At 32.0% G+C, this 112589-nt stretch overlaps 2 protein-coding genes across 6 annotated transcripts; one reads left to right on the top strand and one right to left on the bottom strand.

Moving 5' to 3' along the window:
- The first annotated feature begins 23094 nt into the window (after positions 1 to 23094).
- On the top strand, positions 23095 to 91762 carry LOC148598190 (potassium voltage-gated channel subfamily KQT member 1-like). 5 transcript variants are annotated; one of them, XM_088560944.1, is made up of 15 exons: positions 23095 to 23307; positions 24754 to 25507; positions 72164 to 72257; positions 72858 to 72984; positions 75048 to 75223; positions 76227 to 76355; positions 76901 to 77011; positions 77596 to 77780; positions 80179 to 80376; positions 82963 to 82986; positions 85673 to 85690; positions 87213 to 87304; positions 88493 to 88694; positions 89370 to 89466; positions 91099 to 91762. In XM_088560944.1, exons 2-15 carry the CDS (start codon positions 25086 to 25088, stop codon positions 91690 to 91692), a joined length of 2469 nt encoding a protein of 822 aa, XP_088417070.1. In that variant the 5' UTR covers positions 23095 to 23307; positions 24754 to 25085; the 3' UTR covers positions 91693 to 91762. The 5 variants fall into 5 exon arrangements, with proteins under 5 accessions (XP_088417070.1, XP_088417074.1, XP_088417073.1 ...); XM_088560946.1 differs by lacking the exon at positions 23095 to 23307 and adding an exon at positions 23683 to 23989; XM_088560948.1 differs by lacking the exon at positions 82963 to 82986.
- Positions 91763 to 95092: 3330 nt separating this feature from the next.
- Positions 95093 to 95671, bottom strand: LOC148598189 (matrilin-1-like). The gene has a single exon (XM_088562150.1). It carries the CDS (start codon positions 95669 to 95671, stop codon positions 95093 to 95095), a length of 579 nt encoding a protein of 192 aa, XP_088418276.1.
- Between the last annotated feature and the right edge of the window lie 16918 nt (positions 95672 to 112589).

Here is a 112589-nt window from a genome sequence, read left to right as displayed (position 1 = left end):
GTAAAGTTAAAAGATTTAGCATTTTATATGTTTTATTCTTTTTGAGAATCTGAAGAAATTCAGTCTGGTATGAATATAAGAACAAATCGGCGAGGAGAGGTGCACAGTTAGTGTCAATTGGAATGCCAACTTGTTGGTTAAAAAATAGCACCCCCAAATATGACAAATATGTTATCATTGAGATCATCAAACATATCGCAAACCTGCTTTTCTGTGTGGCACGCTTTGCCCTTCTGCAGTGTTTTAGAAAGATATGTGGATTTGTAACCAAGAACAACATATTTTTTCGAACCCGGAAAAGACTTACAAATAAGTGATAAAGAATTGAGAATTCAAAAGTTTGGAGAGAACTAATTTCCGAAAATCTGCGGGATATTAGTTTGGAAGTAAATCTTTAGAATTTTTAAGTATCAACATACGATAAATGCCACTACGAGAGTTTGTTTGTTTGGTTGTATGTTTTTGTACACCACGAATCACTTAATCTTTGGCCATATCGAAATTGTATATGAACTGGTACTTAAAAATATGAGAAAGGATGTCACATACATGTAAGTGTTGTTTTTCCCTTACAAACTTCCAGTCAGTGTTGTTGTTTTTCCCCTTACCAACTTGCAGTCAGTTTTGTTGTGTTTCCCCCTTACAAACTTCCAGTCAGTGTTGTTGTTTTTTTTCCCTTACAAACTTCCAGTCAGTGTTGTTGTTTTTTTCCCTTTCAAACTTGCAGTCAGTGTTGTTGTTTTTTCCCTTACGAATTTACAGTCAGTGTTGTTGTTTTTCCCTTACGAATTTACAGTCAGTGTTGTTGTTTTTTCCTTACAATATTACAGTCAGTGTTGTTGTTTTTCCCTTACAATATTACAGTCAGTGTAGTTGTTTTTCCCTACAAACTTACAGTCAGTGTTGTTGTGTTTCATCCTTACAAACTTACAGTCAGTGTAGTTGTTTTTTCCCTACAAACTTACAGTCAGTGTTGTTGTTTTTTCCTACAAACATATAGTCAGTGTTATTGTGTTTCCTCCTTACAAACTTACAGTCAGTGTAGTTGTTTTATTCCCTTACAAACTTACAGTCAGTGTTGTTGTTTTTCCCCTTACAGACTTTCAGTCAGTTTTGTTGTTTTCTCCTTACAAACTTACAGTCAGTGTAGTTGTTTTTTCCCCTTATAAACTTCCAGTCATTGTTGTTGTCTTTTCCCTTTCAAACTTGCAGTCAGTGTTGTTGTTTTTTCCCTTACGAATTTACAGTCAGTGTTGTTGTTTTTTCCTTACACTATTTCAGCCAGTGTTGTTGTTTTTCCCTTACAATATTACAGTCAGTGTAGTTGTTTTTTTCCCTACAAACTTACAGTCAGTGTTGTTGTGTTTCCTCCTTACAAACTTATAGTCAGTGTTGTTGTGTTTCCTCCTTACAAACTTACAGTCAGTGTAGTTTTTCCCCCTAAAAACTTACAGGCAGTGTTGTTGTTTTTCCCTTACAAACTTCCAGTCAGTGTTGTTGTTTTTTCCCTTACGAATTTACAATCAGTGTTGTTGTTTTTTTCCTTACAATATTACAGTCAGTGTTGTTGTTTTTTCCTTACACTATTTCAGCCAGTATTGTTGTTTTTCCCTTACAATATTACAGTCAGTGTAGTTGTTTTTTTCCTACAAACTTACAGTCAGTGTTGTTGTGTTTCCTCATTACAAACTTATAGTCAGTGTTGTTGTGGTTCCTCCTTACAAACTTACAGTCAGTGTAGTTTTTTTACCCTAAAAACTTACAGGCAGTGTTGTTGTATTTCCCTTACAAACTTCCAGTCAGTGTTGTTGTTTTTCCCTTACAATATTACAGTCAGTGTAGTTGTTTTTTCCTTACAAACTTACAGTCAGTGTAGTTGTTTTTTTCCTACAAACTTACAGTCAGTGTTGTTTTATTTCCTCCTTACAAACTTACAGTCAGTGTAGTTGTTTTTTCCCTAAAAACTTCCAGTCAGTGTTGTTGTTTTTCCCTTACAAACTTCCAGTCAGTGTTGTTGTTTTTCCCCTTACAGACTTTCAGTCAGTTTTGTTGTTTTCCCCTTACAAACTTACAGTCAGTGTTGTTGTTTTTCCCTTACGAATTTACAGTCAGTGATGTTGTTTTTTCCCTTTTAAACTTGCAGTCAGTGTTGTTGTTTTTTCCCTTACGAATTTACAGTCAGTGTTGTTGTTTTTTCCCTACAAATTTACAGTCAGTGTTGTTGTGTTTCCTCCTTACAAACTTACAGTCAGTGTTGTTGTTTTTTCCTTAAAAACTTACAGTCAGTGTTGTTGTTTTTTCCCCTTACAGACTTTTAGTCAGTTTTGTTGTTTTCCCCTTACAAACTTACAGTCAGTGTTGTTGTTTTTTCGCTCACGAATTTAGTCAGTGTTGTTTTTTTCCCTTACAAACTTACAGTCAGTGTAGTTGTTTTTTCCCTACAAATTTACAGTTAGTGTTGTTGTGTTTCCTCCTTACAAACTTACAGTCAGTGTAGTTGTTTTTTTTCCCTACAAACTTACAGTCAGTGTTGTTTTGTTTCCTCCTTACAAACTTACAGTCAGTGTAGTTGTTTTTTCCTTACAATATTACAGTCAGTGTTGTTGTTTTTCCCTTACAATATTACAGTCAGTGTAGTTGTTTTTTCCCAACAAATTTACAGTCAGTGTTGTTGTGTTTCCTCCTTACTAACTTACAGTCAGTGTAGTTGTTTTTTTTCCTACAAACTAACAGTCAGTGTTGTTTTGTTTCCTCCTTACAAACTTACAGTCAGTGTTGTTGTTTTTCCCTTACAAACTTCCAGTTAGTGTTGTTGTTTTTCCCCTTACAGACTTTCAGTCAGTTTTGTTGTTTTCCCCTTACAAACTTACAGTCAGTGTTGTTGTTTTTCCCTTACGAATTTACAGTCAGTGATGTTGTTTTTTCCCTTTCAAACTTGCAGTCAGTGTTGTTGTTTTTTCCCTTATGAATTTAGTCAGTGTTGTTGTTTTTTCCCTTACGAATTTACAGTCAGTGTTGTTGTTTTTTTCCTTACACTATTTCAGTCAGTGTTGTTGTTTTTCCCTTACAATATTACAGTCAGTGTAGTTGTTTTTCCCTACAAACTTACAGTCAGTGTTGTTGTGTTTGCTCCTTACAAACTTACAGTCGGTGTTGTTGTTTTTTCCTTAAAAACTTTCAGTCAGTGTTGTTGTTTTTTTCCCCTTACAGACTTTTAGTCAGTTTTGTTGTTTTCCCCTTACAAACTTACAGTGAGTGTGGTTGTTTTTTCCCTCACGAATTTAGTCAGTGTTGTTTTTTTTCCCTTACGAATTTAGTCAGTGTTGTTGTTTTTTCCCTTACGAATTTACAGTCAGTGTTGTTGTTTTTTTCCTTACACTATTTCAGTCAGTGTTGTTGTTTTTCCCTTACAATATTACAGTCAGTGCAGTTGTTTTTCCCTACAAACTTACAGTCAGTGTTGTTGTGTTTCCTCCTTACAAACTTACAGTCGGTGTTGTTGTTTTTTCCTTAAAAACTTTCAGTCAGTGTTGTTGTTTTTTCCCCTTACAGACTTTTAGTCAGTTTTGTTGTTTTCCCCTTACAAACTTACAGTCAGTGTTGTTGTTTTTTCCCTCACGAATTTAGTCAGTGTTGTTTTTTTTCCCTTACAAACTTACAGTCTGTGTTGTTTTCACTTTACAAACTTAGAGTCATGCCAAGACATTAACGAACATAAAATAGTAGTCATTTGGAATATCATTAATATAAAACTTTCTCTTCTTACAAATGATTAATATATGCTTTTTATCGAAGATGGCTATGGTTATAGATAATGCAAATAAATATGCATTTCTATTTATTACTTCAAATTGATTTTTAAAATTTCTAACCTGTCCCTAATTGCTGTAATATTTGAATTTAATTTAATGCATAGTTTCTCACAGAGGCAATGAAAATTGTGACACATGTGGAAGCCAGCTTTGAATGTGGTCAGGCAGGGAAGTACATACATGGAATTTCAGAGAATTAAATGATTAAAATTGCATAATTTCACTATATTTTAATCAACAGCGCAGATGGTACATTTGGATATATTCCCTACTTCAAAGCATTAAACACGTGCTACACTCAGTACTTAATCCCGCCTCGTTAACGCAAGTTAGTAAAATGCAAGAGAAATAGCTTTGTTGATTTTCCTTTGTTGAGTTTTTTTTTACATTCTGTACAGTAGGTTTACAGCAAGAGATGTGATACATGTACGAAGTAAATCTGAAAGTTGTATGACCCACTGAGTAATATCCTTCCCGGGGGGGGGGGGGTAAATAGGCCTGCGCGGGAAATTTGAGCCTCGCTAAAGGAAAAGGCAGGTCGGTAAACAATGGTATTGTTTACCTAGACCTGTCTATACGTCTGCATATCCATTCATTGAAAATCTTATAAGCACTTAGGTTAATTTGTAAGTTATTAAAAGCATGTACGTTCAATATATACTTTGACAACACAAGTTTGAAACTTAATTCTGGCATATCTACACGATTCTTGCCCTTAATATTGAAATTAACTAACAGTTTAGGTATGTAATATGGGAACGCATTTCTTTTATAAGTTTAATGTTTTGAGTTACACCAATTAGCGAATCTGCCACTAAATTTCAAAGAAAATATAACGCGAGACAGGATTTAATGCATCCATGGAAATGGAAGTCTTTTTTATTTACAAGACATATTTTCGAGTCACATGTAAATTGATATGAATTTAGTTATATAATTTGAATTTAAGCATCGTCTGTCTTTGTCATTTCCAAGAATGATTGCTTCCTAAGATAGCAATAAAAGTGAGGGAGGCAATCTAATCATGTAATTACTATTTGAATGTCAGTTGCATTATCGTAAATGTCAATTGGTAAATGTCGGCACCTTGCAGAAAACGATTTTTTAATAAATAACTTTAGAAGTAAAGATAATTACTTATCTTCCTTCTTCGCAGTCAAAACGAGCCAAAATGAGAGTATGATATCAATCTTTGTTTTCGCTTTTGCAAAAAAAAAAAAAAAACACTTAGTAACCAAATTTACAAAATGACAGTTTTTATCACGCTTTTATCTTCCAATTTTGATTTGTTTTGCTGTCCTGTGTGTTAGAACAATACATTTTCGAACAACACATTTAATATGAAAACAATGAAAGGATATCGCTACATTTCATTTGAATAAAATATATATTATGCATATACATGTTGTCGTATTTTGTGAATATAATATGAGGGGATTGTGTGTAATACATGTACATGCAGGTATATTGAGGTATATTGAGCCTAAAAATGGACAAGTCGTATATCAATATTTCAAAATTTCTCATACTGTATTTGTTACATGTATTCATTCGCGGATGATAGCCTCTTACACGAGTCTCCTTTGATAATCTAGGGTTTCGTACAATGATTGATTAGAAATCCGATTATGCTCAGCGGATCGAGAGAAAACACAATGCATTTTTAGGGTAAGGAAGCCTCGATCGTCACGTGACTTGTTGGTTTCGTGATTTTGGGTCCTCGGTTATTCAAATGCATATAGATCTGTTATTAACACTACGTTGAGTTCATTTTAAAAGCAAAACATTTTTGTGTTTAAAAATAACAATAAAAATGACACGTATATAGTTCAACATGATAAACAATTGTAACAAAAGCATAAAATAGGAGAATTTGTATTCTAATGCAGCGTTTCGAGATACATGAAGTAAACCATAACATGCAATTCCGGTATCCGGATTTCAATACGTTTCACATCAGGAATTGGAAGTAGAACGACACTATCAAAACGTATTGTGATATTACGTTTCAAAATCACAAATCGTCTGTTATGTCACCAATACGCCTTCTTTATAGTAAAGACGATAGCGTGTGGTCTAGTCTTCCAATGTTCGGTTTTACTCGAAAACGCTCATTGACTCATCATAAATGGCCGGCTGCCGATAAAGGCGACCAGCTTAAAACGTTCTCATGAGCTCTCGTCTTCATACGTTATACTTTACCAAATCAAACAAACGGAATTGCCGATCGACGTCACACATCGACAGTTAAGAGATTCGATAGAAGTACTCTCCCTGTCCAAAGGTACATTGTTTATAAAATGCAGTATAGACCGGTAACGAAAATCACCTGGAAATCTATGAACTTCAATTTCTCGAACTCCCGATAACTCGAACACATTTCAATGGACTGTTGTAGTTCTAGCTACCGAGTTTCGACTGTAGATATTTACAGTCAGGACCAATATCTAAATCTTTGGTAATAGCAAGGGCAATATGACAAAATTCTCTCAGCTCTAGGTCTGACTGTTTCCTTTCTAACAGCCAGGCTGTTTGATAAGTTTGGTTAAGGAGGTAGACCTAAGGTAAGGGACATAACTCATGAAGTCAGTGATATGTTTGTATCATCTTCAATTTAACCAAAGCCTCTGAAGTTTTCGTTTGAAGCAGAATAAAATGAAGTTAATTAGATGCTTACATAAAATTGATGTAAAATGCTAAATACAAACATTCCAATGATTTTTAAGAGTTGTGTCCCTTACCCTATCCACCTGTAAAACATATGATTCAGAATAGAATGCTTATGTCGTTGATATTGGCTGAACTTCAAGTAACTAAACCCATAACTGAAAAATCCTTTTTTATTCATCTGAAATGAGTTGTCTTTAAGAACCATTGTAATCTAATTTAATATAAGCGCACAACACAACAAATAATGAAATCGACTCGCACAACAAATTAAATTTACTCCAAAATTTAATTATAAAACTTAAAGTAAAGATATTATCAGAGTTTTGTTTTTTTTTTTTTTGTTTTTTTTTCAACCGCAATAAAATCCTCTTCGTCTTTTTAGATTGCAACTTTACAAAAAAAAGAAGAAAAAAGCAACACTTCATTTTCGTTAACAAATTGACAAAACACATAAGACATCGTATTCAATCGCATTCAATCTTAATTAATACTATGCGTTGTGTTTTTGAAAGGAGATATCACTATTAACCCATCTGTAGAATTATCATAGATTGTCAGGATGTTTTTTGAACCGTCTAGCTAACAGTTTATAACGTTTAAAATGACTAGCGTCCCAAGTAGTGTCTATAGCATTTCATGTCGACTCTATGTCAAGACAACTTAAGACAAATCAAGGACAATGCTAGTTCACAATCATGTTACGATTTCCGTGTTTACCAGTGTTGTTAATATAATGAAACTCATTTTTCTTAACAAAGCGGCAGTTTGACTGGATGAAACAAATGTAGGTGACGGTGATATATACAAGTCATATTGATTATATCATATATGTTAACGATATTTTAAGTATGATCTGTGAAGGGACGCGATATAAGGTATGCGATAAAGGTCTGGAGGTGTGATATAGGGTATGTGATATAGGCCTAGAGGTGTGATATAGGGTATGCGATACAGGTGTAGAACTGTGATGTAGACATGCGATATAGGCCTAGAGGTGTGGTATAGGGTATGCGATACTGGTGTAGAACTGTGATATAGGGCATGTGATATAGGCCTAGAGGTGTGATATAGGGTATGCGATACAGGTGTAGAACTGTGATATAGACATGCGATATAGGCCTAGAGGTGTGGTATAGGGTATGCGATACAGGTGTAGAACTGTGATATAGACATGCGATATAGGCCTAGAGGTGTGGTATAGGGTTTAAACAAACACTTATAATGCATACACAACAATCTCTATTTGATAATTTTCACTGATCTTTCTTCAACTGAAATTTCGACCTGTTAAATCGCTTTACAACAACTAAAGGTTTGAGATTTCCAATCCACTACGCCGACCTATCTTGGTCATAATAGCTGGAAAGGGAAGTTTGTTTTTAAATATAAAAAAGTCAAGTTTTTGAATATTCGGACTTTGAAGTTGCAATTACACTGCCCCTTTAGATTTTCGCTCGTGACATTGCGAAATATTTTATAATTAAAAAAATTAAAACTTTTCAGTATATGTAACTTTACAATTATTCGTTTGTATGTTTGTTTATTTTTGTTTTATTTTGTTTTTTGTTTTGTTTTTGTTTGTATGTCTTTTTTATTGTAATATTTGTGTTTTTCTGTAATTTGTGGTTTTAAATTTTTAAATTGTTCTATCATTAAGATAACTAACTTCCTTGTCTCAAGTACTAATGAAGGAAGACAACTCATTTTTTACTGCTATGTAATTAAAGGTTTGCGACAATCTGTAGAGTTAATGTTGACAGTTAGCATGACGTGTTTGCTTTAAATAGATGTATATTTGACAGCGACTATTTTATTCTAAATCTGTTTTCGCCGTAATTAAATTTCTTTAATTTGGTTTTCTCCATCTGTCACTCAAAATCTCACTTAACATCACGTAGTAACAAGGACGAGAAATAGATTACATGACAAGACTCACGTGACTTTATGGGTCGCGTGGAGGAAAACCCAAACAAAGAACGCTCTTCTCTCATTTACTCGGAATAGCTGATAGTTTTCGTGTATTGCTAAATTTTACGTCTTTAAAATTAAAAAAAAACCAAAACCAAAAACAAAAACAAAAACAAACACACAAAAAAAAACCAAAAAAAAACCAAAAAACAAATTCAGCGAAATATTGACTCTGTGCTTGGATACTTAGTGCACCACATAACATCAGCAAAATTAAAATCGGAAAAATTTGGGCATACTTTTTGCTTAAACACTGCCATATTTTACACCCGGTGTATATGACCCTTTTGACTTGGTTGGATGTGTGCAAACATACTTTAATGATATTTAAAAAGAAAGTTATGAGATTTGTTTTGGTTGTTATACTTCTTAGTGAGACAATAAAAATTTAAAATTAGGATTACATAAACTTTGATGATGACGAAATATTCATATGAACTTAGATTTATTCCTTTTAAGAATTAGTGCATTAACAAGTTCGGGTGTTTTTTTCTGACGCAGTCAGTATAGTTTCGCTTTTTAATTTAGTGGCGTTCGGAAAAACTTTATTGAACATCAAAATTGCGTGCCGTGTGTTATTTTCTTGAATTAAATGTAGAAACTTGTAAAGTATAATGGACAAGATTTTACTGCGTCGGCTATCTATTTTTAGAAGATAGTACGTGTTTTTCTTTGACGTTTATATTTAACCCGTATTATTTCAAGTCCTGTCCTCCTTACAAATGTCTTTTCAATCGTAATCATTTGATTGCATACAGTATAGCAGCCAGGCTTAAGAATGATATACTCCCAAGGGGCTATTTGTATGCATGATATTCATGTAAGGTTCCAATGACTGTAAAAGAGCATTTTATTTCTAGCTAAAGCAAGATGGCGGAAATTATGTAAGGTCGACGTCTTCATTCAGACACGAGGACATGTGTCTTCATCCAGTGCTTTTGAACTTTTAACACGTGTGATTTGGGTTATTTTATAAGAAGGTTGTCATGTTTCTCATATTATTTGCAAGCTGATAATGAGATAAGGATAATACTTGCATAAGAGAAAATACGCGTTTTGATTTCAATTATTTTTGTTTTATTTTGTTTGTGATGGGAGTAACAAACAATGTTTACTATAACCCTAAATACATAAATGACATTTATATTGTTTGGTAGAGTTTAGTACTGATCATGAATTGCTTATCATGCCGATACTTATTAAAATCCGTTGAGGTAAATGCAGTTTGACAGAGGTTTTGTTTAAAGAAAAAGAATTACTATCTGTAAATGAATGCTAAATCTTCCATTTTTGAGACTTAGCATATACAATATAATAGAAATTAAATTAAAGGGATATAACAGCGAGATACGAAAATTTTAATTAGTCATCGAAATCTGATGATTTTAATCAGAACGAACTTAAGTACAAATCCACATAAAGTTAAGAAACTGCCAATGGTTAAAGTGATACAAGGTGCTTTAAAAACAAATCCACAAGTGTTTAATTGCCCTAAATATATTATATAATTCTTTCTGCAGATGATTTGTGGTTATTTGTATTTGAATGTAATTGTAGCATCCTCTAAGTTCGCATGTTTTATAACGTTACACACATAGTTTTGGACATTTTAAATTTGTTGGCAAATATCCTTGTTTAGGGAAGAGCGTCTAACAATACAACTTGCGAACCGTCAAATTTCTTTAATCTCTGGTCAATTGGCGGTATTCAAGCACTCGAAATCAAGAAATCTTTAACTAATTGGTTACAATGTCAGAAGCAATGCTATTTAATTTTTACAGATCTGCTTCAGAAATAGGCCGAAGTTAATGATTAGTTATTCATATATTTCTCAATTCAATTGGTTTATTTGAAACCTTTCAGTTAGCCACAAAGAAACTGTATTGGACAATAAGAGTGCAAATGAATGTTGGTCAGTGGAGAAATTAACACTAAAAAAATGGTCGCATCCTAATACAAAAAATACGGGAAGATTTCCCACCAGATATTTTACACTACAAATGAATACGAATGTAACAAGTCAAAAATAATTCATGATATATAATAGTAACAGTAGTAGCTGATCTAGGACGTAAAAAATGCATTAGAACAGTTTTTTCCCCATTATCTTGAGAAATGATGAATCACCACGCCTGGATTTTAAACAGACATCATTGAAAAAAATATGCCGATTATTCTATTTATTATACTAAGCAATACAAAATATCATAATATTAACATGTATTTTTGTCCGCTATTTAGCACTTGTAGGGCAATTAATGAAAATAGAGCATTGCCCTTTTTTTGGCACGTGTACATGTATGTCGTGAAAAATGTGAAGCGATTGTTAAAATCATGCATTGTTCGGTGCTTCCGGAATTTATATTAGCAGAATTTACTCTCCAGGAACCACTGTTCAATAACAACCTTGCCTAATATCATTCATATAAGTCTTTATTTCCAATAATTCTCTCATATCCTATCAACTGTTTCATATTGACAGGCCGATTGATTGCTTTTTTCTTGTAATTTAATTCTCCTTTTGTATATGACATTCTATTCAACTTGTTGTCATGGCAAAATTAAACGACACTTCACATAAATGATTTGAGGTGACAAGTAGAATTACTTCGGTGAGTTCAGAGAACAATTAGCGGTTCGTTTATCAGGTGCCATTGGCATGATTATTTACTAGTGGTATAAAAAATGATTTTTTTCAACAAATTCTATTTTTTACTGTTAATCCATTATTCAGAGAGTCTATAGTCAAGAAACGGTTGACAATTTACGTTTTTTTTAAGACAATTGTTCTCAAACTGTTTTTGGATAGTCATTATTGGTCGTTTTATTACTTTGCTATTTTATTGTTCCTTGTTTGATAAGAATATTTTCAAATAATATGTCATGTCTAAGCACTTACAGAAAAAAAACAAAACTGCTTTACAAATCGGCTTACAGCTGCAGGCTGTTTCGCGGGCAAAAAAACTATTTTGAGCTGAACTGTACATCAAGTTAGTACTTATTATTATATAGATAGCAGTGTTTAATCGAATGTTCTCAATGAAATAAATTTCGATAATTCACACTGTAAAATAAATTCGGTAATTTCACTCTCGGACTTTCCCCGTCAAAACGTCACAACATTGAAATCAATCCGCCTTTCACAAAATTTGAAATTTATGTTGAAATACCAGCGAATAAATAGGATAATCAGAGCATTTACCTAATCAAATTGGACTATCATCTTACATATGTAAAAAATGCATTTGCCTAAATCAAATTTGATTGTAGTCTCACATATGTTCATTGTAAACAGTATTTGCCAAAGTCAAATTGGACTCTAGTCTTACATATTTGTAAATACAGCATTTGCCTTAATCAAATTTGACTCTAGTCTTACATATGTAAGAAGAGCACTGTTTGGTCTAAAAATATTCTTTTCAGAAAGGAATGACCAAAGCCGAAAAAGCATTTTCCACAACATTAGAATTTTGAAAATATATTCAATTTTTAATTGTACTTCATATATGAGTTTAATCTTCTCAATCTTTTTTTACTGACATTAATATAAAACAAGTGTTATATCCAAAAGAATGATTAAGTACTAGTCTATATAAAAATCAGACAGGAGATGATTCATGCATGTCAAAAGCCTTTTGAATTCACTCTTATTTCTTGTTCAGAAACAGTCACTGATCACATATAAGTCTTAGTTTTGCATTTGGTTGTTGCACTTTTTAGATAATAATTATACAGATTGTATATGAAATTGGAACTTTGCCAGAGTTATCGTTCTTGATTTGTATGATTTGGTTGATTCTAGTGGGAGATAGATATATGATTTTCTCATAAGTGCAGATCTGAATACAAAAATTAATATCGGTATGTGAAAATATGTCGACTGGAAAAGCATTGTTTGTTCGGTGGGTTTTAAAATACTAACATTTGCTAAAATACTTGACTCTATTTTACCAATAACCGATATCTTTTCAACTAATATTTGAAAATCCAGTAAAAGTAGGATTATCGTCAAGAATAATTGAATTCCCTCTTCGCAAATAACTTATCTTTCAATGAACCTGTCATAGTAAAATAAATAGTTGTTCTCATAGCGCTTTAGAGATGACAATTATAAAATATTGTTTATTTTCTCTGTTTTTTCCTATTGAGTATAGCTTGTGTTTATCATTCCATATGTTATTTCCAAGGCTTAAGCTAAATACGTTTAGTGCTTTAGAGATGACAATTATAAAATATTGTTTATTTTCTCTGTTTTTCTTATTGAGTATAGCTTGTGCTTATCATTCCATATGTTATTTCCAAGGCTTAAGCTAAATATGTTTCAATTTATCAAAGTAAAAACATAAAGCTTCAACATTCAGAGTTTGTACTCTCAAGATAAACAAGATGAAACTTTAATAAATGTATAAAGTTGTTCATATAGGCAGATCAGTTTAAACAGTATATGATACTAGAAAACATTGCTTCTATCAAAAACTTGAAAGAGTAATCAGGGAACCAAGGTCATAGCGGTGATCAAAAGAATGTAATCCAGGGACGAAGACCAGACATGGAAAACAGGCAAACACAACAAAGAGCATAAAGTAATTAAAATCATACATACAAAGTAACAAAAGCAAATGAGCAACTATTGCATAATTTCAGTTGTTAAGTAGCTGTCTTTGTAAGAATCATGCAAAATCTGAAAAATGTGATACACCCCAAAAAAGGCTACATATTTTTATTTTTGTAATGAAGTTGTTTTATGGGTCTATACTATGAAATGTGTAATTATTCATTCAAATCTCTCTGCTCTTAGGAGATAATCAACATTGAAAATCCAGATTGTATTGTATTTGAGTGTCATTTACAGACTTATCTCCCTTAATTTTGAAATCTACAGTGCATTCTATTCAATTTTTATCTCCTAAGAACACGGGTGATATGACAAACTGAATGTTCATTTCTGTTTACTATGACAATTCAAACAAAATATCAAAAATAGAAATATGTCGGCTTTTTACCAATGAATCACATTTTGCATGATTCTTAGCTGGAGTGCTACTTAATTATAATGAACAAAACATTCTTTTTGAATGAATTGTTGGTTTCGTGGTTTTGTAAACTTGTTTCGTAATCTACAGGTCAGATATATCTTGATTTCATGTGATTAGTTTTGTGTGTCTATTTTCCGTGTTTACCCCTTATTCTTGGATCATATCTTTTGATTAAAGTTCTGGTTCTTCTGATTTTCCTTCGCTATATTGTATAATATTAGGTTATACATTCCAAAATAACGTATACCATCTTGAAAAAATAATCATATATTTATCACATCTCTTTTGATTATTTATTTGTTCAATTTGTTTTACCTTTTTTACTGATAGTTCTATCTTTTATTCCTTAATATTTACCAGATAAATTGTATTTTTAACATAAGTGATTTGACAACAACTCTTCATGAAGCTAACCTCATGTTCGATATTGTACATTAAAATTGATAACGAGATCGTTGTATTGGTTTGTTGTTTTTATGACCATTGTCTTAACGGTGTTCCTTATGATTTGATAGTTTTATCTTCTTCCGCTATAACTTCCGCCATGACAGATTGCGAATTTCAACAGCTAAATACTCAACAGGAATGATAGGTGAAAATGTTTAATAACACACCTAGGCTTGTTTGTTATAATGGTGAAATTAAATTGCTCGAGTTGATAGTTGGCAATATACAACTTTCACTCATCATAAACCTATAATTATCTCCATACAAACCTTTGATTTACATGTACTACGCGGTCAATTATTCCATTCCATTAAATGCTAGAATCTGCACACTCCACTAAGTCAGACAGGTATATCATTAAACACTGTTTGGAATATAGACAAAATATAAAAGCATCACAACAATTCAGAAGAAACCCAAATCCAAAGAGACATCCAAAAAATAAAAACAACAATCACAGACGATTCACATTCATAATAATCACAAATGTCTAAAGTAAAACAGGACACAGACACGATCCAAAGACACAACATACAAATATACATAACAAGGTTTTTAGAAAGGTGTCAGTCTCTTTCAAGAGTATCCGGTGGGTGAAAAATTGTATGAAAGAAACCGCTATTTTTATGATTTAATTTGATTATTTGAACTATCAAGGTAAAAAGAATAGATTTTCTTTATCATTTTGGTAAATTGAGTTATATTTCATTAAAATGGATTAAAATGAACATTTCAAGGGCAAAAACTTCATTTTTCTAACATTATTTTTTAAAACTTTCTATGCAAATTCAGTGATATAGAGATCAAATGATGACTTTTTAGATAAAGAAAGCATCCTGAAATGAAATTTATATTGTCAGATCGGTTGGTTTTTGACATGTATCGTTTTGATTTTTCCACACATTGTCTAATTCTAACAAAAACTGACACTTAAGATTCATGACACTTTACATGTTATCAATCAATTTATTTTCCCTAAAAGCTGGCTTTTTTGATCCAAACATTTTATTTCTTTTCTTCAATGACGAAGAAGGTATTGTCTTATAAAAAAGCATCATTCGATACGATGTATAATAATTCAACGTTGAGCAGGTTGTCACAAACATTCTTCATCAATTTTAAATACATTAAGCATAATTTTAGTAAAGGCAATGATCTGAACGCAATTAAAGTAAAGAATTTACAACAGTGATGATGTTTTGTTTATTTCAAATCCTGGAAATAGTAATGATATGGAAAATGCCCTAGGGACGATTACTTTGATACAATATAGATCAAACTGATTTAACCTGTTTGAAATAAAGAGGACGAAAATAAATTTGTTCAAAATCAAGAACTAGTTGTGAAATTCAAATTTGTATCCACAACAAAATGCTGTCAGGATAATCTGTTCTTTGAAAATTTTCGCTTTTTTTGTTCAAGTCTTGAAAACGAAGTCACACATTTTAAAATAATTTTACAGAAAAATTGAATCAGATGATTAATATAGGTTACAGCGCGTACAATAACGATGTTCTGGTAATGGAGTTTTGAAATGACCAGATGAGATACCAGGACAAATGAGAAGTTTTAAACTTTCTTTCAGAGATGATAATAAACATTGATAGATAGTTCGTTCTTTATCATTCGGCTAACTTCAAAGGCAAGTATTCTTCACGTGAAATTCATGTTAATCAAGCCTCACGTGAAATTCATGTGAACTTCACATGAAATTTACATGATTTTCACATGAAATTGACTTAACACAATTTTCATGTGAACAATTCACATGTATTTTACGTCAAGGCTCAAATCACCAGAATTTCATGTGAACTCTTTCACAAAGTTTAACTGCTCAATTCAGGTCAAACTCATGTGAAATTTGTGTGTAAATTATGTGAAATAATTTTTCCTGTTTAACCTTAGAAAATGTATTAGATAATCTAATAAAGGGTAGGCCAACTGTACACCACTAACAAAATAATTGTAAAGGGTAGACCAACTGTATACCACGAACAACATCATTGTATGTACTATTACACTGTTAATTTCAAACTACTCTCGCTATACAAATGTGTAACACACGGACCATATATGTTCCCTTTGCGTGCAAAATTAGTATACATTTTTAATGACATACGACATAGTAATAGTTTTCCTTTCCTCGTTTGTCTACCACGGATTTAACTTTTTATGAGCAACTCTGTGGGTGTTTCTAGAACAGCAGAGGACATTTGCTTTTGTTACTTTGTATGTATGATTTTAGTTACTTTATATTCTTTGTTGTGTATGTCCGTTTTCCATGTCTGGTCTTTGTCCCTGGATTACAATCTTTTGATTACCACTATAACCTTGGTTCCCTTGATTACACTTCAACGACCGTCATACCTTGACTATAAGTTGTCAATGCAGCAATTGTAATCCGTTGTTGAAGACATCTCCAGGGCTTCAAATAAAATTTTATTTTAAAAATTAAAAATTCTTTATTTTATCTTAAAAAAACACAAAAAAACCCCAAAAACAATAAAAACAAAAAACAAAACAAAAAACAAAACAAAACAAAACAAACAAAACAAAACAAAACAACAAAACAAAACAAAACAAAACAAAAAAAACCTTTTTTTTATTGTTTTTCAAATTTATCGTGCAATTCAATATATCGTTTACTACTATTTCTCTTCAAAGGAATTTCCGGTAAATCGCCATGGGAATAATAATCCATTCTTTCTCAACCACGAATTGTCAATTAATTCAGGAATAGGAAACATTTAAAATAAGCATATTATTTTATCTGATCGTGAAATCTAATGTGTGCTTAGGGATTCTAAATCATTTGAAAATTAGTCTAACCAAGTTTTCTTTCAAGTTTCCAATAAATGATAGTCATACGTTAAATGACCATTGCATGCGCACGCAGTATTACACAGGATCATAAGTATAATCTGAATAAACGAAAAATATGGACAGTATCCTGAAAACACTAACAAAATGCTTAATTAACGTTTATGACAACTAATCTCTCAAAATGAATCTACATACGTGTAGGATATACGTTTACTATTCTTTATAAGGCAAACATTGCGTTTATTCTTCAAAATACGTATGGAATGTTTTTAAATCTACACATGCAAACTGTAATAATTGATTAAACTGTGCGTTCGATGCGTCTTATATGCGAACTTCCACGCATATGTAACGTACATGATTACCGCGCGTGATTTACATTTGCGTGCATCATCAGAAATGTGTTTTTTACATATATTTTACAAATTGGTTAAAATCCATATATTTTTTCAATATAAAATAACGAAATCAGGTTCCGAGAATTCTTAGGAATACAAATAGAAAGTATGGAAATATGAAAAAAGTCCCATAACAAAAGTTGTTTCGGGGTCAATGCTTTTGGGGTGTTAAATCTGAATAATGTATGTTTTCTATTTTTTTTTGTAAATAAAACTTAAAATTCGAGGTTAAGAAATTCGTTAATAAGATAGCATTCGTATGTTTTTGAATCATACGAGGACAACTTGGAGTCAAGTGATCGAGTCGTATTTTATCACATATAAATTTTATCATTTGCCATATCTAGGCAAATTAACCAATAACACGAAATTCATGTAGACTTGTCAATAATATTACAATAGTATATGTATCCTGATATCAATACGATATTTGTTTAGCAATTTGCTACCATCAATCCCAATTTCCTATCCAATTATTGTGAAGTAATTGTATTATATCGGGACATCAGTTATAGATTAACAACCTGCATATCTACAATTACCATAGGACTTTATCTTAGTAAGGTTTATGCTACTAAACGTTATGTTTAGTTCCACAAGCATTAATAAGCAACTTCTGATAAGCTCTTTATAAATGTCCAGGCTCGGACGTTCATATTACTGCAGGTATGATGCTTTAATATGTAGATATTTTTGTGTCTTTACTTACCTCTCTTTTTTGTCGTTAATCCACCTTAAATACGGTAACATCTGGGTTTTAGGTCGATTTGTTTTATAGTTGTTCTGTGATTTGATTTGTTTGTGGATAATAATTTTAATTGAGGGAAAGAGTTATCATGTATAATTTTCTTTATCAAGTCCTATGTATATTTTTAGTAAGGCCATCTAGTGCGTCAGACTGTTGTTTTTACACGTAAAAGTGACAGATTTCTTTAAGCTAGGTTTAGGGTTTATAATGGACAATTTGACCTTCAAAGTTAGTAATAATAAAATTTGGACAAAGATAGCTAAAACTATTCTTTCAGATCGACATGTATTTGAGTATACATGACACAAGGATAGTATTGCAATTACCAACGTAACAGGAAAAAAATATAATAACTACAGTAAATGTACTTATTTTCGCAATTTTCGCGTGGACAAAAAAAAAACCACTTTACTTTACATGCAATTCTTTCATCTTGAAATGTTATGTATATCATATATTGACAACACTGCATCAATACCTATTCATTATAAATCTAACAACCTACATCTCACTGACAATATGTCATAATGTAACTGATGAGACTAATATTGTTATTTGAAGTATCAGAATTGTTTGTCCTTCTCCTGAATTGAGTTTTTTTTACGTCTTTCCTATCCACAATAAATTTTAATATTGAGTATACTTAAATTTATGTATCATTGTATAATGAACTGAATTAGACTGAATAATTTTCATTTCTTTCATTGCGCTGAGTTATTACTTCAATTTAACATATATCCTGTCAATACTCAATATTTTTAAATGACAGAAAATGCAGTATTTCTGAACGATGTTCAATCCCCGGAGTCTTTTGTCTATTCAACATATTTTTCATACTTAAGTCATAAGTACAAATTATACTATACATTGCACTTACTTCTGATCTGTAGAGTGCCTTAATACGATCATTTTATGCTCAGATGACTCTTAAAGAATTTCAGGACAAAACCCATCAATGAAATAAATAATTCAATTACACACATCATTTTATCTGATTATATAAAACAACCAACTTTCCGATATTGATCGTAATCGATAATTTGTAAACTGATTATTTATTTTTTAAAGGGACGGGGTTGTTGTTGTATGTCGAAAAATGTGTTGGCTTCATTTGAATGTAAAAAATTATCTATACATATACTATATTCGGCACTGATGCCTTTTCCATAGCTTTCCTATGAAACTGCAGTCAGTTTTCTTTTTTACGCATTTTGATCTTTCACAGCCATTACATAGTGTATTAAGGATAATTAGAAAAAAATCATATTTTATGGCTGATAACTCGAGCGCATAGCATGGTTTAGTATCGCTGCAATGTACAAATGATTAATTTATATATTTCATTTCGGTTATCTAACATTGTTCACACATTATATGTTGTATCAAACAGTATACTATATTTTCGTTCCAATTGAAACGTTTATATTTTTCAAGATACTGCAAATAAACTATTTATTGATATTTTTTTTGTATTGAGCAGCCAAATAATCGTTGCCACTGCTGGTGGACAAAAGGCCCCCAATTGTATTCACCTGCCAAAAATTAAGGCTTTTCTGATTTATATCATAGACTATCTTCAAAATCTTCAGCTTGAATTTCACTATTTATACGAGTAGCCCTTTTTTGTATTTCTCATACTCTATACACCAGTAGACTTTTATTACAAAATCAACATACTCCCCGTTTTTTTTTTGTCACTTTGCCATGCAATTAACTGTGATGACACACACCTTCTCGATTAGTTCGTCTCATTATTGTTTATTTTAACAATATATCATAATAAAATGTTGAAACAAACCAAAATATATATGAGTCGATAAACATCCCTATTGTGATAAGAGCTACCAAAGTCAGTTCCTATGGTTCTATGATTTTTCTTTTTCTTTTTTTTAACTTTCGATTGGAGGCTATTTTAGGTTGACGACAACTTTGGAATATAACCGACCAGAAGCCCCTGATGTAACCCTTTTTACCCAAATAACAATTTGTTATTAGTTTTTTCCTTTAACGGCGGCCATTTTGAAATTTACACATTGAGACATTTTTTCTGCCAAGTTTGGTTTCGTAACGTTTAGAAAGTTTTGAGGAATTGCCCGGACAATGTTTGAACACAAAGAAAAATCATAAAAAAACAGAACAATCTTCTTATTTGAACATAAAAATTGTCTGTATTCTCAATAAAAAAGAATGAAATGCAGAGACCGTAAATAAGAACGACGAAACATATATCTAAAATCCTAGAACAGAGTCTAGACTGGGACCCATAAACATAACACAAATAACTATGAACCAGATGCTCTAGCAGGATAATCATCTGCTTTTATTGAAACAACTGCCGAATTGTTTTGGTAAGATAGTTCCTGTTTTATGAGAAAAAAAATAGCTTTTCATTTATGTAGAATTGGCCTGAAAAAAAGGTACAATATCAAAATTAAAATGATGGAAGCACGCAACAACACATCTCTGGTATCGTTTGCAAAAGTAAGTTGAATGAACAATCTAAAACTGACATTTTTAGAAAAGTATGTTTGAAATGTCTTTGACCGATGATTCACCATTTCAATGAATTATAGCATTACTCATTCAATTGTTTCACATTTACTCGCATTATACATTCTCAAAAAGGGTATTTCAATTTCCTGTTCTATTTTTTTCTTTTTTCTTGGTTTTGTTTTTGATTCCATTGCTTTTATTTGTCCTTTTTGTTTTGGAATTTTGAATAGTTTTTTTTTTCTATGTTAAATTGTTTTAATTTGTTTTGATGTTCTTTAATTAGTGTGACAATTGCTACTCTACTTTTTTATTGAGCACGTTATAGTGATATTTTCTTTTTTTTTTATAATTTCACTTTCACCTTTCCATGACCTTTCCATGACGTTTATAAAAGCTCTAATCAAGTCATTGTTTCAGTATACTTATATCTAATTATCGACTCTTAACAGTTTCCAGGATATCACATTCTTCTGCCAAACAACATAGAATTAATTACTTAAATTAATGAGTATTTACTTTCTACAGAAGATTATGTAGATTGGTTTTAGATTAGAAATAACTTTGATACATAAGAAACGAATCCACAATCTCAGCTTTTGTCAATAGAACGGAAAAGATTAATTCAACGTATTTTTGGTCTATCTGTAGGAAGTTACCTTCTTCATACCAAGATCAGACCAATGTTTTGGTCAGATCTACAAGTACATTTATAAACTATTGAGGAAGATAAGTTGGATTATGTAAAACTGTTAAAAATGAGTACGTATATGTAATAAATATTTCTATTCAAAGGGAATATCAGAAAAGATTCTTTTATGTCAGTGCTTGAAATAATTCATATATATTTATATATCTTTTTCTAAAGGTTTTGCTCTTTTTTTTACCGGACAAATTGTTTAATACTTAAATGTTTCATTTCCGGATGTACTATTACAGGTTAATTTTATTTTTATTAAATGATATTGCAAATTTATTGCAAAACTATTATGTTTACTTCATAGGCCTATATAAAATATGAAGTATGCAAATCAACAGAGTGAAACATATTTTATTATTATAACTACATTTAATTTGTCACGAGGTTTTTCCATTTGTCGTGCTACTCTAAGTCTTGTGATTAGTGAATAATTATCCTGACTGACCTTTTGACTTTGCTATGTATTATAATTTATTTCATCGACCAAATTAGAAAATCAAGTAAAAAAAAAGATGGCCGACGCAGTAAAATTTTGTTCTCTTTTATTTCTAAGTTTCTACCTTTCTTTCAAGAAAATAACACATGACACGCAATTCTTTAGGTTCCGATAATTTGTTTTGGCACGCAATTCCAAATTCTCGATACAGATTTTTCGAACGCCACTAATTATCAGTATTTGGCCAAGCGGAAAAAAGAACTGCGATCAGGTGACTTGCGTTTCCATAGAAGAGCGTCCTTAAGGTCAAAGGGTAAAAAGCGAAGCTATACCGACTGCGTCGGAAAAAATGTCTACGAAGTTATTACATTAAATTCGTCATAGTTCCTCTTCTTGTTTGACATTGTCATTTCCAAAGATTTAGCTTTTTCAAGACTGCCATGTCAGGGTAAACTTTGTTTATATTCATTGTTTGATCGTTTTAAGTTTTTTCTATGTTCGTTTTTCATTAATACATTTTGGGGCGTTTTATAGCTTTCCAAACTGTATGGGTTTTGTCCATCATTGAAGACGTGTGGTAACTGTAACATTTTGATTGTTCATTACTGGGCTTCTGGTGGATGACTCCCTCATTGTCAATTATACCACATTTCCTATTTTGATGCTTTTGACTGTTAATGCTTTTTTTTGCAGACAAAGTATATACAACGTTTCAGAAAATACACACAGGTGTGAGTAAATCATGGTAGATAAGAAGAAATAAACATATGCAGAGCTTGGTCAAACATTTAGTTTGATTCTCTGCAACTATGTTTTTTTTCAATCGCAGTCTTCGTTAACCTTTAACGCAGTGTAAACATATACCTGTCTAAAACAGATATTCTTTCATTACAATTCCAATTCATTTAGAATATCGACTTAACCAAACACTGTGGAAAAGTAATGATAACAAAATTATCGAACAAATAGGCAAACTTTAGGCAATTTTCAAAACAACAATACGAATGGAGGGGTTCTAATTTTAAAGCAAATGATAGGTTGCATTGTAAAATGCGTCAAGATAAGCATGAATTATAGTCTCTGCACTGTAATAAGAAATACTTTCAGTACAATGCCAAATGAATAAAGACAAACTATCGTATTGGGAGCAGTAAACTGCGCCTTATGCCAAGACTTTCTAAATGCAAAGCTAATTTTGATTCCATTTGAATGATTTAAATATGGTTATATATTGATATAGATAAAACAGACAGATGATATCTTATGATTAACAAAACAAAAGAAATTAAATTTGTAAACGTACTAGTGTGCAACACCCGCTACAATCTATGTTCAAATTCATTCAGTAAAGCATACGAATTCTTGTAGATAATGAATCCAAACAATACATATGTGATTATTATATTTTATTTCCTATATTTTAATTATAAGTTTGAAACAGGTGTATGTATTGAAGGCTTTTAGTTGTACAATAGAATATCGATGGAAAACTATATAGTTGGAAAGGATTAATTAGACGCGTTCATCAAGTTAGGCATTAAAATTGCTAATATTATATGTGCAGGTAGACATGACAGAGTTTAAAGCAGACAGGAAAGCATTGATTGTGTTTTAATGCAGCTTAGGTATCATGCTTTAAGAACGTTAAATTTGTGAAAATTCAAAAACATGATGCAAACCACTTGAGTACAGATGAATTTAGAATTAATACTATATGCTCAAAATGTAGGAATATACCGAGGGGTAGATATATTAAACCGTTATAGTTAATATACTAAGGTATAGTATTGATTTTCTTAAAACAAAAGGTAGTTTCATAACAATTCGTTTTAAATACTTAAGTTGACTCAAATAACTGCGTTATCTAAGCCTGTTCAAAAGGTTTAGGGTAGACGAATGTCCATATATCAAGGAACATTAGATGATTATGTGTTTATTTTGTAAAATATGGAAAACTACTAGGATGCGTCAAAATATATATATGAGACTGCTATGTGTCAATTTTTCAAAATTAGAACAAAAACTCTAATTACCAACAGTTCCGTTAAAGTCGTCATTCTCAGGTGATAATTACTCGAATAAGCAGTAAACGATGTTGGATACTTTTCCTATGGCGGACGATTTATTTATAAAAACTGCCATAACGAACTGTATAATAAGTAAACACAGATGGGTACTCATTCATAATGGCTAGTAATTCATAACGAGATATATATTTAAGAAACGATGATATATATTCTCATTTATGACAAGAGTATATTAAAATGACTCGTATGATCGGCGACAGATAATTTATTCTTGTTTATGACAACTATTGCAGTACATTAATTCGTATTGATTGGTGAACGATAAAAGATGATCACTTATGGAAACTGGTAATATATACGACTTGTGTTATCAACGAAGTTAGAAGGGTACTTATTCATGAACTAGTAAATCATTACGAAGCATATGTTCAGAGGTAGATCGTAAATAATTATTAATGGCAAATAGATCCACGTAACGACTCGTATGATCGGTGACCCACTCATGGTAACTAGTAAATCAAAACCACTTTCTATGAGTAAATGATGGTATATTCCTGATATTCTTTAGTAGTACATATAATATGCATTTTATTGATCAGTGATCGATAATACACATACATGTATACATTTAGTGAACGATAATACACAGATACATTTACTGAACGATAATACATGTATACATTTAGTGAACGATAATACACAGATACATTTACTGAACGATAATACATGTATACATTTAGTGAACGATAATACACAGATACATTTACTGAACGATAATACATGTATACATTTAGTGAACGTTAATAGATACATATTCATGACTAGTCAATATTTTTGACAAGAATATCAAGTAAACGGTTGAAGATACTCGTTCATGACAGTAGGTAAATCTATAACTTATTTCAGAAAATGGTGTACTATCACTTTTGGATTCCATAGTATACTATTGAAAAAATGTAATACGGACCAAATCTTGATTGATTATACATATTTGGTTCGTAGGCGTTTAGACATGCTACAAAAGTTTAATGTATGGAGGACAATGACTAAACTTTTAAAATTATTCTTCGGAGCAATTAATATTCACTGACTCTGTTTCATGTATTATGAGAATTGTTTACCAATAGCTGGAGTTTTGTATTTGTGTAAAACTATGACTTCCGTTTTCCAATAAATGCTTTCTTTTTTTCTGTTATAGATAATTCACTTTACTGATCCAGAATAGAAGATCATTAACGTTTTAAATTAGAAACTCGTTTAATTAAAATATAACTCTGGAACCGAGAGATATTAAAATAACGGTAATTTGAATGCTCTCTGGATAAAATATTGGAAATAAAGAATATAAATATCATATGAATTTCATTCGTACAAAATTCTATAGGAAACACAATGTATAAATAATGGCGTAATAAATTGATTTGATCAGAAAATAGATGGAATACTTAAACCTGTTGATGTTACATCCATTTCTCATTTTTATATCGAGTTTTTCTGATTTATAATCATTAAACGGAGACAAGAGCTATCATGACGTTGACTCGGAAGTCAAACGTTAAGCTGACTATTAGTGTTGCGGATCAGGGACATCAAGAAGATTGCAACAATACATTAGAATGGAAATATATCAATCAGTCAGATGACTCTGACGACCTCCTTTACTCTCCAAAGCACGCGCAGAGGAGGCAATTAAAGTTTGATTTCATGGATGTTGACACGGATACTGATAATAATAGCATCAGACGAAAAGACGTTGAAAAGGATTTAAAAGGGTTAACTAAACGTGGAATTGGAAGTAAGAGATATGCAGAACCCCGAATGTCTTTACTTGGAAAACCTCTGAATTATCGCGCCCATCGAAAAGATGCCAGAGTTCGTAAATTACAAGCACGGATTTATAATTTTCTGGAGCGACCAAAATTATGGTCTTCTGTGATTTACCATGTTGCAATGTAAGTACTTTCATTTATTTTTATTGTAGACATTTCCTTTAAATGTCAAAACATGTCCTGCATTGCATCTTTAAAGAATTATATTGAAAATCAAATCAGAAGTTTCAGACGATGAAAATTTACCTTTTAATCAATTTTCTCAAAACAATTTTAATTTCAGTTTACAAATAAAACGAACAAAACTCCAATTTTGCCGTCTAATTTGGAAATCTAGAATACCATTTCGAAATGATTCAGAAAAAAAAAAGTTTTTTCTTCTTATGTCTTTTCTTTTGCGCCGCATTGGTTTCAATACAAACCAGTTTCTTTTTTTATCTACATTTGCCTTTTTACTTTGTTAGTATTCTAATTTTCTATTCTTTGTGAATATGTACCGAGAGTTAGTCACCACTTAAATGATACATAATCAGATTCCTTTTGGTATAATACTGCACATTTTCTTTTAATTACATGTACATTAGCCATTTTTACTATCTAAGTGATGCATTTTAAGTAACATTCTATATAAAAATCAGACAGGAGGTGATTCATACATATCAAAAACCACCAACTTTACTCATATTTCTCTCCAGAATCAGTTACCAACCACACTTAGTTTTTCATGTGGGCGTTGCGCTTTTGGGGAGATTGTTCATAAAATTAATACTTGCAATGTATTACGTTGAATATGCGTACATTGCAACTATACATTTATTATTAAAACCAGTCTCAGGACAAAGAAAGCAAAATTTAACAAAATATACAAAAATATTTATTGTGAATGAAATGAGTCCAAGTTATTTTGATGCTCGAATAAGATTGAGGTAAAATGCTAAATATAAACGTTCCAGTGATTTTTAAGAGTTATGTCCCTTACCCTAGGTCTACCTCCTTACACTTAATTTATTCTGCTAACGAATAATATGTTAACGATATAAAAGTGCATATAATACGTTAAAAATATAATAGTGTATGTAGTACATTAACGATATAATAGTGCATGTAATTCAGGAGTAGCTTTCAATTATATGAATTTTGTTTCAAACAGACTGCATATTGTTTAGCAATATTCTCAATGTCAAAACATTTCCTTGTAAAATAAGAGTCTTTTGTGCTTTAGTTTAATGCATAATTTTTAAGTATCGTACCGGACCAGGAATCCTGTTAGAAGGTAAATTATTTTTAGATAACATTTCTTTGTAAAAATTAGGCAAAATGAGAAATATCTGAAATATGCGTCTAAAAACAAGCCAATCTCAGAATATAATTCCCGTTAAGCACGTCTTTTCAATTGGAAATGACTTCTTTTCTACTTTTGCGTCAGTACAGATGTTTGAAAATTTGTCAATGTTGGAATTTTGAGGTTTTTGACAATTTCGCAGATACATTAATAGACTGACACGGACAAGAGTTTCGAATGTACCTCTTTAGTCTACCCCAAAGTTTAACGTTTTATGTCCAATTCATTGTGTGTTTTTTAGAAAAGGAGAGGACGCTTACCCTACCGATGCACATTGTCCATGCTGCCAGTTTTTAGTGAAGTCCGAGTTGCTCATTAACTTTTGTTTCTTTGTACGTATTATGTATTTTTTTTTAATTTTCTTTGTTGTGTTTGTATATTTTCCTTGTCTTGTTTGTGTCCCTTATTTCCGCTACAATGTTTGTTCCCTTGATTACTCTTTTATTTAATCTGTACGTACCAAACTATATAAAATTAAGATTATTGCAGAGGTGCTTCAAAGTTTAGAAATACTCGCCGATGTTTATTATGTCTATATATGCTATACTTTAACGTATTAATTGCCATCTTTATGTTCAGATCTGTACATGTTAGAACAAAAAATCCTTCAATTTTATGAAGAATGCTAACTCTTGCAAAGTGTTTATTCTTTAACGGTTTCTTTCTTAAAAGTGCAACAACCAGAGAAACTAAGACCGTTAATGCGGTCTACACATGATCTTTATAAGTCATTTAGACATAAAAGTGAATTTGATTGGTTAATATTATGTGTCTGTCTAATAAACAAGAAGTTGCGATCTACTTTATCGACTGAAACCAAGATTTAATATCAAATTGTTTACAATCTGTTGGATTTTAAATGTTTTAAAGTTTTGTTTGATGCAGTCATATATTGATGTTTCAATTGCATTTCAATTATTTATATCTATATGCCTAAAGAGAAAATGTCAAACAAATTAAAAAGAAAACAGAATACAATCTTTTATATTGAAAACAAAAGTCAGGTCGACTGGGAATTGATTGGTTTCCGTTGGTATTTGTACGAAGATTTACATGCTGGTAACGATGACGCGAGTTGGTATATTTTCATGTTCGTTCTATCGTTAAATAAGAGAACGTCGTTTTTTTTTGTTTTGTGTTTTATCGCTTTGTATAATGTTAGAAGTTCGATATCACAAGTTTTAATATCTATACTAATATAAAGACCAGCTCCTTTCGTCTAGCGGCAAAATGTATCAACGAAAATAGAATTATTGACCCGCCGAACCGCAGACGGAGCAATAGAAATATTGTTGTCTGAGTGTTCGTACGTCCTTTCATTACACAATCTGGGCGCATTATCTCAAAAGATGTTGTGCCAATTTGTTTTTGTTTGCCAAAATTAATCACTATAAATAGTTGATCAAAAATCTCTTTGATTCGACAAATTTTGCAGGACCAATTGGGCTTTTGCACCTCACTAATTGAGGAGGCGGCAGGGTCAGGTGGCTACTTGAAGCAATTTATTTTTATTTATATTGCGAATATGAGACAATGGTGTAGATTATCACTTTAACCATTAAAAACCCCTTTGCATCATTCATTTTAATAAAAAACCACAAATATAAAAGTCCTATATCATATCTGATACTTTTTTGTTGTTATATGTCACCTGTAATTTCAAATTGCAACTACAAACACCATTCAGAATATTATTGGCAACAACTCGGGTCACTGTTAGTATTTCCAATATATGTTTTGTCAATAAATATGATATAATAGATAGCCAAGGTGTTTCCTTTATAATTTCAATACTGCATGACCAGTTATAGATGACAAAAAAATGTTTAAAATACGTAATCAAAGGTTTTCAAGGATCTGTACAAAAACCAATAATGTGCGTAAGTAAGAAGACAGCATCAGTTTTGTATGTCCGATAAGTACTGATGTAAGAACAGCAAATTAAAAATCATAACGCTTAAACCCAGCTCTTTAACTAATACAGGTTTCGTAGCTGTAATACTTATGTTTTTTTTAAATCAATTTGTTTTGTGAATTTAAGTTCCTCCAGTAATTATTGGCCCAAGATGAATTGAGGAAATAATTTTATTTGATACATGTGGTAATTTCGAATAAATTTTCATTGGAAATCTACTAGATGTCTTTTGTAAATTTAAGAGAACCTTGTTGAACATGCATCTTTTGTAAAACATGACAGTTGAGTAAGAAGTGCAAACGAATGACTAAATTAAAACAAAACTGCAATAATGTGTACCTCTATAATTACGTTGTATGTATTCAATAATACAGTTCAAAAATTAATATTATTGATTCGTCTTTATAGTCTCAAATTTATAATTTTCCTTTTTGTTTAGTCGTTGTCAGGGTCCAACTGAAATTAACCTAAAAATCAATTCCAACTGAATTGTTTTCAAATTTTTTAAACGTATCTGATTTTCTATGCTGGTGTATTCGTCATTTGAGATAAAAAATCCAGAGATTGAAACATAAGGGTATTATTTGTAATAAAAGTGACGCATAAAACAAATTATAATCGTACAAGGGAGAAAAATATTAAATTATATATTTAGGAGGAAGACGAAGGGTAAGAAAAATAACTCTTTAAATCAATGATATGTTTGTATCATATTCTATTTCATTGAAGTCTATTAATTTTTCATTTGAAACAGAATGAAATCAATGCAAGTCACTTTGATGCCTATATGAGATAGATGTCAAATTTTGTATAAAAACGTTGCAATGATTTAAAAGAGTTGTGTCCCTTACCCTAGCTCTGCCTCCTTTATGGAAAAAAGTCAAAAATTAACCGGAAAATGAAATAAGCCACTCTTTTACTGAATTATTTTCATACATGCATTTCATATTAAAATATTTGGGATAAACAAATTATTATGGCTAGCCAACCTCCCACTTCTAAAGTGAGATACTAACTCTTCCGTCGTTCCACAAGACTCATAACTTGTGTCCCTGATACTGATTAAGCATGGTTGAGCAGCACTCATCAAGTGACCCCATACACGACTGATTTTCCGTTTGTGAACGGATGGTAATTTGTGAAAAAGATAACATACCTTTTGTCAGTGGCATGTAAGGTCAACAATTATTTGTTTGCCATTTGTGTTCTTAAATATGTATTTGAAAATGACGTTCAAAACCAAAATGTTTCATTTTTTTGTTTCAATGAATACGCAAAATAAAAATGATGCAGAACAGAAACAGGTAGTTATATTTTGTCACCAAGTGGGGAGTTTCTTTTCAATACACTTGAGGTAATATCTTATATTTTAGTATAAAGATTTTCCTAAATTTCTCAAAGATAACCTTGAATAAACATGCTAATTAATTCAAATTTACAAATATAGGTCAACGATCTTGATTTCAATATAAGTGATTATTACTAAAGACAATATATTGTGCAACACTTTATATGGGTAGGAAATGTTCACTTTTATGCAACTATAAAAATGGTTTATATAATTTCTTATAAACTTATGTAAAAAAAACCACTTAACTGACATTGCTTCATTTTTTGGGGATAATCGAACTCTTCTTGTAACCTGGCATAAAGTTATATTATCAGGCTAGTGTGGACACATTTGTCAACATTATCAGAGTCGTTGTATCGCAACATTGACTATGACATAACTGATAAAAAGGAAAACGCAAGGTTCTGACCGACATGGTTATTGGTGAAACTATCTTGACATATAGCATCATCATTATTCGATTTCACAAACAGTCATAAATATTGAAATAGTCGTAAAAGACTATTATGTTCTTAAACGAGTGTGTAGAGAAAAGATCTGGGATATTCATCACCACTCGGGAATTTATCACTCACGTGGACGATATTCAAGATCTTAACTATACACGAGAACAGGAACTGATTTCTTTAGTTATTTCGATCCCACTATCGTAGTAAACCACTGAATGACCACATGTTTAACCTTGCTTTGATTCGCTGGCTTTGCCATTGAGGAAAGGATCACACGCCCATGTTTTCACTGGGCTGTCTTCACTGGGAATCGATAAAAAAAAACTAAACACATAGTATTGTGACCCAAAATGTTACAACAAATGTTGAAATGTAATTAAAAAAATGTACGACCAAAATGAGATATGTGTATTGTATAATAGACCGTAGATGTTAAGATATGCTATTCCAGTCCATGATATAATTTATGATTTATGTCAGTAGATACTGTTCCATCAATTAAGGATGAACCGGTGCAGCCGGTGAAATGTCATTTCAATGAATTATTCACTATTATACAACTGTATATATACTCAAGAATGTCATGATTTATTTATCACAGTATTATGTATACTACAGTCTATGTTTCTTCATCATGAAAGCAAACAAAAAAAAGCTGTTGATGTGTTTGTAATACATGTTACACTTTTTAGTGTGACATCTCTATTTTCAATACATGTTACTTTTTTTGTATTACATGTATCTGAGGTGTAACATTTTTGTTCGGTTTCCAAATACACGTTCTTATCTGTGGTGTGATTTTATCAGTTTCCAATATTTTTGTTGTTGTGTAACTATTCGCTTTCCGGTTCATGATTTATATGTTATGTAACTTTTTTCCGGTTTTCCGATGCATATTTTAATCAATGGTGCTACCATATCGGTTTCCAATATATGTTATTATATGTAGTGTAATTTTGTCGATGTTCGATACATGGTATTATCTATGGTGTGCTGTGAAAGTACTGTAATTCGTTGGTATCAATTTTCGTGGATTAGTGAAAAATTATCAGTTCGTGGATTCTTGAATTCGTTGATTTGAAATGCTATCACAAAAGCGAACTGGAAACTTCCACTTTGTTGGGAACCAAATTTCGTGGTTTACCAGATCCACGAAAACCACAAAAAAATATTACCCTACGAACAATAAATTTTCACAGTACCTTTTCTCGATATTCGATACATTCAATAATATATGGTGTAACTTTTCCGGTTTCCGACGCATGTTATTATTTGATGTGTAACTTTTTCGGTTTTCGATGCATGTTATTATTTGAAGTGTAACTTTTCCGGTTTTCCGATACATCTTTAATTGAATGATGCAATTTTATTGGTTTCCAGTACATATTATTATTCATTGTGTAACTTTACCAATACATGTTTTTACCTGTGATATTCCCTTTTCAGTGTTTGAAAGATTTATGTGTGTAACTTTTCCGATTTCCGATGCATGTTATTATCTACTGTGTATTTTTCGGTTTTCTATATATTTTTTTTATCTGTTGTGAATCTACCGTTTTCTGTCCCGATACTTGTTTGTTCATTTCTGTTTCAGGTTATCTTTAATGTAATTTTCGTATCACTTTGGACCACGAATGACTGCTATATTTACATGTATTAATGCAAAAAAGCATATACTGTGTCACTTATCATATATGATAAGTGTATTAATCAATACGAATAAACTAGCTTAAATGCAATGTATAATTACTTGACACGTACAACGATGGACTCATAAACACGATGCATTCTATAATAAATAGTTTGATATCAAAACAAGTACCACCAAACCGGTCTAATCCAGACACATGCAAATCCTATTCAAACAAAATAGGATATATCTAACTCTCCACAACTTCAACATTGAAAAATGTATTCGGTTTAACAGGATTTGATATCGGATAATTTTATAGTTGCCAAATTTCGCAGATTTTGTTCAGTGAATATATTGTGGCATTAAATTATCGCTGTCTTAATTGTTCACGTCCATGCATATGGTTTTCAGGAAATTACTGTGAAATATCTTTGTCTTAAATTTCGCGAGCTTGCTATTTTCGCGATTTTCTGAACCTCACAGGAAAGCTAATATTTGGACCTCTCAATCATTTCTCGCTTTATATTACTTTTAATATAGGAACGTTTTAACTCGTATCAAACTGTTCCTTTTCTTTCAATTCACAAAATGTTCGTATTTTTGTGATAGTTACTACTCCTACTACCACTGAATGGATATTAACAAAATATTTACAGAATAGAATCTTTATTACATCACCCCATTATAAACCTTCGATTTTGATCTTAATCAATTTCAGGGTATCAAAACACGGACTTTGTGAATATGAGGGCATGGGAGTGGTTAATTTCTCATCCGTTTCTCCTCCTACATCACTGAATAAAATTAAATGAAATATTCACAAAATCAATATTATATGTTTCTATTGTTCACCTCATTTTTTAGATCTTGATTCCGATCAATTTGGGGTTTTCACATAGCAAAACACGAGTTTGTCATTTGTGAATATTGGGACATTTGGGCCCATCTCCTTTCCGTTACTCCTCCCACTTCACTAAATTGAATCGAACAAATTAAATGCTGAGCAAATTTAATATGGAAGTCAAAATGTGCATAAGTAAACGATGGAACCAAAATTCCAGCGGAAATCAAAAGGATATAATCCAGGAACAATGACCAGACATAGAAAACAGACATACACTACTAAGAACATAAATTAACCAACATAATATATACAAAGTAACAGAAGTGAATAAGCAACCTGTACTCCACTAACATCTGTGCATGTTATCAAATGGGGTAGGGTTGTGAAGTTAGTGAGCATTGCTCACATATTTCTTAGTTGTTTTGATATATTTTGATTACTACATTTGAGTTTCTAGTAAAAACAGAGGACATTTACCCTACCGGTTCACCTGCTCCCAGTTTTTAGTTGCTCATTTGCTTTTGTTACTTTGTGTGTATGGTTTTAGTTACTTTATGTTCTTTGTTGTGTATGTCTGTTTTCCTTGTCTGGTCTTTGTCCCTGGATTACATTCTTTTGATTACCGCTAGAACCTTGGTTCCCTTGATTACTCTCTCTCTCCTTTTCTGATTAAATTATTCAAATTATATCCAATACTATAAAATACTTTAAATCTTCTTTAAATCATTAAATATGAAATATATCAAAACTAAACGATTTTTTGAACTAAAAAGTTTGTTTTTATTAGTAAGAAATTCGCTTTACACATGTTCAAAACTATTTAAAGTGATATTAAGGGACTTAAACATTTGTTATGCAGTATCAGTTGTAAGATTCTATTGTAATCGTTAGATTATTGTATTGGCTAAGGCAAAAAAAGTGAATTAATAAAAGTAACCTTTATTGAACAAAAATGCCAAATTGACTAATTTCATTTACGTCTATTTAAAAAACAAATATGACGCTGGCAAACCCAAAATCATTTCCAAGAAAATAAGAGGTGAGACGAGTTTTATCTATTTGATATTAATTATCTGAACAAATAATATACTATATATTCTCTGAAAAAAGTTATTAACTTGCAGACAAATTATAAGTCGTGTGGGACTAAGGACAGAAATGCAATATTTTATTTCTATACTTTTATTTCTATGTGATTTCACCTGAGAGGATGTTGTTTAAACAAAAGATGTCCATGCTCCCTCATTGTGTGTTTATCTGACCAAAACCAAGGGTGTTATAGCTGTTATAGATTATGATTACCATTAGAAACACGCAAAATGTAAACACGAGCTGCTATATTAGAATATCCGAGAGGAAATATGATGTTTGCGTCAAATGTATATTCCCGGAAAATTAAAGAAACCTAGATTCGAACGCTAATGAAAAATGACATATTCCCGTTTTAATGACGAAAAAAAATATATATATATATCAAAGCTTATGAAATAAAAAAAAACCACCTCCGAAAAAACAAAAGTAGTTGAGCAACTCGAACTCTACTAACAAATTTGGAGTAGAGACCGGGTGCAACGGTCGGGTACGCATATATCTAAGTAACCATCACCAAACTTTGGTACAATACTGTCATTCAAGTTTTGAGGATTGTAAAATTTACCATTAGATGTAATATCGTTCCCTACATTAAATATGAAATGACGTAAAATTGGCAGTGAAAAATTATTTAAAGAGAAAAAAGATCATTTTTTATGATCTCGTTAAAGTGTTGCATCTATTCACAGAAATCTTCCGCTTTTCAGGGATATAACTCAGTTATTTTCACATTCGAAAGAGCGAATCTTTTTTCACCTGTGTCTTCTCCATAGAAGAGAATGTTCAAAGTTTAATAATTATAACCGCATACTACCTTGGTATTTATACAGCGAATGCTTTATGATCTAGCTTCATTTTCAATCTTTCAATCATTTGAGCCCAGAACAGTTTCTGTGACATCCTTTAAATTATTGTCGGCGTTATTTTGTTATCAAACAACACCTGACATTAACCCAAGGTAGAATCATAGGACAATTCCAACAATTGCGTACAATATCAGTATCAATCCTATAAAAATATCACCTTTTTATCACCTATGTATCAGAGTTAATAGGATTAAACACGCATATTCCCAATACAACATCACAAGCAAACAAAAAAAGAATATCAGGGCGATTACACGTTTTTATGGTCTAATTGGATAATATATAGTCATCACTACAGAAGTTTTATGGTCGTCATCACGAACTCGTGGATAGTTATAGTGTATCCATCAGCACCATGAAAACTGATTTATTCATCGGATCATAGTTTTCCTTTCCTCGTTTGTCTACCCCGGACTTGACTTTTTATGAGCAACTCGGCGGATGTTTCTAAAAAAACAGAGGACGCTTACCCTACCGGTGCACCTGGTCCATGCTCCTAGTTTTTAGTGGAGTCCGAGTTGCTCATTTGCTTTTGTTGCTTTGTATGTATGGTTTTAGTTACTTTATGTTCTGTGTTGTGTATGTTTGTTTTCCATGTCTGGTCTTTGTCCCTGGATTACATTCTTGTGATTACCGCTAGAACCGTGGTTTCCTTTCATTACTCTTTGAATAGTAAATTCAGGATCATTGCATTATATTAGCGTACATACCAGTTAATGAAATTAATTATAAAGAAATATATGAGTAAGTAAATAGAAAAGCTGAAAAGGGAAAGAGAGTAAGAACAAAGATGACCTAAATTAAAAAAAAACAGAACAGAAACCTTCCTTGGGTTTATTGTCTTTGTTAATAGACAACCACTACAGTTTCAGCAAGATTCCAATGTCATGTGTGTGTCCGTGCGTGTGTGTGTGTTTGAGGAACCTATATCTTTTTGTCATTCATCAGTTGTACTTTGTATCTTTTACCTTATACCGAAAAAAAAATTATAACTTCATTATCATATACTCTTCATTTTGGCCTCATTTTAATTTACTGTATGCCAATATAGGAAACTATAACAACTTTTGTTTTATGCACTGTCAAATTAATCCAAAGTTAGAATTTTGTGATGAGAGTATCGCACCTTCAGGTTTTTGCTTCTATGGTTTTGCGCTTTAAAAGTCCGACCTAGCGTGTCGAACTAGTAAAAGCATGGTCTGATCAATCGTTTACTTCCTAAGATTAAATATCTTTCTTAGCAGGAAATTTCTTAAAGGCAATCAAATTAAGCAAGCAATACACCAGTACAGCATTAGACGTTTGAGATGTAAATAAGTGCGCCTTCTTCTCTACTTGACGTCTCAAAACTGTGTTGGGTTTATTAACACACAAGCTTTTCATGCAAAATGTGTTTATCTAGATCTGAAAACAGCAGGGAGAACAAAAAGCTTTTCTACTGAGCGATTTATTCGAAACTGCATGAAACATTGATCACATAATGCGTAGCAAGTGCATGTAAACACAATGGATGATTACATTACATCAGAATAAACACACAGCTAAGAATGTACTGATTTTATTTTTTTCGATTCAAGGTCCTCTTAACGTCATTAACCTCTTTGAATAATTCGAATAGTTTATGGTATTACCACTGTGTTGATAGCATTATTTCTAAATAGTTGGAAAAGTTTCTGCCCCTTATGTTTTCTTCGTGTGAGTAAGATTGTCATGAAACAAACAGTATTAAGTGTGTCAAACCTTGTAAAAGTAAAACAAAATCACATTGTATACACTAACGTATGTTAACGTACCACTAATCTAACATTAAAGAAATACGAACATCAAACATTACAGAAGTACGTATGTTTATTCGATGAAATGAGATAATGCTAAAAATGGTGTGTCAGCTTTTGTAGAATAAACATCAAATGTTTGATATTCTCCCTGTAGAATTTTGCATAAACAGTAAATATTCACTAAAACGGCATTAAACTGCATGCTTGATATGTATGTTATTAAACTGTTGTTGACTTACGCAAATGATATAAGTTATATTCACACATAAACGTGTCTGCTTGAAATGTTTTGTAAACGCAACACAAATAAAATCATATAGCGATATCCAGTTTGAAGAAATATTAAAATGATTCTTTGTTATTAGAAATTTGTGCTTCAGAGGTATTACTTTTAATGATAACTACAGTTATATAACTTATTTTCGCTTTTAACAATAAAGACATTCTCTATGGATATCAAGAAGAGCGGCATCGAAAATTCAGTTATTCGAACAATTTTAAAACGAACAGTTGTTTGACAGATTAAACAGAGAGGTACCTTAAAATTGATTGCAATTAGATAACACGTGATTAAAAGCCGAACGGTGTATATATACTCTTATGGCTATAGATATTAAAATGAATGATTAAAGCAATAATTCTAAAATTTTCATTAAGGAATGATTCCTACGTTTGTGAACCGGTATAACCAATCCAGTGTTATCTAAAACTTAATACTAAATTCATTAAAAAGGATAGGGTGCTTAAAACTACGTGTATCATATCATCGTACACATTTACTTCCGCTGGTTACATAATTAAGTGTCAGTCTCAGTAAGAATCAAGTAGTGAACATTTTGAAAATTTAATAATTTGATTATTAGCACCATCAGATTCAAGGAAAACAGACAAGATTTTCCATATCACTTTGGTAAATTGAATTTTGACACTGAAAATTAAGATATCAGGACAAATAACTCTTTTAACCTCATTGCTGTAACATTCTATTAAAAATTCAGAGATGTTAAGATCAAATAACTTGAAAGTATGTTGTCAGAGCAGTGGGCTTTTTACATGCATTTTTTTTATTTTTCCCATTTTTTCTGATATATACAAAAACTTACACTTAATTAAAGAAAGTGTAAAACATTATAGGACAAAAATGTAGGGTATGTAAGTCTCGTCACGTGACTCCGTGGTTTCATGAGAATGGGTCTTCGTCTACCATTCAAATGCATGACAATTCGTCTTTAACATATCATTGAGTTCAATATTAAAAGAAAAGTATGTTTTTGTGTAAAAATACTGATAAAAATGACAAATATCTAGTTATAGAGGATAACAACGAAAAAGTAAAAATAGGAAAAGAAGATTTTGCATTGTGATGCAGCATTTCAATTTCCCCGAAGTAAGCGATAAAATGGATACCGATCCTCAGATTTTCATACATTCTGCATCGGAAGTTCCGAAAGGTAAAATGAAACTACAACGAGACTTACAAACCCTATAGTATAAATGGTATAAAAGGAAAGCATTCAAATAAAATATGTATACTTAATAATTACATCCTACCGTTGCACCTGCACTGCTGTCTAAAACAAATTACTGTAGTGACCATGCAGTCAGAAAATAACTCGGGACAACAAATTATGTCTACTTAATCGCCCATTTTGTTTTACTAAGTCATACATATAGACCATATCAACACTTAAAATGTTAATTAAAACCACAATTTGTCGAACTCTTTGTCATAACATCAAAGCAGTTATAGTGTTAAGTAGGCAACAATGTCTACATAAACATTTTGTTTAGATTGAAAAAGAAATGACATGCAATATTTTGTACCGTTGTGGTAGACAGAATGTATTTCTCATAGACAGATATACGTCGATTGAGACATTATGTGTTTGTATAAGTAAAAAATTAAGCAACGAAAAAAACTGTAGATAGTCAGTTCAGTCATTTTTTTTCTAGTAGTGCTGGTCCATGCTCCTAGTTTTTTTTTGTGGAGTCCGAGTTGCCTATTCACTTTTATTACATTTTATGTATTATTTTGGTTATTATATGTTTTTGTTGTGTTTGTCTAGTCTTTGTCCTTGGATTTCAAACTTTTTAATTTACGCTAGAATCTTGGTTCCCCTGCTTACTCTATCACAAAAGGTACTTAAAAAAGTACCATTCCGTATTTAATACATATATATTTATCTGAAATTCTTTTTATGTGCTGAAATACCAGATTTGAATATGAAACTAGAACATTGTATAAAGACCATATTCCCATCACTACTATTCCTACCATGAAATATAGAACGTATGGTCAAGGTCTTAATAAAGTGGAAAAATGGTGCAATAAATTTTCCGTTGAATGTCTGTAAATATATCAACCTCGCAACATTTTTATACATGAGCAACACCTAATGAAGTCTCTTAGTCTCTCTTGCAGTATAATTCGTGACGTAAACAGAAATGAAATTAATTTTCCATCAACCAATTTATTATAACTGATAATTAAATTATTTCGTATCGTCATAAGAATTCACGTGGGATACGGCTTATTGTGCAGTCGCGTTATTGCTTCGTGACGTATTGTATAAGTGTGCATCAGAAAAGTGTTCTATATTTATTGAAATTTTAAATTAAAACCAACAGTTCATCCCACATGATTAAGAATTAAAAAGGATGCGTGTATATGAACAACTAAATGACAAGACGTGTTTAATTATTTTTGTAATAATGTACAATGTTTTCAACAACAAAAAAACCTTTTATTGGCTAAAAGACCAAGTATGACATCTCCTGGTGTGTTTTTCGACCAAATGTAATGTTTAATTTCTTAACTATATATGAAATATGCTGATGTATTTCTTAAAATGCTTTCAAATACACTAGCATTTTATTCAACCAAGAGTAATGCTTAGTTGGAATTGAGTTTGAAGCAAATATCTTAGTTTTTCAAACATGAATAACTCATACTAGTTATTTTTGCTCCCAAGTATGACATGTGTTTATTAGTTGAGCAACCAAGTATGATATGTGCTTATCAGTTAAGCAACCAGGTATGACATATGCTTGTTAGTTAAGCAACCAAATATGGCAAGTACTGGTTAGTTCAGCAACCAGGTATTACATATGCTTGTTTTTTTGGCAGCCAAGTACAAGTATGTATAATTGTACAGATTAGTTTCTTAATCATGAAATTATTTTGGTTAGTTCCGCAAATAAATACGAAATGTGCTTGTAAAAAATCAAAGTATTATATCTACTGGTGAGTTTCTTATCAATGTGTAACATATACTTAGTTTCTTTACCAAGAACTATTTATGTACATTTTTCGTATTATTTCTTTGTACATACTATTTTGGTTGTTTTATGTTCTTTGTTGAGGTAGTCTGTTTTCCCTGTTTGGTCGTTGTCCTTGGATTACATTTTTTTTATTTCCGCTAAAGTCTTTGTTCCCATTGTTACTCTTTCAATCAAGTATGATATGTATCAGTTAGTTTCCAAACCATGTATGAATTATACACAAAAAAAGAATTGCAATATGTTTAGCTTTCTATCAAACTTATGGAACAATATATTTATAACCGATATAAAAAATATTTTGAGATATGAAAAAAGAAAAATGAAATCGTATATTTTCAAAAATTCAAATAAAAGCACACTTTTTTCTTTAAAAATTCAAATCAAAAACATAATTTCCATATTAGTTATGTTCACAAGTTAACACAAATTGATGAGTTTATCAAAACAAAACAAAACAAGAGTAATCAAGGGAACCAAGGTTCGAGCAGAAATCAAAATAATGTAATTCTTGGATAAAGACATGTCGGGGAAAGCAGAAACCAACAACAAAGACCATGAAACAACCTTAATAACATATAACAATTTAGTAATATTTCGAGACATTTAAAACTGTCATTATCCTGATAATGTGTGACGACAAAGTCAATAACATATACCTTTTTCATTTATTTATTTTCTTTAATTTAGTATCACGATAGTATCATTTGATGAATAAAAAGGAATTAGAGTTATGTACTGAGAATAATGGATAAGTGGTAAAGCTGCCGATAAACCGACATCCTCTTTTTTACTTCAATTTACCTTGCACTATATCGATTGCTTAATGATTTACAACTAATCAGGTCAATCAGTACTGTCTTGAAGTAAAGTCTGACATTTCTGGTTTAGTAATCATTGCATGTTTATATAACTTCGAATATATATTTTGCTTCAACGTAAATGTCACGCATCTAGCGTATAATCAGTTTTGTTCATCAATCCTGCTGTATCGAATGCCAAATATCTTGAACATGTAATTGGTACGCAGTAACATAATTTTAGATAAGCAATATATTATATATTAAAAATACTTATAGAGAATAATGAAACTGCATATTAATTGATCTTACAGATGTGAACGAGGTTAGGTTTTCTTATGATATTTGATTGATGGTTTTGTGGCGTTTGTTATAGGAATGTGAATTTGACATGATATCAACACATTATAACAAATAATAACTTTTAGATATTGTAGTTGGGGAAATATTCGAAGCAAAACACAACACTTAAGTTTTAAAATGGAAACAAATAAAACGCATCATATCAAGAAAAGCTAGAAAATGAATTACTAATGGCTTTAAATAAAATCACAATTTGTTCTGCTATGGTTTACCATATATTTCTTTAACGTAATTAAAGTACAAAAGTCAGATACAATTTTGGGGAAAACTTACTGTCTTTTAAAAATATTTATTAATTTTTATTAATTTTATCATTTTTTATTATTAAACGAAAGGTTATTCATTAATAAAAGTGATAAATCTGTGTATACGTTATTAATAATAGGGTAAGTAATTGAAAAGAATGAATAATCAAATTATCAAAAGAGCCGAACAACGCCTAGATTTAACGAGTGCTCGGATCTTATTTCGCACACGAGGTCAATCCTCAAGCGTTCTTTATATCTATTATATAGATTTTCGTCATAATTTGTCGATATTTTCAACATGAATTTTAAAATCTTTGATTTGCGGATTGATATCAAAGTTGAGACGTTTTGGCGGGAGAAAGTCCGAGAGTAAAATTACCAAATTTATTTCACAGTGTGCATTATCGATATATATTATACCGGGAAAATTCAATAAGACACTGCTATCTATATTATAATAAATTATCAGTATTTTGTGATCGGTGTCTTTGATTTCTTTTGTCTAAAGTAGTATTTATAAAAAAATTGCATTAATAGGGCAAACTTTGTAGTCAATATAAACATCAACGGTATATTGCAAAAAGTAGCGATTGATCGATAAAAATATCAGTATTGATCTATTTTCACTCGTTCATTATCTTTATCAAAATGTTGATACCCATACTCGTGAAAAGTAGAAAAAGTAGGAAAATTTTTATGCATCACTTAATTACTACAAAAGTCACGTACAATTTTGGGGAAAACTGACTGTCTTTTCAAAATATTTATTCATTGTATCATTTTTATTATTAAACGCCAGGTTATTCAGTAATCTATAAAAGACGGAAGCATCTTTGATCCGTTATACCGTATGTAGCTCCGAAACAGCGTTAGGCGTTAGAAATTCAATCTTGACGCTACAGCAAGCCCTCTCAAAAATTGCAAGTATCTCAAAAAGTTGGGAAAAAAATAAATGATTTTACGCGACGTTATCCGATTGTCATACGACGTTTGATTTGAAAGATGTCCAAGTATTTCGAAAGGTCTGTCTGCAGCGGTTAGTAAGAGAGGAAACGAACGTCTGTCCCTGCCTGAAGCTTGACGTTTAACATGTTGTTTTCAAAAAGCAACGTCATTCTTATTACCAGTGTTGACAGCAAAGAAAGTAATCCTTGGTTTTAAAGTTTATTACACGACCACCCTTCCCAAATTAAGACCTATGACGGGAAAATTATATCGCCTTTCTCGACCCAATATGCTAGTATCATGTTAAACCTTTGACTAGAAAAGTAGTAACTGAAACTCCTAGAGTTTTCTTACAATTGTGGTTTTAAGGACAACATAAATATTTTGGCAATAACATTTCATCGAAATTGCACGTTTTGTTTCTTTTTTCCTTATTCCATATGCAATCAATTATAAAAATAAAACAAAAACGACACGTTTACACATTTCTACAACATATTATTTTTGAATGATGCAAAAATAAAAAGATAAATAAGTATCCCTTCTGACGTCTAATTTGGTTATTGATGACAATTTTTATATATAAAATTTCCTGCTACCGAATGAAGATACCAAGATACGTATTTGACCACAATGACAATCAATTATATTCAATCAATGCCAGTTTTCCAACACAGAAGCAAAGTCGTTAGGCGTTTCATTCATCAAGACGCCATCGATTTAACGAATTATGAAGACATTTAAAGTGATATTCGGCAGCGTGTTATGATTTATGACCTTAATTTAAATAAATTTTAAATGTTGTAAATGCAATGGCGGCCGAGTACACACAAAAGTGAAGCTATCTTTAACGACGATATACAACTTTACTGATAATTAGCTACATTATTTCATTGTGTACTACTTCTAAACTGTAACTACCACAAAATATGCAAACTGTGTTCAATCAGAAATAGTCTCTTGATATATTTGTTCCTTGGGAAACGCAAACAGCAGTGATTGCAGATAGTCTTATCTAACAATTCAATAACTACCTTGAAAGTGATGTATGTTTCTCTGCATGATTTAAATACAAATTTAAATGGTACTAAGTGATAGTAAGACCAAAATTCTGAGTTATTCAACGCCTGTATCTTCGTTCGAATGTGTTTGATCAAGGAAACTTAAAACGTTGTGCGTGTTCTTTGTGTTGTATTTATGATACGATAAATGACAGCAGAAAATTCCAATTAATTCATCAAAATGCTGAACGTTTACATGATGCAACAACCACTTGTCTTGATTATGTTAACATTGCTTTGATGTACTATATACTTGTAATTGATATGAATATATATCTTCAGATTTTTTTCCTTTGGAATGCATTGGAATACATCGATGTGAGAATTTACTCCATATACCTATATTGTTTTTTGTTGTTTTTTTGTAGTTTGTTTGATTTAGTTTTTTTTTTGTTCTGTTTGTTTCGTCTTGAACTTCCTTAGTATATGATTATCATGCTGATAATGAAAGGCTACTTCGTGAAACACATGGACAACATACAAAAATTAATGATATTCCTCTTGTTTTTCATATAGATTTACATTTTTTTTATAATTTCATAAGTTTTAACTAGTTGATGGGTTATTGTTTAGGTCAACTTGTCATTTATAGTTGTGTCGTAAGGTTAGCTAAAAAAAGGATGCAAAATGCTCTAGAAATGTAAAAATAAATTGCTTGAAGTGATATGGTCCTCTTATTTCCAAAAATGTTTGTCATTCTTCATTATGTTTTTTTTAATGAAAAAAATAATGTCCTTAGTGCAGATTAATTAGTGCGGTGTTAATGTTTCATTTTTTTTCCACCTTATTATTCAAATGTTCAGTGGCTTATCAGGGTTAAACTCATATCTAAGCATGATAAGAGGGAGAAGAAATCTCCCTTGAACAAATGACAACAGAAGTTTGACCATTACAATTTCCACAATTTATTGTGTAAGAAAGGTTAAAAGAAACACTTCCCCACGAAATGAGGTCTTGAGGTGTGATTAGACTATTTTAAACTACTTTTTTATCTTCTGTATTTCTATTAAGCCAATAATACGAGTACAGTGGTGTTTTGTCAATGCAGTGAATTTGCTTTGTATTGTTTACAGAAATAAAACTCAATCGACCGAACCTTACACACAAACCGTGAGAAAGTCGTCTTTCGATGCCTTGTTTAAGGAGGCAGACCTAGGGTAAGGGACACAATTCTTACAAATCATTGGAACGTTTGCATTCACCAATTTACATCAATCTCGTGTAACCATCTAAGTAACTTGTTTGTTTCAAGAGAAAGCTTGAAAGGCTTTGGTGAAATTGAATATGATACAAACATATCACTAATTTCAAGGGCTATGTCACTTACCCTAGGTCTACCTCCTTAGAGACAACGGCATTTTCTAGGATTAAAATCAGTTCAATGTAGACAATGAATTATCAGAATGTTTAATGAGATAAAAAAAATCATTGCATATAGGTTATTTCATCTAGAAACTATCAAAAACAACTTCGCTCTAAATTCAGATTTTATCATTCATTCGACTTCATTATTCCATCCATGAACAAAATCTCTTATTCTCATAGGCCTCCATCATGTCATTAAAGCTATGGAGATTGTACAAAAAACAGGCAGTGGGTTGCACATGACAAATTATTTTTTCAAAAGTTTTCATATATTTAAGGGAAATAACATTTACCCTGTGCCACTCATATCATCAGATCTGCATTTACCCTGTGCCACCCATATCATCAGATCTGCCTGCTTTTTGCATGGACAGTCTCTTAAAATATAATGATAAAAATTCCAGACGTAATTGTTTTTACAGACAATAAATTGATTTGATTAACAATGCATGTATTTTGCAATTGAATGCATGACACACTTATCAAATATTCTACTTAATAATATACTATTAAAAAAAAAACTTAATTTGTTGAAGTAGCAGTCCTTGTAAGAATCATGCAGATTCCGTAATATATGATACACCTAAAAAATGCTACACATTTGTATTCTTGTTATTAAGTTCTTTTTGGATCTCATTATTTCAAACCTGTCTGCTCTTAGGAGATAATCTACATTGAAAATCAAATAGTTTTTATTATATGTTATTGTCATTTACAGAGCTATCTACCTCAATTATAAATTCCGCAGTACATATTATATGATATTTATCTCTTAAGAGCACGGGTTATATGAAAAGTCACATGTTAATTTCTGTTAACTATAACATTTTAAACAAAATATCAAAAATAAAAATATGTAGGCTTTCCAACCGTGAATCACGTTTTGCATGATTCTTACCTGGAGCGCTACATATTAGTACAGAATAATAAATACGAGTAAGAGGTTAAATTTCAACGTTTAATGGTTCATTTTCAGAAGGTTCATAATTTGCTATTTACTTCATATTTTGGAATATGTTTTCGTTGTTGAAATAAAAGATGGAAAAAAGGTACCTTAAGATATTTTAACTTGCTGACATTTTAATTTTCAGGATTCGTAATACCTCTCAAAAGAAGGGAAGATTACACCTTCTTAGGCTTATTCGCATAAAGTAACGTCTAAAAGCATGTGCATTATATTTTGTTTAATATTAAAATAGTCATTTGATAAGATAATGAGATAATGAACCTGTGTAAGGCTCGAAGCCTTTAAGCTATGTTTGTAATGAATTACGATACTTTGTGTTTTAAATGTTTGCTTCCTTTTAATGTGGTTAAAGAGTAATCAAGGTTACCAAGATTCTAGAGGAAATCAAAAGAATGTAACACTGGGGCAAAGACCAGACATGGGGAACAGACAAAAACCACAGAGAATACACACAAAAAAACAAATTCTAAAATGACGTCCTTCAAAAAATCTGAGACCACATGAGTGGTTGATTATCGATTGCTATATCAGCAGCATGCGACTTATTGGGCATTGCGTGTGTGTGTGTGTAAATTACTACCCACTTTTATCGTGTAAACAAACACACGTAACATTCCAATGTGTATCAGCTGTTTTCATTTATTTTAGTAGAGTGGATGAACATCAAATTCATATTTAAAAAAATGTTATGCGTTATGTTTTAGAAAAAATTATAGTATACTCTGTAAAAATCACTTACACACGTACACGTTAGTACCCGCCATGTGCCAAATGCGCCATCTTGTATGTAAACAAACAATAACAATCGTCAATGACTGAATCTTGGTATCTCCGAACACTGTGACCTCATAATTCAATCAACTTTTGCCGTATCTCACATCGTACTACTTAATTCGCCCTTACCTTCGCTATAAATATACAAAGCAAAGTGTTACTAACGACCATTTCAACTGACATAGCGTAAAGAGTACAGCCAAATATTGTCAAATTTGGCAGGTCTAAGATTGTCGTTATGGTCACGAAAAGGTAAAAAAAATATCGTTATTGTCCCATAAGAATCGCAATAAATCATTTTAACTCATAAACTCCATTTTATCATCGCTTTGGGTAATATGGTACGGCATAAATGGTCGGCCCGTGTTAAAATAATTATAAAATGGAGTTTCCGTGATTTACTCCTGAAATAATTCGGATTCCACCAAATAACTGGGAGCATGGATCAGGTGAACCAGTAGGATAAGGGTCCTCTGCTTATCTAGAAAAAATACCCGCCGAGTTGCACATTTAAATCAAGTCTAAGGTAGACGAAAGAGGAAAGGAAAACTATGACACTTTGAACAATTCAGTTGAGACTGATTAGGCGGATTAATAAGTGCAGTGTTAATGTTTTAACATTATTAAACTGTTGAAGTTGATTTACATTCAGTACAGAAATGTGGGCCACGTAATATGATATTTAATCTACAAGATCGAAAATGTAAAAAAAAATTACATTTAGCTTGGAAAATGTAAAAACAAATCAATATTCGATTTTAGTTGCTTGATTTTAATTAACCTTTTGAACATTAGTCTTCATGATCTTGTGTGAATCAAGAACGAGGTCATGAGCCTTTATTATTTATATTGCATGTTCGCAAGACATGATTTTTACAATTGGAGGATATCACCACCCTTGAAACACTTTCATAAAATGTAGCTTATAATTACGTTGATCAGAAATTATTAAAAAGTAATGTCAATGAGTTCACTAGCCTCATTAACAGTATACATTCATTAAATATAGAATTAATACAAAAGTTTTTAACCATTTTTTAAATTGCTATAGGATTATTTTGTTTTGTTTTATATTTTTTTTCTTTCTCTCAAAAATGGAACCACTGGATAGAGTGATTTCGTAATGAAATAATAGATTGACCCATTTTCAATCAGTTTAATTTTCTGGGCGTTCTGATGCATGAAATTCTGTATTGACAATCCATTACGTACGTCAATAAAAAAAAATGTCTCGATGAACTGAAGGCAGTTATGTAGTAGCAAACAAGAGTCCTTAAAAGCCTTGTAAAAATAAACTAAAGTCAAAACACATGAAGTAGTGTTTTAAACTATCAGTATTACAAACATAGATAACTTTGTCGAATCGTTAAGTAGAAAGCAGACGTTTTAAACATATTTAAGACGATAGGATAGAAAAGACGTCAACAACAAAAAATGATTTCTATGTTTTCGTTGTTGCTGAAGTTAGATTTTACTCGATATACAAAATAAAAAATACATTTTGAAAAAAAAACTAAGCGGTGCAGCTACTAATCAATAGTATAAGCAAATAATGCATAGGAAAAACAATCCGAAATAAATTGTGATCATGTAGTTGGTTGATCTTGACAGTAATATTTTACTTTTCATATAATGAAGCACGACATTTCTGCATCAATGGATAGTGTTGAATGCAAACGACTCATTGGAAGACAACTGTGAAAAAAGTACACAAACTTATCACATGCCTTGAAAAACATCAAATGTGTTGCAGTACTAAATATAAACTGAGGGTCGTGTCTATTAAAATGTACACTCTCCAAGTGTAAACATTACTTCCTAAAATGTATAAAATACATATATAAGTTATCCCGATTGTTCGACCTACTGCTAACGTGTTCTTAAACAGTAAATTAGAGTACACATTTAAAAAGCGCGAAATGCCATGTACTATTAAAACCGCCTTCAAAGTATTAAAAACCATACTGGTTTTCATCATCCGTCTATATGTTTTTTCTGCGTTTTTGTCACTTTTCATTACGTTTCTTGTCAGCTAGTTATAATAGAAGCATGTTTAAATGAACCACATCGAGAATTTTTGTTGTTAAGCAATATCATACTTAAGTATTTACAACGATTGAATAAAGCTATTGGAAGAGAAGTCAAGGGAACCAAGGTTATAGCGGTAATCAAAAGAATGTAATCCAGGGACAAAGACCAGACATGGAAAACCGACACACACAACAAAGAACATAAAGTAACTAAAATCATACGAAGAAAGTAACAGAAGCAAATGAGCAACTCGGACTCCACTAAAAACTGGGAGCATGGACCAGATGCGCCGTTAGGGTAAGCGTTCTCTGCTTTTCTAGAAACACCCGCCGAGTTGCTCATAAAAAGTCAAGTTCGGGGTAAACAAACGAGGAAAGGAAAACTATGAACCGTTGAATAAATCAGTTTTCATGGTGCAAACAGATACACCATAACGGTCCACGAGTTCAGGATGACGACCATAAAACTTCTGTTGTGATGACTTCAGTCTTATAGCAACATAACCCTGTTCCATGATAAACGAGAACTGACATCTTTGGCTGTAAGTTTTCCTTTATGCTTGTCATTCCTGATAGCTTACTTTAAAAGAGATTTGTATGGATTTGTTTGAAATATGACACATCAATTATATTTTCAATGGACGTCTTTTTTTCTTCTTTTTTTGAAAGTCATTGGTTGTTATTGAAATTAGGTTTATTTGATAAACATGTTAACAATGGAATTTTATGAAAGAGTGGAAACTTGTACGGAACTAGACTGAATCAGTTATGATATTAAAAGGTACACAAATGCAACAAAATACTCTTTACTCGTTTCAAATATATTTTTACCATTTAGCTAGCAAGTTGGTAATAAAATTCCCATGAACGATTATTCCATTCTAATAACTTTTTTCTTAAAAATACACGGCTTTGATGGTCAATAAAATCGTTCTACTCTAAAACAAAACCCATAGGTTAAAAATTGATTTACGTGTAAAATATAACACATAAAGAGGGCTATTGCAAATGATGTCTTTTATAAGAAACAAATGTCAGAAGTGCAGAAAATAAGAAAGTGTCTTAAGGCTAAAGTATTCTGTCTGAAAATCAGGCAAACTAATATATAAGATGTTATAAAATTCATATATTAGTTATCCCGATTGTTCGACCTAATGCTAACGTGTTCTTAAACAGAAGAGATTGTATTGCCTTATCCAAGTATGTATACCTTATAACGTCCAGAAATTATTAAAGAGTTCGTAAAATTTGCCTTTTTAAGATACTGGTAGGTGAAATGTAGTAAAAATGCACTATAATAATATGGCGGCGAACTTTTCCGGTACTGTTTCTCTATATCTGAGTGTAACCAATTAAATGATATGTACGTTACAGATGCTCCAGGATAAATTTACATAGCTTTGTGGTTGCTTACTTGATTGAATATGTTTGAAACAAAAAAAAAACAAATAAAAGAAAACAACAAAAAAAAAACAAAATACAAAAAAACAAAAAAAAAAACAAACCAACAAACAAACAAATAGAGATAAATGATGTACAACCCATTGCCTTATTCTTACCCAGAACGGTACTTAAATGAAATGCGTCGTGAATGCCTGGATCGATTTTTTTAATATGGCTTCAGTCTTAGGAATGCCCGGAGTCAGATAGGTCCTATCAATTATAAGAAAACTACCTTTTAAATCTAAATTCGTGGTCATGGCATCACTGCATGATCAAAATCACATATAAATCAGTAGCACGTTGTTGACGTAAAGTGGAAAGAGATCGACATCATACAGTACCATCCAGTTCTCATTTCATTTGGCTGTATATTTCAATATTGCATGTGGCTGTTTTATTAGTCTAGGAAAGGGTAGAATTGTGATATACATACCGTGTAAATATCTCTTAAATGGTGTTTACTTATATCTCCTCTGCTTTGTTATTTATTTTCACAAACAGGGTCTAATGTGAGTCTATCATTTCAGATGACGGGTACGATATCTAATTGACTGAGTTAATCTGTAGAGAAGGTTCTATCATAAACATTTTACCGATTTTGTTCTAGTGAAATAGCTTAGCAAAAGGAGACTCCAGGTGTATATGTACTTCTTTGTCCTTATATCCCACTCAACGAGTATATGGTGCATTAAACTCAAATTGTTCATCCAATTCTCTCGATTACCAAATGGATAGATTCATATATATAAAGATGGATCATACGTTGAAACGTTAAGATTTAAGTTATAAACTTCCTGTTTTGTGGGACTTGCCATTTCGCACTTAATAGAATTATTCGTCACAAAATTTCGGCTCTAAATGGTTGAATTGTTATCATATTTACGGTTTGGCTTCAAATTGTTGGGGCATACTTTGTAAGCGATTTCGGTTGATTTCAGATATTACTGGTATCCACTACACGACAAAATGTGCAGCTTCATGTTATATAATTATAGTAGCTCAGCACATGCGATATCATGTTTTATCAAACATTCAAAAGATATATTGACCGGGGCCTGTGGTAAAACCAACTTTTGATAGGTACTCGTTTTTGGATGTTTGTTTATTGTTTAAGTGAACAAATGTAGGCAGATATTTGACCATTTCTATTGTCTCTGATAACTTTGCCAAAGTGGGCAGATATTTGACCGTTTCTGTTGTCTCTGATAACTTTGCCCAAGTGAGCAGATATTTGAGCATTTCTATTGTCTCTGATAAATTTGCCCAAGTGGGCAGATATTTGACCGTTTCTGTTGACTATGATAACTTTTCCCAAGTGGGCAGATATTTGAACATTACTATTGTCTATGATAACTTTGCCCAGGTGAACAATTTTATTTTCAATGTAAACAGCCGACGTCCGTCGTACAACATCACTTGTATTCAAAACGCAAAGCCTGCATTATTACAAAATACGTCAGAAGTGCATTGCTTATCTGAAGAAAAAAAAACGAAATGTACTATTTTGTGTAGTACGAAAAGTCTTCGTCTGCTGTCGATTTTTTGTCCAAGGACTCAACCTCGTGTGTGCCCTTTGATATATTCTTATTATATTTCACATTTAGAACTATATTACTCTAGATAATTGATGCTTGTTCAGAGTTTTACGACAGCACTTCTACTTAAGTATTGACTGAAACTATACTTAAATTGCAATCAAGATGCATCAATAAGTACATTTTCATTATGAAAGCATGGGCTATTACAGATATTACATAGAAGTACAACTAACATTTTGTGAAATATATATATCAAGATTATAATGTATTATTTGAAGTTTTGTATCTTCTGAAACAAACCTTTGTAATAACTTTGTACGAAGAAAATTATCTATCCAAAGAAGAAATGATAAAGACATTTGGTTTTCTGTCGTATGAGGAACAAAGAGATACTCATGTAAAATCGTTAAATTCATTTTAACGGCAACATGTTTAAGTTTTATCGTAATAAAGATCAAATACAGCATGTCATGCTATTTTCATTTAGATGTAACCCAACTTTCTGAGCCAAATTATAAAAGGCAATGATACATCGTTTTTTCATTCATGAAGTTCTTTTTCTTGACTTATTGTCATGCAAACAATATTTATGACTCTAACACCTGTACATAGTAGATAACATAATAAATGTGTCATTTTTTTCTGTATTCTCTCATTGAAAGTTTTACTTTATTTTTAACATTTTTTCTTGACGTATTGATGTAATAATCACTATGGCAGATGTCTTTCTTTCTCCAGGAAGAGATTCACTGACAGTGCCCTACTGCTTCCTTTGTACTAAAATGCCATTCCAACCTAATTTTAATGTATAATGTACTGAACCACCGTGCTACACTCCCTGAATCATTCAACATAACATTTTTTTCGTGTACCGTGTTCTTTTTTTTTATGGAAATATATTCTTTATAGTGCATTTTTAACCAAATTAAATAGATTAATTTACTGTCCTAATTAACTTTATTCGTAACGGATACTATTTTTAAATAATCGTCTATTCCTTGTTTTTTTTACAAATGAAGTTAGTTGACCACTCATTGCATCACTGTGCAAATACAAAGTCATTTTTAGTTTTGTTAGTATCAAATCTTGGCTATTTAGTACCTGACGTTAGAGCTCCAAATCCAGTCCACTGGAAGTTGTTATAAACGATTATTTATAATGCTGGTAATTTGGATGGTTTTGTCATTCTTTAATATATTTTAAGCTAGCTTTCTTCAACTGTAAGCGTTCTTTAATTGAATATCTCATTTTTTTACATGGCGTATACTGAGAAATTTTATGAAGAAAATTGAATGAATTATTGAGTGAATATAAGTTTTTGTTAGTTTTCTGCTTCAGTCCATTATCTACCTTATATCAACGTGGATTGATCAAGGCGTTATAAAACTAGTTAACCCCAGCGCATTGATCTACTTCTTAAATTGTATGAAATACTTTATTACTTGCATTGAATGTACTTTAGTTTGTTGCATGCTGTTACGTGTTCGAGTAACTCAGCTTTTAGTCTGTATAAGAATTTTCAATGTATAATTAGTCATTATTAATGAAGCCTCAATAGAAAATAGCATTTTAGCGGTATAACTTACGCGTTATATATATTTAACACTGAGAAGTCCTTGTGAAATTGACTACCAATACCAATACTTACCAGATTTGTACTTTCATTTAACCAATTGAATTTTTCTATCTTTATTCAATACCAAAGCTGATACATCGAAAATGAAGCTTTTAGTTATATATTCTGTGACATTTTGATGGCAATATGATCAACGACGCCATGCACCTAAGACGTCTTCATATTTTTTTATTTATACACCTGAATTGTTCGTGTTATTATTTCCTCATCAATTATTTAATAGCATTAACAAGTAAAACACAAACTTTACCGAAAGCTTTTTCATAAATTGATATTTTGTAACAGCTTAGTTTAAATTTTATGTTTTCTGATTAAATTTAGTCGTCGACCCTTGCTAACAATTTTTTTATGATTTCAGACTCCTTCTTTTACTTCTGGTTTTAATTATCACCTTACATGAGTAATCAAAAGAACCAGTGTTATAGCGGTAATCAAAAGAATGCAATCCGGGGACAAAGACCAAACATGGAAAACAGACACGCACAACAAAGAACATAAAGTAACCATACATACAAAGCAACAAAAGTAAATGAGCAACTCGGACTCCACTAAAAAGTGGGAGCATGGACCAGGTGCACCGGTAGGGTAAGCGTCCTGTGCTTTTCTAGAAATGCCTGCCGACTTGATTTAGGCATAACATGCAAATCCTACATCCGAACATCGCAATATACATTTTACTTGGGTGGGCAGGGTCGGGCAATTTAGCCTCCTGTGGTGGAGCCCTATGGTTCCTACCAAAGTAGGGTTCTTTAACGTGTGAGCAATGTGGCATTTTTCCCAACACGGTGCACCACAAGGGTTTATGGTCAGCTTTTCCGTATTTTAGCCTGACAACACCAGCATATAACCGCCAGGGGTACCCCATTTCACCACCTGGGGCACACAACCCAGTTGCTCTGAAGGCAGAGCGCCATATCCCCCGGCTAGGGTTCTGAGCACTATTAAGTCGCCTTGTACGACAAGCTTAGCGTTGCTGCGGGCTTATTCGTTTGACACCCGGACCTGCACGGGTCACATTTCATTGAGGTGAGGTTAATTGAATGTGTCTGGGGTTTTGTTATATTTGTATTGCTTTTGCTGTTTAAAATTAACTTATGTGTTTTACACAATTTAAACATGGACATTATTGCTTTATCTAGCTTTCGATATTATTACAAATAAATACTAGATCAATACACGTATTTACTTAACTGTTGGTAGCAAAATTGAAGATGTGTTACATTACATAATTCTCGTAACAGATATAACATTTATCAGCTTACAGATATTTCAGCATATTTGCAATGACGATATATCAATATTGATAATGACAAAATTGATTTTCTATAAAAGTCTTTGTACGTTTAGAGGTAGCTGTATTCTACCGATAAAACATTGAAAAATGTGATATACATTGAAATTGACGCAGTGAACCATCATTTACCGAGATGCGCAGATATTAATCTGCTAAGGAAACGTTATTTGAATACATGAAATGGTCAGTGTTCGACCTTTTGTACTCATTATGAATAATAGGTTCCATCACGAGTTAACATCGATAATCTCGACAAGTTAAGAATTTACCTCTTTCCTGAGTCCATTGATTTCAAGTTATTACATAGACTTTTGAATTTACTTTTTTCCTGAGTCGACTGCGTTTACGTTATTAAAAAGATTTTTGAATTTACTTTCTGAGTCCACTGCCTTCAAGGTATTGCAAAGACTTTTGCTTTTAATGGTGTGCAGGGCATCTACAAAATAATATTCATAGAAAACATGTCTAAAACGAAGCGCTTCCTCAAAAGGTCGTATAGATGGACTTTGAGTTGTCTGGTATAGATAAGTGTATTCAGTGTTTTTTTTGTTTTTTTGTTTGTTTGTTTTTTTTTTCTTTTCAAACATTTTTTTCTGTACCACTCACGTAACTCACGTCACAAAATAAGTAGCTACCAAGAAATTATGAATAAAACATAAACACAAATTATAATGTTCTATGATTATACACATCATTCGTATTTGTATTGAATTTCAAATTTCTTTTCACAGATGGAGTAAACATATCTTTTCATTCAAACTTGGCAAATTATAAATTTCTAGTGCTTATCTCATTTAAGGTGATGGCCAGGTGAGCTATTGTCATCACTTTAAGTCCGTCGTCGTCGTCCATTGTCGTCGTTAGGAATTTTCAAAACTCTTCTCCTCTGACACTACTTGACCAATTGGAACCAAGCTTAGTACCAATGTGTGTTGGGGTATCCTGCATAGCAGTGTTGTGGGGATTTTGGATCAGTCGAAAAACATAGCGGCCGGTACTAAAAATAGAAAAAGTGTCAGAAAGTAGATTTCCGCATATATTTCCAAAACCGTTCGGTTTAGCAAAATTATTTCTATTGCTGAAATGACCTTTATTGTAAAGCCTACAAAAGTCCTCAGGGTTCAAAGTTGTCCGGTGACTCGTAAGAGTTATTGCCCTTGAAAGATGAAAAAAGACGGTTTTTTTTCACAATTTTCAGTCAATATCTTGAGACTATAATAGACAAAAAGAAATTTTCAATAGCTGAAATGATCCTTATGATAGTCCTACCAAAATCTTCTTGAGTCATAATTGTTGGACAACGCCTTGTTAAATTTATTGCCCTTGAAAGACAATTTTAACCAGGTGAGCGATACAAACTCCTGGGAGCCTCTTGTATATGAGTGTATATGTTGTTTTTATATTAAAACAAAAACATTAGTCCTTGAAACACGCTTTATTCACATGATATAAATCCACACGCCTGAAAGTTCCCTACTCTTCCCTTTTCAGATATAAACGTACTTTCCTAATCTTAATATATGTGTGTGTCACGTACTTCTTGGCTCTTGTACTTTCTTATATCAAGACTACCTGAATCTATTCAATTCAGGTGTTTGGTAGCTACAGTCTGGACTGACAAATCTCGTAAAGTCATGTATTTCTCAAACCTTGAGCAAATCTGGTCATTCCTTGCTCGTTCATTATTCTTAAGGAGGTAGACCTAGGGAAAGGGACATAACTCTTATAATTAGTGATATAATTGTATCATATTCAATTTCACCAAACCTTTCAAGTTCTGCTTTGAAACAAAATGAAATCGGCCCAAGTTAGTTTGACGCTTGCGCGAGGTTGATTTAAAATGGTAAATACAAAAGTTCCCTTACCATATATCTCTTACCTCAATTTAGTAGTTTCTGGTCCATCGTCTTAACGTTTGTCTGGTTATTCATGGCTCGTTCCCAATTTTATAATAGGTAGTTCTTGGATTGTGTCTGTGTTTGTATCTTACTCAATGTATAGAAGTAATTCCTCTCATTATTTCTGTAAATCAGTTCCTGGCTAATTGAAGATTCTATTTTTTTTTGTTTATGTGTGTGTGTATTTGTGTGTGTGTGTGTGTTTTGCGACTCACTATAGATTTTCTTTTTTAAATATTATGAAAACCAGGTATACAAAAATTTAAACCCTGACAATAGTAGTAAGTAAAAATAATCAAAGTAATCTTCAAAGAAGGATCAATTTCTGTTAGATGCAACCTTGATGTTTATACAACGTGTATTACTTAAAGATAATTATTAAGCAAAGTTCAATATTGCGTGTAATGCTTTCATTAACTTTGCTTATACAAAAACCAGAGTACAAGGCCACGCAGAGTTAACATAGTGTCATTGACATTTTCAGAGTTTTATGTCAGAAAAAAAATGTGTCAGATGTGCTTGTCATGATTCGAGCTCTAGATTAAAAAAATGTCACCAGCAAGAAATCACAAAAGTTGTTTCTAATTAACATTTCCAGGCAACGCGAAAGGCCTTTTATGTAGTAAAATGTCCCGGAGAATAAATCTGCTTACTAAGAAACTTTTAGTTTTCGCAGAGATAAAATTACCAAAGAATAGGTATGTATTATTTTTAAGAAAAGTATCTCTACATTTAAAAAACACTTGTTCTATTTATTTTTACAAACAAAGGTCGTTTCAGTTTCCAAAATCTGGCATTGTTTATTTGTTTTGTTTTTTGTTTTCTTTTTTATAAAATTTATAATTTAAACTATTTGAACAGTCTGAATGATACTCCCTAGTACTGATTGTGTTGACTGAATCCCTTTCTTACTCGTGTCGGGGAGTTGCATTTTCGTTGGTAGAGTATTACCGGATTATTTTTACTTGTAATATAACGGGTGACGCTGGGGAAGCAGGACATACTTTCCTTCTGGAGCAATTGGAGTTTTGTTGAAATTCATATTGCTAGTGTTTTAGTTATGTGTTGGATGTCTTTTGTTTTTGTTATCTATTTTTTTTCTGTTCGCTACATTATGTATGTAGATCGTTTTTATTCCATGTGATCACGTGTTGTTGATTTTGATTTTGATGTATTTAAATTATGTCGATACTGACGCTCCTAATAGAACAATTAGGCTTATGGAACAGGGTTATGTTGCTAAAAGTCATCACTACAGAAGTTTTATGGTCGTCATCATGAACTCGTGGATCGTTATGGTGTATCCATCTGCACCATGAAAACTGATTTATTCAACGCATCATAGTTTTCCTATCCTCGTTTTTCTACCCCGGACTTGACTTTTTATGAGCAACTCGACGGGTGTTTCTAGAAAAGCAGAGGACGCTTACCCTACCGGTGCACCTGGTCCATGCTCCTAGTTTTTAGTGGAGTTCGAGTGGAGCTCATTTGCTTTTGTTACTTTGTATGTATGATTTTAGTTACTTTATGTTCTTTGTTGTGTATGTCTGTGTTCCATATCTGGTCTTTGTCCCTGGATTACATTCTTTTGATTACCGCTATAAGCTTGGTTCCCTTTATTACCCTTAGTAAAGATGAAAAACTTGAAGAAAAACACACAAAAAAGTACCCATGCTTCCCTGGTCGACCCCGCAAGGTCAAACTATTTTGAACAAAAAATACGAAGCAGACGTCGCTTGAAACTGAAATCGGATCTCACAATATATAATAAATGTATACAACGTAAGTAAAAAAAAAACGAATTAGCTGTGTTTAGAAGTAGAAAATGTGAATTTGACTTTTATTATTGTCTGTCCGCCCTTTTATTTATCCACACATTATACTACTAATGTACCAAGGATTGTGTTAAGACATAATTACAATTATTGGTATAATATTTCTCCATTTGAAAGGCATTGTTTCCCATTATTTTCTGAACTACTGGTTTCTGAGGTTTGCGATGTTGATTCCTAAAAGTGAAACACATGCATATCTTATCCATAAGTGTAGTTTTAAATGCTGTATATGAAGTCATTTCTTGATGAAAAATTAAGCATTGGCCTATTTAATCAAATTAGTGCTTTCATGGGTGAAATTCGATTGAAATGAATTTGATCTATCTCCTAGTAAAAAGGTTGATATCATTAAGCCAATAAACAAATAAAAAAACAAGGTATATCTAGTGAGATGTTTTCATAAGTGATCAAGAAGTTAAGCAAATATGCAAATTGTTATATGGGGTTATTTAAAGTAAAATGGTGGTATGAAATGACACACTTTCATTTTTTTTTCTTCAAAAAATACAAAATGCAAACCTACGTTTAAATAAGAAGGAGGAATCTGGTACCCAACTGACCGAAATATCCACCGGAGCAATTTTCAAAGCTGTTTTTGAATAAAAAGGCAGTATAGTGCTTCCCAATAGTCGAGACATTAACATGTCGTTTAATCATCCAATTGTTTTGAGCATTAACATGTAAATGGAATGCGTTCTGATAATTAAAGTATTTGAAAATAAACTAAATATTTTTCAAAAATAATATAATGACCATACATGTATACTAGAAATGTACTTCTCCGTCTTTTGCTTAGCCTAAATTTCCATTGCTGTGCATGTGGATGATCAAAGGGTCTTTTATATCAGAAAACTATTGCTTTCCTTATTTTCGTTAAAGGTCATACTTTTATATTATTACATTTGAACGACGCTTCAGACACCGATCAATCAAATTTATCTAATTACGGACTAACTCTTGTCGGAAGATAAAATATTTATATTCTTTTATTGGGTTGTAATCTATAAAAGAAATGGTCACAAAGGAAATATGGGCAGGCATCTTTATTTATTCTTATTCTAAAGATTTGGATTATAATATTGAAATTTTCTGAAACATGTATTTAGATAAGGAGAGCAATTTTTTTTTGCCCAAATTCGTTGAATGGTGTTTCATGATTATATATCTTTGTTAAAACGTTGTCAGTTTATATTGTATGTCAAGATGTAAACAAATTGCTCACTTATTCAACATTCAAAGAATGCTCGTACAGTTAAGAGTAATCAAGGGAACCAAGGTTATAGCAAGAGTAATAAAGGGAACCAAGGTTATAGCGGTAATCAAAAGAATGTAATCCAGGGACAAAGACCAGACATGGAAAACAGACATTCGCAACAAAGAACATAAAGTAACTAAAATCATACATACAAAGTAACAAAAGTAAATGAGCAACTCGGACTCCACTAAAAACTGGGAGCATGGACCAGGTGCACCGGTAGGGTAAGCGACCTCTGCTTTTCTAGACACACCCACCGAGTTGCTCTTAAAAAGTCAAGTCCGGGGTAGGCAAACGAGGAAAGGAAAACTATGGCCCGTTGAATACATCAGTTTTTATGGTGCAGATGGATACACCATAATGTAACAATGTAACAACCATGGAATATTAGAACTCATTTAATGTCATCTTTGTGTAATTACAGTAATTTGATTACAGTGTTTTCTTTGTGTCTTTTGTCATTATATTTATGTATATTTTGGTGCAATATCATGTATATGATTTATACCAATAACCATTATCGTTAAATATAACAATTCATATGGGAAATAACATGAACTTGATACTTTGCAAGAGTTATCGTTCTTTATCTATATGTGTTTTTTTTTTCGGGAAATGATGCATGTTTATTCTAAGAAATACTGATCCGTATGCGAAAAAAAGTGTGGATCACTTGAAAGGGGATCGTTTGCTCAGAGAGTTTGTCTGCATCATGAATCACCTCCACCCCCGGCAAGTACCTGATGTTTAGATGGATTGGTACTGAAATACTTAGGAATTAACAGTATGTTTGGAAAAGCAAAACACATTGAGTACAATTTAATTACACATTGATTAAAACCTATTGATTCAAAATGTAGCTCCCAATCTGTATTAGGTAATTATTAACATGCTTACACCTGCTAGTTTGTCTTTCGATGATAATAGCTGTTTTCTCTGACGGTTTGAAAGTCATTCATACTACTTCAGGTTATAATTATTTACAAAAAGTGCAATTTTAATATGTTTCTTGTTCTACAGTTTTAGTTTAGTAATGCACCATTTTTGTTTATGAAGAAGAACTTTAAACAAAATACAAAAAAAATCTGTTATCCATGCGCACCATTTCGAAGTGAATAAATGCGCTATAGATATAAGATGTTTACATCGACCCCTGTATCAACTGGACGGGTGTCTAAACCAAATCTAAATTTTATTAAAGAGTAATCAAGGGAACCCAGATTCTAGCGGAAACCAAAAGAATGTAATCCAACGACAAAGGCCAGACATGGAAAAAAAACAAAACAACAAAAAACATAGAAAAACTAAAATAACACATACATAATAACAAAAGTAAATAAGAACATAAAACAAAAAAAAAACACACAACAAAGAACATAAAGTAACCAAAGCCATACATACAAAGCAACAAAAGTAAATGAGCAACTCGGACTCCACTAAAAACTGGGAGCATGGACCAGGTGCACTGGTAGGGTAAGCGTCCTCTGCTTTTCTAGAAACACCTGTCGAGTTGCTTATAAAAAGTCAAATCAGGGGTAGACGTAAGAGGAAAGGAAAACTATGACACGTTGAACAAATTAGTTTTCATGGTGCAGATGAATACACTGTAAAGGTCCACGAAAAAAAAAACGATTATTTGCCTAACTAAATAACTCTTCCGACCAAATGGGTAACGGAGTGGACTTTGAATGTACAGTATAAAGAGTCAAGAGTTATACTTGCTTTTTTTCTCTCTTGCAAAGCTATTATTATTATTATTATTATTATTTATTCATATTATGTCTGCCACACTTATACTGTCTAAACCTTAACAGAAACACGAAAACAACACTCGTATATAAAAGTTTGTAACTATGCCTACGTTTTTTTCGATAGGCTTCACACAATGAAAAAGATATTTAGCAAAACCATGTATCCTGCGCATGCTCTTTGTGTGGTCTAGATTGTTGAAGTGTCAGTTGTTTTCTGTTTCGATTAAATAGGTTTCAAAAGCGCCAAGATTTTTTTTCCTTTGTCCCAGATGTCTTGAACTTTTTATCTTGTTTATAAACACTTTATATGAATATATCTACCAAACCTTTCATAAAACGAAATGACAAGCCAAAACAAATGAAATCGAAGAGGAACGAAATATCTAAAAACTTCTGGAGCTCTTTTCAAAAATGTATGCCGAAATCTCGTACACTGGATATCAGATCTCATCTGCCAAACAAACCAAGCCTTCAAAACATTTACTTTCAGTATTAAGAACGAAGTATATGTCTATGATAGATATCAAGTCATTCCACATATCGCTGCTTCATGTTACCTAAGAAATTATATTGACCAAGCACTGACTTATTTAATTTGATTGTATTGCGATACCATATCCGTTCTACGCCTATAGCAATCCATTTGTGAGGTCAGTCGCCCGGTTATTCCACATCTGATCAGTCTCTGCCATAGAATCTTAGCATGTCCTAATCCTAACAGCTAGATTTCATTATCGATATTGTTCGTAACTTTGTAACTAATCAATCAAAGCTGATTTTACTAGAGTGCTTTGTTGATGTGTCCTAAATTCATTAAGACGATGTAGTGGGTGTTTGTTGTATTCTGAATGGGAAAATGTCCCATCTTTTCTTTTTTTCCCTTGTTTAATCGCTTAGTATGAATTCAAAATGAAATAGAATTTTGAAGAAATCCATTTGATATATTGTACATGTAACAACATAAATGGCCAGCATATGGATCGAAACAAGCATGAAGAGCACAAATGGTTTTAATCCATTTTTCCTAAATTATTTGCTTGATAATATATGAAAAAAGGGAAATTACCCGTTATTTTTTAATTAAATGCAATATCTGTTCACATATTTTAGTACAGAAACATACCGAGAGGTCACTATCACAGGTAACTTAGTTCTAACTTGTTCATTTTGTACGTTACGGATTTTCCGTAGGCGAATTTTTACTATCTCTATAAAATAAAAAAAGCTGAAAAGTTGAACAATTAAAGTGTTGTTCAAATTTTATTGATAGTTAAAATAATTTTTTAAAAATAACTATTCTGCATTATGAACGTGGTCAAATACATAAATAACAGATATCTGTATTCAAAATTGCGTTATGCCGAACACGTATTTCAAGGAGTAACTTTTTATTAGCAGAATTTTAATCCAAGACATATCAAACGGGTCGACATCTTAACCTTGATAATATCCAAAAGGTGCTCAAATAAAATGATATCAAAGTAGCAAACCGAACCCAGTATCGAGAAGTTCTACTATAAGAATTACAAGGGCAAACCTGCTATAATACTAATGAGACGAATAAATTCTTGCAGACAATAATATATTCTACAGAAGTCATCTTTGATCTAATTTATAGCAAAGTGGTATATTCTATTCCACCAAATTAAATTGTCTAGCATCTAGATGAAAAGAGATAGAATCAGTTATAAGTCTTCATTGACCAATATTCTGGAAAAATAAGTTATCAATTTTATATAACATTCACGATTTCATCGGTTTTAGTTAAATAGATCATACGTTCAGACGTCTACAATTTGTTGAAAAAATAAGTAAATGGAAGCGTTAGTGCAAGTTTGTCAATGTAAAAAATCGGTCAGAATACTAATGTGAAATATTCAAAATACATTACAGAATTGCAAATTACATAATGAAGGTGAGCCTGTATACAAGTTTTCATTCCTTAAGAAAATATAATAGATATTACAATTTTATAGGATTAACAACATCGGATAAAATGCACTATTACAATATATGATACAATTTCATCTTATTTACAAACTTCATGGCAAAATAACATTTCATCTATAAACATGAACTTTTAACTTTCCCTGCCTGATACAAATACCTTCCGAAGTTGTTCTATTTTTTAACATTACAAACTTACAATAACTGAATCAATTTATAAGCCCAAAAAGTTCCTTGATAATATGATTTTTAAAAAGTCAGTCTATGTAAGAATCATGCAGTTGGTGAAACATGGTATGAAATAAAACCCCATCATTTTGATAGTGTAATTTGACAATTTGCAAGATCAATACATGTATCAAGGGAAAAAAACAGATTTTCCATACGATGTCGGTGCATTGAGATATAATTTCACTCAAATTAACTGTAAATAAACATTTAAAGGGCAGATAACTCTCTCAAAAAATTTACTGGCAAATCCGGTGATGCAAAGATCAAATAATGGTCTTTCCAAAAAGAGGAAACATCCTTGAGTGAAATCATATTGTCAGGTCTGTGTGGTTTTGACATGAATATTTCTGATTTTTCTCATTACACCATTACCTTGATTTGACCATTTACATATGTCTTGATTTCCAACAAACTCTTGCACATAGAGTATATTCGTTATTTGAACGCCTTACACCTCTGCCACAGTGATAAACCTTACCCCTCTATGCAAATTAATACAGTACATCGCTCATGCCCTGCGACTGAACGCTTAACCGAACGACGCACATGATCCATGCTCCCAGTTTTTAGTGGAGTCCAGGTTGCTTTTTAACATTTGTTTCTTTGTTCGTAGTATTTTCGTTATTTTATGTTCTTTGTTGTGTGTGTCGGTTTTTCATATCTGATGTTTCAATCTGGGTTACCTTCTTTGATTTCCAATAGAATCTTGGTTTCCTTGATTACTTTTGCATGAGATGTTACCATATATGTCCTTAACCAACACGGTCACTTTTTGGGTAATGGTTTCTCTTATCTTAATTCTTATTTATTCTTGTTATGATACGTTTAGGGTAGCTTACGATCCAAGTCCATGCTCCCAGTTTTTAGTGGAGTCCGAGATGCTCATTCACTTTTGTTTCTTTGTATGTATTAGTTTGTTTACTATATGTTCTTTGTTGTGCATGTGTATTTGTCTGTGTTAGTCCCCGGATTATCTTCTTCTGATTTCCGCTAGACTCTTGGTTTCCTTGGTTACTCTTTCAAATCTGTAAAGCGAAATATAAACAGCAGAGATTTTCCTTTAATACATTTAAGGAGGTAGACCTAGGGTATGGGAAATAACTCTTATAAATCATTGTAATATTTGTATTCAGCATTTAACATCAATTTTATATAAGCATTAAAGTAACTTGGATTGATTTCATTCTGTTTCATATGAAAGATTAGGATAGGGTTTGGTGACATGGAATATGATACAAACATCTCACTGATTTCAAGAGTTATTTCCCTTACCCTAGGTCTACCTCCTTAATACATCTAGAAAACAACTGGAAAGCTTTTTAAATTGATCCTGAAGCATCTGTGATATACTATTTTTACTGCTTACATAAAGAAAAGTGCAAAAAAATGTCCCAGATTTTTTTTCCATACTACATTTTGACTAAATTTGACCTATCAAAACCTTGGTTCATGCAAAAAAAACTCGCGGTTTTTTTCCTTCAAGTGCCACACCTTATACACATTTTGCCCGATTCTTAGACGGATAAGTATATAGTGATTAGCAACAGCAGAACATGAATAATGCCAAACGTAGAACAAAAATAACATTTCTCTAAGGCTGATAACAGCGTGCTTTTGAAATGTCAAGAAATATTAGTGAATTACGTATCAAAGAACACTTGTTTGAGTTGGAACGTATAAACACAGCAGGGTATCTTTTATATGATAGATTTCAGTTTTCGTTTGCTCTTTTACTACAATCAGTGTATTGTTTCTAATTACAAAGGATATGTTGTTCTAAAACATTTTGATTAACATAGTTTCAGGTATTTACGTGTAACGATCTCATGGCTTTATAAATCGTAATTATTCTCATGCACATGTATGTATCCGCCTTTCTTTTAAATAAAGCACTTCCGTTTGAGACAGGAATAAATAAGCTAATTGCGTTTGTATTTTCATTTCAGATATTAATTACTTTGTTACTCCTACAAAATTGCGAAAACCGAAAGTTAATTTTCAATTGTGACTTGTTCTATGCTATTTGTTCAGCAAAATTATCTCTATGTATGCATAGTAAAACTTCGTGGTGGACTATGTCCTCTTTGTGGGAGAAAACCGTCGACGTCTTCGTGGTTTCGAAACTAATTCGTTGCATACATGTATGTTTTTTTCTCCTGCAAGAGTATCGTTGTAATTGAGCATCAATTATTAGCAAAGAATAAAGAATATTTAATTTACACATTGTTGTGGTGCAGTGGTTTAGTCTGTAAATTAGACAGAAGGGGACGTAGAGGCTCACACGGCAGCTCCCGTATCAATATTTTTTCTTCGGTAGAGCATGTCGTTCCTATAATTAACACAAAAAGCAAGATTTTTTTTATTCAGCACATTATATACCCCACCCTCCCTTCTCTGCCACAATGTATGTCTGACGCGTCGCACAAATATACGTTCTCAATTCCATATGCACAAATATCTACCATTTCAAAAAACATTTCATAAATACGTATTGTTATACGTACAAAAGGGTAACGATTCATAAAGTAATCCTTAATACTGATTAAGGTATGAATGCATGTTCTGAAAGTAATTATTTTTGTAGATGATACATGTCATGCAACGTAAATGTTGTACCCACTCATTAAAAGAACACTTTTGGCGTCCAAGTTTGCTAGTCTTTGGTAATGGTGCCATACTATGAAGTTTTGGAATATCAAGCATGTCAGGTTTAATACTAGAAGTATACACCTTTTTGTCTATGAAAATGCACAGCTAAATAAAATACTATGCATAAATTTTCACCCTTTTGATTACATACTCGCGATAATGATTCAATTATCTCATCTTTTGTATAAGGCTGTTTGATAATTACATCGTTTTTTTTTTAATAATAACATTCGCATTTCTTCATTAAAGAAGAAAACTAATTTTGTTAGGTGATTTCTTTGACAGGCTTCTCAGCATCAGATTAATTATTCTGTACATGAAATGGATATATGCAACGTATGATAATTATTCTGATCACGGAAGAATTAATTCGTTCTCAGCACGACTGATAATTCATGTATTTTGGTTATTAGAAACTATTAGTTAATTATCTCTTTAATTATACGCTTTCCTATTCTTGATGAAAATCTATTTTTTTTTTTGCGAATGACACGTGGATATCCTAAATTCTGTTCTTTAGAGACAGGTTTTTATTCAAAGAAAGCACTAGAGAACAATTTTCCAAAGGGAGGTAATTCATAGATATTTACCTAGAAAACGTGTTATGAAAATTAAACTAGTGGTATATCTGATCGATTTTTGATTTGTTTTAATCCTTTAACGTAAGCATTTTGCAGCATGCTTTAATTACAATATGGAAACCACCAGGTGCTGCCTGACCTTACAAATGTGTGTGATTTTTTTTCTATGGAATCATGCAAAATGTGATTTATGGGTGAAAAGCCTACATATTTTTACTTTTGATACATTGTTTGAAATGTCATAGTATACAGAAATTAACATTCGGTTTTTCATATATCCCGTGTTCGTAGGAGATAAAAATTATATAGAATGCACTGTAGATTTCAAAATTAAGGGAGATAACTCGGTAAATGACGCCCAAATACAATCGAATCTACTGGATTTTCAATGTTGATTATCTCCTAAAAGCAGGCAGATTTGAATGAATAATAACACATTTCGTAGTATAGACCCATAAAACAACTTAATTACAGAAATAAAAATATATAGCCTTTTTTTTTTTTTTTTTGGGGGGGGGGTGTATCACATTTTTCAGATTTTGCATGATTCTTAATAATACTGCTACTTAACATTTTGAGGTTTTCCTTCGTTACGCTATAAGATAAATAATGGCACACAACAACAAACATTACTATTAAGAACAGGTTAAACTAAGAATAAGACAGTAAGTTAAGCAGCTTAAATATTTTAACAAACATTTTTTTAATAAAAAGTATTCAACATAATTAGATAAAAAAACACTCTTGGTGCAAAACAGTAATTGAAATGATCTTGGGCTACATTTAATAGTAGATAAACGGACAAGAAATAGTAGAAAATTTATTTTTGTTTCTTACTTGTTCATTTTATATAAAAAAAAGAAAACAAAAGAAAGTTTATAATAACGAAAACAAGTTTGAGTAATTTATCAACGTGCATTCAATAGATTGTAAATGGTCACAAGTCGTATAATCATCACTGCCTCTGTACAGATATGCTTTTTCTATTGAGGTGCTCTGAAATAATTTAAAATGTTTCTACTAATTTCTGGTAAATGCAACACAGAGCCTGACTGATTCTTGCACAGACTAGTATTTGAAATATTATTTCGAGACTGGTTAACCGCATCGCTTTTCCATCAGATTTGTTGTCACTGCCAAATTGAAAGATATTTTGATAGATATATCACGGTATAATTTTTTTTTGTTCATTTACTTCATTTGTTTCTTTTTCATTAGATAATGTTCTCAGACATGTCAAGTCCCAGACCATGTCATGTGATCTGTTTCCATCAACAGTTAAAACCTTTGCTACACGTTTCGATCTCGGAATTAAGATTTCAATAACGATATTGTCTCCTTCTGTGTAAAACAGAATACCATTCTGATTGAATTACAGTTCTGTTTGGTCGGTCTTTATGTTCCTAATATAATTTTATAGCAACAATACTACCGCTTTAAGAGTAGTGGAATTTTCTAATAAAATAATAAATATACCTCCATTAACAGCAGCATTCAATTATGTTGAATTTATATTTATACATGTTTAAAATGACTTTTAAACAGAAACGTTTATTATCCTCATAATGATGGCAAAACAAATGAATGCATTTCGTCGTTCAATCTTACTTCAAAAACATTAGCATTTTGAAATAATAGAAAAAATGTATTATGTACACTGCTTCCGAGATAACCAGCGAACAGTTGTCGTATTTTAACGTTGTTTCTAATGAATAAAAATAAATAAATCATAGTTTAAGCCACCTGTATGATATATATATACGTGACTCCGTGGTTTCATGAGAATGGTGTCTTGTATACCATTTAAATGCATTGTGATTGTTTTTTTTTAATGACACATATCTAGTTCTGCATGATGAATATGTTATAAAAAAGCAAAAACAAAGAAGATTTTGTATTGTAATAAACCGTTTCGAGATACAGGTAGTAAACAATAAAATGGAGGTCGGTCTTAGCATTTCAATACGTTCTTCATCAAAAATTCAGGTAATCACTCGTAACTTTAATGTTTTATCGGGTTATTCGTTACAGCAATAATGCTTTATTGTCATTTTTCTTAATACATGTGTACATGTATAAATACTTGAGCCAGGAACTTAAATGTGACGTGAATATAACATACATGTACAAGTCAGGAATTAGGATTAGCTCTATTCCCTGCTTGGGAGCTCGGGATGCAGCCATATTTTATCTTGTTTTTGCAGAGTTACCTTCCGTAAGAGTAGGTGTAATTTCGAAGTATCTCTAATCGATGTTCGGATTCGGGTGCAGAAATAAGAGGTAACTCGAATGAAAATGGAATCCCCAGCAGACAAACACAACGGTATTTCTAAAATTTACCGGATGTTTCGTTTTGTTGGTAGGTTATATAAGGATGATTTTCATTTGTATCACGGGCAAAGAAAATTTATGGCAGGATCAGTAGAACGAGGAATTCCCTTTTGACTTTCGAGATTTTCTAAAGTATCGTCGATATCGGATGGAAAACCTTACGTGTTCCTAATAGACACCTGCTCCAGACAAATGTTGACAAAATGTTGGTCCGCAACTCGGAAATAGAGTATTATTTTTTTTATTCATATTTATATATATATTATTTTTTCTTCAACCGACGACGACGACCGTTTTTGCTAGCATAATATAAGCTTCTTGCATGTTTGTCAGACTTTTGGGGAAGAAAGCCCGATAATCCAGGCTTGAAAATGGATGAAACCCAGAGGCTAGGGTATGTACCTGAAAACTTGAACACATATGAAATTTGAGAACACAGAGGTATTGATCTCTTTATTACAAATCAAATGTCTAGATCTTAACCAGTCAGCTACTCTGCTCCCGCACGAAAAGTGAAAAGGATAAAACATCGTCCACTGACACATTTTATAATGATTTGATTCTTCATAGCCATTTAAGATTTACCTTTCTAATGATCCCGAAGTTACATATGTAGAAACGAAACTGACGAAAATTTCGAAATGTTATAACCATTTGTATATTTGTAAGGTTTTGTGTTCTTTTTTTTTATTTCTCTGTAGTTTCAGTTTGAAACCGTACATCTTTGACATTCTTCTATTGCTTGGTATGACTTTTTACCCTACCGGTGCACCCGGTCCATGCTCCCAGTTTTTAGTGGAGTCCAAGTTGCTCATTAGTTTTTGTTACTTTGTGTGTATGATTTTAGTTACTTTATGTTCTTTGTTGTGTATGTCTGTTTTCCATGTCTGGTCTTTGTCCCTGAATTACATTCTTTTGATTACCGCTATAACCTTGGTTCCCTTGATTATTCTTTGAAATTACTCCAAATGCTGTGTTTGTATCATATTTAATTTCACCAAAGCCTATCAAGCTTTCATTTGAAACAGAATAAAATCAGTCCACGTTATTTTGATGCTTTCATGACATTGATGTAAAATGCTGAATACAAACGTTCCAATGATTTTTAAGAGTAGTGTCCCTTACCCTAGGTCTACCTCCTTACATTTATACAAAAAGCACATTTAGGATTAGTTTTCATTGAAGTTAACGAAAGTAGAAAAAATAAATTACTTGAATACATATTGCTCTTTATAAAAGGAATGCAATCTATTTGATGATGATACAGAACAACCGTTTGCTTTAATTACGATAAAAATAATGAAGGGAAGTCAATTCTAATAGAAATCAAAAGAATATATTCCGAAGACTAAGCATGGAAAACAGGCACGACAGAAAGCACGTACCATGAAACAAAAGGAATGGAAACTCAGACTCCACTAAAAACTGGGAGCATGGACCAAGTGCCTCGGGATGGTAAGCGTCCAACGGATACAAAATTGAACCTGCATGTTCAGAACCGCATTCTTCTTTACTTTGGAGAATAATTCAGAAAATTTTGAATTTTTCTTAATCTAACATTGAATAACAAATTGTCATTTAAACTATTGCAATATGTTAATGAGCACCATGTGAAGAACAAATCCATATTTAAGTCAATGCAATAATTTTAATAAATAGTATTGAAGCATATTTTAGTTAACAAATAAATGAATGAATGAAAACATGGCATTTACTTCAATGTTAGATTTAAATAAATTAAAAAATTACTAGATTTCAAATTTCCGTTCCATTTTTCGTGATGCAACAATCCTTTTTTTATACGATAGTAAAGGGAACGGATATAATGAAACGCAACAAATTAAACCTTAATAAAAAAAAATACTTTCAAAAATTATAACAAAAAGGGTCTAAAACAAATATAAACACACTTTAAAGTATACTCTGAAAGGCTCTTATATCAAAAAATGATGAAATGTGTTAAGAGAACGATGAGGCATTTTGAATTTAAAGCTATTTCTCTTTCTCTCAACGGGCGAGGAATGAATAGACGTAAAAAGAAATGATTTAGTTATTATACGAATGAATTTACACACAAATAGGCAAACAAACGGAAGAATTGACGGAGAGGAGATGAATGAATGAATGAATGAATTAACTAATTATTTGGCAAACCGAAGGAAGAGTTTGCGGACGAGATTTGAATGAATAAATGAATGAATGATCGAGCCAATGAATTAATAGATAAAGCAGCAACCGGAAGAGTGGACGAGCGAGAGTTGAATGAATAAATGAATGAATGAATGAATGAATGGATATAAACAAAACAAAAAATCGCTTCCAGATTCTTGGCATTAAGTTTACTTAATGTGACTCTAATGACTTCAGCTCCCCGGCGGCATTTTTTCCAATTTATATAAAACTTGGTGATTATAGGATAGTTAACCGTAGGGACTGCATTAATCAAGGCACGGAACAAGTAGTCTATAGATGAAAAAACATTTAAATGAAGTGGGTACTCTAAGTTTTTGAAAGCAATAATTAAGTAATTTGGTATATTCTGACATTTTGAAGAGAATGGAAAGATTGTGTAATGGGTAGAGCGACATTTAAAAGGATGAAAATTGCATTAAAATCAGAAAAGTTTTGCCCTGAAGCGCAATATTTGTCGGAAAGTTCCTTGTAACTTAAAAAGGTTTTCCGTCACTAACGAGAATTTTCAAGTCTAACTGACGTCTGGTACATGTAAATCTCTTCTCTTTGGAAGGTCTGGATGGACTAATAGTAATGTGATTGATATAAATGCAACAACTGACTTTTGTTTTCTGAAAATGCATTTACCCCAAGAAAGTACTGACTGAGGAAATGATCTAGCCAAGGGCCATTGAACCATCACGAATGCTAACAAATTTTATTTTGTAAAGAACGTTATTCACAAGTAGCTTCATTTTGTATTTGATTTTTATTTTATTTTTCGTTGATGTTGCTTTTATTGTTTGTTTTATTGTTTTATTATTGCTTTTTTTAGGGGGGGGGTGGCTTTTTGTAATTGGTTTTCTTACAATCAATCTATTTTATATAAATGCATGTGTGGATTATATTTGATATTCGCTTGTTTACATTTCCCCTTTTCCGTTCCCATATGTCTATATTAAAAATGGCCGTTATTCCTAGATGGCCGTGACAGTTCGGTAAGACATGGATGAACATAGACGGACTTTGAAGGCTCCATGACTATCGATGCGTGAATAATGGACACCAGTTTCTCCTATACAATTAAAAGTGATAGCATTATTATATTTTTTGCAGGTTTGTTGCCTGTGTTTCCTGTTTAGTACTCAGTGTCTTGGCTACCATAGATGATCTAGCTACAGGGGTTATCTCTAATATCGTTATGTATATAGTAAGTATTGCCATCTGTCGGTGGTTTACTCGTCATTTTCAATCAACCCCGCAAAGGGGACGTGTACCCGTCAAGTGCACCTAGTCTATGCTCCCAGATTTTTTTATGATGACCGAGTTGCTCATTTGTTTTTGTCTCTTTGTTCTTTGTACGCATTATTTTGGTTATTGCATGTTTTTAGTTGTCTGTTTTCCATTTCTAGTTTTTTTGTTTTTGTTTTTTTTTCAATGGGATATATTCTTTTCATTTACTGTTCGAATCTTGGTTCTTTTGATTACTCTTTCAATAATAATACAAAGTTGATACATGTACTTTTAGTTACTAGCAACATACAAACATGTATACAATTGAGGTCCGTTTAGAAACAGAGTATATTTTTCTTGTTTCATTATTGCGCATGTGTGCGTCATAGTAAAAGTAATGTTAACATTACGCAAAGGCCCGGTACACGAAGTTTCAGATTTTATTTCAACAGCAATTAGTTTAAATTGCCTTTACTTATTGCAGATGCATTTATTTGTATGCAGCAAGGACCCTTTGGAATGTTCAAATGACAAACGTTAGGAAATATAGTCTCATATTTGATTTTTTTATCTTTAGGAGCCAGCATTATTAGTATGGCTGATTGCGGAGTATATAATTCGAATTTGGGCTGCTGGTTGCCGGTCAAGGTACCAGGGTTGGAATGGCAGATTTCGTTTTATGAAACGACCATTATGTGTTATAGGTAATTAAGTATCAATCTTTATAAAAATCAGACAGGAGGTGATCCATGCATATCAAAGACCCACCGATTTCAGTTTTTAAATTTATTGCTTGTTCATAAACCGTTATACATGCAGATCACATAACCAGTCTTAGTTTTTCATTTGGGGGTTGCGCTTTTGAGATAAATATTATAGAGATTGTACATATAATTAGCACTTTCCAAGAGTTATCGTTCTTGCTTTGGTTTGATTTAGTTGATTTTAGCGGGAAGTTAAAGTGTAGTTTTCTCAAAAGTACAGATCTAAATACAAAAAGAATTTTATCTCATGACAATATAGCATATGTAGACCAAAAAATGCATCGTATGATCCGTGAATCACTTGACCATAGGCAGTGCCTGAACTTTAGATGGACAGGTACTTAAAAAATCATTATGTAGATACATACATTTATCATGTTGTAAATAAACAAATAAAATGAGGCATGTGAGTCCAAGCTGATTTATAATTAATTTCGAATAACAAATATGAGTTAACATATTTATAAATAATATCGTAGCACATAACGTATATCGTTATTATACACTCCACCATTAGTTACATGTACGTGCATGTACCATGCTAATTTTATTTAACAATAATATACTTTTTAGTAACAAAACAATGACGAATTTCGAAAATTGAGACTTCAATTGCAATTTTTTCTATCTATTATTTATATATTTATTCGAAACGTTACCTGATGTATATATTCTAATAAAAAATAATTACGTTTTTACAGAAGAAGCTAAATAATCAAGTCCAGTGAACTCAGCCCTTATTTTCTGATATTTTGTTTCTATTATTCTACGATCGAACACTACACGTACATATATAATAGACATACAGATACGATCAGTTCTAACCTCTCACAAAAGAAGAACAGTTCAATGACAGATTTAGAACAGTCCTCGGAAAATTCTAAAGCTGGCTCTTCTGACCGTTCTAACAGGGTCGGCGCTTCAAGTAGAACAGGTCTCATAGAGTTGGCTCTACAAATAGAACATGTCCCATAGAGCTGGCTCTACAATTAGAATAGTTCTCATAGAGCTGGCTCTACAAGTAGAACAGGTCTCATAGAGTTGGCTCTACAAATAGAACAGGTCTCATAGAGCTGGCTCTACAAGTGTAACAGGTCTCATAGAGTTGGCTCTACAAATAGAACCGGTCTCATAGAGTTGGCTCTACAATTAGAATAGTTCTCATAGAGCTGGCTCTACAATTAGAATAGTTCTCATAGAGCTGGCTCTACAAGTAGAACAGGTCTCATAGAGTTGGCTCTACAAATAGAACAGGTCTCATAGAGCTGGCTCTACAAGTAGAATAGTTCTCATAGAGCTGGCTCTACAAATAGAACAGGTCTCATAGAGCTGGCTCTACAAATAGAACAGGTCTCATAGAGCTGGCTCTACAAATAGAACAGGTCTCATAGAGCTGGCTCTACAAGTGTAACAGGTCTCATAGAACTGGCTCTACAATTAGAATAGTTCTCATAGAGCTGGCTCTACAAGTGTAACAGGTCTCATAGAGCTGGTTCTACAAGTGTAACAAGTCTCATAGAGCTGGCTCTACAAATAGAACCGGTCTCATAGAGCTGGCTCTACAAGTAGAACCGGTCTCATAGAAATGGCTCTACAATTAGAACAGGTCTCATAGAGCTGGCTCTACAAATAGAACCGGTCTCATAGAGCTGGCTCTACTAGTAGAACTGTTTGTTTAGAGCTGGATCTACAGGTAGAACTGTTTGTGTTGAGCCGGCTTCGCTAGCACTGTCAGAAGGAAAAACTACATGTGTAATTCTAGTAGTAGAAATGTTCTCGTAGAGCCGGTTCTGCTAGTAAAACTGCCAGAAGAGCTGGCTGTAGAGCTGTTCAATGACAATTGTCCTAGAACCGGTTCTTCTGAGAGGTTAGAACTGGACTCATGTGTAGATTAAAAAAACTAGATTCCAACAGAAACAATTGTATTGTCTTTCGTGTGACATTTCATAGAGCATGTGTCGGTACAAGATTTGATGTCGTGTACTTTTTTTTTCTATTTTCAGATTTAATTTTGATTATTTTCACCATTATTATTTTGTTGATCGGTTCCTTCAGCTCAGCATTTGCTGCCACATCACTCCGTGGACTACGGTTCTTTCAAATTCTTCGCATGGTACGGATGGACAGACGTGGAGGCTCTTGGAAATTGTTAGGGTCTGTTATATGGGCTCACAGACAGGTTCGCATAAATGTATTATCAAAGCTTCAAAAATAATTCACTCCAATAAAAAATTTTAAAGAAATTCTTAAGCGTGAATCCCAGTAAAAATCAGGCAGTGGGTAAAATATGGTATGAAAAAAAACATCATTTTGATAGTGTAATTTGACTATATGCACCACCAGAATCAAGGATTTAAAGATGATATTTTCCATATAATGTTGGTGCATTGAGTTATAATTTCATTAAAATGCACTGAAAATGAACATTTCAAGGGGAAATAACTCTGTCAAAAACCTCATTTTTCTAACATTCTATTGACAAATTTCTGAGAAAAGCCAGTGATGCAGAGATCAAATAATCTTTTCAAATAGAGAAACATCATTGAATGAAACTATACTGTCATATCGGTTGGGTTTTGTCATGCATGTTTTCGGTATTTCCCTTTTTGCCTGATTCTTACAAACACTTACACTTTCAAATCCTTACTTAATCAGAATTCTAAGTTAGGAGCATAAAATGCATTTCGTTATAAAAAAAAACTTGCAGCTCTTTTCATAAAAAGTCATACCTATGAAATCGTAAGTTATGGCGTCATAATACTTTTAACTACTACATGTGTGACGTCATAACCGAAGACAAATTTTACATGTACGACTTTTTGTGAAAAGGACATTTACAAAACAAAATGTTTCAACATACAAATAATCTCACCGTTTACATATATTAAGTGATTAAAAGAAATTTAGGTTTAACTTATTCGATGCAAGCTCAGTCTAAAGCCAAGATAAAAAAATAAGTACAGGTCAAAAAACGAGTGACGTCACATTATCTTCAACGAAATAAGATGAAAAAAATATGAAAAATGAAAACATGCCTTTTTTATCATAACATATAGGATTTACACATTTACAAATTAACACCATCTGGAACGTTCAACATTCCAAATGAAACGCGCTGAACATTACACGTTCGTTTCAAGAGGTGTACATTATTACATATATCGTGCTTCGTTCATTTTCAGGAGCTGATAACCACATTGTATATAGGTATATTAGGATTATTGTTGTTTTCTTTCCTTGTTTTCCTGGCAGAAAAAGATTCCGAAAAACCAAAGTTAAAGAGCTTTGCCGATGCAATTTGGTGGGGAGTTGTAAGTTTATTTTAATATCGAGTGTAGAACTACTTGTATGATGCTTTAGTGGTTAAGGCGCGGACATTCTTCTTTTTATTTCTTCAGTATATGATAAAAGACGAAAATGGATTTATATTGCTAAGTGTGTATATAAATTTAGAAAAAGAATGTAAAGCAAAAGAACGTATTGCAAGATTATTATAATGTATATGTGCACGTATGTAAGGAGGGCGTATGAGTCGAAAAAAAAGTCATATTTTTGCAACCACTCACCAAGTTAATCATGTTAAAGCAATATATCCGTGTAGACAAACATGTACATGTATATTTTACAGGATATACATAGGACAGGTCGTCACAATTCAATCTCGAACTCGACCATTGTAAGACAAAGATATCCATCGCTGGCTTTCGGGTACATGTATAACCTTTATCACACATTCTTGTGCGAGTTTCCGCACTACAAAACACGTCTTAAAAACTACAACCAGTAGTACTTATTTTTGCAAAAATCATGTAATAAATTAAAACTTCTTTAGTTATGCCCCTTTATATCTTTCTAGATAACATTATGCACGGTAGGGTACGGAGACGTAGTTCCACAAACGTGGGCGGGGAAATTGATAGCAGGATTCTCAGCAATATTAGGGATATCATTTTTCGCATTGCCCGCGGTAAGTATAGTTTACACTTCAGAGACGTAGCACCAAAATCTCGATTGGTACGGAAGGGGTAACGAACACACATGTTGGAACTTGTTTTAATTAGTTACCGAGTAAAATATGCTGTTTAAGAATTATAAAGTAGTGCATGACGTACCAACAACAAATATCGGTACTGTTCCAGCAGTACCTACCATATCAGGTGCTTTGCTCCTGCATTGTGTATGTACCATTATGCGAACGAGAAAATAGAAAACCACGTGATAAAAACGTAGTTTATAAAGTTTAAAATTCTGATTACATCAACTAAGTCCAATATCAAAGCAAAAGTTAACTATTTTAAACACAATTGTCTTTGTTAGATATTCCTTTTAAACAAAAACGTCTTCATATTGGGTAAGTAGAAAAGGGTAAAAAAATCACAATGTATGAAACCAAAAATATCATGAAATAAGCTATGGATGATATTCATCTTTGAAAAAAGAGTATCAAAATAAGTATAGCAAAGTTTTTTGTGAGTGTAGTTGAGTAACATTATACAAATGCATATATATTTGTTCATTCATTATATTATTACATTGTCCTATTGAATGCAGGGTATATTAGGTTCAGGGTTTGCATTAAAAGTACAACAACAACAACGACAAAAGCACCTCATACGGAGAAGAGTTCCAGCCGCCATGTTGATTCAGAGTCTTTGGCGTTGCTATGCAGCCGATAAAAATTCCATGTCAGTCGCCACGTGGAAACCTCATATGATTCCTTGTCCGAGTCCCACAGCGTAGGTTTTTTCAGATGTTCTTAATCATTTATTCTGTCAAGTATTTTTTATTTTGGTTTTTTGTTTGTTTGTTTTTGTTTGTTTTCTTCGTCTTTTTATCGTCTTTTATTCTTTTACAAGATTACAGATAGTGTGAAAAGTTTGAAAAGTTTGTTTTATTTTTGTTTTTATCCTTCTCCATAAAAAACATTAACTTTTTATTTATGTTATAGTTCTTGAAAGAGTAATCAAGGGAACCAAGGTTATAGCGGTAATCAAAAGAATGCAATTCAGGGACAACGACCAGACATGGAAAACAGACATACACAACAAAGAACATAAAGTAACTAGAATATTACATACAAAATAACAAAAGTAAATGAGCAACTCGGACTACACTAAAAACTGGGAGCATGGACCAGGTGCACCGGTAGGATAAGCGTCCTCTGCTTTTCTAGAAACACCCGCCGAGTTGCTCATAAAAAAGTCAAGTCCGGGGTAGACAAACGAGGAAAGGAATACTATGACCCGTTGAATAAATCAGTTTTCATGGTGCAGATGGATACACCATAACAATCCACGAGTTCATGATGACGACCATAAAACTTCTGTAGTGATGACTTCAATCTTGTAGCAACATAACCCTGTTCCAGAAGCCTATTTGTTAGAGTTCTAGTTGCAGACAGGAGTATTCTTTACTGATTGTTTTATTTGCCAGAGCAACTCCAAAATAAATAGAAAGATAGTTCAATATAAATATTCACACATTCAAAATGGATGCTAAGTACAATATAATACATTGAATTTTGTCCATAGTTCGTTAGAATAAATTTAACTTGTTCGATGCAAGCTCAGTCTAAAGCCAAGATAAATAATAAGTACAGGTAAAAAAAACGAGTGACGTCACATTAACATCATCGAAATAAGTTGAAAAAAAATGATAAATGAAAACATTTTTTTTCATAACATATAGACATATAGGAAAAAGTAGACAAGATTCGATTTGTATTATTACAGTAGCTTGATCACTATCATTTTTTTTGTTTTGTTTTTTGGTTTGCTTTATTTGTTTGTTTTTTTTGTTTTGTTTATGTATTTTTTTGTTTTTTATGTTGTTTTGTTATTCGTACTTTTATGTAATGTGTTGCTTCGTAGATGATCTGAACATTAAAGCCAGATTCGTATCGTCCTCGCAAATCAGTTTTATTTGTACTGCTTTACTAATTTAAAAGATAGCAATAGTCGGTACCAGTCTCTCGAAATTAGACACTTCAATCTATTAAGAATACGTGTACATCAATTTATTTGATGACATCCGCTGCATGAGAAACTGATCTTGATTTATGACCATCATTCATAAGATAATTCTGAAATGCCATGAGGAAAAGGTAGTAATATGCACACATTGTACAGAGCATTACCCACTGTCTGTATCACGGCATTACCATAATTCATAGCCATATCGAAATCTATTAAATTGCCGTGTCAGTCGTTTAACCGAAAAATGAAAGCGAATGGGATTTTTTTTTCCTTAATCGCACATTTTAGTAAACAAACTTGACTTATCACGTTAAGTCAATCATGCCATACATGATTGATTGGTCAACCATTATTTGTTTCAATTATATCATATTTTTTCTAGTCATTTTCTGATCAATTCCAAGAAAATGCCAGATAGTCTACCTTTTAGCCTTATATTAATGAGCCACGGACAGTCATACGTTGACCCTGTCTGACCCTGTTTCGTCTATTTGTATATAGATGAGATATTTTTCATGGTTTATGTTTGCAATTGCCAACAAATGCTTTTTTTTTTAGCTCAATCTAGATTCAGCATATTTACAGTAGCTTTATGAATGCATGTATAATGTACAAGTGGTAAGCAAAACTGTCAACTATGCTTTGAAAGCTGTGCTAAAATTTGAATTTTCCACGTTCATTGAAATCGATTCTTATTGCCACAAAAATACATGCGATACACGTAATATTTAAATGTGAAGTCTGTATTTTTCAGCCTTTTAACTTTTCGTACATGTAGTACGGAAGAAGTTTACGAATGAGAAAACTTATTCGGAAATGATATCAAGGAATTTTTGTTGACAAATACATGTACTTGATTGCATGTGTTGTACAAAGTTTCCTGTTTGCAAGCGATACATGTATTTGATAATTTAAATGCTCTCATTTTATCGTGCAAGCATTTTATACTTGCATATTTTTGTATCATTATTTCTTATGTTTTTTTTTTCTGTAGATCTTGTCTATTTCTTCAGTAAACTCATAAGTCCATTGATAGTCATTCAAATTCGAAATATTTCTGTAATTGTTGGGGTGTTTTTTTTAATTGTATTGCAATACAAAGATGCATGCTTTAGAAAATGACTTTTCAAAACATTCCTAATCAGCTTGACTTTTACAGAGACCGCCAGTGGAAAAGCAACGCATCGTCGTCATTCGTAAGTCGATTTTCTACCAGACGACGTGAACGAAGTACGGGCGGAAGTAATCATAGTCAATCCGGAAACCCTCATTCCCCGTTGATACAGCCGAAAAAGGAACAGAACCGAAAGTCAAATGCAGTTGAACACGACGACAGTTTACCAGACACATTACACAGGTAAGAACCCGGAAGTTTGCTTTGCGACTACATATACACGTCGTTTACTGTAGGAATTTTGTAGTTGATAAAACGTGATCTGGAAGCACTGGAATCCGCTTAACTTAAGCGTAAATCTCTCTCTTTAAATTGTTAGTCTAGAAAATAAACAAAACTAAAACTATCTCGATACAACATTAGATTGGATTTTGTTGTGTATATTAATCATTTAAACATACTGTTTATTTTTGTTTTGTTTTTGTTTTGTTTTGTTTTGTTTTTGTTTTGTTTTGTTTTTATCAATCATAAGTATCTATTAAAACCACTTCAGTACTTATATAGTGAAGGGAAAGGAAGTTCCAGTTACGGTAAAGAACAACAATACGTGAAAATATAGTGTATTTTTTCTAATCAATATGATATATAGTTTATCATAGTAAAAAGCTATTTTGTTTAGTGGACTTGAATTTCCCCTTTTGTTTTAAATTTCTGTTCATTTCGTTTTTTTCTTCTTCAAAACGTTGACCAATAAAAATTAGAAAAGCCCCGTTTCGGGACTCCATTTCCCAACTTTCTCGACTTGAGCCTGAATTAAGCATTGTTGCTTTAAGAGCCTGAACTACAGTCTTTGTTTTTTTTTCGTTTTAAGTTGAACAAATTAATTCAAATTAGACAAAAAATACTTATAAGTGAAAAGAAAGGATAGTTTACGTTTAAGTCTGGTTGTAAGCTAAGCAGTGTCTGCTAGAAGTTGCAAAACTAATGTATCTTTCGCTTAGTTAGTGTATTTTTGCATAAATGACATGAAAACTGTACTAGACTTTTTACTTTGTTTGCTAAGTATCCCCATTAATATTACATGTAACGTTTTATAGATTTACTCATCCGTGATCAAAATGCCGTGGTATAATGTATGATAATAGTGTAAAATGGACAGTTAACTTTTTATTTTCATTATTTATGTTGTGAACAATCGTTGATATTCCATGAACCATGTACTATACATTTTGAAACGTTTATTATCAGTGGCGTATCCAGGGGGGTTCCGGAGTAGCAACCCCTTTTTTGTTGAGAAATTAGTAAATTTCATGCAATTTTTGATCAAATAATGGCCTGGAACCCCTATAAACCCTCCAACCCTCCACTCACACACGCACACTTTTCCAGAAATTCGCCCCTAAATATATGCTAACAAAACCAAAACAAAAAACAAAAAAAGTTCAGATATCCATGTCAGCCCTAATCATTTACATGTACGTCAGATGACGAAACATGTGCTTAACAGAATATTAGTATACGATCTTATGGGTTAAGTTAGAGCATATAAGTACCAGTCCATATAAAATTCAGACACTGCCCATGGTAAAGTGATTCATAGTGTAGAAAAATCCATGGATCAGACGATGCTTTTTTGCTCTTCATATGCTATATTTTTATGTGATACATGTACAGTCCTTTCTGTATTTAGATCTGTACTTTTGAGAAAACTACACTTTAACTTCCCGCTAAAATCAATTAAATTAAACCAAATCAAGAGCGATAACTCTTTCAAAGTGCTAATTTCATGTACATAAAATGTATCTCAAAAGCGCAACTCCCAATAGGCAATAAACTAAAGACAACAATAACACTTCCCCTATAAATCAGGGCTTCGACAACTGGGACTGAATATTAATTCATGTAGTGTCGTTCAATCCTTGCTTCATTCCTCGGGAAATGCTATACCACTAAAATTACCTTCTCTAGCCATACTAAGGTTGCCTGGCAAACAACGGAAATAATAGCACGAATCGTAGAAAGCCATTTGTCCTGTGCTTTTTTGATTAAAAAAAAAACATATACATAAAAACATGCATAGAAAAATCTGTATCACATGCTGTATCATCCCTATATATCTAAATCTGCATTACCCAACAGCTAATTTTGTTCGAGGGTGATACTGCATTTGATACAGATTTTTTCAGGGGCGTAGCTGCCTATACGCAAATACGCAGTTGCGTACTTTCGGAAAAAGTTACAAAAATAAAAACACACATTTTAAAGATGAAATAAAGGTTATTTATCACATATGCATACAATGAACGTAGTATAGGCTCTGAAAAACTGGCTCCAAAATCGTTAAAATTCAGTCGTTTCCCTCAGGGCTTTGCCTTGCCGGACTCACTGGGGGCCTTGAGCGACCCCCCCCCCCCAAGACCCCTCGCCGTAGTTTTGCGTACAACTAAAACAGGCCTAGCTACGCCCCTGTTTGTCATGTACACTTTACATGTATTGTACATTTAAATTGGAGATTATTGCAGTAAACATGTACAAAATGTCTGAGTAAAAAATTGATAGAGAATGCAGAGTAGGGGTGCGATAAATTTCAGCCTTGCGATAAACGGGTGTGATAAAGGTTATTTATGCGAAATGGCCGGGTGAGTGATAAAGGGTGTGACTTTGCAACGTTTGATACGGGTCAAATGTTATAACACTTTAATCAGATATTCAAATACATTCAAGTATATTTATTATGAAATTTAAAAGGAATAAATAAAACAAACCAATCGTTTAACAACGATATCGAGTATTTCATGATTTTATCTATAGGCTTTGACTGTTTTCTAGGAATGCTATTTCTGAATGCATAAGGTAGAGTAAAATTAGAATTTCTGTTTGCACCTCATTTTCCGAATGTAAAATTCACGTACATGTATTGTGTATACACTCACTTTGTACAAATTTAATATGCACATACTACTAACATTCTAAAACATGCAATATCTTGTATGGTGTTTTCATCGAGCTGATTACACTATCTGTTTACCCCATTCCCTCCTTCCCCGTCTTATATCTTTTTACATTGTAATGCTATAGGTATGGGATACAATTCTAAATCTTGCATAACCGGAAGTTGTACATGTAAGTAAAGGAGTGTCAATGGTATGACTAGTACATTCATAACTGTAGAACCTTGACGCCACAGCATTTATCATAAGTTCGACAATGAAATCCAAAACTCATGATAAGAAAATGGGACATAATTGCATGTATCTTTTGCAAGTAAATATTTGGACAGGATAGATACAAAATTTAAGCGTCGACCCAGATACCATATTGAAACAGACAAAGAAACATGTATTATTTATTAGTTTCTACATCTGTTACATTTAAATATTCATTCCTCAACTTTAATATCTTTGTTACCATGCATATGTCTTGACACATCTACCTTAACAAGTTTATGCGGTATACTGGATACAAGCACATGCGCACTACCAGGAGCGGAAATAGGCGTGGCTTGTGGTGATTTCAATAACCAATTTCGAAGCATATATTTTGTCAGATACCATTCTGATATATCCCCATGTAGGAATATAAATGTACAGTTTTGCTCCATATCAACTATTTTGATCTCAACATGTGTACTCCGTGCAGCTGGGTAAGTTTTGTGTAGGTACCTTTGAAAACATCGCATCAGGATTCATGCACGCTTCAAAAAATACGAAAAAAATTACAATAAAGATACGACCTTTCAAAGTGAATGATAACGTAATACTGACAGAATTGCTTGCTACTGATCATGCTGATGGTACATATACAGTCCTATTTGATTATTCTGTCTAAGCAATGTTTTATACCACATTTCACCCACTGTCTGATACTTACAGAGACTGACACGTAACGTTAATGTTATTTGTGTTTTAGAAGCATACAAAAATCCTGAGAGAATTTCGGTGAAGTGACTTTTTTTCCGAAGTATCTTCACAAAATTGACATAACTTCACGAAATATATATGTTGGAACAAAATTATTGATATGCAGCAAAAAATGGACACTTCCGGTACTACAGTATGAAATCAATATGTTTTATTTACATACATGACTAATTGTTTATCACTTTCATCTAGTACGTTTGTTCACCATAATGATTTTAAATATTTATTTGCACTACCTCAAGACATGCTTACGTTTTGCAGGTACTACAGTCTTTGCAAGAATCATGCAATTTCTATGATATGTGATACACCCGAAAAAAAGCTACATATTTTTTTTTATTTTTGTTATTAAAGTGCATTATAGGTCTGAAATATAAAATGTATAACTATTCATTCCAATCTGCCTGCTCTTAGGAGATTATTCACATTGAAAATTCAATAGTTTCTGTTGTATTTAAGTGTCAAGTACAGAGTTATCTATTATTTTGACTTCTATAGTACATTCTATATAATTTAAAACTCTTATAAACAAGAGTTATATGAAAAGCCACCTGCTTTTTTCTAAGTACAGTAGCATTTTAGACAAAATATCAAAAATAAAAGTATGTAGGCTTTCCAATCATTAATCACATTTTGCATGATTATTAGCTGGAGTGCTGCATTTAAAATGCGTTAATAAGACTTTAATCACGCTTGCTGTTTTAAAGTTAAGTAAATTCGCACCACCTATCACCAGAATGGGGAAAATTTGTTCAAAGCTTAACTAAAAGAACTGATTAAACGAGAATACAGGTATATATCTTGCAGTTTGAAGGTAAAGTAAAGTCGTACCAACTGCTACAAAAAAAAATTAAGTAAATTCGTTTCACATGTTACAAAAATGGAGAAAATTGACTTGAAGCGTTGCAGTAGTTATTCTAAGAGGAGAATATATATCTTGCTGTTAAAAATCGTACCACCTGTCACAAGAATGGGGAAAGTCAATTAGTGATTCAACGCGATCTTTAATCAAATCGTACCACCTGTTTCCAAAATGGGGAAATTGATTCAAAGATTCGAAGAGAATATAAAAGCATTTTCTGCAGGCATTTAGTTCAATAAATTAAAGTGCACTGGTTAAGTAGTATATTTTTGTGCAATCTCTTCCATGAATCCTTTTAACTCCTTCTTGTTTTCATACAAATTACGATTATCAGTTGTGACAATAAATAAAACATCTGCGTACTTTATCGATTTGCATTATGAATGGGCGGACACAGACAATTGCTTTGAAATGTGCGTAGGATATTACAAATATAACACTGCGCAAAATATTGATTTTTGGTCAAATATTATTCACCAGTATAACTTAATATACATGTACCATGCACAGCAAGCTTTTGTTATATTATCTTTTTTTATGGTTAGGGAATATAAGAAATATTTTTTGTCCTTATTCTAATTTGATTCTTTTTTTCAATTGTTATGGGGGTAAACTTGATAATCATTTAATAATGAATAAAATCTTACTGAGATTTCCATCGAGTCGGTGGAAATGGAATATCAGCATGTGCAGAACTGTACAATATACACTGTCACTAAATGTTTAGTAAACTTCACATTTTTGTACACACACATAGTCTGGTAAACAGGACGTGGTAAGTCAATATCGTTGTTTTGCCCCTTTTTCATTACAATGTTTATTTTCTTTTACACGTAATTTTCATTTGAATTCTATGTTGGCATTGCGCATGGCTTAGCTACTAAACAATTAATAAGTTCTTTCTTTAAATAATTTGTACCAACATGTACATGTATTTCAAAGATAGTTTTTTTTTTATTATACTGCAATTTTTAAATTTTGTTTTGGTTCATGCATGTAGCATTTTCACTGGGATATTCTGTTTTCTCTTTTCCTTTCATATGCTATCTGGACTAAGCTTATACCCGTTTTATAGAACTACAAATGAGAAAAAAAAAACAAAAACAAAAAACAAAAACAAAAAAAAATTTTTTACAAATTCTCAGGCGCCTAAATTGAACTAAAAAATCTTATGCAATAGAGCTTAATTTATTTTAATTCCTTTTGAATTTTATCTGCTAGAAAGTCAAAGACTTTATTCGAGATCAATTAAAGTCTGTGTCAGTTATGAAAAGAACAACAGATACAAATAGAACACAAACAAGCATAATTATTTTTGGAATATGTAAGAATTGTCTCCCTTAAAAAAATATATCTTGAATAAGCCTTGGTTCCCATGCACTGTGGTTACAGAGCATCGCCACGACTTCTTCCGTCAGTTAAACACAAAAACAAACATATGTATTATACATGCACATATACTGGATTTCGGTACTACATTTACGGAGGAGTGTGTTCTATATCTAAATTTGTACGATACGGGCCGTTTCATCAATTGAAGTTTACATTTCCAATTCATTTTACATGAAGCTGGTTAGAATTTCCCTTATATCAGCTTTCCCATGACTTGCAATAAGTGTCTACTTAAAAAATAAAAAAGAAAGTCAATTTTTCGTATCGTACGTATCGGCGCTTAATCTGTTTACTGATACTACGCATTTTATGGCATTTCTGTGAAAATTATGCTGAAACAATATTGTAATGATTTGTTCGAAGTTGTGTTTAGCATCGACCGACATTACGACGTACTCTTGTAATGATCGAAGGAAGAAAAAAAAAAAGAAAAATACATTGCTAAGAGAAAACCCAACTGAAAATTACTTTCAGAAAAAAAGAACATTTTACACGTATTAGTCTTGTTACTTTTGATAGCACATGTTTTTATATAAACAAAAGCCATTTAAGAATTGACAAAAATAATAAAAATTGTTTATTGAAAAATAACATAAATTGTCCATGTGCATATTGTTTATTGCGCGAAGTGCAATATACAAAATATGCACATGGAAAATTTATGTTATTTTTCAATAGACAAAATTTTTATCATAGCCAATTCTTATAAATCGATTTTAAAACATATTTTTAACTTTAAACATGACAAAAGTAGCTCTGAATTTAACTGAATAGAGGCGTGTCAATATTTTTTTTATCCATTGAGATATAACAAAATTATTTTAACCAATCAGATTATAGTATTTATCTCAAATTAATTTATTACAATATACAACATACAAAAATATCTTTTTTTTTACTTAAAGGAGTCATTTAAGTTTAGCTACTGGGATAGCAGAGCAAAGAGTTGACCAGCTCCCTTTACGGAAAGATAACCCATCACCTCCTCCGTATGAAGGTATGGCATGAAGAGGAAGGTGGAATAAAGGGCAAAATATGTTCAGAAAAAAAATCACTACTTGGCTAATTTATTTGTACCACGGTAACCCATTAGAAATAAGTTTGATTTGTCATATCTTTAGCATAAAATCAAATCCTGTCAGACAAAATACAGACCAACATGCAGTTTTACCCAGCCACACGAAGTGGCAAGGTTTTATGTGATACCATCCGAAAGTTGCATGTTCGTCTGTCCGTCCATCTGTCAATCACTGACGGTTGACAAGTAATAATTAGATTATTTTTTTGGGAACTTTGTTAAGGTACAGGTTAAGTTCAATTTTCGGGGAAATGTAGATTTCGAGTTTAGCCATATTGAACATTTTACCATCCCCTCTTTTTTTTCTCGATTATTTGGCGGGTATCACTTAATGTTCCATTGCCTTATTTTCAACATTTATCGAACAATATATCACCTAATAATAATGAATAATTGAATAATTTAAACATGACTATTGTTCATTTATTCATTACTCTAATTTGCGTTTAATCTTCACAACATGTATTATTATTGTTATTATTATTATTATTATTATCATTATAACCTTGATATTTCAGATATAATTTATTTAGTAGAGAAAACAATTTTCGATGATTTTAGATTTTCTTTGGCTGACATCGTGTTACAAATTTAAAGTTTTTTTTTCTTTGGATGGTGAATGACGTACATGTAATATTATTTTTTGACAATTATAACTGGGATCATGCATTGAGCTATGTAAGGGTCTGGGAGAAGTTGACAGAGAATCATTTTTATGATAGTAAAAAAAAGAAACCATATATTGTTTGAATTAAGAACAGAATATTCACAATCCGGAGACAAAATCTGCACAAAGAAAGACAAACACTGCCAATAACAATTTACCTAAAATGAATAAACATAAAATAAATTAGCAAATGACATTGAGAAATCAATTTGATGCTTACCCTACTGGTGTACTTGTTCCATGCTACCAGTTTTTAGATGAGTCCGAGTTGCTCATTTACTATTGTTTCTTTTTACGTGTTATTCTGGAAATTTAATGTTCTTTGTTGTGTATGTCTGTTTTCCCTGACTAGTATTTATCCCTGTATGCTTTTATTTGCGCTTAAATCTTGGTTCCCTTGATTACTCTTCAATTCGTTGACTTGCATAATACAATTTCAGAAGAGTTCGATAATTCACCGAAGCTACACCAGCTCACAGAAGTAGACAGACACGTCATTAGAAGTCTGAGAAAGATAAAATACTTTGTTGCTAGGCGGAAGTTCAAAGAGGCTCTGCGTCCGTATGATGTCAAAGATGTGATAGAACAATATTCTGCAGGTCACGTGGACATGCTTAGTCGTGTAAAAAATTTACAATCAAGGTATGATCATTAATTACCATTTTATCATAATTTTGTAAAAACAATGTTTTCCGTCAGCTACGGAAAGTCGACTAGACAGATATATTCACCCCGGTGGGGTTGTTGTCTCTAACACATACACCATACTTATTCTCTATATATTTTCTTAGTTTTAGATGATTTCTTCGTGATATCTAAATAAGGTAATGACTCTCTTTAAGGTAAGGGACATAACTCTTACAAATCATTGGAATGTTTGTATTTAGGCTCTTTATATTTTCTCATGAAAGCATCAAAGTAACTTGGATTTATTTCATTCTGTTTCAAATTAAAGCCTAAAAGGCTTTGGTGGGATGGAATATGATACAAACATATCACTGATTTCAAGAGTTATGTCCCTTACCCTAGTTCTACCTACATAAAACAGGGTTAAATTACATATTATCACTTGAAACGCTTACCATTTATTTGTTTAATAGCTCTTTACTGTATCTATATTGTTTAAAATTTGCTTAAACATGATGCGTTGCATATCCGTAAAGTTAAATTTTAAACTGAAAGTTGAACAACAACGACGACGGCATGTCAGCCATAACGGTCGAAAACAAAAATTAGTTTCTGCTTTTCTTTTATTTACACAACTAAGGTACATGTAGTACTCTCAGGGGGTTTACATGCAAAAGCTTTCTCTTATAGGTTAGATCTTATACTTGGAAAACAAGGAAGTAAGAAAAAAGATGTGTATGACTGTAATCAAAGCCTCGCTTCCAGAATTGTTAAAGTTGAACGATCTGTAAGTAAAACCTCGATTCCAGAATATAAAGTAAAACGGTCTGTAAGTAAAGTCTCACTTCAGCATTGTTAAAGTAAAATGGTCTGTAAATGAAGCCTCGATTTAAGAATATGAAGTAGAACGATCTGTAAGTGAAGCCTCCCTTCCAGACTGGTTTGTAAGTAAAGCATGCTTCCAGAATACAATGTAAAACGGTCTGTAAGTGAATCCTCGATTCCAAAATATAAAGTAGAACGGTCTGTAAGTGAACCTCGCTTCCAGATTTGTTATTAAGTACTAATCTTAATGAAGTATCTGTAAGTGGAGCCTCGATTCCAGAATATAAAGTAGAACGGTCTTTAAGTGAATGTTCGATTCCAGAATATAAAGTAGAACGATCTGTAATTGAAGCCCAACTTCCAGAATGTTGTGTAAGTAAAACATGCTTCCAGAATACAATGTACAAGGGTCTGTAAGTGAAGCCTCACTGCCAGGAATGGTTTGTAAGTAAAACATGCTTCCAGAATACAATGTAGAACGGTCTGTAAGTGAAGCCTCGATTCAAGATTATAAAGTAGAACGGTCTGTAAGTGAATCCTCAATTTCAGAATGTAAAGTAGAACGATCTGTGAGTGAAGCCTTACTTCCACAATGGTTTGTAAGTAAAACGTGCTTCAAGAATACAATGTACAACGATCTGTAAGTGAAGCCGCGCTTCCAGAATAAAAAGTAGAACGGTCTGTAAGCGAAGCCTCAATTCCAGAATACAAAGTAGAACGGTCTGTAAGTGAAGCCTCAATTCCAGAATACAAAGTAGATCGGTCTGTAAGTGAAGCCTCGCTTACAGAATGGTTTGTAAGTAAAACTTGCTTCCGGAATACAATGTACAACGGTCTGTAAGTGAAGCCTCGCTTCCCGAATATAAAGTAGAACGGTCTGTAAGTGAAGTCTCGCTTCCAGATTTGTTATTAAGTACTTATCTTAATGAAGTATCTGTTTATATTACATTTAAATATTCAAGGAAGAAATTTTACTTAATTAGCAGAAAAAGTGACAATCCATTCAAACTCAGTTCAATTGTAGTCATCAATTTCTGCAATGTGTCCATATACAAAACAGAAGGATATCTTTTATACAACCAAATGCAAAATGTATGCAGAGAGGGGGATGTTTATTTATCTACTTATTTATCTATTAATTAATACACTCATTACTCTACTTTTAAAATGCGAAAAAATATATTTCTCATATACAATCCGTGATGCTCGAGCCATGGTGCTGCAATAAAACTTCCGTTTCCGGTAAAAATAAAGGTACATTTCAATTGGTTAATAAAGGTGTTATTACATGAGTATGTTTATATAAACCGTGTATTAGGTCATCGAACAGTTGTATCTGGCCTCGGTCAGCTGTATAGGCCATCGGCCTTGCCTCGTGCTTATACAGCTAACCTCGCCTGAATACCACCGTCTCGAACCTTATGCAGGATTTATATGAAAAGAGCAAGTTAAAAACATTATGGTATAAAGGCTTGGTATAATGCAAAATCAAAGTTTTCGAGAAGCGAATATTCCGTCTGCACCAAAGATAGCTTTTCATACCCTAGAATTCAATTGTAAATATTAAGAATACTTGATTTTTTCAATGTTTCAGGTAGAGGATGTAGAATCAAAAATGGATTTGCTCATAGACATGTATAAAGAAGATAGAAAAATACTCCTGCAAAATGCTCAAGCGATTATTTCTAACCAGTCTTCGCAGACGGAAATTACACCATGCTTAAAAAACAGTTTAGCCACACCACGTTCGATATTGCACGATCGAACTTCTAGTGAACCATCAACGCCAACCATTCGAAATGCAGAAAAGGCGATGCACAGGAATTTATCGGATTTAGGTCAACGAATCAAAAAGCGCGTAACTTATCGTCTTTTGTCTTTAAACGAATCAGACAGTTCGACACATGACAGGGGTCATTCTACAAAATCAATGTCACGACACTTGTCAACTGATTCTGAAGGTGATACTGATGACGGTAATTCAATGTTTGATATGAAGGATGAAGAAAATTCTGACCCGGCTATTGTATTTTCTGTAGAAAAAGAAATTAACTCCAACTCTGTGTCTGGTAATCAAAATGAACATCCGACAAAAGGAAGACGAAAAATGTCTTCAAAGAGGAAGGAAAATTACAGCAGTCATAAAAATAAGATATGCAACAACCTAACAATTCATCCAAACTGTTAATTTTTGTTATTTTTTGTACATGAGTTTTGTTATAAAATATATGTTTTCAGTTAAATGAAAATCAAATTGCTGTTATTGTTCGTTGTTTTTCGTTATCAGAAAAAATAAATAGTAAAACAATGACCGACCTGATAAAATCTAGGAAGTAGTCAAAATCAATAGTCAAATGGAATGTCCACATAACAAATGTCAATTCAGGAAAAAAAAACAGAAACGATGGTCCTGACTTGGTACAAAATAAAAGATGAGTTAAACCAGGTTTTAAGAGCTCTTACTCTCCCGCTTCCATTACGGTTTTCAATTTCTAATATATTTCGCCACAAATAGGCAGCATAAAATTGCCACCAGTCAAAATCGGTAAAGAAGGAAAGGGGGACAACACAAATACATGTATTTTAATCAATTTCTGCATTCAGTCGACATACGTCCTGTTTTAAACAACTAGCCACAGGTTGAGCTATGTAAATGGACGAATTGAGTTTTCTGCTTACTAAACTTAAATTGTATTGATTTATTGTATGGCTAAAATTATGAGTGGTTCAAGAGTAATTAAGAAAACCAAAATTCGACCGGAAATCAAAGAAAATGAAATCACTCAACAAATAAAGGAACATGCAATAAGGAAAATAACATGTACAAAGAAACAAAAGTAAATAAGCAACCTAGACTCCACTAAAAATTGGGAGCATGGACCAAGTGCAATGGTAGCGTCCTTTGCTTTTCCGCGACGACTTTCACATCCACTTCCATTATTCATTGATATCGAGGTCAGCAGGCGAAAGATTGGAGACTGCAATGAGAGCCAACGAAACAGAAATCTGATTTGATTCTTACAAAGAACTTTTCAAAAAGCAGTATTATGCAAATATTTCAGATATTTTTGTTATATGTCGCTGCCAGCAAAAACAAATTGGGATAAAATAACTGTTCCAAATACACATTTAATTTATAGGTCTGTATTCAAAATTATGAGTCATGTATTTTTGGTTTTGTTTTGTTTTTAATCACAGCGGGCACGGTTGTTCTTCGATAAGCCGTTTTTATACGATGCTTATTTTTTTTTACTGTTCTGGATTTTCGCCGATGATGTCATAACTATCATCTTATATTCCGAATAGTTACATTTGGTTTTACAATTCGATTATGATTACCTCGATGTTTAAACGAAAGAAACAATTTTCGTATTTTTGACTATTGAACATATTTTTGTTTTGTTAATTTTATTTTAGTCCGATGATTCAACATGGTTAACAATACACTAAAATTGATAAAGCAGAGGCCGCTTACCCTACCGGTGCACCTGGTCCATGCTCCCAGTTTTTAGTGGAGTCCGAGTTGCTCATTTACTTGTGTTACTTTGTATGTATGCTTTTAGTTACTTTATGTTCTTTGTTGTGAATGTCTGTTTTCCATATCTGGTCTTTGTCCCTGGATTACATTCTTTTGATTACCGCTATAACCTTGTTCCCTTAATTACTCTTTCGAAATGTCTTTCCTCAAAATACATCGCTGTAAGTATTTCGCCAAGCAATTCACCTGAAAATGTACATTTCAAATCTGCGAAGTGAAGTGTTATGTTTCTTTTTGTTTTTTTTTAAGTAGTACTCCTGCTAAGAATCATGCAAAATGTGATTCATGGGTAAAAACCTACACATTTTTATTTTTGATATTTTGTTCGAATTGCCATAGTAAACAGAAATTTAACATTCAGTTTTTCATATAACCTGTGTTCTTAGGAGACAAAAATTATATAGAATGCACTATAGATTTCAAAATTAAGGGAGATAACTCTGTAAATGACACTCAAATACAATAGACTCTATTAGATTTTCAATGTTGATTATCTCCTACGAGCAGGGAGATTTGAATGAATAATTACACATTTTATCGTACAGACCCATAAAACAACTTAATTTAAAAAATAAAAATATGTAGCCTATTTGGGGTATATCATATTCTTCAGATTTTGCATGATTCTTACAAAGACAGATACTTAAAGATTATATGTGTATACTTTTTTTTTCATTAAATTCGCCCACTTATAAATCTTCGTAGCTCAGGAACAGCCACTCTAGGGGCCCCTGTAAATCACAATCCTCATCAACAGGGGTAAAGAGGACTCATGTAAAATTTGAAAGTCAAGATATAATTTAATACGGAGCACCTGGTCCATGCTCCCAGTTTTACTGGAGTCCAAATTGCTCATTTGCCTTTGCCTTTGTTCCTTTGTATGTATGATTTTAGTTTCTTTATGTTCTTTGTTGTGTATGTCTGTTTTCTATGTCTTGTCTTTGTTCCTGGATTACATTCTTTTGATTTCCGCTATAACCTTGGTTCCCTTGATTATTCTTTAAGATCATTTTCTTTCTGTTAAATGGGGGTGGATATTAATAGGCAATGCAGCTATGGTCATATCTTTCCTTTTTACTGTAAGGGGTTTTTAGATGTGCTGCATTATATTTTTAACAAAAGAGCTTTTTATATATGCTGTATATTTTTTTTTACAATAGAGCAACACTTTATAGCTGCTGCATCACTTTTCCTTTACAAAAGGGTTGTTTATATCTGCTGCATCACTTTTTTCTTTTAAATAGAACCGTTTATATCTGCTGCATAACTTTTTTTTTAGATAGAATTATTTATATCTGCTTCATCGCAATTTAGTACAGTAGAGGTATTCACATCTACTGCATCATGTTTTTAAAAATAAAGACATTAATATCTGCTGCATCACTTTGTTAACAATATAGCATTTTTATATATGTTGCATCAATTTTTTCTTTACAATGGAGCAGTTTATATTTGCTGAATCACCTGTTTTCGTGTTTTCACAATAAAACTATTTATATCTGCTACATCACCTTTTTGTTATAATAGAGCTGCATGTATTAGTATGTGTTGTGAAATCCCTTTTTGATAATTTGTGACTGATGCATCACTTTTTCCTTTCAATAGAGCTATTAAAAATCTATCTGGTGAATCGCTTTTCAGCTTTTATATCTGCTTAATTACATTTTTTATAATACAGCTATTTATATGTGTATCATCACCTTTTTTTACAATTGAGCTATTAATATCTGCTTCTCATGCTTCCCGACCTGTTTACATCAGGATAAGGGATGTAAATATTAAAGGACAATTTTATAAACTACTACAAGTGATCCCATTTGTGTAAATAATTCAATTTCAAAATTTCAAAATCTTAATGCATTCTTTAAATTTTTAAGAGTGCCCTTTATTGTCAAAATATTTTGGGAATTTTTTATTGCTATTCTATTACAGGAATCAAAACGCTGATTTTATGTATACGAATGTCTGCTTAAATATTTAGAGAATGGTTTGAATCAATTATGATAAATTAGGACAAATTATATCGCCTTGTAATTTGAATTTTATTTAATTAATCGAAGTGACAGTTAACGACTAGATCAATCAGCTTCTTTATGTCATGCCCCAGCTTGTTGTAGTCGGTAAATAGTGCCAATTCGGGAGACGTTGCCATTTGCGTGAGGGTTCTCTTATCCACTCCACTTGAGATCCCTACACAAATTAGTATATGATTTTCGCGTTTTATCTTATTCGCTTCGGCAATGTCTTTTGCTCTCCTTTTCCTGGGACTTCCTCCGATAGTTGATTTGCCATCAGCAAGTAAACACACAATTGTTGTAGCTCCGGGGCGAAGTTTCGTTTTAATCATTTCTTCATGAGTCTGTCTGAGTGCTGTGTGTATTGCAGTTGCACCTTGACTGTTCTGGATGCCCATTATAGCCATATTGATATCATTTGATGTATTGAACATATCCAAATGAAACTGTATATTTAAATGTGTGTGGAAAGTTCCAAATCCAACTCGCATTTCATGTGGTCCTATCTTCAAGATATTGACCACTTGCTTCAGTGCTTGTTTAGTTTTTAGAAAAGCATTTTGATTTATACTCCCAGAAGTATCCATTACAAAAATCAGGTCAAGCTTCGTCATTGGAACACATTCTGAAAATAAAGTGTTATAGATAATTGAACTGTCATCAAACATGATATGGGCGTATGCTCAAACAATGTTGATATGCCGTTTGTGGTTAGTTCACCTTGTTTTTTGTCCTATTTGATAAAGTGTTTGTATTTTGTATAGATTTCAAATGCTAAATTTGAGTTCAACAAATATCTATAATTCGATTTATTATTGTATTTTCCTACCATTGTCCCAGGAGGAGGGTTCAGCGCTCACAAAAATGATTAACCCAGCCACATATTTAATGTGAATACCCCAAGGCAGGAACACATGAATACTAGTAGTTTGTTTATGTTCATTGCTATTAATTTTACGTTTATTCTATATATAAGGTTCGTTTTCGTATTTATAAATATTTTCACTTCATTCCATATTTTTTGCCTTTCAGCCAAAACGCAAAGTTAATAAAATGGCGACGCCAATCTGCAAAAGTCACGTGACAAATGACCCTACAATGGCGATATTTTTCACTGCCAAACATACACTGAAAAATCGTCTCGTTAGAGCTTCATCGATTACATCGGTAAAATGCAATGTCATGCTGCGAATCTTTGTTTATTTCATCATCAAAATATAGCAAAAAAAAAAGCCAGCATATCTCACAGAAGAGATTCTGTCAGCTTTTTCCAGACCAACTCCTCGTCAAAAATTCGCCGCCTAGCGAAATAAAAATAACGATATCTCAATTGCTAGATTTTAAAACACTTAGATATTTCATACAATGAATTACCGATATATTTCTGAGCTGCAGTGATTGTTTTGACTTGCGAAGTGTTGTTAAATGCACTTCTGTCAGCTTATTTAAAATTTCGATTTGGACAGAAGAGGAAACTGTGTTCGGAAGTGTCAGTACAATTTGGAAATAATAAGTACTTATTGCATTTTGATGTGTAACCTCTTTATATATCACACACACACACACACACACACACACACACACACACACACAATAATAATAAATACCAGTATAATTTTAAATACTTTTTTAAACAGAAACATGTAAGAATACATTTTTTTTATTTCGAAATTCACTGTCATTAAATCAGTTTGGTACATATTGGACTGTGATGAGTTCTACTTACTAATTAAACCAATGCAAAGAACTCGTGCAAACTATAATTAATAAAACAAAATCGTTGCTATTTTCATGGTACCTTTAAAACTTGGTGAAACACTGATATGGTTGTCAAATTCATTCCAGAATTAGGAACACAGACAAATTTAAATATATTCCATATTAATTTTGTCTGGCAACAAGTTATCAAGAAAAGATCCGTCAGTAGTAAGTATTAAATGTCTATGGCTACATGTACTGAAAGGAAAAAAAATAGAGCACCACCCGTTGCTTCAGACATATCAGCATACTATCCATGTGTCTAAGATTTTAATCATTGTCATAATTAAAAAAAATATTGCAAAATACATGTACTGTGCATGTATTTGAAATAATATTGATCGAAAAAATAAGTATATGAATCTAAAGTTCTCCTGATTTGTTGCTGCAATAATGTTAGGGTTCAATCTGGTAGATTTGATACATTTTCAAAACGGGGTAAGTAAATATTTTGCTGTCTATTAAAATAAAAAAAAAACTGGGTGAAATACCATATTATAAATATATAAACGTTAAACAGTTGGTACATTATTACAATTGTTCATTTATCTTTCACCAGTGAATTTTTTTAGAAAATAAAAATCCTCGCTTCCTTTAATATATTGAGTGAAAGTACTTTGTTTTTTTCATAAATTTTATTTTAAAATGTAAAATATTACACCTAATGTACCAGCATATCATCTTACTTTTTAGAACAGGAATTGTAATTTACATAACCAGAAGATATAACACACTGTATTTTCACTTGTACACCTAATTTCATTATAAGAGGATACCATCTGAATATGACTTAATTTTGATGTTTAGAAAATAAATATCACTTCTTCTTTACCTTTGAGAATTAATAACTAATTTGATACCACAAATTCACCCACATTTTTGACAGAATACTATATGTTCTAATTTTGGAAAATGGATGATTTTTATAATGTGTCATTAACATTTTGAGACTGATATCAGAATTAAATAAATGTACCGATAAGAACAAAATACAGGTATATGTAAGACCGTGTTTTGACGTGAAAAGGTTTAATGGTTCGTTGCCTGGCTTTTGGTGCATGGCTGTCTCACTGGCAATAATACTACATCTCGTATATTTATATGCAAGACAAATTTACCATTCTTATCCGAAAAATAACCTTATTACGATATTAACAAAGGTTTTCCAAAAAAAATATTGCATCTAACCATTCATTACTAAGTGATCCATGTCTTCGCAAAGATTATATCATTAAATCATACTGATTTACTAGTGATATTAATATTGAAATAAAACAAAATTCCAGATATTTCTGTGTCATAATTTGTCACAAATGTCCATGCCCTTGGAGGTTTACAGTAAATTCTGAATACTCACCATGACAAAATTTTCCAGCCCATGGTGGGTTGCACATGCATTCCCCAGAAGTGCTGTTACAAAAACCACTATATTGGCAGTAAGTTTTATTTTCACATACACTCTCTGAAATGTAAAACGTACGATTACTTATTACAGTAGTTGTATCGGGAAAGCTTCCCGTTCTTTGGTATATGGTGGGGGAGGAGGTAATAGGTAATGGGGGACTGGAAATGGGGATGGTGTAAAGAAGAATAGGGATTTTGAATGGGAGATTTGGAAATTATTTTAAAATAATTTTAATTTGTAACTGATATAAAAAATTAAATGAAATCATATCAGCCAAAATATTAATGAATTTAAAAGTGGAAATTTGATTATGTTAATAATTGGTAAGGAATAAGCAATTGGTACTGTATTGAGGGATGTGGTATTTTCTATTGGGAATGGGGAATTATCAATGGGGATTTGGGATCGGGACAATGGGGAATGGGGAATGCAGGGGATATATGGTATAAGTGGGAAGTTTATACCATTCAAAATCTTTATCAACAAATATATGATTTAACGTATTTTGTAATAACTTTTCAACATAATAATGAAACTCAAGATAAGTATATAGATTGTACGTCTTAACCATGTCTAGTATTCAAAGACGGTACTGCATTAAAGAAAGCGGTATTATTTGTAAGAGTCATACAAATTCTATGATATGTGTTACATCCTATAAAATTCTACACATTTTTATTTTTTCACATTAAGCTGTTAGATAATTCACATTAAAAATAAAATAGTTTTTATTGTATTGTAGGATCAATTACAGAGTTATCTGCTTTAACTTTGAATTATATTGTACAATAATATATATCTCATATAAACAAGGGTTACGTGTTTTTTTTTCAGTTTACAGTAGTATTTATTTCAAAAATTAGAATATAATTCTTTACAACCATGAATCACATTTAGCATGATTCCTAGGTGAAGCACCACTTAGTATGTTTTGTTCACAGACAAAAAACTCCAATTTCAAGAGAGTAAGTAAACATTCCCGCCTGAGGGATATTTTGGATTTGGCATCTTTGTAGCTGTGATCAGTGATCACAAACGCATGTGACTTTTTAACCGCCGGGTGATGATCAAGTTTCTGTGAAAGATTTTCTGCCATTTTATGTTTTCTACAAATTTCTTGATATTGATACCATATCACCTTCAGCCTTTTCTTGAGGTAATTTTTTTTTGTCACTCGTCATGGTAAGATTGAGGTTTTAACCTGCTGACTTAAGTTTGCATGTCGAATATCTTAATTTTACCATCCCGGAAGGAGAAATAATTGAACACGCTCATTATTGAAGGACACATTTCTTCATTGTTCAAGCATCCTCATGACCTGCACAAAGCCGTTCTCATTCTCTGGCGCGGAATTTGTGTCTGTGTGTGTGTGTGTGAATACATAGTATTTTGTGTGTATCTGTATTATACAACAAGACAATTTGAATAATATTTCTTCAAGTATACGAAGTCATATTCATTTTTTTAAACTTGGGAATTAAAAATGATTCAACATATTCAATTTAGGCTGGGCCCTATATCTTATACCAATTTTATTAAATTTTCCAGACAAACATAACTTACAAAAACCCACGTCTTAACACTTTTTTTGGATACCACTGAGAATATGTTTTGAATCCTCGGATAAAATTAAGTTGTTGATTTTACAAATATTGTAATTGTACAATAATGATGTCACAATCTATACCATTATGTTTGACCAAAGACATTCACCAAAACATTAATACATTTGTAGTAAAATTGAATTAGAAAATATTATAACTATCTACCGGAGCAATTATCTAGAAGCCATCCCGGATCACATTCACATTTAGCTACATCTTGAACTACATGACAAGTTCCATGGCCGCTACATGAATCTGCCAGACAGGGACTTTCTGTTAATGAAATATTTAAAAAAAAATGATAATGTGCTTCCGGAGTATAATACAAGGTAGTTAAAGTCCAAAATCATTAAATAAAAACTAGAAAAATAATGATAATAACCTACATGCGCTCCTTAGGGTTGGATTCCTTTACGTAAAAATACAAAAATCACCACCACGACAAAGATTGTACTTGTCAAATACAAATATGGCCAAATTAAATTATTTTGTAGATTTTCATCCCATAGCCCCCGCCCCTACAAAACTGACAAACATAAAAAATCGATGTGAGAAATTCAAAATCAGAATTGTTTTTTTAATAGTATTGGTATACTAAAACACACATCTTTTCTTGGTGACTTTGGAAAAAGGACAAATGTATACTTCGAATAACTAAAATAAGGCTAGCAAATATCTGGTAAGAAATGGAAAAAAAAACCAAACAAACAAACAAACAAACTCCCATCCCTCCTATATTACATGTATTTGTGAAGGTTTGATCAGAATCTAAAATTTAAGTTATCTTGGCTTATTAATTTCACCATGAAATAACATAGAATTCTTTTAAATAATCCCATGGTTGAAAGTAAAGTTGGTTTGAAATTTAAGCCTTCAATTATTATATGTCTTCATTAAAACATATATTGAAACCATTATCATATTTACTTTACTTCAAAAGGTGACTTTTTGTTATTTTGTTATCTAAACAGTGATTTTAGTCCACAGGACCAATGATTGTTAATACTACAAGTTTTGATGATATAGTCAACATTAAATATTTTCTTGGCTAGTATATCATTTTGGTATATTCCGGATACTCCATGTATCATTGGGATGTATTATTGAGTGAATTATGTTTGTGTGTGTTTGTTGATGCGAACTGTTCATATTTTATCTTACATTGAAGAAGATTAAGGCCTTATAAAACTAATTAAACCCTACCGCAAAGTTCATGCACAGTCAGCTCTTGGTCATAAGTGTGTCTTTGTATCGTTATATTTCTTTGTAGTTTGTCAGCTTTATGTTACCGTATATTTTATTAAGTTTGTTGTCGGAGCTTTCAGGGCCTATTTAAAAGTGTGACTAGAATTGTTGAAGACGTTTGGTCTCTTTACACATTGGGAGATAAAGGCAATGAAATATTAATTGGGGCAAACATTTGCATAATTGAAACGCGGTTAAATAAATATTGTCATTTTTTGTTTTGTTTGATAAAAGTTATGTCTACTGCAGAATCAACAAAGTTTACTTTCTTACTCACTAATTTAATAACAAACACTTTCGTATTAAAATACCAATGTTACCATGTGCCTTATTATTTTAATATTTGATGACATAGTGTTTAATTCATTTAATCTTTATTTCAAATTTGTCTGAAAGGTTAGTGAATGTATTATTAGAAATATGATTAAATTTCATTAATTTTACGTGACTTTATCTGGACAGTATTCTCCAGAATATTCACCCTCACAGGTGCATTTGACCTGCTTGTTTTCTACAGAACATGTGCCATGTTTGTTACAACTTTGTTTCTGACATAGGCTCACTATAAAATATAGGATAAATAGATTTAAAACTTTTGAATCTATGGCTGTAGTATCGTCACCTTAAAATTTTGTTGTTATGGCATACATTAAATAGAAATATTTGCATGGTAAAACAAAGATTCAAAATCTGTTTCGCTCTACCAACATTAAAATAATGTTTCAAAAATATAATTTCAATACAAAATGTTTATTTTCCTTTCTCGCAGGAAATAAACAAGTTTATGATTTACCTGAACAATCATTTCCAGAATATTCCCCGTCACAGATACATTTTGCTTCATTATTCACCACTGTACACGTGCCGTGGCCACTACATTTAACACCCTCACATGGACTCACTATGAAATATATTGAAATGAAAAAAAAAACAAACAAACAGCATGTGTCTCCTTTCTTTCATAATTGAAAATATTGGCAATGAAATACGAATGGACGCAAACAATTGCCCAATACAATAATAAATAAGCAGAAATTTTCATATTATGTTTTGTTTGATAAAAGTTTTATTGATTGCATAATCTACAAAATTAGTTTTCTTGCTTATTAAATGAATGATATACATTTTAGTCTTAAAATACCAATGTTACCACGTGCCTTCATATGTAAATATTTGATGACGTATTGTTTAATTCATTTTATCTTTTTGTCAGATTTTTCTGAACCATTAGTAAAAGTATAATTAGAAATATTGTTAATTTCCAATAATTTTATGTGAATTTACCTGAACAGTATTCTCCAGAATATTCACCCTCACAGGTGCATTTGGCCTCATTGTTTTCTACAGAACATGTGCCATGTTCATTACAATTTTGTATCTGGCATGGGCTCACTATAAAATATAGGATAAATTGATTTAAAACTTTTGAATCTATGGCTGTAGTGTCGTCGCCTTAAAATTTTGTTGTTATGGCTTAAATTAAAAAGAAAGTTTTGCACGGTAAAAGAAAGATTCAAAATCCGTTTCGCTCTACCAACATTAGTAATGTTTCAAATATATTTTTTTGATAAAAAATGTTTATTTTCCTTTCTCGCAGGAAATAAACAAGTTTATGATTTGCCTGAACAATCATCTCCAGAATATTCCTCGTCACAGATACATTTTGCTTCATTATTCACCACTGTACACGTGCCGTGGCCACTACATTTGACACCCTCACATGGACTCACTATGAAATATTTTGAAATGAAAAAAAAACAAACAGTGTCTCCTTTCTTTCATAATTGAAAATCTTGGCAATCAAATACGAATGGACGCAACAAGTGCCCAATAGAATAATGAATAAGCTGAAATTTTCATATTATGTTTTGTTTGATAAAAGGTTTATTGATTGCATAATCTACAAAGTTAATTTTCTTACTTATTAAATGAATGATATACATTTTAGTCTTAAAATACCAATGTTACCACGTGCTTTCATATGTAAATATTTGATGACGTATTGTTTAATTCATTTCATCTTTTTGTCAGATTTTTCTGGCCCCGTGCAGGTCCGGGTGTTAAAAGAATAGGTCTGCAGCAGCGCTAAGCTTGTCGTAAAAGGCGACTAAATAGTGCTCAGAAATCTAGCCGGGGGCTAGGCGCTCTGCCCACAGAGCAACTGGGATGTGTGCCCCAGGTGGTGGAATGGGGTACCCCTGGCGTGTTACATGCTGGGGTTGTCAGGCTATAATACGGAAAACCTGACCGCAAACCATAGTGGTGCACCGAGTTGGGAAAGATGCCACGTTCCTCGCACGTTAAAGAACCCTGCTGTGGTATTCAATAGGAGTAGGAACTTTTGCGCTCCACCACAGGAGGCTAAATTGCCCGACCTTACCCATCCCCCTTTTTCCAGTGGCAATCAAAATTTGTCGACCCTATTATCCTTGTGAACCATCCTTTTTTTCATTTCATGTTCATTTTATCATCCGTTTCATATTCATTGTCTGAATATAGCTGAAATATTGCTGCTCGGACGTTACACCCTAACAAACAAACAAACTGATTTTTTCTGAACCATTAGTAAATGTATAATTAGAAATATTGTTAATTTCCAATAATTTTATGTGAATTTACCTGAACAGTATTCTCCAGAATATTCACCCTCACAGGTGCATTTGGCCTCATTGTTTTCTACAGAACATGTGCCATGTTAATTACAATTTTGTATCTGGCATGGACTCACTATAAAATAGAGGATCAATTGATTTAAAACTTTTGAATCTATGGCTGTAGTATCGTCACCTTAAAATTTTGTTGTTGTAGCTTACATTAAAAAGAAAGTTTTGCACGGTAAAAGAAAGATTCAAAATCCGTTTCGCTCTACCAACATTAAAATAATGTTTCAAAAATATTTTTTTGATAAAAAATGTTTATTTTCCTTTCTCGCAGGAAATAAACAAGTTTATGATTTACCTGAACAATCATTTCCAGAATATTCCCCGTCACAGATACATTTTGCTTCATTATTCACCACTGTACACGTGCCGTGGCCACTACATTTGACACCCTCACATGGACTCACTATGAAATATTTTGAAATGGAAAAAAAAAACAAACAGCATGTGTCTCCTTTCTTTCATAATTGAAAATATTGGCAATGAAATTAGAATGGACGCAAACAATTGCCCAATACAATAATAAATTAGCAGAAATTTTCATATTATGTTTTGTTTGATAAAAGTTTTATTGATTGCATAATCTAAAAAGTTAGTTTTCTTACTTATTAAATGAATGATATACATTTTAGTCTTAAAATACCAATGTAACCATGTGCCTTCATATGTAAATATTTGATGACGTATTGTTTAATTCATTTTATCTTTTTGTCAGATTTTTCTGAACCATTAGTAAATGTAAAATTAGAAATATGGTTAATTTCCATTAATTTTATGTGAATTTACCTGAACAGTATTCTCCAGAATATTCACCCTCACAGGTGCATTTGGCCTCATTGTTTTCTACAGAACATGTGCCATGTTCATTACAATTTTGTATCTGGCATGGGCTCACTATAAAATATAGGATCAATTGATTTAAAACTTTTGCATCTATGGCTGTATTATCGTCATCTTAAAATTTTGTTGTTATGGCTTACATTAAAAAGAAAGTTTTGCACGGTAAAAGAAAGATTCAAAATCCGTTTCGCTTTACCAACATTAGAATAATGTATCAAAAATATCATTTTGATAAAAAATGTTTATTTTCCTTTTTCGCAGGAAATAAACAAGTTTATGATTTACCTGAACAATCATTTCCAGAATATTCCCCGTCACAGATACATTTTGCTTCATTATTCACCACTGTACACGTGCCGTGGCCACTACATTTGACACCCTCGCATGGACTGACTATAAAATATTTTGTAATGAGAAAAACAGTTAACCTGTGATAATCTTTTAATGTTATCTGAAAAATTGATGAAAGTATTATTTAAGTGTGTTTAAATTTATTAAATTTTACGTGACTATACCTAAACGATATTCTCCAGTGTATTTAACTTCACAGGTAGATTTGGCTTGATATTGAAGATGTGACATATTTGTTACAAAGTTTTTTTATGACATGGGCCTACTTTATGAATACAGTGTAAAAACAACTGTGAGAAATTGAATGTTCTTTTATTTTCTTTACGAATTTTACTGTCTAATTCCATTATTCTTTATTTCTGTTAATGGCATGTATCCGTAAATGTTTTGTTTTTATCGTTGATCTCCTATAAATTTTCATATGTTAGTAAATGGTTTCAACAATCGAGACATTTACATTTTTTTTAATTTTAAATAAACTTTTAATTGATGAGATAGAAGATACAGTATTTATTTTGTTTTAAGTACCTCTCCGTCTAAGAATCGTGCAAAATGTATATAAGGTGAAGCACATTAAGGGAATAAACGCAGATATTTTATTTCATTAACCAATTAATTATATCTGATAACCACCAGAAATAACCATCATAGTGTTAGTAAAATTTGCCTTTTTAAAATATGGATAGGTCAAAACAGTTGAAATAGACAATGGAAAAACGCCGGGAAAATTTTCCGCGATCTTTCTCTGTAAAAGTAGTAAACAATAACGACATCACAGATGCTTCAGGATAAGCTTAGAAAGCTTTTTGGTTGTTTTCTATATGTACCAAATAAATTGTAGGCAAAAATGACTAAATTGGGGAAAATAATGCGCCACCCATTGTCTGATTCTTACACAGAATGGTACTTGATTATGAATAATTTTGAAAACGCCTTTTTTCAAACTTCCATTCCTAACTACATTTGTATAAGTTGCAGCTAATTTATATGTTTGTATTTGGGACGTACATGAACGTATTTATAAGATAATCAATTGGAAAGGGTAAATAACCAAAATATTTTGACGAAAGCCAAAAAACGCCTAAATTAATAACTTGTTCAGCACATGAGTTAATACCGTTCATGTTGGCACGAGTGATGATATATTTTTTATTCATGATACACAATTGATCAACCTATTTATAATACAGATTTCGGACCTTAATCATTGCTATTTTCAACATATTTTTTTTTACACTGGGAAAATTCGGTAATTCACCGCTATGTTTATAATACATGCAATCAAGATACTCTAAGAAGGAAATAAACATTATTTTGAAAATATTTTGGTGACAGAAACTATACATAATTTTTTTATCATAGAAGATCATTTCATTTTCAGTCATATTTTTTTTCATTTTTTTTTCATTTTTTTCATTCGAGGAACAAATCGGTGTTGGTTTACCGGTCAGTTTAATATCAGAATAAAAAAGACAAACGTTATTGGCACGATTTTCAATTATAGTCATATGTTTTTTTACCTGAACAATCGGCTCCATAATATAGACCGAAACAGGTACACTTGGCCACATTGTTAACAACGTTGCAAATGCCGTTTCCACTACAAGTAACATCTTTGCATGGGTTTGCTTTAAAATAGAATGGTATTTTTTTATTTGTAGGTATCATATTTGTCAATGTGAAAAGCCAAATAATAATTGCTTCTTACACAAAAGTTCCTACGACTTACTTACCTCACGTAAGAAATGGAGAAAAAGACAAAACAAGAGCGGGAAGGTCTAGTAATTGCAAAATGTGCCCCGGGTGCTTTATGCAGTAGAAAGGCATGCACTTAATTCGAAATCCATAAATATTTCACAACACTCGAAGAATAAAATAAAAATATATTTTAGGGGACAGGAAGTATATAGAAAAAGTTTTTATCATTCACAATCCGAATTTGGCCCATTGATGCAGAAATAAAAGAAATGGGCATGATATGAAGAAAAAGACAAAACAAGAACAGGAATATTTAAAGAATACTTTCTCCTTGACAGTATGCAAGGAAACTTTGTACTTTATTGAATAAAAACTTAATTTCGATTTGACAAGGATGTTCGCTTCAAGCAGGTTTTTAATGCTACTGCAGTTTCGTTAAAAAACAGTTTTGCAGAACGATGTATTGATTTAGATTTTTACCAGACTGTTAAAATATATAAACACCATACCAATTCCACAATTTTTTCCTTCGTATCCTTCAATGCACTGGCATAAGTAGTCATTCTGTAAATTAGTGCACGTGCCTCCATTCATGCATGGGTTATTCTCACATTCGTTATAATCTAAAATTATTTTTTTACTTTAAAATATACATGCATTTGTTAACTTTCAGCAACATTTTCAGGCATTCTCAAATCGTACTTAAAATACAGGCTGCAACTATTTATGAATAAGGCTGCTGTTTTGGGGTAAGTCTTGTATTTAATTAATGAATCTTAATGTTGTGGCGTATTCAACTTCGACTGGTCCTAATAGCCGACACTAAAACTACGTGTATGTACGTAAATTTTCTTGCAATTCAAGAAAGAATGTGAGTCAATTTGGCTAACTTTCAAAATTTTAAAAAGGACATACCATAAATCTCAAGATTTTTACCAGAAAAGGATCAGTTTGGCTGATTATTTTTCATAAGTTTTCATTAACAACATTTCATACTTTCATTTTACCAATTTTGTTTCCAATAAGCACAAATAATTTGACTAAACAACGATTAAACTTTAACAAGGCTATGAATACAAATTGTTTACTTCCGGATTCTCGAAACGCTGTATTACAATGCAAGTCTTCTATTTTACGCTTTTCATAACACTTTTATCATGTGAAATATAAATTTGTCATTTCAATTGGTATTTTTACACGAAAATATGTTTTGTGCATATATACTGAATCCAACGCTTTGAAAATGCCAGATCTCTATGCATTTGAATGGTAGACTAAAACCCATTCTTGTGAAACCATGGAGTCACATGACGAGACTTACAACCCCTTTTAAACGATTATACACATAACAGAAATACCTGCTCAAACCAAACCCCTTTTATACTTTGATTACAGTGCGGTTTGGATATGTATAAGGACTGCTAAAATTCGTAATACATTTATATTCATATAAAGGGACTTAAGGAGGTAGACCTAGGTAAGGGACACAACTCATGCAAATCATTCGAACATTTGTATTCAGCATTTTATATCAATCTCATGTAAGCATAAAATAAACTTGGACTGATTTCATTCTGTTCATATGAACTTGATAGGCTGTGATGAAACTGAAAAATGATACAAACATATAACTTATTTCAAGAATTATTCCCCTTACCTTAGGTCTACCTCCTTAAAAGTGTCTGGATTAAAAGGGTTAACGAAATTATTCAGAGTTTCGGTACAGGTGTAACTCTATGTCTTTTGTGTTGTTTGTTAGATTCCAACGTTCGTGCTTGTTTCTTGCTTTCCTTCCGATGTTTCGCCTCTGTTTTGACACTTCTGGATTATTTTTTGTATATTTAAAAATTGAAACTTCATGCATTCATACACATATTTTTGCTATGAAACTTGTCTAAACTGAACCCCTTAATGCATTATAATATTGTTCGCTTAAGGCTAGTGCACGTTGTATACTGGTTCAAAATACGTTTAAACTAATTAACAGGGACTTAAACAATGTATGGATTAGGGATTTTTTTGGTTTATTTAGGTTTTGGTCTAGATAGGCATCACTATACTTCAAAAAGACAAATTCCAACCTGTGTCACATTGTTCACCAGTCCATCCAGGATCGCATTGACAAATACCAGGTGGAACACATTGTCCATTGTTGCAATTCTTGTGATCACAAACGCTACCTGGAAGTTGAAAAAAATGAGTTGTTTTTACCTGTAATAAATCATTTAAATCTTGGACTGCAGAAAAATTTTAAAAATAAAATTACGCACTTACATATGATTTTAAAAAAAGCGTTGTCCGAGTAGTAGTGACAAAGGGAGTGAAGCAGAAACTAACGAATTCTTCGGATTGATATTTTTGAAAGTGTCAATTTAAGTTCATGACAATGTATTGTTGTGGGTATCTATTAAATATTTAATTATATTAAACAAATATATTTCTGGTGACTTTTTTTGGCAATTTGATCCTCTTTGCGAGACAAGTGAAACCATTAATCGTAATATTCATTTAACAGCATTAGAAAAATTTAGTGATTAGGAAGGGCAGTATATATTCTTACTAGAGCAGTCATCGCCCCAGAAGCCATCGTTACAAATACACTTTGGTTCTCCTACATCCGGGTCAAGACAACAGTTCCCATTCGTGCAAGAGCTTCCACTACATGGTGGCACTAAAAGGACAATTATATAATGAAATTTATCTTCAAATATCTTATAGCAAACATTTGTTTGACATGCTATAACATATCTTATCGTAAAACAGGCATTCTATGTATAATTTAACTTGGTAATTACATAAAATACATTATATTTTATTTAACAGTGTTCATTTTATAACTACTAATTCTGGAAATAAAACAGTAATGCGATAACCCATATTGTAAGATTGTAGATTGTAACAACGCTGAATTGAAACAAAAAAAAAACTCCCAAAAAGTTATGTATTTATATATACCGAAAGCATTGTCACTTTTTAAAATGATATTCTTGTTTTTTATTTATCTTTTTTTTTTTCTAAACGTTACTCTTTGTTATTAATTATTTAGTTAACGGTCGGCTTAATGTACAATTAAGTAGCGTAATTTAGTAACAACACATGTACATTTCAATTTATTTCTTTATTTTTTTATTTTTTTTTTTTTGGGGGGGGGGGAGGTTTGGGGGTTGGGACTGATTTGTTTTCGATCTTATTACGTTAATGTTCAATTTATATGCAGCTGCTTACCTCCACAATTAGATCCGCTCCATCCATTATCACATACACATTTAGCTTTATAATTATCACCGATTTCACATATACCATGTTTACCACAATGTGTCAATTCACATGGACTTACTGCAAAAATGGATGGAAAAAATATATTTTAAGTATGTTTTTGATGTTGACCATATTACCATCTTACTATTTACAAAAACAAAGAAATCAAATTACTTGTTTTACATGTCAAAAAAAATTAAACGCAACCCTTTTTCCGACGCAGTCTGTATAATTTCGCTTTTTACCCTTTGACCTTACAGACGAACTCCATGAAAACGCAAGTCACCTGACCGAATTTCATTTTCCTTATTGGCTAAATACTGATAACGTAGTGGCGTTCGAAAAAAACATTGTATCGAAAATTGCGTGTCAGGTGTTATATTTCTTGAATGAAATGTAGACAATTACAAGTAAAAGAAAGAAACAATTACTGCGTTGGCTATCCTTTTTTAAAGACAGTATTTGTTTAAAATACTAAGGTATTTTGTTTCGAAAATGTATTTAGTGTCATTAACGAACAATCTTACGTGCGTGATTTGGATAGAACTATTCATGGTATAGCAATGGGTTTTCTTTCTTTCCTTTTTTTTTCTCTCTATATTTATCTATTGTTTTTGATTGTTGTCTTATTTCTTTTCTTTTGTGTGCTGTTGTAATACTTTTTCTGTTATTTTGTGCCTTTCGTCGGTAAACACAAAAATTGAGCGGTAACTATTTCATGCGTATTAAAATTTCATAGAAATATTTTCAAGTTAAGACGGTTACACAATCATAATATGAATAGGGAATTATACAGAGATTGAAAGGCCGTTGTAAAAACATATCTGCATAGTTGGAACGCCGTAAAGAATAACAGGATAATTAATTGAAAAGTGTGAATAACCAAAATATTATCACGAGTGCCGATTAAGGCCTAGATTTCACGGGTGGGTGGAATTTGTTCCGCGCACGAGTTAAATCCTCAAGCGTTTTTGGTACGAGTGATAATATTTTAGTCATTCACGACAACCAATTGATTCTCCTATTCATGATATTGATTTGTTTCATAATTTATTGATATTTTCAATATGAATTTTAAATCCTGTACATGGCGAATTGATATCAAAGTTGTGACGTTTTGGTGAGAGAAAGCCCGATACTGATTTTTTCGACTATACTTCACAGTGTTAATTATCAAAATGTATTACACTGAAAACATTCGATAAAACACTGCTATCTATATAATATAATTCAAATAACTAAGCACTTACTTTGACAAAATCTTCCTTGAAACTGTCCTTTACATACACACATTGCCTGACCGACACTATGATCATATTCACAATGTCCTTGATTTTCACAGATGATATGGTCACAAAGATGAACTAAAACAAACAATGTTTGTTAAATGTGTTGAATTGGTCCTGATCAGAGCAAAGCCTTGATTCAATGACAGACGTATTATACAAAGAACGGATTTTCGAAACAAATCACTTTTGTCTTAATTGACAGATTTAATCAGAAAAAGCAAAGCGACATCATATACGAAAAGAGTTCTTAAGGAGGTAGACCAGGGGAAAGGGACATAACACCTCAAATCAATGATATGTTTGTATCATATGCAATTTCATCAAAGTCTTTCAAGCTTTTCTTTGAAACAGAATGATATCAGTGACCAGGTTACTTTGATGCTTACATGATGTTGGTATAACATGGTGAATACATACGTTCCAATGATTTACACGAGTTGTGTCCCTTACCCTAGGTCTACTACCTTAAGCTGCTTCGCCAATCAAAATCAAATGCAAAGCGTATTAAAATTTTATCTATTACAAATGTAAATCTGGTTTATATCATAAGCGTTATTTAGTCTCGTTTCTTTAATTAGATTTTGGACCAATGTGCTTGACAGAACACTGTCTTTGTAGCCTGTATTGAATAAAAAATGATCATACATTAAATAGAAGAAAAGCTTGTTGTCACACCAATGTGTGGGTAGAAGATGGTGCGTTCAGAAAGATTTCAACATGTTGGAAAATGACCGTCTTAATGTTTTAGACAATCTGGGTTTCTAGACAATATCATAAGCAACCCTAATAATTCTTCGCAATCAAAATAAAATTGAGAAAAAAAAAAGAATCAAAATAAACTAAAATATCTTTGTTAGTGTTCATTTATACCGAAAGAAACCTTGAAAGGGAAATAAAAAAGTCTAATATATTTCTAATTTCAATATTTGAAGAACCTTCCCGAAAATAAGACACAACCTGATTTGCAGTCGCTCGGACCTATACACACCGCGAAATGAACTATGAAAGTGTAAACTGATCTAAATAATTTTATTTTTTTCAAACTTAAACTTCCAACTTCTAAAATTACTTATACTCTCATTTCTAATGAATTCAATTACAAACAATATTGGGCTTCAAAACATTATTCAGTTGAGGATTATAAAAGGTGTATACAAAGGTTATACATAAACTAACAAATCAAAATCTTGCGTTAATCAAAATTATTCGATCATATAATACTACATAAAATAACGTCATGTCCGCTCAGCCAATCAAAAGACGTTCCTGGTGAACAAAGTTTATGTTTGAGAGAAACGAACGTATGAACGGACTCAAAGTAAACTATTCGAAAATATTAAAGTTAAATAACAAACGTCTATTTCAGGGACTATTAGGTATTTGAATCTATAACAAAATCATAATACTAACTGTACTTTCAAATA

Source organism: Perna viridis, chromosome 14 (assembly GCF_037379345.1).
Source record: "Perna viridis isolate PV_CMFRI_1.1 ecotype Kerala chromosome 14, ASM3737934v1, whole genome shotgun sequence".
In the NCBI taxonomy this organism is placed as follows: domain Eukaryota; kingdom Metazoa; phylum Mollusca; class Bivalvia; order Mytilida; family Mytilidae; genus Perna; species Perna viridis.
The sequence above is the reverse complement of the archived record's forward strand: the minus strand, read 5'-3'. Positions and strand labels throughout refer to the sequence as shown.

What these genes read in the sequence shown, in the direction of transcription:
- LOC148598189 (XM_088562150.1), bottom strand. Translation starts at nt 95,671, where the DNA reads ATGACGAAGCTTGACCTGATTTTTGTAATGGATACTTCTGGGAGTATA.
- LOC148598190 (XM_088560944.1), top strand. Translation starts at nt 25,086, where the DNA reads ATGACGTTGACTCGGAAGTCAAACGTTAAGCTGACTATTAGTGTTGCG. An exon ending in CATTTTTCGCATTGCCCGCG is followed by an intron (nt 77,012 to 77,595) that starts GTAAGTATAGTT and finishes TATTGAATGCAG; the next exon opens with GGTATATTAGGTTCAGGGTT. An exon ending in GTAAAAAATTTACAATCAAG is followed by an intron (nt 88,695 to 89,369) that starts GTATGATCATTA and finishes TTTCTCTTATAG; the next exon opens with GTTAGATCTTATACTTGGAA.